At 45.5% G+C, this 144,179-nt stretch overlaps 1 protein-coding gene and 7 non-coding genes across 8 annotated transcripts; 1 reads left to right on the top strand and 7 right to left on the bottom strand.

Moving 5' to 3' along the window:
• Window positions 1-64,685: 64,685 nt before the first annotated feature.
• On the bottom strand, window positions 64,686-64,757 carry trnag-ucc (transfer RNA glycine (anticodon UCC)). The gene has a single exon. It is a non-coding gene; the product is annotated as a tRNA-Gly (tRNA).
• Window positions 64,758-68,426: 3,669 nt separating this feature from the next.
• trnag-ucc (transfer RNA glycine (anticodon UCC)) lies at window positions 68,427-68,498 on the bottom strand. Its single transcript has one exon. It is a non-coding gene; the product is annotated as a tRNA-Gly (tRNA).
• Window positions 68,499-72,117: 3,619 nt separating this feature from the next.
• On the bottom strand, window positions 72,118-72,189 carry trnag-ucc (transfer RNA glycine (anticodon UCC)). The gene has a single exon. It is a non-coding gene; the product is annotated as a tRNA-Gly (tRNA).
• A 3,613-nt stretch (window positions 72,190-75,802) lies between these two features.
• trnag-ucc (transfer RNA glycine (anticodon UCC)) lies at window positions 75,803-75,874 on the bottom strand. Its single transcript has one exon. It is a non-coding gene; the product is annotated as a tRNA-Gly (tRNA).
• Window positions 75,875-79,487: 3,613 nt separating this feature from the next.
• On the bottom strand, window positions 79,488-79,559 carry trnas-gcu (transfer RNA serine (anticodon GCU)). The gene has a single exon. It is a non-coding gene; the product is annotated as a tRNA-Ser (tRNA).
• A 3,619-nt stretch (window positions 79,560-83,178) lies between these two features.
• trnag-ucc (transfer RNA glycine (anticodon UCC)) lies at window positions 83,179-83,250 on the bottom strand. The gene has a single exon. It is a non-coding gene; the product is annotated as a tRNA-Gly (tRNA).
• A 3,611-nt stretch (window positions 83,251-86,861) lies between these two features.
• trnas-gcu (transfer RNA serine (anticodon GCU)) lies at window positions 86,862-86,933 on the bottom strand. The gene has a single exon. It is a non-coding gene; the product is annotated as a tRNA-Ser (tRNA).
• A 5,898-nt stretch (window positions 86,934-92,831) lies between these two features.
• Window positions 92,832-109,158, top strand: LOC140486121 (large ribosomal subunit protein uL18m-like). Its single transcript, XM_072584771.1, has 4 exons — window positions 92,832-92,907; window positions 93,009-93,183; window positions 97,505-97,742; window positions 102,633-109,158. The coding sequence occupies exons 1-4, from the start codon at window positions 92,838-92,840 to the stop codon at window positions 102,795-102,797; spliced, it is 648 nt and encodes a 215-aa protein (XP_072440872.1). The 5' UTR covers window positions 92,832-92,837; the 3' UTR covers window positions 102,798-109,158.
• The last annotated feature ends 35,021 nt before the right edge of the window (window positions 109,159-144,179 follow it).

Raw genomic sequence — 144,179 nt, 5'->3', positions numbered from 1 at the left:
TCATTGGGCGGTGGACGCTCAGAGCCCTGGTCCTCTTCCGACACCGGGACACCCAGATGCTCGGGAGAAAAGGTCCTTCTCCCGCGCCAAAGCATCTGGTAAAACAGTCTAGGAGGGAGGAGTGAGGATAACACCTTCCTCCCCTTCACTGCTCGATGACCCAGCAGAGTTATAAAAATTACAGCCTGCACCCCCATGGCCAGTGGAATGGTGGCAGCAAGGGAATCTGCTGCGATCCCCCAGGGTTCTGAGTAAGTCAGGCTGCAGTACTGGAGAGGCAGGAGGCACCACCGGTTCACCCCTGGGGAGGGACAGCATTTTACGCACGACACAGGGAAATCCTCCCTCTGCAGGGCAGCACCTCTTCCCCGAGGAAACAGTGGCTGCAGTAAAGGCTCTCTCCCTTCACTGCCCGCCCTGTGGTAATGGGGCCTGAGGCTCCTCTGCAACTTCTCCTGGAAAATGATTGGCTGGGGAAAACAGGTGCATGGTAAGGATGGGGAAATCGAGATGTGACACAGCTACTGTAGGGTGGAGGTCAGCAGCAGCAGATTCTGAGGTCAGAGCTGGGGCCTGGTTCGGGCTCAGGGACCCCAGGGCCTGCTGTCATAGGGTGAGGGTCAGACATGGAGGTCCAGGGATTGACACATTAGGGCAGGCTTTGCACACGGAAACAGAGAGCTGGGGGCTAGGGTTCCCACGCCGGGACGATGCTGGTGCAGCTGCAGGGGCGGGGTAGGATGAGGGTCCCGGGGGGGAACGGTGTTCCGTCAGTGGGAGTGGGATCATTGTGGTGTCTACCCTCTGGTCGGACGTTCACCTTCCATTTCTCCCCCCCCCCTCCCCCGCCACTGCTGCCAGAGGCTGAGGCACCAGCAGCTCCTGGCTTAGACCCCGCTGATGGGGTCTTAGTTGCTGTCTTAGGGGGAGAGGAAGTAGGATGGTAGTGCCACCTATGACTGTCGGTGTAGGCTGGGCAGCCTTCTGGGTGGAGCAATTCTTCCTCATGTGCTGTGAGGTGGGGCGCAAGTAGCACCGCGTGCTGTCTGCAGTCCAGAAAAAGCGGTAGGCCGCATTGAGGAAGGTAAAGGAACCCTCGATGATCTTCTCCCGGGCCAAGCAAATGGATGCCTGGCGCTGGAAGAAGTACACCAGTTTGAGGACGGTGTCCTTCAGACCGAGCAGGAGCGACAGTGCATCTGATCACATTTCCCCTAGAGTTTGGAGATGGGGAAGGAGAGTTATTTGTGAATAAAGTGGGATGTTGGAGATCATGACCTGCTCGAAAGTAATCTCCAATGGGTTGATGGGAAGAAATGTCCCGCCCACAGTAAGCCCCTTCTGCACCGTCAGGTGGATTGCCTGCTCAGTCTGAATGAAAAATATGGCCTTCCTGTATATCGTGGAGATTTTGGAATCTCTCATGGCCGACCATACTAGCCATGTCCTCACTGCAAGCCTTGATGGTCATACTTGGATGGTGATCTGCCTTCACACCCGGGTGCTTGGTTAGGGGCATGAAGGGGGTGGGGTTGTAGCCAGGGCTGGAACAGTCACGTCCAAGGCAGAGGCTACACTGGCATAAGTACAGCTGGGGCCTGCCATTTTGGTGCTCACCATGGTGTGCTGCTGGTTGGCCCCAGAAGATCTCCTCCCTCACGGGCCTCATGCAACAGTAGCGATCCTGGCACTGGACGGCCCTGGCAGCAGCAGCAATCACCCCATTTGCTGATGGGGCCCAGGCAGCAGCAGCAGAGGTAGATCCAGGCAGCAGCAACAGTCCCCAGGTGCAAAGCCCTGTGCCTCTGTGTGCAAAAGTAGCATTCTGCTCGTAGAATGCATACTTATTGAGCTAAGAAGTGAAGAGTTGCTTGAGAAAAGTCACCAGGGCTCTTGAAAGGACACCCTCCATGAAACTTGCTGGATTTGTGAACTCAATCATCTCACCTTTTGTCTATGACAAGTTTGGGTAACATACATATAAAACCTGTTTCCGTAAGCTGATTAGTACAAGCACTAGCGGCACAGTTTTAAGATTTGAGCTTGAGATGCTGGGGGGCAATATGGGGAGGAATTTTTTTTAAAAGAGTAAATGCAAATGACCTGGAATTGTTGCTTACTAGGGTGGAAGCAAAGATCATCAATGATTTCAAAAGGAAGTTGAATTGGTACTTGAAGAAAGTAAACTGCACGGCTTGGGGTTCGGGTGATGTATGGGAGTGATTTGCTTGCACTGCAGACAGCTAGTATGAACTATATGGATTTGGTTGCTGCCTTCTATGCTATAAATTACCCTATGATCCAGTAAATGTCTCTGAATGAATCTTGTGTTTATATAAGAGTAAAGGAACTTGATTCAAAAGGTCATCCACTCAGGGAAGACCTTTGTACTATCCTTGGATTTGCAGAAAGCATTTGACAAAATACCAATGAAAGACTATTGTGCAAGATAAAAGCGCACGGTGAAAGGGCTAATATATTAATAGAAGATTGACTTGCTAGCAGAAAACCAAGTATGAATGAATGCATCGATCTGATTGGCAGGATTGATGAGTAGAACTCTGCATGTGTCTGTGCTTTGGCCTCAGTATTTTACGATGACTTTGAGGGGGAGCAAAGACAAGTTCGCTATATATACACATGACATCAAGTTAGAAAAGCATGTTGTGTAGTGGATATAAGGTGGTTGGTTGCAGGTCAATGCAGGCAGGTTTATTCAGAAATAATGAATCTGCATAGCAAAATGTGAATGACTGCTATCCTTTGTTATGAGAGAACACAAACATCAAAGTAAGGTTTTTATGCTTCAGTTATATAGAGCATGAGTGAGATTGTACCTCAAATAGTGTGCAAGTTGGTGACCTCACTCAAAGAATGATGTAAATGCATTGCAGGCAGATTAGAGGAAGTTTTCTGAAATGATACCTGGAACGATTGGCTTGTGCTATGAGGAAAGGTTGAACAGACTAGGTTTGTTTGCATTGGAGTTTAGAAGGGCAAGAGGTGGCTTGCTTGAAGTGCGGACAATCCTGGAATTAGTAAGGATAATTCCCACGTGGGTGAATCCAGAAGAAACCCTTTTAAAAGTGGGAGGTACGGTAGGTCATTAGTTAACACTGCAGCCTCATAACCCCTGGGTTCGATTCCACCCTCCGAGAAATGACTGTGTGTGTGGAGTTTGCAGTTCTCACTGTGTCTGCATGGGTTTCCTCCGATTTCCTCCCAAAGTCCAAAGATGTGCAGATTAGGTGGATTGGCCATGCTAAATGCGGGGTTGCAGGGATAGGGTTGGGGGTGGTTCTAGGTGGGATGTTCTTTGCAGGGTTGGTCTTCACTCGGTAGGCCAATTGGTCTGACTCCACACTGTATGGATGCTAAGATTCTATGGATCACCCTTTAAAGCCAGGAGAGACTTTGTGTAACTTTGGAACACACTCTGCCTCAAAAGATGAATATATTTAAGGCAGAGATAGGTGGATTCTCATTAAGCAAGGAAACCAGACATTACTCAGGGTAGTTAGAAATGTGGAAGTCAAAATAGATGAGCAGTGATCTTGAATGGGGAGCTAGCAGAAGTGGCTGAATAAAGTACTTCTGCTCCTATTTCTATATCTGTAAGTGGTTTCTTGGATCTTGTTTAGAATTGGGTTGTGGAGAGCAGCAGGACTCACTGGATTATACTGGACAGTTGTTTATACCACATTCAAAGTGGAGATGAACACTTAGGAAATGCCCAATTCCAGAACTAACAGCTTTTGGACTGATGGAAGAGCACAAACTGATATGATGTTTAACAAGGAAATGTTGTCCTTCCCATATGAATAATTACACGAAATCTTATTGGATACTGCAGAATATCAGAATTTGGGATCTCCTGTCAACACCATGGCGCAAGGTTCAAACAAAGAAAAAGATTCAGCATCCTCAAAAAGAACAAAAATGGACACAGGTAGGTTCACATGACACTCAGAAATATTGTTTCTGACTTAAAAAGGATCCCAGAATGGATTATTTTAAAAAAAAAGGGAAAAGAACAGCTCAGTAGAAAGAGGAAAGTGAGTAAGTTTCAGTTAGAAGGATGCCCTCACGACTAGAACTGTGCAATAAGTTACTTGGTACTAGGGAGTGGCTCGAGTCTTGCCGATTAACAATGTGACACCAGGAAGCAGGAGAGCACTCCCAATGGAGGTGGCAAGGTTGAGAGGCAGTTGAGAAATAGGAATAGAAAAGTGACAGCGGTGGAAGATTACATTGTCAGGAAAATAGACAGACCCTTCCACAACCGTGGGCATGACCATAATATCAAGAACTGATGTTTATAGAAAAATATTGTAACTTTATTGTCAGTCTTAAAGGTGAAGTTCAGGATTGTGATTTCTGGATTATTTTCCACGAAACCACTTGAAGGAAATACGAGGTAAATCAATGATTCATTTCAGGGCTGGAGCAGGTGGGAAATGTTCACATTCTTCGGGTTTTAGCATAGAAAAAAAGAAGATAGGAACAAGAGGAGGCCATTTGGCCCTTCAAGCCTTCTCGTCCATTCATCACAATCATGGCTAATGTTCAACTCAAGGACCTAATCCTGCTTTCTCCCGATTTTGCCTTTGATCCCATTTGTCCTAAGTGCTATATCTCGTCACCTCTTGAGTACAATTAATATTTTGGCATCCAATTCCTGTGGTAATGAATTCCACAGGCCCTCCACACTCTTTGGGTGAAGAACTATCTCCTCATCGCCATCCAAAATGGTCCATCCTGATCCTCCGACTGTGACCCTTGGTTCTGGACACATCCATCATCAGGAGCATCCTCCCTGTCTTGCCCTGTTAGAATTTAATAAATCTCTGAGATCCTCTTCCCTCATTCATCTGAACTCCAGCAAAAACAGTTATAATCGAATCAATTTCTCCTCCATATGTCAGTCCCACCATCCACTGATTCAACCTGGTAAAGCTTTGCAGCACTCCTTGGAGAGCAAGAGCAAGAGACCAAAACTGCATATTGGGCGGCACGGTGGCAGAGACCCAGGTTTAATTCCCGCCTCAGGCTACTGACCGTGTGGAGTTTGCACATTTTCCCTCTGCCTGCGTGGGTTTCCTCCAGGTGCTCCGGTTTCCTCCCACAGTCCAAAAATGTGCAGGTTAGGTGAATTGGCCATGCTAAATTGCCCGTAGTGTTAGGTGAAGGGGTAAATGTAAAGGGAATGGATCGGTGTGGACTTGTTGGGCCGAAGGGCCCGTTTCCACACTGTAAGTAATCTAATCTCATATTCTAGTCGTGGCCTCAACAAAGTATTCCATAACTGCAATAACACATTGTCTGCTCTTGTGCTCAAAATCTCTTCTCACTGAAGGCGAACATACCATTTCTTCTTTACCACCTGTTGCATCTGCATGCTCACCTTTCAGCAACTGGTGCACAAGGACATCCAGATCCAGATCCTGCTACAAACTCCCCTCTCCCAATTTACAGCCTTCCAGGTAGTAATCTCCCTGCTTGTTTTACTTCCAAAGTGAATAACTTCACATTTATCCAAATTATACTATATCTGCCATTGATTTACCCACTCACTCAACCTGTCCACATCCCTCCTGAAGGATTTCTGCATCCTCATCACAGTTCACCCCCCACCCCAACTTGGTGTCATGTGGAAACATTGAGATGTCACATTTTGTTCCCTCCTGTGTCTCAAACTTGATGGAGTTTTTTGATGAAGTAACAAACAGGATTGATGAGGGCAGAGCGGTAGATCTGATCCAAATGGACTTCAGTAAGGAGTTTGACAAGGTTCCCATGGGAGACTGGTTAGCAAGGAGAGATCTCATGGAATACAGGGAGAACTAGCCAATTGGATATAGAACTGGCTCAAAGGTAGAAAACAGAGGGTGGTGGCGGAGGGTTGTTTTTCAAACTGGAGACCTGTGACCAGTGGAGTGCCACAAGGATCGGTGCTGGGTTCTCTACTTTTTGTTATTTTATATAAATGATTTTGATATGAACATAGGAGGTAGAGTTATTAAGTTTGCAGATGACACCAAAATTGGAGGTGTAGTGGACAGTGAAGAAGGTTACGTCTCATTACAACAGGATCTTGATCAGATGGGCCAATGGGCTGAGAAGTGGCAGATGGAGTTTAATTTAGATAAACGTGAGGTACTGCATTTTGGGAAAGCAAATCTTAGCAGGACTTGTACACTTAATGGTAAGGTCCTAGGGAGTGTTGCTGAACAAAGACCTTGGATTGCAGGTTTATAGTTCCTTGAAAGTGGAGTTGCAGGTAGATAGGATAGTGAAGAAGGTGTTTGGTATGCTTTCCTTTATTAGTCTGAGTACTGAATACAGGAGTTGGGAGGTCATGTTGTGGCTGTACAGGACATTGGTTAGGCCACTATTGGAATATTGCGTGCAATTCTGGTCTCCTTCCTATCGGAAAGATGTAGTGAGACTTGAAAGGGTTCAGAAAAGATTTACAAGGATGTTGCCATGGTTAGAGGATCTGAGCTATAGGGGGAGGCTGAACAGGCTGGAGCTGTTTTCCCTGGAGCGTCGGAGGCTAAGGGTGACTTTATAGAGGTTTACAAAATTGAGGGGCATGGATATGATAAATAGACAAAGTCTTTTCCCTGGATTGGGGACGTCCAGAACTAGAGGGCATAGGTTTAGGGTGAGAGAGGAAAGATATAAAAGGGACCTAAGGTGCAACTTTTTCTCGTAGAAGTGGTGTGTGTATGGAATGAGCTGCCAGAGGAAGTGATGGAGGCTGGTACAATTGCAACATTTAAGAGGCATTTGGATGGGTATATGAATAGGAAGGGTTTGGAGGAATATGGGCTGGGTGCTGGCAGATGGGACTCTATTGGGTTGGGGTAACTGGTCGGCATGGATAGGATGGACAGTGCTGTATATCTTTATGACTCTATGAATAGCTGTGGCACCCCACTAGCTACTGTCTGCCAACTGGAAAAGGACCCATTAATTCCTACTCTTTGCTTCCTCCCTGTCAAACAGTTTTCTGTTCCCCTCAATGCACTTCTCCCTATCCCATGCATTTTAATCTTGCATAATAGTTTCTTCTGCAGGACTTTGTCAAACGCTTCCTGAAAGTCCACATATAGCATGTCGATTGGTTCCCCCTTGTCAACTCTACTAGTTACATCTTCATAGAATTTCAACAGATTTGTGAAGCATGATTTCCCCTTCATAAATCCTTGTTCCTTCTGCCTGATGCTGCCACTGCTTTCTAGCTGCTCTACTACAAAGTCCTTGATAATGGATTCGAGAATTTTCCGCATTACTGATGTTAGGCTTACTGGTCTCTAATTCCCTGGTTTCTGTTTACCTGCCTTTTTGAATATTGGCGTGACATTAGCTCCCCTCCAATCTGCAGGGGCTGTACCAGAGATTATAGAATCCTTGAAGATGACTACCAATGCAACCACTATTTCTCGCGCCACTTCCTTGAGTACTCTGGGATATAGATTTTCAGGCCATGGGGATTTATTCACCTTCAATTTCCGAGCACCACTTTTCTATTAATATTAGAGATCACGGAATAAAATCTGGCTTGATGGATGGCATATTTAACTTTGGAAGATGATTTAATATGGTGATTAATGACAGAACATATACATGAGATTGCAAAAGTTCTTCTTTAGTAGAACACTGTATATGAGACAATGAAACAAAATGTCTATACAAGACTGTTTTGCCGCTTGTGTTAACACATCTTTCTAAATTAAGTTTCAACCTTTTTACAGACAGTTAATCCTGGGGAAATATCATTTCTGAATTATCTCAACACTTTAGTTTCTTAGTTAAGAGACACTACCCAATTCTGTTCCTTGGACTGCTGAGACAATTTTTATTTCAGAACCTGTTGATATGAACATTTCTGTTCAGTTCTGAGCTCGTCTGGTAAGTTATTACTTTTCTTGTTAGTTTCTTGTTCGTCTGGTTAGTTGTTACTTTTTGCAGAATGTCAACATGATGTTTCACTGACTAAGACCAATTCTGTGAGAATGACAGATTCCACTGTATAGAAACTGAGTCTTTTGCTCTGAAGTGTAAACGAAAATAGCAGTCATGATCTTTTTTCTGTGCTTGTCATCAGTACAGCATTGTAAACATTCTATCCAGGACACTGTGTGTGTCTGACCAGCACTTAAGTGAAAGCACATGTATTCTTGGGAACTTTTGTATTTGGGTCATGTCCCAAATGATTTTAAGGTATAAGAGTAGAAATTAAACCATTCAGCCTGTTGAATCTGCTCTGCCATTCAGCCATGGCTGATAAGTTTCTCAACCCTATTCTCCTGCTTTCTCCCCATAACCCTTGATCCCCTTGATAATCAAGAACCTATCTATCTCAGTTTTAAATATACTCACTGACCTGGTCTCCATAGTTTCTGTGGCAATGGATTCCATAGATTCACCACTCTGGCTGAAGATGTTTCTCCTTACCTCTGTTCTAAAACATCTTTTCTTTACTTTTTAAGGTTGTGTTCTTGAGTGCTAGTCTTTCCTAACAATGGAAGTACCTTTTTAGCATCTACTCGGTCCAGGCCATTCAGTGTTCTATAGATTTTAATTATTTTCAATTAGATCACCCCCTCATTCTTCTTAATTCCAGGTATAAACCCAGAGTCCTCAAACATTCCTCATATGTTAAGCTTATCATTCCTGGGACCATTCTCGTGAACCTCCTCTAAGCCTGCTCCAGGGCCAGTACTTCCTTCCTAAGATGTGGGGCCCAAAACGGCACAGAATGCTCCATATGTGGCCTTCCCAGAGCCTTACAGAGCCTTTTCTATTCAAGTCCTCTCAAAAGAAATGCCATCACTGCATTTGCCTTCCTAACTACTGACTTAACCTGCAAGTTTACCTTGAGAGAATCCTGGACTAGAACTCCCAAGTCTCTCTGCGTTTCAGACTTGTGAATTTTCTCCTCACTTAGAAAATAGTCCATGTCTCTATTCTTCCTACCAGAGTGCATGACCTCGCACTTTCCCACATTGCATTTCATTCCATCTACTACTACTTTGCCCACTCTCGTAACCTGTCCACATCCTTCTGCAGCCTCCCCGGCTCCTCAGTGCTACCTGTCCCTCAATGTACCTTTGCATCGTCTGTAGAATGCCCCCAGTTCCTTCATCTCGATCGATAATGTATAAAGTGAAAAGTTGTAGTCCCAACACAGCCTTGTAGAACACCACTTGTCACCGGCTGCCATTCTAAAAAAGACCCTTTTAACTCCACTCTGTTTTCTGCCAGACAGTCGAGCTTCTATCCATCTAGCAGCTTGCCCTTGATACCATGGGCACTCATCTTACTCAGTAGCCTCCTTAAGGTCTAGGTAGATAACATCTATTGGCTCTTGGTGTAACCTGCTCCTTACTTCCTCAAAGTATTCTAGAAGATTTGTCAGGCATGACCTCCCCTTGATGAAACAATGCTGACTTTGCCCTATTTTACCCTAAACTTCCAAGTATTCAGAAATCTCATCCTTCACAATGGATTCAACGATCTTGTCCACGACCGAGGTTAGATTAATTGGTCTGTAATTTTCTGTCTTTTGCATTTTCCCATCTTTAAACAGAGGTGTCATGATAGCAATTTTCCAATCCTCTGAGTCCCTCCCTGACTCGAGCAATTCCTGAAAGATCACTACTATGCCTCCATTATCTGCTCAACTGAGAACCCCTTAGTACACTGCAGTGCAGTTCATCTGCTCCAGGTAATTTATCCATCTTCAGGCCATTCAGTTTTTCTAGTACCTTCTGATTGGTACTAGAATTCAGCTCTGCCTCCTCACTGTCTTGAATTTTTGGGATATTACTCGTGTCTTCCACCCTGAAGACTGAAATGAATTATTTGTCCATCACCTATTTCCTTGTTCCCCACTACTATCTCTCCAGTGTCGTTTTCCAGCTGCACAACATCCACTTTTGCCTCTCTTGCCTTTTATATGTCTAAATAAGTTCTTAGTCTTTCTTTATGTTACTGGCTAACTTACCCTCCTATTTAATCTTCTCCCTCCCTGTTTTTTTTTGTTGTTGCCCTCTGTTGGTCTTTTTAAACTTCCCAATTCTCTGGTTTCCTAATGCTCTTCATCACATTATATCCTTTCTCTTTTGCTTTTATGTCAGCCATTGTTACCTAATCCTCCTTGTACCATCCTCCTTTTTCCCTCAGGATGAACCTCAACTGAGTCTCCTGAATTCCTCCCAGAAACTCCTGCCATTGCTGTTCCACTATCTTTCCTGCTAGGCTTCTCTCCCAGTCAGGTAAAAGCAATGACTGCAGATGCTGAAAATCAAATAGTGGATTAGTGGTGCTGGAAGAGCACAGCAGTACGGGCAGCATTCAACGAGCAGCGAAATCAATGTTTCGGGCAAAAGCCCTTCATCAGGAATAAAGGCAGTGAGCCTGAAGCATGGAGAGATAAGCTAGAGGAGGGTGGGGGTGGGGAGAGAGTAGCATAGAGTACAATGGGTGAGTGGGGGAGGAGATGAAGGTGATAGGTCAAGGAGGAGAGGGTGGAGTGGATGGGTGGAAAAGAAGATAGGCAGGTCAGACAAGTCAAGGAGACAGTAACTGAGCTGGAAGTTTGAAACTAGGATGAGGTGGGGGAAGGGGAAATGAGGAAGCTGTTGAAGTCCACATTGATGCCCTGGGGTTGAAGTGTTCCGAGGCGGAAGATGAGGCGTTCTTCCTCCAGGCGTCTGGTGGTGAGGGAGCGGCTGTGAAGGAGGCCCAGGACCTCCATGTCCTCGGCAGAGTGGGAGGGGGAGTTGAAATGTTGGGCCACGGGGCGGTTTGGTTGATTGGTGCGGGTGTCTCGGAGATGTTCCCTAAAGTGCTCTGCTAGGAGGCGCCCAGTCTCCCCAATGTAGAGGAGACCACATCGGGAGCAACGGATACAATAAATGATATTAGTGGATGTGCAGGTGAAACTTTGATGGATGTGGAAGGCTCCTTTAGGGCCTTGGATGGAGGTGAGGGAGGAGGTGTGGGCACAGGTTTTACAGTTCCTGCGGTGGCAGGGGAAAGTGCTAGAATGGGAGGGTGGGTCGTAGGGGGGTGTGGACCTGACCAGGTAGTCACTGAGGGAACAGTCTTTGCGGAAGGCGGAAAGGGGTGGGGAGGGAAATATATCCCTGGTGGTGGGGTCTTTTTGGAGGTGGCGGAAATGTCGGTGGATGATTTGGTTGATGTGAAGGGTTGTAGGGTGGAAGGTGAGCACCAGGGGTGTTCTGTCCTTGTGACGGTTGGAGGGGTGGGGTCTGAGGGCGGAGGTGCGGGATGTGGACGAGATGCGTTGGAGGGCATCTTTAACCACGTGGGAAGGGAAATTGCGGTCTCTAAAGAAGGAGGCCATCTGGTGTGTTCTATGGTGGAACTGGTCCTCCTGGGAGCAGATACGGCGGAGGTGGAGAAATTGGGAATACGGGATGGCATTTTTGCAAGAGATAGGGTGGGAAGAGGTGTAATCCAGGTAGCTATGGGAGTCGGTGGGTTTGTAAAAAATTCTCTCCCAGTCAGTTCTACTCAGCTCCTCCCTCATGCCTCTGTAGTTGCCGATATTCAGCTGAAATACTGTTACTTCTGATTCTATCTTCTCCCGCTCAAAATACAGAGTTAATTCAATCATATTATGATCACTGCCTCCTAAGAGTTGCAACAGGTTTATTTGAAGCATTAGCTGTCAGAGCACTGCTCCTTAATCGGGTGGTTGTAGAATCTGTGTGGATAGAATGGAGGAACTGCAAAGGGGACACACTAGGTTTTGGAGTGCTGCTCCTTCATCAGATTTTTCCCAGTCTACCTGCATAGTGGAATCCCCCATGATGGTTGAAACTTTGTGTTACCTACACATCTTTCCTATTTCCTGGTGTATCTTGTGCCCCAACTCCTGACTACTGTTGGAGGCCTGTACATGACTCCTTTCCCCTTTGTGGTTCCTCAATTCTACCCACACAGATTCTACACCATCTGACACTACTTCGTTTCTTATTGTGAATTAATTTCATTTCTTACTGATAAGGCAAACCCACCCCCTCTATCTTTTCGATAGGATGTATATCCTTGAATATTCAGCTCCCAATCCTGATCCCCTTGCAGCTTTGTCTCCATGTTTTACCTGTCAATTTCTATCTGTGCCATAAGGCTATTTACCCTATTCTTTTATATTGCGAGCGTTCAGATATAACACCTTCAGTCCTGTATTAACTGTCCCTCGTATGACTGTCATTCATTGCGCAGCGTGCTTGAAGTTTGTGCTAACCCTTGCCATACCGTTTGCTGTATTTGTCTGTTCCGAGATTTCACTAACCTCCCCTGAGTTCTGCATTCTAACCTCATCTTTTCATTTGGGTTTTCTAATTTCCCCCATAACTGACTTTTTTTTTCCCTCTGGTCTTTTTAAACTTCCCAATTCTCTGGTTTCCTAATGCCCTTCATCACATTATATCCTTTCTCTTTTGCTTTTATGTCAGCCATTGTTACCTCATCCTCCCTGTACCATACATGCGCACACACAATTCGGTAGGACTCTGGTCCTAGATGAAGACCGTCCCATCAGAAGGTCCCTTCTTCCCAGTACTGCTGCCAATCTCTCTTATGAATTCAAACCCCATTTTTCCCCACACCAATCTTTGAGCCGCTTAATCTTATTGATTCTGTGGTAATTATCTCATGGTTCAGGTGGTAATCCAGAGATTATTACCTTTTTGGTTCTGCTTTTGGATTTAGCCTCTAGCTGTTCATACTTCCTTAGCAGAACCTCCACCCTAGTTTTATTGATGGACCACGACCACTGGATCTTTACAGTCCCACGCCAAATTCCTCTGCAGCCCAGATAAGATATTCCAAACCCGAGCACCAAGTCAGCAACACAACCTTTGGGATTCTAAATCCTGGTGACAGAACAGTATGTATACCTCTAACTATACTATCCCCAATTACATCAGCATTTACAAGTGCAGCAACTCTAACTTCTGGATCCCTCTACCTGCCTCACAGCAACACCCTCCTGTCCCTGACCTCAGGCTTAATTCAAGTTAACTAGTCTAAGGAATGTGACTGTCTCCTGAAACATAGCATCCAGGTAACTCTCCCCCTTCTTGATGTATCACAATGTTGGAAGCTCAGACTCCAGTTCATCGGAGTTTTTCCAGCAACCAACATTTACTACAAGCATGGTCACTGGGAACTGCAGTAGGATCCACCAACTTCCACATCATGGAGAAACAAGACACCACCTGACCCCCACTCCTTTTATTTAATTTGTTTTTTTAATCCTTAACTGTGTTTGTATTTCTCTTTATGCAAGTTGTAACCAATAAATTAACGAAATTCAGTTTAATACCGATTCAAATTGCGCAGACTCCTTATTGGCCAATCAAATCACAGCCCTCTTGTGATTTCACTTTTCTGACCTTTTCAAATCATAATCACCAGATGGCAGTTTTCAGGAAAGTAGAAAAGCCATGGATACAGTTGGGTGGATGGGTTACTTTTAGGAAGGTAGGAGGGATAGGCAGAGTGCAGGAGTGTCATGTGGCTCTCCCTACCTCAAACAGGAATCCTGTTTGGAAATTGTAGGGGGTGATTGACTTTTGGGGGAATGTAGCACTGACAGCCAAGTTTCTGGTACAGAGATTAGCTCTACTGTAACAAAACGTATGTTAGGATCCAAGTGATCGATTCTGAAAGTGGACCCTCTAATCAGAGGTACAGACAGATGTTTCTGCAGCCAGCAATGCATTATCAGAATGGTATGTTGCCTGCCGAGTGCTGGGTCAAGAATATCTCTGAGAGGTTGCAGAATATTCTCAAAGGAGGAAAGGGACTAACAGGAGGTTGTTGTATACATTGGAACTAATGACACAGGAAAAGAAAAAGATAAGGTTCTGAAGAGAGAATATAGAAAATTAGACAGCAGGTTTAAAAAGTAAGTCCTTGAATAATGTCTGGATTACTCATCGTGTCATGTGAGAGTAGGAACAGGAGGGTAGAGCAGAAGAATACAATAGACAATAGATGCAGGAGTAGGCCATTCTGCCCTTCAAGCCTGCACCACCATTCAATATGATCATGGTTGATCATCCTTAATCAGTGTCCTGTTCCTGCCTTATCTCCATAGCCCTTGATTCCACTATCCTTGAGAGCTCTATCCAACTCTTTCTTAAATGAATCCAAAGATTGGGCCTCCACTGCCCTCTGCGGCAGAGCATTCCACACAGCCACCACTCTCTGGGTGAAGAAGTTTCTCCTCATCTCTGTCCTAAATGGTCTACCCCGTATTTTTAAGCTGTGTCCTCTGGTTCGGCACTCACCCATCAGCGGAAACAAGTTTCCTGCCTCCAGATTGTCCAATCCTTTAATAATCTTGTGTCTCAATCAGATCCCCTCTCAGTCTTCTAAACTCAAGGGTATATAAGCCCAGTCGCTCCAGTCTTTCAGTGTAAGGTAATCCCGCCATTTCAGGAATTGACCTTGTGAACCTACGCTGCACTCCCTCAATAGCCAAAATGTCTTTCCTTAAATTTGGCGACCAGAACTGCACACAGTACTCCAGGTGTGGTCTCACCAGGGCCCTGTACAGCTGCAGAAGAACCTCTTTGCTTCTGTACTCAATCCCGATTATTATGAAGGCCAGCATGCTGTACCTGCATGCTTACCTTCATTGACTGGTGTACAAGAACACCCAGATCTCTTTGTACTGCCCCTTTACCTAAATTGATTCCATTTAGGTAGTAATCTGCCTTCCTTTCCTTGCCACCAAAGTGGATAACCATACATTTATCCACATTAAACTGCATCTGCCATGCATCTGACCACTCACCTAACCTGTCCAGGTCACCCTGTAATCTCCTAACATCCTCATCACATTTCACCATGCCACCCAGCTTAGTATAATCAACAAATTTGCTAATGTTATTGCTAATACCATCTTCTATATGATTAACATATATTGTAAAAAGCTGCAGTCCCAGTACTGATCCCTGCGGTACCCCACTGGTCACTGCCTGCCAATCTGAAATGGAGCAGTTTATCGCTACTCTTTGTTTCCTATCAGCCAACCAGCTTTCAATCCAAGTTAGTACTTTGCCCCGAATACCATGCACCTTAATTTTGCTCACTAACCTCCTATGTGGGACATTATCAAAAGCTTTCTGAAAGTCCAGGTACACTACATCCACTGGATCTCCCTCGTCCATCTTCAGAGTTACATCCTCAAAAAATTCCAGGAGGTTAGTCAAGCATGATTTCCCCTTCATAAATCCATGCTGACTCTGACCTATCCTGTTACTACTATCCAGATGTGTGAGGAGCTGATGCAGGAGAGAAGGCTATCCATTTTGGGGTAAAAGTGACCTGTATAAGAAGGATGGATTGCACCTGAATTGGAAAGGTGCTAATACGATATACTGGCAGGGAGATTTGCTCGAGCCACCCAGGAAGATTTAAACTAGTAAGGCTGGGATTGGTACCAAATGAGAGAATGAGTAAAGAGATCAGTCGGAGGCTGGTGCTGTTGGGTAAAGGAGCAAGTAAAATAGTCGAGTATAGCGGACAATGAGATAGAACTGATAAATTCAACTGCATTTATTTCAATGCAAGAGGCATGACTGGTAAGGCAGATTAACAAAGGGCATGGTTGGGAACATGGGACTGGAATATCATAGCTATTACAGAGACATAGCTCAGGGATGGACAAGACTGGCGACTCAGTGTTTCAAAGTATAGATGCTACAGGAAGGGTGGGGAGGGGGGGTTGGGTGGGGTGCAAAAGAGAAAGCGGAATGGTGTTTTTACTTAGGGCTTAACATTAAGGCTGTACTTAGGAGGATATTCCATGGAGTAAATCTAAAGATTTACCCGCTGGGGCCCATGCGGGTGCCCATGACTCCTCCTATGGTTTGGAGGAAGTGGGAGGATTGGAAAGAGAAGTTGTTCAGAGTGAGGACCAGTTCAGTCAGTCGAAGGAGGGTGTCAGTGGAAGGGTACTGGTTGGTTCGGTGGGAAAGGAAGAAGCAGAGGGCTTTGAGGCCTTCGTGATGGGGGATGGAGGTGTTTAAGAACTGGATGTCCATGGTGAAGATAAGGCATTGGGGGCCAGGGAAGCGAAAATCCTGGAGGAGGTGGATGGCATGGGTGGTGTCCCGAACAGAAGTGGGGAGTTCTTGGACTAAGGGGGACAGGACCATGTCAAGGTATGCAGAGATGAGTTCGGTGGGGCAGGAGCTGGCTGAGACAATGGGTCGGCCGGGGCATTCAGGTTTGTGGATTTTGGGCAGGAGGTAGAAACTGGTGGTGAAGGGTTGTGGGATTATGAGGTTGTAGGCGGTGGATGGGAGATCCCCTGAGGTGATGAGGTTATGGATGGTCTGGGAGATGATGGTTTGGTGGTGGGAGGTGGCGTCATGGTCAAGGGGGCAATAGGAGGAGGTGTCCGCGAGCTGGCATTTAACATCAGCAATGTAAAGATCAGTGCGCCAAACTACCACCGCGCCTCCCTTGTCTGCCGGTTTGATAGTGAGGTTGGGGTTGGAGCGGAGGGAGTGGAGGGCTGCACGTTGCGTGGCTGAGAGGTTGGAGTGGGTAAGAGGGCCGGAGAAGTTGAGGCAGTTGATGTCGCGGCGGCAGTTGGCGATGGAGAGATCGAGAACGGGTAAGAGGCGCTATGAAGAGATCGAGGGCGGGTAAGAGGCAGCCATGAAGAGATCGAGCGTGGGTAAGAGGCAGCTGTGAAGAGATAGAGGGCGGGTAAGAGACCTCTCCGCCCCAACCCCCTCTCCGGCTTATCGCCCTCACCTTGTGGGCGGCACGGTGGCACAGTGGTTAGCACTGCTGTCTCACAGCGCCAGAGACCCCGGTTCAATTCCTACCTCGGGCGATTGACTGTGTGGAGTTTGCACGTTCTCCCCGTATCTGCGCGGGTTTGCTCCGCTTTCCTCCCACAGTCCAAAGAGGTGCAGGTCAGGTGAATTAGCCATGCTAAATTGCCCGTAGCGTTAGGTAACGGGGTATGGGTGGGTTGTGCTTCGGCGGGGCGGTGTGGACTTGTTGGGACAAAGGGCCTGTTTCCACACTAACCTCCTTCCACCTCTCATATTCCCAAGTCCCTCCTCCCTACCTTTTATCTTAGCCTGCTTGGCACACCCTCCTCATTCCTGAAGTCGGGCTTATGCCCGAAACGTCGATTCTCCTGCTCCTTGGATGCTGCCTGACCTTCTGAGCTTTTCCAGCAACACATTTTTCAGCTGCAATCTTCATTGAAACAGGCTTAAAGTCCTGGTGTGATGGGAAGGGGTTGAGTGAGGGATATGTCAAGCCATGAGGTTGTGGATTGTTTTGGAGTAGAAATCGACTGCTGTCGATGGCCCACAGTGCCTCATGGGTGCCCAGTCTTGAGTGGCCATGTCTATTCAAAGGTAGACAAGCAGGAGGCTGGAAGAGCACAGCAATGCCAGGCACCATTAAGAGGTGGAGAAATCAACGTTTCAAGTTGTTGAAGAAATTCTCCAGACTCAGACATTAGGGAGCTCACCTTTCTTCGTACAGTCCGGTATTACTTCAAAGCGTTCCAGATCACTGTGGATTTATATAGTACAATAGAGAACTAGCTGCCAGTTGCTCAATCAGACAGTCACTAGAGGGCTACATGACAATACACCAGGCAGAGTCTGAGGTCGGCCTTATCTTAGACTGTACATAACAAGCTATTGTTCTCAGATCTTGAGTCAATGCACATTCCAGAGGCTAGATTTGCCCATTGATAAAATCTGGCAGGGCTGCGCTTTTGCTTAGCAGGTAGCTGCAGATAAAAAGCAGAAGTTCTGTGGGAAGAGTGGAATTTATGTGGTTAATGCAGAATGTACTAGTATGCTAGGGGTCACCCAGGGCAAGGGGCCAAGCCCGGTGAGAACAATATAATGTCTGAGTAAAATGGCTGCAAACAGGCAGGCTTGCAAAAACAGCTTCCACAATCCCTCCTTTTTGATCCAAAGATCAAAGCAACAAGTCAGGATCCCTGCCAAAAGGTGGAATGTACCTGGAGTGTGGGGGATTATCCGTTGGTGGATGCTCAGAATCAAAAGATTAAAGAAGGGCTAGACATGAAACGTTGATTTCTCCACCGTCCTGGTGCTGCCTGCCTCGCTGTGTTGTTCGAGCCTCCTGGTGCTGCCTGCCTTACTGTGTTGTTGCACCCTCCTGGTGCTGCCTGCCTTACTGTGTTGTTCCACGCTCCTGATGCTGCCTGCCTTACTGTGTTGTTCCTCCCCCCTGGTGCTGTCTGTCTTTTGTGTTGTTCCACCCTCCTGGTCCTGCCAGCCTTGTTGTGCTGTTCCACCCTCCTGTTGCTGCCTGCCTTGCTGTTTTGTTCCACCCTCCTGGTCCTGCCTGCCTTGTTGTGTTGTTCCACCCTCCTGGTGCTGGCCTTACTGTGTTGTTCCACCCTCCTGGTCCTGCCTGCCTTTCTGTGTTGTTCCACCCTCCTGTTGCTGCCTGCCTTGCTGTGTTGTTCCACCATCCTGGTGCTGCCTGCCTTGCTGTGTTGTTCCACCCTCCTGGTTCCGCCTGCCTTGTTGTGTTGTTCCACCCTCCTGGTGCTGCCTGCCTCACTGTGTTGTTCCACCATCCTGGTGCTGCCTTGCTGTGTTGTTCCACCCTCTTGGTGCTGTCTGTCTTGTTGTGTTGTTCCATCCTCCTGGTGCTGCCTGCCTTGCTGTGTTGTTCCAACTTGCTGCTTGAATGTGTTGAATTCCAGCATCTGCTGTTTTTTGTCTATATTTTCGAATTCTGTCCCGTCTAGCACTGTGGTGGGGCCACGCAATGCAATAGAGGATATTCTCTCTGTGAAGAGGAGTCTGAGTTTTCAGAAGGATATTAAGGTGAATAAGTCCCCAGGGCCCAATGGTATCTACCCCAGGTTATTGAAAGAGGTAAGCGAAAAGATTGCTGGGGCCTTTACCAAGATCAGTTGCAGTGGAAGGAGCGACAGCAAGGACCAGAGGCCTGATGGGAAGGTGGGAGTAAAGTTTAGAAACTTGCTTCATGTATAGGCAGAGCACACACGAGCCAGAGCAGACACTTGACTGCTGAGTAAGTGAGGCTTTTTAATTGGGCGGTTGCTTTACCTAAAATACTCCTTGGGTCGTGTCTCCCACCCAACCTCCTCCTCTAACCAAAAAAAAAGGTTCTGTGCACCAATTGATAAGGTGACTGGTTTCGTTTTTTTCAGTTTTCAGTCATCTTGTTGGGAATTTAGAACAGTGGGGATGGAGATTGGGGCAGTTCAATGTTCCTCCTGCAGAATGTGGGAGGTAAGGGTCACCACTTGTGTCCCTACTGACTACATCTGCGGGAAGTGCATCCAACTCCAGCTCCTCGAAAACCGCGTTAGGGAACTGGAGCTGGAGCTGGATGAACTTTGGATCATTCAGGAGGCGGAGAGGGTTATTGAGAGGAGTTACAGGGAGGTAGTCACACTTCAGGTACAAGAAGGCAGATGGGTTACAGTCAGGGGACGGAAAGGGAACTGACAGGCAGTGCAGAGATCCCCTGTGGCCGTTCCCCTCAACAACAAGTATACCATATTGGAAACTGTTTGGAGGGAGCGACTTACCAGGGGTGAGCAATGTGGCACAGGGCTCTGGCACAGAGTCTGTCCCTGTTGCTCAGAAGGGAAAGGGGAAGAGGAGCAGAGCAGTAGTCATTGGGAACTCCATAGCTGGGGATACAGATAGGAGGTTCTGTGGGCACAGGAGGGACTCACGGTTGGTGTGTTGCCTCCCAGATTCGTGATGTCTCTGATCATGTTTTTGGGATCTTTGAGGGGGAGGAGGAGCAGCCCCATGTCCACATAGGCACCAATGACATAGGTAGGAAGAGAAATGGGGATTTAAGGCATAAATTCCAGGAGGTAAGATGGAAACTTAGAGCTAGAACAGACAAAGTTGTTAGTTTTGGTTTGTTGCCTGTGCCATGTGCTAGTGAGGCGAGGAATAGAGAGAGAGAAAGAGAGAGAGAGAGGAGTTGAACACATGGCTACAGGGATGGTACAGGAGTAAGGGTTTGGTTTCCTGGATAATTGGGACTCATTCTGGGGAAGGTGGGATCTGTACAAACAGGATGGTCTTCACCTGAACCAGAGGGATACCAATATCCTGGGGGTGGGGGCATTTGCCAATGCTCTTCGGGGGGATCTAAACTAATTCAGCAAGAGGATGGTAACTGAAATTATAGTTCAAGTATATGGAAATTGAGATTAGTGAGGTCCGACATAAGGTTTCAGGGTCACAAGAGGGTACTGGCAAGCAAAGAATTTGTTTGAAGTGTGTCTATTTCAATGCCTGGAGCATCCAGAATAAGGTGGGTGAATTTGCATCATGGGTTGGTACCTGGGATTTCAATGCTGTGACCATTTCAGAGACATGGATAGAGCAGAGACAGGAATGATTATTGCAGGTTCTGGGATTGAGATGTTTCAGGAAGAACAGAGAAGATGGTAAAAGAGGGAAAGGTGTGGCATTGTTAGTCAAGGGCAGTATTACGGTGGCAGAAAGGGCGTTTGATGAGGACTCATCTCCTGAGGTAGCATGGGCTGAGGTTAGAAACAGGAAAAAGAGAGGTCACCCTGTTGAGAGTTTGCTGTAGGCTTCCAAATAGATCCAGAGATGTTGAGGAAAGGATAGCAAAGATGATTCTCGATTGGAGTGAGAGTAACAGGGTAGTTGTTATGGGGACTTTAAGTTCCCAAATATTGACTGGGAATACTATAGTTCAAGTAGCTTGGATGTGTCTGTTTTTGTCCAGTGTGTGCAGGAGGGTTTCCTGACACAGTATGTAGACAGGCCAACAAGGGGCGAGGCCACATTGGATTTGATATTGGGTAACGAACCCAGCCAGGTGTTAGATTTGAAGGTAGGTTAGCATTTTAGTGATAGTGACCACATTTCGGTTATGTTCACCTTAGCGATGGAAAGAGATAGGAATATACCGCAGGGCAAGAGTTATAGCTGGGGGAAAGGCAATTATGATGTGATTAGACAAGATTTAGGATGCATTGGATGGGGAAGGAAACTACAGGAAATGGACACGTTAGAAATGTGAACTTATTTAGGGAACAGCTCCTGCGTGTCTTAGATAAGTAATCAGCTGTCAGGCAGGGAGGAGGTTTTTGAGCGCGGGAGCCCTGGTTTATGAAGGAAGTTGAATCTCTGGTCAAGAAGCAAAAGGCTTACATCAGGATGAAATGTGATGGCTGTTAGGGTGAGTGAGAATTACACATTAGCCAGGAAAGACCTAAAGAGAGAGCTAAGAAGAACCAGGAGGGGACATGAGAAGTCATTGGTGGGTAGGATCAGGGAAAATCCTAAAGCTTTCTATAGGTATATCAGGAATAAAAGAATAACTAGAGTAAGATTCGGGACAATCAAGGGCAGTAGTGGGAAGTTGTGTGTGGAGTCAGAGGATATGTGGAAGTGCTGAATGACCATTTTTCATCAGTATTCACACTGGCAAAAGAAAAGGTTATCGTGGAGGATACAAAAGTGCAGGCTGCAAGACTAGATAGGATTGCAGTACAGAAGGAGGAGGTGTTAGCAATTCTGGAAAGAGTGAATATCGATAAGTCCCCTGGACTGTATGGGATTTATCCTAGGATTCTCTGAGAAGCCAAGGAGGAGATTGCAGAGCCTTTGACTTTAATCTTTATGTCATCATTGTTGATAGGAGTAGTGCCAGAAGACTGGAGGACAGCAAATGTTCCCTTGTTCAAAAAGGGGAGTAGAGACAACCCTGGAACTTATACACCAGGGAGCCTTACTTCAATTGTGGATAAAGTGTTGAAAAGGGTTATAAGAGATAGAATTTATAATCATCTCAATAGAAATAAGTTGGTTAGGGATAGTCAACACGGTTTTGTGAAGGGAGGTCACGCCTCACAAACCTAAATGAGTTCTTTGAGAAGGTGACCAAACAGGTAGATGAAGGTAAAGAGGTTGATGTGGTGTATATGGATTTCAGTAAGATGTTTGATAACTTTGCCCATGGTCGGCTATTGCACAAAATACAGAGGCATGGGATTGAGGGTGAGTTAGCTGTTTGGATCAGAAATTGGCTAACTGAAAGAAGACAGAGGGTGGCGGTTGATGGGAAATGTTTATCCTGGAGTTCAGTTACTAGTGGTGTACTGCAAGGATCTGTTTTGGGTCCACAGCTGTTTGTCATTTTTATAAATGACCTGGATAGTTGTAGAAGGATGGTTTAGTAAATTTGCAGATGACACTAAGGTCGGTCGAGTTGTGGATAGTGCCGAAGGATATTGTGGGTTACAGAGAGACATAGATAAGCTGCAGAACTTGGCTGAGAAGTAGCAAATGGAGTTTAATGCAGAATCGTGTGAGGTGATTCACTTTGGAAGTAGTAACAGGAATGCCAAGTATTGGGCGAATGGTAAGATTCTTGGCAGTGTAGATGAGCAGAGAGATCTCGGTGTCCAGGTACATAGATCCTTGAAAGTTGCCAACCAGGTTGACAGGGCTGTTAAGAAGGCATACGGTGTGTTAGCTTTTATTAGTAGAGGGATTGAGTTTTGGAGTCATAAGGTCATGCTGCAGCTGTACAAAACTCTGGAGTGGCCACACTCGTAATATTGCGTACAGTTCTGGTCACTGTACAAAGCTCTGGTGCAGCCCCACTTGGAGTATTGTGTGCTGTTCTGGTCACCGCATTATAGGAAGGATGTGGAAGCTTTGGAAAGGGTTCAGCGGAGATTTACTAGGATGTTTCCTGGTATGGACGGAAAGTCTTACGAGGAAAAGTTGTGACTATTTTCGTTAGAGAGAAGAAGGTGGAGAGGTGACTAAATTGAGACAAATAAGATAATTGGAGGTTTTGATCAGGTGGACAGCAAGAGCCTTTTTCCTCGGATGGTGCTGGCTAGTACAAGGGGACATTGCTTTAAATTGAGGGCTCATAGATAAAGGACAGATGTCAGAGGTTGTTTCTTTACTCAGAGAGTAGGCAGGATGTGGAATGCACTGCCTGCAACATTTGTAGAGTCGCCAACTCTAAAGGGCATTTAAATGGTCTTTGGATATGAAATGGTCATTGGAATAGTGTAGGAATCCTAAAGAAGGGCTCATGCCCGAAACGTCCATTCTCCTGCTCCTTGGATGCTGCCTGACCTGCTGCACTTTTCCAGCAACACATTTTCAGCTCTGATCTCCAGCATCTGCAGTCCTCACTTTCTCTTTAATCAAAGGGAGGACAAGTCTGTCAAATCTGCTAGAATTCTTTGTGGAGGTAGCAAACAGACAATAGACAATAGACAATAGATGCAGGAGTAGGCCATTCTGCCCTTCGAGCCTGCACCGCCATTCAATGTGATCATGGCTGATCATTCCTAATCAGTATCCTGATCCAGCCTTATCTCCATACCCCTTGACTCCACAATCTTTAAGAGCTCTATCCAATTCTTTCTTAAAAGAATCCAGAGACTGGGCCTCCACTGCCCTCTGGGGCAGAGCATTCCACACAGCCACCACTCTCTGGGTGAAGTAGTTTTTCCTCATCTCTGTCCTAAATGGTCTACCCCGTATTTTTAAGTTGTGTCCTCTGGTTCGGCACTCCCCCATCAACGGAAATATGTTCCCTCCTGCCAGAGTGTCCAGTCCTTTCATAATCCTATACGTTTCAATCAGATCCCCTCTCAGTCTTCTAAACTCAAGGGTATACAAGCCCAGTCGCTTCAGTCTTTCCGTGTAAGGCAATCCTGCCATTCCAGGAATTGACCTCGTGAACCTACGCTGCACTCCCTCAATAGCCAGAATGTCTTTCCTCAAATTTGGAGACCAGAACTGTACACAGTACTCCAGGTGTGGTCTCACCAGGGCCCTGTACAGCTGCAGAAGCATGTCTTTGCTTCTATACTCAATCCCTCTTGTTATGAAGGCCAGCATGCTATTAGCCTTCTTCACGACCTGCTGTACCTGCATGCTTGCCTTCATTGACTGGTGGACAAGAACACCCAGAACTCTCTGAACAGCCCCTTTACCTAATTTGATACCATTGAGGTAGTAATCTGCCTTCCTGTTCTTGCCACAAAGTGGATAACCAGACATTTATCCACATTAAACTGCATCTGCCATGCATCTGCCCACTCACCTAACTTGTCCAGGTCACCCTGTAATCCCCTAACATCCTCATCACATTTCACCCTACCACCTAGCTTTGTGTCATCAGCAAATTTGCTAATGTTATTGCTGATACCATCTTCTATATCATTTACATATATTGTAAAAAGCTGCGGTCCCAGCACGGATCCCTGCGGTACCCCACTGGTCACTGCCTGCCATTTCAAAATGGAGCCGTTAATCACTACCCTTTGTTTCCTATTAGCCAACCAATTCTCTATCCAATCTAGTACTTTGCCCCCAATCCCGTGCGCCCTAATTTTACTCACTAACCTCTTGTGTGGGACTTTATCAAAAGCTTTCTGAAAGTCCAGGTACACTACATCCACTGGATCTCCCTCGTCCATCTTCCGAGTTACATCCTCAAAAAATTCAAGAAGATTAGTCAAGCATGATTTCGCCTTCATAAATCCATGCTGACTCTGTCCTATCCTGTTACTATTATCCAGATGTGCCGTAATTTCATCAGGTTAGAACAAGGAGAGCCAATGGATGTTGTCTGCCTGGACTTCAAGAACACCTTTAACAAGGTGACACATTGGACGCTACTGAGTAAGATAAGGGCCCGTGGTGTCAGAGGCAAAGTGCTAGAATAGATAGAAGCCTGGCTTTCTGGCATAAAGCAGAGAGTGGGGATAAAAGGGTCCTTCTCAGGATGGCAGCTGGCGACAAGTGGTGTTCCGCAAGGCTCAGTGTTTGGACTACAACCTTTCACTTTATACATTAATAATCTAGATGAACGATCTGAGGGGATTCTGGCTAAGCTTACAGACAACATAAAGATAGGTAGAGGGACAGGTAGCATTGAGGAGACATGGAGGCTGCAGAAGCATTTGCACAATTTAGGAGAGTGGGCATAGAAGTGGCAGATGGAGTACAACACAGAAAAGTGTGTGGTCATGCACTTTGGTAGGAAGAATAGGGACATGGACTGTTTTCTAAAGGTGGAGAAAATTCAGAAACTGGCACTGTGGTTAGCACTGCTGCCTCACACCGCCAGAGACTTGGGTTCAATTCCCGCCTCAGGCGACTGAATGTGTGGAGTTTGCACGTTCTCCCCGTGTCTGCGTGGGTTTCCTCTGGGTGCTCCGGTTTCCTCCCACAGTCCAAAGATGTGCAGGTCAGGTGAATGGGCCATGCTAAATTGCCTGCAGTGTTAGGTAAGCGGTAAATGTAGGAGTAGGGTTAGGGGTATGGGTGAGTTGCGCTTTGGTGGGTCGGTGTGGACTTGTTGGTCCGAAGGACCTGTTTCCACACTGTAAGTAATCTAATCTAAAAAAGCCTGAAGTGCAGAGACTTGGGAGTTCTAGTCCAGGATTCTCTCAAGGTAAACTTGCAGGTTGAGTCAGTAGTTAGGAAGGCAAACGCAATTATGGCATTTATTATGAGATGACTTGAATATAAAAGCAGGGTCATACTTCTGAGGCCCTATAACTCTGGTCAGACCATATTTGGAGTACTGTGTGCAGTTTTGGGCCCCATCTTTCAGGAAGGATGTACTGGCCGTGGAGTGTGTTCAGAGGAGGTCCACGAGAATGGTCCCAGGAATGAAAAACCTAACATATGAGGAGTGTTTGAGGTCTCTGGGTTTATAATAGATGGTGTTTAGAAAGATCCGGGGTGGGGGTGGTGGTGGAGGGGCGGTGGGGATCTAATTGAAACATACGGAATACTGAATGTTCTGGACAGAGTGGGCGTTGGGAAAATGTTTCCATTGGCAAGAGAGATTAAGACCTGAGGACATAGCCTTAGAATCAAGGAAAGATTTTAGAATGGAAATAAGGTGAAACGTCTTCAGCCAGAGAGTGGTGCATCTGCGGAATTCATTACCACAGAAGGCTGTGGAGGCCAGGTCAGTGAGTAAAACACTGAGATAGGTTTTTGAGTATTAAGGGGATCAAGGGTTACGGGGAGAGAACAGGAGAATGGGGTTGAGAAACTTATTGGAGCAGACCCGATGGGGTGAATGGCCTAATTTCTGTTCCTATGTCTTATGGTTTTGTGGTCTTATTCTGTCCATAGAAATGGCCCTGACATTCCTCTTGGTTTCCACGTCAACATATCCCCTTGCTTCCTGGTCAACATCTCTGCCTCAGGCTTACAGCTGTGTTCCAGTGAAGCTCAGCTGGATGAACAGTACCTTATTTTCTGCTTGCGAGCTCGACAGCCCTCTAGACTCAATACCAAGTTCAACAATTTCAGGGCTTGAGGTGCCTTCCCCCAACTCCCAGACATCAGGCTTTATGATCATGTGTTCTGCGATTACACACAACCCATTGGTAGCCATTAATAGATTGGCATGGTGGCTCAGTGGTTAGCACTGCTGCCTCACAGCACCAAGCTCCCAGGTTTGATTCCAGCCTCAGGCGACTGTCTATGTGGAGTTTGCACATTCTCCCTGTGTCTGTGTTGGTTTCCATCCAAAGATATGCAGGTCAGGTGAATTGGCCATGCTAAATAGTCCATAGTGTTAGGTACATTAGTCAGAGGGAAATGGGTCTTGGTGGGTTACTCTTCGGGGGGTTGCTGTGGACTTGTTGGGCCGAAGGTCTGTTTCCACACTGCAGGTAATCTAATCTAATCAGCAGCCATTCTTTCTCCCAAGGTGATTGTTAACAACTATCTAACTGCTCCTCTTTTTGGGCTTTGCCTCCACCTATCATTTACTGCTTACGTCCTACCCCAGCCTATCTTCTGCATAAAAACTAACTTTATCTGAACTACCATCAGTTATGAAGAAGGGTCTACTGGACCTGAAAAGTTAACTCTGATTTCTTATCACAGTTGCTGCCACACGTACTGAGCTTTTCCAGCAATTTCTGTTTCTGTTCCTATCTCATGCTTCCGAATTCCGATCTATTGCGCCCAGTCCTGACCTCTTCCCCTGTCACAATTTCTTCCTCCCCATTCAGGATCACTCCACTGACCTCTTTGCTCACCCCTACCTAGTCCAAGTCTCTATCCCTCGTCCTGATCTCTTCCTTACTTCTCCACATCTCCCAGTTTCTTTGGCCCTGGACCTGATCAATCCCCACCCTGCTGTGTTCCCCTGAAGTCCGTGCGTACATGTTTTAAAGCGTCACATGGTGAGCATGCTCCATGGTAACAGCAAATGCCACTGTTGAGTCAAAGAAATGTTCAGAGGTCGAATGGTACACGTGTGTTGACATCATTCCAAGATGGCCACCATGTGCATGGTTGGATTTACAAGGAGGTGACACTTGGAGGACCAGAACCATGAGGAAAGAAAAAGGGGCCAGGAAGAGGCATCAGCAGCCACTATCTGAATGAATGACACTGGTTCAGTGTCTTTGAGAAATGTTCCACTGTCTCCCACCCATTGTCCTGTAACAAGATAGTACCTATCACCAAATCTCCAACATTAATGCGAGAAAGATTCAGGGTTTGTCTGCACAGGTTCATTTCTTAAAATTGTCACTCTATCTCTGCCTGCATCTCTCTCTGTCTCTATTAAATGGCTTCTGTCTATGTCCTGATCTTTGTTTCTGTTTCTGTCTAATTTTGTCTCTCTCCCTCTCTCTGTTTCCGTGCCAGTGAGGAGCACATGTACATGCCAAATGCTTCTAACTCTTGTCTGCTGGAGGAAAGATATCTTTGTTTCCCCCCATCTCCAACTCGCCACACCTTGTTAAAGAAGGTTAAAGCAACAATAACATGTAAAATATGGTGTTAATTAGGATGTGAAAGGGAGACTTTTGTGATCTCTGTTATGTGCTAAGTAGACAAGACACAAACTCTCCACACATGTGGGAGCACGATAGAGGATGTCCAAAAAATGAAGAGCAGATCGAATCTTTTATGTCCACAAATGTTGATAGAACAACAGAATTTCTTAAGCATTATAGAACGTAGAACGGTACAGCACAGTACAGACCCTTCGGCTCTCGATGTTGTGCTGACCTTTTATCCTACTTAAGATCGAACTAACCTACATGCCCCTCGTTGTATCATCTTCCATGTGCCTATCCAAGAGTTGGTTAAATGTCCCTAATGTCTCTGACTCTACCACCACGCCTGGCGGTGCATTCCACACACCCACCACTCTCTGAGAAAAGAACCTCCCTCTGACACCTCCCCTTTACCTTCCTCCAATCACCTTAAAATTATGCCCTCTTGTGATAGCCATTTCTGCCCTGGGAAAAAGTATCTGGCTATCCACTCTATCGAACCCCCTCAACATCTTGTACATCTCTATCAAATCATCTCTCATCCTTCTTTGCTCCAATGAGAAAAGCTTGAGCTCCCACAACCTCTCTTCATATGACAAGCCCTCCAATCCAGGCAGTATGTTGGTAACCCTCCTCTCCACCCTCTCTAAAGCATCTACATCCTTCCGATAATCAGGCAACCAAGAGTGGTCTAAGTAGGGTTTTATAGAGCTGCAGCATAACCTCATGGCTCTTAAACTCAATCCCCCTGCTGATGAAAACCAATATGCCATCTTAACAACCCTATCAACTTGGGTGGCAACTTTGAGGGACTCCTTAGTTCTACGCGCTAAAGCTTTTCCATGCCCCCTTCTAGCTCTCCTCAGTCCATCCTTCAGTTCCTTCCTGGCTGCCTTGTAACCCTCTAGAGTCCTGTCTGATCCTTGCCTCCTCAACCTTAAGTAAGCTTATTTCTTCCTCTTGACTGGATGTTCCATATCCCTTGTCACCCAAGATTCCTTCACCCTACCATCCTTTTCTTGCCTCAGTGGGACAAACCTATCCAGCATTTGCAGTAAGTGCTCCTTCCACATTATCGACATTCATTTCCCTGAGAACATCTGTTCCCAATTTATGCTCCACAGTTCATGCCTAATAGCTTTGTAATTCCCCCTTTCCCAAATTAAATACCTCCCCACACTATCTGCTCCAATTCTTCTCCATGACCGTAGTAAAGATCAGGGAGTTAGGATCACTATCACTGAAATGCTCTCCCATTGAAAGATCTGACACCAGACCTGGTTCGTTTCAAGCACCAAATCCAATATGGCCTCCCCTCTTGTCAGCCTATCTACATCCTGGACACACCTGACAAAATCTGCTCCATCCAAACTCTTTGCATTAAGTCAGATCCAATCAATATTGAGGAAGTTGAAGTCACCCATGGTAACAACCCTGCTACTTCTGCACTGTTCCAAAATCTGCCTCCCAATGTGCTCCTCCGTGTCTCTGTTGCTGTGTGGAGGTCTATAGGAAACTCCCAATAAAGTGACTGCTCCTTTCCTGTTTCTGACTTCCACCATAATTATTCAGTTGGCAAACTCTCTTCAACAACCTACCTTTCTGCAGCTGTGATACTATCCCTGATTAGGAATCCCACTCCCCCACCTCTTTTACCTCCCTCCTTATTCCTTTTGAAACACTTGAACCCTGGAACATCCAACAACCATTCCTGTCCCTGTGATATCCAAGCCTCTGTAATGGCCACAGGACTTCAGCTCCAAGTACAGATCCATGCTCTAAGTTCATTATCCTTATTCCTGACACGTCTTGCATTAAAATGGACATACTTCACCCCATCACACCGACTGCAACTTTGTCCTGTCAACTGTCTGTCTTTCCTCACAGACTCTCTGCACACTCTATCTACCTGTACACCTGTTACCCCATCCTCAAATCTGTAACTCTGGTTACCACAACCACTCCCCTCCGAATTCTTTGTTGATGATGGAAGGATATTATCCTGCTTTCAAGCAGAAGAATGAGGGCTTTTTAAAAACTTCTGAGATGAAATCTTAATGACTTCATAGAATCCCTACAGTGTGGAAGGAGGCCATTCGGCCAATTTAGTCCAAACCAACCCTCAGAAGAGAGCCCTGCCCAGAGGTGGCACGGTGGCTCAGTGAGGGGTGGCACGGTGGCTCAGTGGTTAGCGCTGCTGCCTCACAGTGCCAGGGACGCGGCTTCCATTCCATCTTCAGGCGACTGCCTGTGTGGAGTACACACATTCTCCCTGTGTCTGCGTGGGTTTCCTATGGGTTCTCCGGGTTCCACTCACAATCCAAAAGATGTGCCGGCTTGGTGAATTGGTTGTGCTAAATTGCCCATAATGCAAGGTGCATTAGTCAGGTGTAAATATAGGATAGGGGAATGCGTCTGGGTGGGTTACTCTTTGAAGGGTTGGTATGGACTTGTTGGGCCAAAGGACCTGTTCCCACTCTGTAGGAAATCTAATCTAATCTAATCAGACCCAACTCCCACCTTATCCCCGTAACCCTGCATTTCTCAAAGTCAGTCTACCTAGCTTACAGTTCCTTGGCGATTTAGCATGGTCAATCCACCTAAGCTGTGCATCTTTGGACTGTGGGTGGAAAAAACCCTGCAGATTCGGGGAAAATGTGGAAACTCCACACAATCGCTGGAGGATGGGATCAAGTCCATCTCCCTGGCAGTCCGAACCACTGAACCATCATGCTACCCACAAACCTTTCACTAAATCTTTTAGTTTCACATCGCACACAATCTGGTTCTGTATGGACGTTGGAAGTGTTTACTCAAGAGTAAGGAGATTTCTCAGAATAGTTGAGAAACCCTCATTTGAAAGTAAGTAACATCAAATAAAATCAGAATCTCTACAGTGTGGAAGCAAACTATTCAGCCCATTATGTCCACACCAATCTTATCCCTGTAATTTCCACAACTCATGGCAATTTAACGTGGCCATCCCACTGAACCTGCACAACTTGGCACTGTGGGAGGAAATCAGAGTATGTGCAAACAAACTGAGGCTAGAATTGAACTTTGCCCCTGGCACTGTGAGGTAGTAGTGCTAACCACTAAGCCACTGTGCTGTCTTGTCACTTTGGTAAGGTCAGAAACTTGTGTTTACATGGGATACCTGAGCTTTGAGTTCATTCTAGTTGTTGGACCCCTCACATTGATCGCCCGAGACACACAACTCCGCCGACTACAACTGCAAAGAGGGACAGGTTCCTGAAACATCGAGAGATACTTGCTTGCCGACATCCAGGTCAGACCAGACCAGACTTGATGTCAGTGTCATCCATCATTTACTTTGGGGAATCAATGGAAAGTTATTGAAAATATAACTTTCAAATGTACCATTTCAGCTCTTATTAAAGAACATTCATGCCATTCCCAACATTCCCTATTGTCAGGTTGTCAGGACGATTGATATTCTCATACAGAAAACCAGATGAAATGTTGTTTTAGTTACAAGATTTTTTTTTTGGTTTGAATTCACATGTTCGTTATTTTAAAAAAAGGATCAAGAAATTTATCCCAAGGAGACTTCAGAACATCTCCCAGCTCTTCTCTGAATTTCCTCTGGGTTGCTGCATAAATGCACGTGTTTGTACAGGAACTTAAATACACAAGCAGATATCCAGTTTCCGTGGCGATATATCCTGGATTGGAGTTATCACCTTGATAGTAGACATTGCTTGATAGTCTGGTGGCTGCAAAACTTCCAACAGATGTTAACCACAACAGAATAAAGGTGCCTGACACAGTGAAGAGTAATATGATGGATTTCCTCCGACCTCTCACCTCTGGATCATTCTGACTCTCGGTGCTTTTAGCTCGGAGTCCCTTGCGTGTTCTGTTAGCCAATAAAATACGTCTGACAGTCAAAGAATTAAACAAGGTCATGAGAGCAAAAGGAAGCAAAACAACTGACAATGACTGCATCCAACTATACACTGACCATGCAGGTATTGTATAAACTGCTGCTTTTGTCCTGCACCCTCAGTGCACATTGTTACTTATTTGTTCAGCTTCATATGAAAACAACATAGGAATACCCTTTAAACAAGTCAAGACTGAAGATGTTGCTATTACTGTAGTTGCAATTCTCTTGGTCCAGTACTTTTCCTTAAAGTCATGACAACAGATCGCCACAAATCGATCAAATGTGAATGTGACTGTGAACCACACTGACATATCCAGCGTAGCAAAAGCTATGTACAAGATAAACTTACAAACAGCAGTGTAAGACAGAAAGGAATATGGAAAGTGATAATTAAATATCAAGTAAACAATCACATTGAAGATCATGCCAAATAGATCTGCTACTGCCATGCCCACCATGTAGACAGAGATGCATTTCGAAAGGCCACAATTTCCTCTGGAGAGAATCATAATTGTCATAACATTTGCTGCAAGAAACGGACAGAGAAGTGGAAAATTATTGTGTGCTTCACATCGTAAGTTAATGTCTGTTATATCTTACTTAGGCTTTCAGGTGTACTGCTTAGTCACGTACATTAATAGGAAGGTGGAAACTGAAAGTGTTATCAGGATGAAAAGTGGCCTCATAATCTATGCTTGTTCCAGTAGAGTCTGGCTGGAATTTGCCAAGGAAGTGATAATGGATGGACAAATGGTGGCAGATCTCTGAATGCTAAGGTAGTCAGCATATTTCTTCCTCTTCTCTTCATGCCTCAGCTTGTGGCCTTCTGCATAAAGGGTGGTGATCTTCAAAGGTGAGTCACTCAGCAGATACTTACAAATCAGGTGACTTGACCAATACTCCATATAGAATGGTGCTCAATGAGCTACTTTAGCAGACTAGCATGATCTGAGTGGATTTGTGCCACTCAGGTGACATACGATTACTGTCACCAGTAGCACAGAATGTCACCATCTCTGCTTATCATTCAATGACATGAGCATATTTAAATTCCCCATGATAAACATTTAGGCTGGACAAGAAACTGAACTGGACTTATGTTATGGACCCCGTTAAAACATTTAAGAAGGTAGCCTAGACCTTAACATTTTTTGTTAACTTAGGCAGATGGAAGGTGGATATTCCAGGACTCAAGCATCTGGTCAAACCACTCAGTTTTAAACAAAACAGAATTTGTTTACAGCCGACTGAATGAAACATGAACAGAAAAGAGAACAGAATGTAGAGTGTAGAGTATCAACCAATCTGTAAATCCATCCGACTCTATCTGGAAAACTAGCCATCCGGATACATGAACATGAAAGACATGACCCTCTTTCACTTGGATTCTTTCATGCAGATGAGGAAGGACACCACTTCAACTGGGACAACACATCCATCCTAGGACATGCCCAACAGAGACATGCACGAGAATTCCTAGAAGCATGGCATTCCAACTGGAACTCTATCAATAAACACATTGACTTGGATCATATTTACCAACCCCCTGAGAAAAAGAACAGGAAATAATATCACCATAGGAAATTACATCACCACAGGAAATGGCACGACTAACCCAAGGAAACCTAAACATGTAAATAGAAAGTGGGCTGCACCCCCAGTACTTCATCCGGAGGTTAAAGTATGGTGATGAAATGTCTGACAATGAACATTCCAGCTGAGCGAGCAAACCTACATCCAGAACCTCAACCTGAGCTACAAATCGACTCAAAGACCAGCTGATCTTACTAATTGGTGGAGCAGGCTCGAAGGGCCTACTCTTGCTCCTAGTTCTTATGTTCTTAAAGGCTTTAGTTACTACCTTCCCAGCTTAGTACTTTCCAGCTTATTTCCGCATAATTTCCCAGCTGATAGTAATAACTCGTGCAGGTCATTTTGATTCACTTCCTGAAGGTAACTCAATAATTTACCTCAATTTTTGACAACTTCCTCATTGTCCAATTTAATTTGAGGAATGTCCAATTCAGAATCCTCTGAACTAGTTCTTCACTCTGTGTTGTAACTCGTTTCACATTCCCCTTTTGCTTTCCTTCCTGATCAAAATATCTTTTGATTATATTCACATGACATACTCGACGAGATTTCTTTCTGTCTGGAGTCTTTATCAAATGGGTCACCTCACTCGCTCTCATTTTAACGTAATAAGGTCCATTAAACCTTCATTTAAAAGATTCACCTACCATTGGAAGTAACTTTATCTCCAATAGCAAAATTGCAAGTTTTTAACTCATTGGCTACTTCCTGTTTCATTGTATGTTGTGATGTTTTTTAAAAGCTATGTAGCCAGCACCCCCACTCCGTTTAGTCATTCCATAAAATTTGACACATAGTTCAAACATGTGGTCTCTGAATTCTGGCTTACCAATTTCTCCTTAATCAATTTTAGTGGCCCTCTCACTTCATGCCCAAAAACTAATTCAAATGGATTGAATTTGTTCGATTTACGGATAGTACAAATGGAAATCCTTTACCCTAATCATCTGGGTATTGTTGACTATAAGCCCTGAACATGGTCTTTGATATCAAATGAAACCTTTCCAGCACTCCCTGTGATTCTGGATGGTATGCATTGGATTTGAATTGTTTTATTCCCAAGCTGTCCATTTCTTCCTTGAATAATTTTGATGTGAAGTTTAACCCTTTATCTGATTGTATCTTTTTGGGTAGCCCATACAGAGTCATAGAGTCATAGAGATGTACAGCATGGAATCAGACCCTTCAGTCCAACTTGTCCATGCCAACCAGATATCCCAATCTAATCTAGTTCCACCTGGGAGCACCTGGCCCATATCCTCCCAACCCTTCCTATTCATATACCCTTCCAGATGCCCTTTAAATGTTATAATTGTATCAGCCTCAATCACTTCCTCTGGCAGCTCATTCCACACATGCACCACCCACTGCATGAAAAAGTTGCCCCTTGAGTCTTATATCTTTCTCCTCTCACCCTAAACCTATGCCCTCTAGTTCTGAACTCCCCCACCTCAGGGAAAAGACCTGGTCTATTTACCGTATCCATGCCCCTCATGATTTTACAAACCTCTATAAGGTCACCCCTCAGCCTCCGATATTCCAGGGAAAGCTGCCCCAACCTATTCAACTTTGCCCTATACCTTAAGTCCTCCAACCTTGACAACATCCTTGTAAATCTTTTCTGAGTCCTTTCAAGTTTCACAACATCTTTGAATCACAGAATTGCACGCAATATTCCAAAAGTGGCTTAACCAATGTCCTGTACAGCCTCAACATGACCTCCCAACTCCTGTACTCAATACTCTGACCAATAAAGGAAAGCATACCAAACGCCTTCTTCACTATCCTATCTACCTGCAACTCCAGTTTCAAGAAGCTATGAACCTGCACTCCAAGGTCCCTTTGTTCAGCAACACTCCCTTGGACCTTACCATTAAGGGCAGTAGTCCTGCTGAGATTTGCTTTCCTAAAATGCAGCACCTCTTATTTCTCTAAATTAAACTCCATCTGCCACTCCTCAGCCCATTCTTGTGAAAACTTTGAATAACTCTTCTACAATCCTTTTAGCTGTGATATTGCCTCATGGAATGTCTCCAGAAATCTAGTGGACACATCCATCAATGTTACCAAATATTGATTCCCACCTTTTGTTTCAGGTAGGGGTCTTACATAATCAATCAAGACTCTTGTGGAAAGTTCCTCAAATGCAGGAATGTGTATTAAAGGTATAGATTTTATTATTGCCTGTGTTTTTTTTCCAAATACTTGACATGTATGGCATGTCTGGAAAAATTCACCTACATACTTGTGCAGTCCAGGTCAGTAATAATATTTTGTATTTTAGCACAGGTTGGACTGAAGGGTCTGTTTCCATGCTGTACATCTCTATGACTCTATGACTCTAAATGACCTCCTACTGGTAGTTCATGCACCTCCAGTAACACCTCCTTTCTATAACCCACTGTCAATACAACTTGACGAACTTCTGCCCATTTCTCATCCTCCTGAATACGTGATGGTCTCCATTTCCTCATTAAGACATTATTTTTAAGATAGTAGTACACAGGGATACATTCAGTTTCTCTTCTGTGTATGCTTTTCGATACATGTGCTTCAGTTTTTTATCTTCCTGCTGTAACTCAGTTAATTTCTCTGAGCTAAAGATGTCTGCTTTGTCATCCATCTGCTCCTGTTTTGTTCTCAACCATCTGATCAAACCAGCGTGTCTGATAATTTCATTTCATATTTCTTACTTCTCTTTGATCTCTCCTGTTTGAACTACTGACATTGTGACCTCTTTACCACACAGTCAGTAACAATCCCAGGGCATGCTTCTTGTAACAGCTCAGTTGCCTGATTGTCCACTGGGCTTATCAACCACAGTAGGCAGCACTCCTACCTGTGAACCAGCTATATCGTTAGCAAGGACAAATTGTATTCCTGGAGCTGAGAGTTTTTCCAGTACTTCGACTGTCACTTCTCCACTTTGCACTCTAACCTCACTTTACATACTTGAGCCCTCTTGTCTCACCGTGAGTTCCACTTACTAGCACATTTTCTGGCACTGGTCCTTCAGAGGTATATATCTCATCATTCAAAATCTTGCTGTTCCTGAATATGTGAGTAAACTTTACCTTCACAAGTAGATGGTTTTAGAAGATCTGGCACTTCCTCCTGAACCAACCTCCGATCAGCTTGTACTTTCCGGTCTCCATTGTGCTTTCCTTTACAACTCCAACAAAATTCACTGGCTTATCCTACTTTCCCAGTGCTTTTCTTTACTGACCAAATCTGTGAGTTCATGTGGCCTCCTTTATTGCAGTGAAAGCACCAGAGATTTTTAACTTTTCTTTCCCCATCACGGTTTTCTTTTTACCCTGTGGTAGGTTATCCTTACAATCTTCACTGAGGTCTACAGTTCCCTTATCATGTGAGGATTTCTCTCTTCCCCCAGTTTCTATCCCTCATGGGTTGAAATTGTTGGAAACCAAACTTTGATTTATGAACCATCTCGCAATCATCAGCCATTTCAGCTGCTCGTTGTTTTAACTCTCTGTTCTTCCATGAGTTCTCATTATTGCTGGAAGTGCATTTCTGAACTCCTACAAAATAATCATCCCCGGAAGAATGTCATGGGTATGCTCTATTTTTAGTGCCTTTATCCACCTATCAAATGTACGTTGTTTGATCCTTTAAAACTGAAGAGTATTTTTGACCAAGGTCCCTCCTTAGGATTCCTGAAATGCTATCTGCAGTGTTCTGGCACAAGCTCATATGTACTTAAGATGTCTTTCTTCACATCCTCATATTCCCCAGATGCCTCTTGGGATAGTGATTCAAATACCTCACTAGCTCTACCTACCAGCTTTGTTTGGATCAACAAAAGCCACATGGTCACTGGCCACTTCATTTGTTTAGCCACTTGCTCAAATGAGGTGAAAAAGGCTTCTACATCTTTCTCATCAAATTTAGACAATGTTTGTATATATTTGAACAGATCCCCACCAGGCCTTTTGTTATGATGGGTTTGGTCATCCTCATTAAGCTTACCTTCTGCATTCACCTCTACCCTTTTAAGCCAACTTTTCTTTGTAAGTACCAATTTCTGAAGTTCAAACTCTCTCTCTTTCTCCCTTTCCTCTCTCTGTCCTTTTCTTTTTGTTCTGCTCAGGCGATCCATTCTTTTTTTCTTTCCTCTGCTTTTAATTGAAATTCAAACAGTTTCATGTCTTCTTCCTCTTCTTTGTCTTCTAACTGTTGTTGCCTAACTTGCAATTTGAATTTTTCTAACTCCACTGCACTTGCCTCTTTCTTTGATATATCCAAGCACTTGACCAACTCCATGACTATTTCAGCTTTGGTTTTGGGACAAACCCAATCCTAACGTATTTGTTAATTCTAAAAGTATGTCCTTCCTCTGTCTTTCTAAACTTTCTTGGCAAATTTGGGAAACACCTTCAAACCCCAAGATGTCCTTAGTAATGTCAAGAGTCATTTCCAAAGATTCTAATGGCATTTGCAGCACATTTAAATGTTGAGCGATTTTGGTAATAACCACATCCTTTTTCATAGATGCAGCAATTTCAGCTGCAGCTTGACTGTCATTTCCAGCGGCTTTGCCTTTTTCACCTTCTGGAAAGCCCCAATGTCATTTCTTCCACCCCCAGAACATTCCTAGTGACTGAAAGATCCATTACCACACCAAGCACTGTTTAAACTAACCAAATATAACATGCGGAACAAAAGACACTAACATGACCACTTGCTGCCTTTGAGTCTAGCAACACTAATCCTAAATTGGAACGATAGAATAAATCCTACAAAGGGACTCCAATCTGTAATGGATCAGACCAGACCCCTTCCAAACATTTTAATAAGGTAGCCCAGATGGTCACTTGTTTTATGCAGATGTAAGGTAGATATTCCAGGAATTATGTTGCTGATTCAAACCAATCAGTTTTAAGCAAAACAAAATTAACTTACAGTCTACCAAATGAAACACAAACAAAAGAGTACAGAACACAGAGTAACAACCCATCTGAAAACCGAGTTGACTCTATTGCAACCTAATGATGTTGTTCCAATTTATTGCAACATCCCCTTTAACTCAGCCTTTTTTAAAAAGGGTAAGTTCAAACACAGATTCTGACATGTGAGATGTCAGAGAGAGAGGATCAGCTCGGAATCATTTGCTGAAGCATGGAAACTCTTTTAACTGCACCCCCTGTTTATCTGATGTTTCTTTCTGAAATATGTTCCAAGTTAACATTCGAAGAATGTGAGGTGAAGGTGTCTGAAAATCCAATAAATAATCATCATATAAAAATAGATTAAGATGAGCAATTCAATTGTTATCAGAAGGGGCAGAATAGTGTCAAACTTCAGTGACTGATCCTCTCTGAAAGGGAAGGCGAGTCCCTGACTGGGGTAAGGAATCCCAAGCTCTCAATGTTGCAGTGGTGAGTGAGTTTGCACACTGGGTATACCTGACCCCCATGGACTGCAGCAATTCAAGACTGATTTCTGCACCAATCTCTGAACAGCAATGGAAGTAGCCAGTGACAGTGACCTCTTTGGGATGAATAAAGACACCTCTGCAATAACAAATAAACAGAAAGAAATAATGCCCAGGTTGCTTGTAAATGATTGAGAAGGGTTGTCTGGTAATTTGGAACTTACAGAATATCAGCACTGCAGACAACAGCCAGAGCATTTTCTTGTTTTTTGAAAGCACTTCCTCTCTGATCGACTCAAACATATTTTTGAGTCAGCATTGTGCTCTGAACACATATAGCCATGAATTTTTAACGCATATTTTTACGTGAATTTTTCGGGTGGCATGGTGGCACAGTGGCACAGTGGTTAGCACTGCCGACTCACAGCGCCAGAGACCCGGGTTCAATTCTTGCCTCAGGTGACTGACTGTGTGGTGTGTCTGTGTCTGTGTGGGTTTCCAAATATGTGCAGATCAGGTGAATTGGCCATGCAAAATTGCCTGTAGTGTTAGGTAAGGGGTAGATGTAGGGGTGGGTTGCACTTCGGTGGGGTGGTGTGGACTTGTTGGGCTGAAGGGCCTGTTTCCACGCTGTAAGTAATCTAATATGTTGCGCCATCCAATATCATACCTTCTTTCAATTTAAACTACAGACCTATTTAAGTAACAGATGGAAACAATGTTAAATTCGAATTGTTTTCCAGGTTTCCCAAGTGTAGGAGAAATGGTGAAGCATGACTCTCAGTCTCAGGCCAGCGAATGAAGGGAAAGAGAGAGCGAGCATCACAAGACACAAAGCATTCATCTCAAACTGTATTGAGGAGCGGGAAGGGGGAGAGGAAAAACGGGAATGCCGGAAGTGTGCAACAAGAGGGAATCAGACAAGGAGCCAGACAGCAAGAGACCTATTGGCCACAGACCGTGGGAAATACGGCAGGAGCCTTATTGGTCATGGACGGTAGGAAATAGGGCAGGAGTCTTATTGGTCATGGACAGTGGGAAATAGGCAGAAGTCTTATTGCAGATTCTTGGCCTCCTCCATCGCCAGACCATGGCAACACGATGGCTGGAGGAAGAGCGCCTCATCTTCTGCTTAGGAACCCTCCAACTGCAAGGGATGAATGCAGATTTCTCCAGCTTTCTCATTTCCCCTCCCCCCACCTTATCTCAGTCCCAACCCTCAGACTCAGCACCGCCTTCTTGACCTGCAATCTTCTTCCCGACCTCTCTGCCCCACCCCCTCTCCGGCCTATCACCCTCACCTTAACCCCCTTCCACCTATCGCATTCCCAACACCCCTCCCCAAGTCCCTCCTCCCTACCTTTTATCTTAGCCTGCTTGGCATACCCTCCTCATTCTTGAAGAAGGGCTTATGCCCGAAACGTTGATTCTCCTGCTCCTTGGATGCTGCCTGACCTGCTGCGCTTTTCCAGCATCACATTTTTAAGCTCTGATCTCCAGCATCTGCAGTCCTCACTTTCTCCTCAATGAAGATTGCAGCAGAGCATGTCAGGATCAGGCCAAACTTGATACCTCCCCTTCCACTCCACGTGTAGGCCCTGGGCCTCCTCCACTACCAAACCCTAACCACCCGACGCCTGGAAGGAGAATGCCTCATCTTGGAGGGTAGGGACCCTCCAACCACATGGGAGCAATGTGGATTGCGCCAGTTTCCTAATTTCCCCTCTCCCCACCTTATCCCAGATCCAAACTTCCAACTCGGCATTGCCCTCTTGACCTGACTTGTGTTCCGCAAGTGGGCGGACTGTCTCTCCAATGTGGCCTCCTCTATATGATCCTTCCATATCCGCGACAAATTCACCTGCACCTCCGCACACATCATTTACTGCATCTACTGCACCCGATGTGGCCTCCTCTATACGAGAACACCTGTGGGACACCCGGACCAAACAACCTAACCACCCTTTGGCTCAACACTTCAACTTCCCCTCCCAGTCCACCAAGGACATGCATGTCCTTGGACTCCTCCATCGCCAGACCATAGCAACACGACGGCTGGAGGAAGAGTGCCTCATTTTCAGCCTAGGAACCCTCCACCCACAAGGGATGAACTCAGATTTCTCCAGTTTCCTCATTTCCCTTCCCCCCACCTTGTCTCAGTCAAATCCCTCGAACTCAGCACCACCTTCCTAACCTGCAATCTTCTTCCTGACCTCTCCGCCACCACCCCCAATTCTGGCCTATCACCCTCACCTTAACCTCCTTCCACCTATCGCATTTCCAATGCCTCTCCCCCAAGTCCCTCCTCCCTACCTTTTATCTTAGCTTGCTTGGCACACTCTCCTCATTCCTGAAGAAGGGCTCATGCCCAAAATGTTGATTCTCCTGCTCCTTGGATGCTGCCTGACCTGCTGCGCCTTTCCAGCAACACATTTTCAGCTCATCTAGTGATCTCCAGAATAACATGTACAAATGTTCTGGCAGTTCAGTTCACTCTATGTGATATCAAGAAATGATTGAAGGCACTGGATAGTGATCAGGCTATGAGCCCTGACAACATTACAGCAATGGGTGGGTGGTGGCATAGTGGCTTCGTGGTTAGCACTGCTGCCTCACAGCACCATGGACCTGGGTTCAATTCTTGCCGACCTGTGTGAAGTTTGTGCATTCTACCTGTGCCTGCGTGAGTTTCCTCCCACAGTCCAAAGATGTGCCGATCTGGTGAATTGGCCATGTTACATTGCCCACAGTGTTAGGTATATTAGTCGGGGGTAAATATAGGGTAGGGGAATGGATTTGGGTGGGTTTGATCTTGGGAGGGGCAGTGTGGTCTTGTTGGGCTGAAGGACCTGTTTCCACACTGTAGCGAATCTAATCTAATATTAGTGAAGAGCTGTGCTCCAGAACTTGCAGCTCCAAAGGCTAAACTCATCCAGTGCCATTGCAACACTGTATTAACACAACAAAGTGGAAAACTGTGCATATATGTCCCGAACGCAAAATGCAAGACAAATCTAACCCAGGCAATTACTGCACCATTAGTCTACTCTTGAATTTCAGTAAAATGATGGAAAGCACCAGTCAATATTTCCATCAAGCAGCACCTGCTTTTATTGTTCAGTGATACCCAGTTAGAGTTCAGTCAGGGTCACTCAGCTTCCAATCTCATTGTTTCAAAAATGAACAATTGGATCAGTTCCTGGGTCCGAATGCTTACACTTGGGAAGAGATGTGTTCCATCATGAGAACATTGTTCTCTAGCCAGGAGCGACAGATGATACGACAAGCTGCGCTGTTGGTCTGGGAGAGAGAGGGGAGAGAAGGAGGGGAGCAGAAGTTTCCCCTCACCGACCCCGAGTGGGATAAGAAAACGGAAGAAGGACGGTGCAACATGAGAGACATGCGGGAATATTGGATAAAAGGAATAAGACAGGCAGCCCCGAAGAGGCACAATTTTACCAAGGCCTTTGGTAATCATCAAAACCCGGAGGAAACCCCTACGGACTTCCTAGACAGAATTAGGAAGAACTTGCAGCAGTTCGCTGGGGTGGACCCTGAGACGGATGTGGGACAGCAACTCATATGGGTAGAGTTTGTATCAAAAGCCTGGCCGGACATACGAAAGAAGTTAGAGAAAATGGATGATTGGGATAGTAAACCTCTAAGTGAACTACTACGGGAGGCGCAAAAGGTGTTTGTGAGAAGGGACGATGAGAAGCAAAAGAAGGCGACAAAGATAATGATGCAGACGGTGCAACAAGTGACAGCTGGAAGAAGGGAAAAGGGAGAGCCGTGGCAGGAACAGGAAAGGGGAGAGTCGTGGCAAGAGCAGCGGAAAAGAGGACCATGGCTGGAACAAAGGAAGAGTGGAGGAACACGAGACCGCGACAGGGAAACGAGGAGGATACTCAGATGTTACTACTGTAATGAAAAGGGACATTTTAAACGAGAGTGCCCCCGCTACAAGCGGGAGGTGCAGTCGTACACCCTGATGGAGGAAGATTAGGGAGGTCGGGGGTTCCTACCCTTGGGGCAAAAGGACTATCGACAGGAACCCCTGGTAAACTTGAAAGTAGGACCCCAAGGGTCGGAGATCACATTTATGGTGGACTCGGGAGCCGAAAGATCAAGTATAATCCAAATACCCCCCCGGCGCCCGGGCAGGAGGAACAGTTATGGGGGTATCTGGAATTGGAGGACAGAAATTGCAAGTCCCAGTAGTGGAGGACGTGGAAATTGGGTATGAAAACAGAACTACTAAACGAGACCTCCTTCTACTGCCATCAGCGGGGTTTAATTTGTTAGGAAGAGACTTGCAGGTCAAACTAGGGATTGGAATGGTACCAAGTAACGGGGAAATGGTGGTAAGGTTGTTCACCCTCACCGAAGAAGATGATCAACAAATAGACCCAGACGTATGGTACCGAGAGGGGAACAGAGGGGGTCTAAACATCAAACCTCTCCAAATCACCATGTTACCAGGAAAAGGCCCGGTAAGAAGGAAACAGTACCCGATTGCTATGGAAGGACGGGAAGGGTTACAACCTGTGATAGAAAGATTAATCACAGATGGACTGCTGGAGGAATGTATGTCCTCTTTCAATACTCCAATACTCCCTGTGAGGAAGCCGGATGGGACGTATAGGTTGGTGCAAGACTTGCGGGGGTTGAATGAAGTAGTCCAGGCTAGATACCCGGTGGTACCCAATCCCTACACGTTAATGAGTAAAATTCCCCCCGAACATGAATGGTTCATTGTAATAGATCTGAAGGATGCCTTCTGGAGTTGCCCCCTTGACAAAGAAAGTCGGAACCTTTTCGCATTTGAATGGGAGAATCCCTTCACAGGACGAAAACGACAGTTAAGATGGACGGTCTTGCCGCAGGGATTCACGGAGTCACCCAACTTGTTTGGACAAATACTGGAGCAGATCTTAGGAGGATTTTAGTGTAACGCGGGGAATCAATTGCTCCAATATGTCGATGATCTCCTACTCTCAGGACTAAGAGAGGAGGAAGTACGAGCAGACACCGTTGCCCTGCTGAACTTCCTGGGGAAACAGGGCCTACGTGTCTCCAGGACGAAACTCCAGTTTGTGGAGCAAGAGGTAAGATATCTGGGCCATCGAGTCAGTAAGGGGCATCGCCGTATCACGCCGGAACGAATATCGGGGATTACGGGTATGCAAATACCCAGGACGAAGAAGGAGATCAGACAATTCCTGGGGCTGGTGGGGTATTGCCGGATATGGATTGAAAGTTACACCACTCTAGTAAAATTTTTGTACGACAAACTCGGACAAGAAGGACAACAGGTGGACTGGTCAGATGAAGAGGAGCAGCGATTTAATATTATTAAAAATAAACTGATCCGAGCTCCGGTATTGGCCTTACCCACCCTGAAGGAACCGTTCCAGTTATATGTCAATAGCGCCGGCGGAATTGCCCAGGGTGTGCTTGCCCAGCTGCGTGCAGGGAAGCGTCAGCCGGTTGCATTTTTGTCAAAAATGTTAGACCCTGTGTCATGTGGATGGCCGACCTGTATACAGGCAGTGGCAGCTACGGCAATGTTAGTAGAAGAGGCCCGGAAACTTACCTTTGGAGGAAGAATCATAGCATACTCCCCACATTCAGTTAGCACCATACTGGCTCAGAAGGCTCACCGCTGGTTAACAGACTCTCGTATCCTGAAGTATGAGACAATTTTGATGACCGGAGACGATCTTACTTTTGCAAAAGATCTCAGTTGCAACCCTGCCCAGTTTCTGTACGGACGTCCTGCAGATGGGGGACAGGAGCATGATTGTGTGGAATTTGTAGACCTGCAGACCAAAAGCCGAGAGGACCTGCAAGAGGCCCCGCTGGGTGAGGGACAGGAACTGTACATCGACGGATCCTCCCGGTGCGTCAGTGGGGTCCGGTACAGTGGCTATGCTGTCGTAGATGGCGCAACAAAACGGACGATTGAGTCCGGACGACTGCCTGGGAAGTGGTCAGCCCAATCCTGTGAGTTGTACGCCCTCCAGAGGACCCTGAAGTTGTTGGAAGGGAAAGTGGGGACCATATATACTGACTCAAAGTAAGCATACGGAATCGTTCATACTTTCGGAAAAATCTGGAAAGAGAGAGGATTGATAACTTCCCGGGGAAAAGAATTGGCTCACGAACAAATGATCAGCCTAACGTTGGAGGCCCTGGCGTTACCTATGGAACTCACAGTAGTCCATGTACCCGGTCACCAGAAGGGGTCGACACCGGAAGCGGTGGGAAACCGGCTGGCAGATGAGGAAGCCAAGCGGGCAGCGGTCGAAAAATCTGTCCAATTGTTAACGTTAATACCGTTGAGGGAAGGGCTCGCTAAACAACCCGTCTTCACCCAGGGGGAGATTGATAAAATGGATCAATTGGGTGCCCGGCTAGATACTAACGGGAAGTGGACGGTTCCTGATGGGAGACAAGGACTGAACAAACAGATCACCCGGGGTATTCTGCAACGATTACACCATCAGATCCACTGGGGGGTGCAAGCCATGTGTGACACGATCCTGAGAGACTATGTATGCAGGGGTATATACACATTAGCCCAACAAGAGGTAGTCGGATGCCCCACTTGCCGGCGTATTAACAAGAAAGCCATGCGTTCTATGCCAGCCGGTGGTCAGCCCCTCGCAATTAGGCCATTCCAGAAGATCCAAGTCGACTTTACAGAATTACCCCCAGTACAGAGATGGAAATATCTGCTAGTAATAGTAGACCATTTCACTCACTGGGTAGAGGCTTTCCCAACTGCCAAAGACGATGCACCAACCGTGGCCCGACTGTTGTTAGAGAACATAATCCCGAGACATGGCATAATGGAATCTATCGACTCCGACTGCGGGACACATTTTATTTCTAAGCTACACCATTTGATCTGTACTGCCCTGGGTATCCAATGGAAATTCCATGCACCCTGGCATCCTCAGAGTTCGGGTCGGGTTGAGAGAATGAATGGCACGCTCAAGACCCAATTGACTAAGCTGGTGTTAGAAACTAAGTTACCTTGGCCGAAATGCCTTCCCATTGCCCTATTGAGGATATGTACGGCACCTCGCCGGGATGTCGGGGTTTCCCCCTATGAAATGCTGTTCGGATTACCATATTGGAGTAAGGTTGATGGATGTCCCACTCTACAAGGGGGAGATGTATTTGTCAGAAACTATTTACTGGCCTTCTCCCGTTCTTTTGCAGAACTCCGGAGGAAGGGTCTCCTGGCTCAGACTCCGCCGCTCGACTTCCACTAGCGGTGTTCCGCAAGGATCTGTTTTGGGACCATTGCTGTTTGTCATTTTTATAAATGACCTGGAGGAAGGGTTAGAAGGGTGGGTGAGCAAGTTTGCGGATGATACGAAAGTCGGAGGAGTTGTAGACAGTGAGGAAGGATATGGCAGGTTACAGCGGGATATAGAGAAGCTGCAGAGCTGGGCAGAAAGGTGGCAAATGGAGTTCAATGGAGCTAAGTGTGAAGTGATTCACTTTGGTAAGAGTAATAAAAAGATGGATTACTGGGCTAATGGTAGACTACTTGGTAGTGTGGAAGAGCAGAGGGATCTTGGTGTCTATGTACACAGATCTCTGAAAGTTGCCACCCAGGTAAATAGTGCAGTGAAGAAGGCATATGGCGTACTGGCTTTTATTGGTAGAGGAATTGAGTTCCGGAGTCCTGAGGTCATGCTGCAGTTGTATAAGACTCTGGTGCGGCCGCATCTGGAATATTGTGTGCAGTTTTGGTCGCCATACTATAGGAAGGATGTGGAGGCACTGGAACGGGTGCAGAGGAAGTTTACCAGGATGTTGCCTGGTATGGTAGGAAAATCCTATGAGGAAAGGCTGAGGCACTTGGGGTTGTTTTCATTGGAGAAAAGAAGGTTTAGGGGTGATTTGATAGAGGTGTACAAGATGATTAGGGGGTTAGATCGGGTTGACAGTGAGAACCTTTTTCCACGTATGGAGTCAGCTATTACAAGGGGGCATAGCTTTAAATTAAGGGGGGGTAGATATAGGACTGATGTTAGGGGTAGGTTCTTCACTCAGCGAGTCGTAAGTTCATGGAATGCCCTGCCAGTAGCAGTAGTGGACTCTCCCTCTTTATGGGTATTTAAGCGGGCATTGGATAGGTATATGCAGGATAGTGGCTTAGTGTAGGTTAGGGGTGCTTTGATCGGCGCAACATCGAGGGCCGAAGGGCCTGTACTGCGCTGTAATGTTCTATGTTCCATGTTCTATATAAGGTGGAGCCCGGAGATTGGGTACTTGTTAAGACCTGGAAGGACGAAAAGCTCCAGCCGCGGTGGGAAGGACCGTTCCTGGTTCTGTTAACAACTGAAGCAGCTGTTCGGACGAAAGAGAAGGGGTGGGTCCACGCATCAAGGATAAAGGGGCCTGTTCCGCCTGAAGGAGAAAGCACTTGGACATGCGAGCAAGGGGACAAGCCGTTGGTGGTAAAACTGAAAAGACAGCGATAATGAACTCTACTTGAACTGTATTGGTGGGGATATTGATCAGTTTACTCCTGTATGTGGGGGAGGGCGAGGGGAGATGTAACAAATGTCGGACTACAGTAAGGCTCGGGATTCGAATCTACTCGGGATCATTTGTGTCTCACTCCCATGTGGACGATTGGTGTTACGATGTGAGTGCACGACACGAATGTTGGGAGGGTGGAAGACCCTATTATCAGGTGTATAATAAGGAAACGGTGGCAAAATCCGTGGATGCCCTATAGATGACCGCTGGGTGTGTGTTAGCAAAACTGGGAGGTGGGGCCTATCCTCCGTGTTGCTCAGGGAGCAGGTTGACAGAGTCAAGGAGGCCAAGATACAGAACACTGATCGGGGGTTGGGGAAAGAGCAAGACCGTCAAGGAACGGTCGTGGTCTCTAAAGTGCCATCTGTATACGAAGAGGTAGAAGAAAAGATTGAACTCCCTGATGTAACACAAAAGCTGTTTATTGATCTCACCTCTAGAATAGCCACTGTTTTAAATGTTAGCAATTGCTGGGTTTGTGGGGGGCCACATATGTCAGAACAATGGCCGTGGACTGGTCAAAGCTTAGACCTATGGGAATTGCTGCAAACCACTTGGACTCATGTCAACGAAAGGAAAAGCCAGGGGTGGAGACTGAAAAACAGCCCTGAGGGCCAGTTCTGTGTTGAAGGCAAGGGGACCGTGGAGGTAGGGATTAGTCCCTGTCAGAATGTATTGGACGCGACCACGCGAGTATGGTGGCCTGAAGATATTACTTGGTACATTGCAAACCGAGGTCATGGAAATTGCGTTCCATTACGTACTGATTCCTCCTCTGACGAGCTGGGGGCTGATTACTGGAATTGCAGTGGTCCTGGTCCTTATGAGGGCATCCCCGGGGTGAAGGAACTGTGGGATGACGTTGTGAGGCAGGGAGGGCCTGCTCCAGATGGCCTATTTTGGATATGCGGTAATCAGGCATACTCCAAACTGCCCATGGGATGGGCTGGGGTATGCTTCCTGGGTCTAATACGACCTGCGTTCTTCCTATTACCCCGGAAGGAAGGCGACGATTTGGGAATTAAACTCTTTGACTCCCTCCGTAGGTCGCCAAGGGATATCCAAGTCGGTGAATGGGGGGATGAGTGGCCACCGGCCCGGATTATTGAATACTACGGGCCAGCTACATGGGCACAGGACGGATCATGGGGATACCGTACTCCTATCTATATGTTAAATCGAATTATCAGGCTCCAAGCAGTCGTAGAGGTTATTACTAACTGGACTGCCCTGGCCCTGGAGTTGCTGGCTAAGCAGCAGGATCAGATGAGGGCTGCTATATATCAAAACCGACTTGCCTTGGATTATCTGTTGGCCTCGGAGGGGGGCGTGTGCGGGAAATTTAACCTGACTAACTGCTGTCTAGAAATTGACGATAATGGTAAAGCGGTTTTGAAAATTTCCGATGAAATTCGGAAATTGGCCCATGTGCCAGTACAATCCTGGCGTCCTCTTAGTGGCATCGGATAGTGGGATGGTCTCCTGGGTGGCAGTTGGTGGCGCACGGCGTTGCTGGTGGTTGGGGGGGGCATGATGCTTCTCCTCATATTACCCTGCCTAACCCCCTGTATTCAGTTTTTAATTCAGAAAAATATTTCCCAACTCCAGGCAGTGGCGGTTCCACAACATGGGACACAGGAACTTAAGGTGCTGTTGCTGCGAAAGACCAAGGATTTCCTGGGCCCTTGAGGAGGGGAGGCTTATCTTGGTCAGGCACATCTTAAAAAGAGAAAGGGTGGAATTGTGAGAGGCAATTTCGGTTCAAACAATTAAGATGTGCCTGACCCAACAGGCTGCTCTATAATAAAAGACAAGACTTTTGCTTCTTTTCTAAAACATTTTGTATACTCAAAAGTGGGATAATTCAAATTGTGCAAATGCTGACATTTTGTGAGCAGAGTAAAAACAAGTCCTTGATTGATGAAACCATTAACACAGACAGGGAAGAATGAGTCCTTCACTGATAAGACTGCAGGATAGAAAAACAACTCGAGAGACATCTGCTACAGATTGATACAGAGACATCTGCTACAGATTGATAAGACCGCTAGCACAGACAGAGAAGAATAAGTCTTTGACTGATAAGACTACAGGGTAAAAAAAACAACAACTCTGGAGACATTTGTTGCAGACTTTGTGATAAGGGTGCAAAATGGAGAATAATGACGGTTTAAGAATGTGAACCTCGTGGCTCGTTAGAGCCAAGGAGGGGAGGGACTTTTGCTGTATATAATGAGAAACTTTGTAAGCCTCTGGGCGCCTTTTTCTCAGAAGGGTGCCCAACTCTGCAGACTTGTAAATAAACCTTTGTTTTCCTGAATTTGTCTAGAGTGATTATTAAGAAGCGATTTTCGTTTCTAACAACCAGGTTATAGTCCAAAAGGTTTAATTGGAAGCACGCTCCTTCCAATTAAAGCTGTTGGACTTTCACCTGGTGTTGTGTGATTTTTAACTGTGTGAGACAGGCTGTGTGCCAATTCTTGATTGCGCGTTTGTGCTTCTGTACATGTGAGTGAGTTTGTAAGCATGTGTGCTTTTTTGATTGTGCAACTCCATGCACGTGTTTAGATTAGATTCCCTACAGTGTGGAAACAGGCGATTTGGCCCAACAAGTCCACACTGACCCTCTGAAGAGTAACCCACCCTCCTCTGACAAACTCACCTAACACTATGGTCAATTCACCGGACCGACACATCTTTGGATTGTGGGAGAAAACCAGAGCAAACCCACACAGACACAGGGAGAATGCGCAAACACCACACAGACAGTTGCCCAGGCCTGGGATCGAACCTGGTACACTGGTGCTGTGAGGCAGAAGTGTCAACCACTGAGCCACATGTGAGCACATGAGTGCGTCTGTATGTGTGAATGCAAGCTTGAATTTGTGTGTATACATGTGCGTTTGCTTGAGCATGAATGAGTACGTGTGAGCGTCTGAGTGTATGGGTGTGTGTGACAGAGTTTGGGTGTGAGTGACTCTGTGAGTGTGAGGGAGTTTGCATGTCTGTGTCGATTTACTTGTTTGTGTGTGGAGAAACGGAGTTAATAGTCGGATTTGTGAAGTATTTGTTGAAGGTTGGTTGGGTGGCATGGTGGCACAGTGGTTAGCACTGCTGCTTCACAGTGCTAGAGACTCAGGTTCAATCCCTGTATCAGGAGACTTTGTGTGTGGCTTTTGCACATTCTCCCTGTGTCTGTGTGGGTTTATAGCAGTTTCCTCCCACTCCCTAAAAAAATGTGTAGGTCAGGTGAATTAGCTGTGCTAAATTGCCCATGGTGAACGGGTGAACGGGTGAAGGGAGCGGGGTGGGTCGTGGGTCGTGGGTCGGTGTGGACTTCTTGGGCCGAAGGGCCTGTTTCCACGCTGCAAGTAATCTAGTTTTTCTACAAATCCGGACGACACAAGTTTCCATACAAAGGGAGATGCTTTATTATCAGACAGACAGTGAGAGATTCTCAGTGACACAAAAGAAGTCGTGTAGCTACTTGTGGTGGTACTTTGCAACGAATCTCTGCTCCACACACGGAGGCAGGATATTTTATAGGAATAATACAGAGGTCGACAAGTCACATGGTTGATTGCTGTTACATTGTTTAAGACAGGTAATTACAATTTTACAATGTCCAGTGATTGCCAATTTCCTGTGATAACTAGCGAATGGTTTACAGGGACTGGTTATTGTATTCTTCATCAGCATATGTTCATGGGTAGAGATTTAGACAGAAGGATTTTGCTTTGTTCTCATTGTTGGATTCACACACCTATGTTTATAGGTAGGGGACACATAATAATGGGAACAGGAGGCAGTTAATAAGGTTATGGCCAAGGCTATCAGTCTTATCCAGGGAAGACAAACACCTTTGCCTGAGGCTGGAAGTGAAATCCACATGTATGGCTCCAGAGGATTCGGTTCTCCGGGAGTCAGCCAGCAGTGGAATGCTTAACCCTTGAGTTCCCAGAATGTCAGAAAAAAGAAGTAAAAATGGAACTCCTTCTTTTCTGGCTTTCTAACTTCCTCACATTTGTGACATTTATCACATTCCTCTCACACAAAAGATGTTGCCAGAAATGATGAGTTTCTGCAGAATATTGTGTATCCTGATTGGTTCTGGTCTCCAACAGGTTTTTTTTTGTTTTTCATTCTGTAACAGACCAATTTGTTTACATTTAATTCCAGTATAGGTTTCAAAAGAAAATCAACAATCGACTTATCAATAAAATGGGCTGAAAGTTAATATGAATTAGGTCATGATTGTCATTCTGATGCAAAGTATGTGTTTGGTATCTCCCCATCTCCTGCAGCTCCACACAAAGGCTGCCTTGCTGATCTTTAAGGGACCCTATTCTCTCCCTAGTTACCCTTTTGTCCTTAATGTATTTGTAGAATCCCTTTTTGATTCTCCTTAACCCTATTTGCCAAAACTATCCCATGTCCCATTTTTGCCCTCCTGATTTCCCTCTTAAGTATACTCCTACTGCCTTTATACCCTTCTAGGGATTCATTGGATTTCACCTGTCATATGCTTCCTTCTTTTTCTGAACTAAAACCTCAGTCCAGTGTTCCTGACACCTGCCAACCTTGTCTTTCACTCTAATAGGTACATACTGTCTCTGGACTATCATTATCTCATTTTTGAAGGCTTCCCATTTTCCAGCCGTCCCTCTACCAACGAACATCCGCCCCCTAATCAACTTTTGAAAGTTCTTGCCTCATACCATCAAAATTGGCCTTCCCCCAATTTAGAATTTTAACTTTCAGATCTGTTCTATCCTTTTCTATCATGACTTTAAGACTGATGAGGAGGTGCCTGTGTTGGACTAGGGTAGACAATGTTTAAAAATCACATAACATCAGGTTATAGTCCAACAAGTTTATTTGGAGGCACTAGCTTTCGGAGCACCGCTCCATCATCAGGTAGATAGTGGGGCAGGATCATAAGACTTAGAATTTATAGCAAAAGATCATCGTATCATGCAACTGATACGACATATTGAGCAAACCTAGATTGCTGTTAAATTTTTCATCTTGCAGATTTCGGTTCATTAATTTGCAAATCCCAGAACTTCATTTAAGTCACATTCTCGAGATGACAAAGGTTTTATTTTTAAAAAGGTGATATCTCAGCTCAGATAATGCATTAAAGGTGTGAGGTTAGAGTCTGTCTGTATCCCAATCTTGAGTCAGACTGGTTCTATTTTCAAAGTTGGAACTTATAAAATGTCAGAGGGATTGACTGCTGCAGACTGTGTGCTTTTTGAGCAAAAATAGAATGTATTTCCAAATAGAATTTTACAAATGCAAATTCACACCAGAGACTTATATGTGTGTGTGTGAGCAGATGAGGGAACGAGAGAGAAAGAGAGAGAGACAGAGAGAGAGTGAATGAGACAGTGTGTACGTATGTGAGAGGATCTGTGTGAGTCTGTGTATGTAAGTGTGTGTGTGTGCTTGTGTAAGAATTTATAGCGCACTGGGGTCACCTGCAGTGTGACATGAACCCCAGGTCCTAGTTGAGGTCATCCCCATGGGTACCCAACTGGGCTATCAGCCTCAGCTCGTCTGCTCTATGTTGTCGCAACAAACAGGGAGTCAGAATATTTGGTAAGTAATCAAGCTGGAAGGTTGTGGCTAGTGATGTCCCAAAGAGATCTGTGGTGGGGCCCTAAATTATTCGCCATTTCATTAACACTTTGGTAATGTTACCAAAAATCAAATATCCAAGACACAAAATTGGGCAAAATTGGAGCAAGTCTAATCAAATTGCAGCATAGATGAGGTGAATGGGCAAAGCTGAGACTGATGGATTTCAATGCAAACAAATGAGAAATTACCCAATTGGTTCGAACAAGGATAGATTAGGATTATTTTTAGAAGGCAATTTGTTTAATACAGTGAACGTCCAACAAGATTTTGAGGTTCAGTTTCAGAAAATACTCAAGACAGCTAATGGAATGCTGGGCTTCAAATCTAAAAAGCTGGAGTAAGGGGATGCATATGGTATGGAAAATCCTAGTTAGATCCCACTTAGAGTACTGTGAGCAGAGCTGGGCATCATACATTAGGAAGACTGTTTTAGCTCTGATGGGAGTTCAACATAGGTTTACAAGGATGATACCTGGGATTCAGGGGTCAAGATATGCAATCAATTTAATCAAATTTGGCTTTTATTCTCCAGAATTTAGATGGTTCAGGAGTGAGTTAATTGAGCTCTTCAGCAAATTAACAGGGAAAGACAGAGTTGATAGAGATAACTTTTTCCACTGGTTAACGATTCTAGAAACAGGGGCATCGTGTAAGAATTAGGGCCAGGCCATTCACGAGGGACGGTGGTAAGCACTTATTCACACAAGACTTCAAGAGAATTGAATTCTCTTCCTCAAATTGGTGGTTGTTCCTCATTCAATTGTGAAATTGAAATCTGAGATAAACATTTTTAAAAGCAAGGATTTCAAGGAATATAGGCCTAATGCTTATGCAGTAAGGCCATGGATCTGGCTTTTGAATGGTGGAATATGCTCCAGGGGCAAAACAGCCCGTCCTTGTTCCTCTGTTTCGAAACCAACTTTCCAATCATGCAAATATGAGTCCATCATTACCGTTCACGTTGGTGTCATTATCAATCTAACCTGTTACTTTACCTTGCTACCACACTGTTACATGGGGTCATGGAACTAGAGACAGTTTATAGCAAAGAAAGAAGCATTGTCATTGTGTCAGTAAAAACCAAATCAACTCTTGTCCAACACCAGGTCAGATCTTCAGGCTGACGTTCTCACAACTGAGCTATTTCAGCCAAAAATCCACTATTCCTGTGATCCGTTTGACTAACATCACAAATGCTATCTCAATTAATAATCTTGTTCCTTCAAAGATAATCAGTTCAGTTCATCAGTCACGATCTTCTCTTAATGAGTCCATGCTGACTCTCCTGGATTAAAATTTCACACTCTATTTGATCATTTCTATTGTAGCTCAGAGATTTTCCAATCATTTTCTCACCACAGGAAATATAATAGCAGCTGGTCTCCACTCATTATTTCTAACTTGAACCGTCCGATACAAGGGGAACAAACCAGGGTGGGCTGTCCTAGAGGAGGCCGGAAGGTGTGTCAGGGTGGACTGAGAGCTGGAAGGGGCATGAGGTAGACCGAGAGCTGGAAGAGGTGTAGGGGCAGGCTGCTTAGAGTGGCCGGAAGGTGGGAGGGACTGGTGGGTTGCTTGTGGTCTATATTGTATACATTTTTTAAAACGTAATTGGACTGTCTTGTATGTACAAATATTATTGGTAGTGTTTTGTAATGATTGAAAGTGGGATTTGAGGTTTGTCCTCATTTCCCTGAAAACTGGTTGAGCTGGGAGGGTTGGGGCCTGGCTTTGCCACTCCTTTCCCTCGTAAAATTGCTGTTTCTCTGTGTACAGCTGTTAATGTTAATTCTTTTGCAAACTGCGTATTGTTTAATAAGACAAAAACAAACATAGACTTTAGGGAAATAAATGGTGACATCTTGCAAAATGTTGAGATTACAGAGGAGGAAGTGCTGGATGTCTTGAAACGGTTAAAGGTGGATAAATCCCTAGGACCTGATCAGGTGTACACGAGAACTCTGTGGGAAGCTGGAGAAGTGATTGCTGGGCCTCTTGCTGAGATAGTTGTATCATCGATAGTCACAGGTAAGATGCCAGAAGACTGGAGATTGGCAAACGTGGTGTCACTGTTTAAGAAGGGTGGTAAAGACAAGCCAGGGAACTATAGACTGGTGAGCCTGACCTCAGTGGTGGGCAAGTTGTTGGAGGGAATCCTGAGGGACAGGATGTACATGTATTTGGAAGGGCAAGGACTGATTAGGGATAGTCAACATGGCTTTGTGTGAGAGAAATCATGTCAGGCAAACTTGATTGAGTTTTTTTGAAGCAGTAACAAAGAGGATTGACGAGGACAGAGTGGTAGATGTAATCTATATGGACTTCAGTAAGGCATTCGACAAGGTTCCCCATGGGAGACTGGTTAGCAAATTTAGATCACAAGGAATACAGGGAGAACGAGCCATTTGGATACAGAACTGGCTCAAGGGTAGAAGACAGAGGGTGGCGTTGGGTGGTTGTTTTTTAGACAGGAGGCCTGTGACCAGTGGAGTGCCTCAAGGATCGGTGCTGGGTCCACGACTTTTTGTCATTTACATAAATGATTTGGATGTGAGCATAAGAAGTACAATTAGTAAGTTTGCGGATGACACCAAAATTGGAGATGTAGTGGACAGCAAAGAGCGTTACCTCAGATTACAACAGGATCTGGACCAGATGGGCCAATGGACTGAGAAGTGGCAGATAGAGTTTAATTCAGAAAAATGTGAGGTGCGGCATTTTCGGAAAGCAAATCTTAGCAGGACTTATACACTTAATGGTAAGGTCCTAGAGAGTGTTGTTGAACAAAGAGACCTTGGAGTGCAGGTTCATAGCTCCTTAAAAGTGGAGTCGCAGGTAGACAGGATAGCAAAGGAGGCGTTTCGTACGCTTTCCTTTATTGGTCAGAGTATTGAGTACAGGAGTTGGGAGGTCATGTTGTGGCTGTTGGAATATTGCGTGCAATTCTGGTCTCCTTCCTATCAGAAAGATTTTGTGAAACTTGAAAGGGTTCAGAAAATATTTACAAGGATGTTGCCAGGGTTGGAAGATCGGAGCTACAGGGAGAGGCTGAACAAGCTGGGGCTGTTTTCCCTGGAGCGTCGGAGGCTGAGGGGTGACCTTATAGAGGTGTATAAAATTATGAGGGGCATGGATAGGATAAATAGACAAAGTCTGCTCCCTGGGGTCGAGGAGACCAGAAGTAGAAGGCATAGGTTTAGGGTGACAGGGGAAAGATATAAAAGTGACTGAAAGGGCAACATTTTATGCAGAGGGTGGTACGTGTATGGAATGAGCTGCCAGAGGATGTGGTGGACACTGGTACAATTGCAACATTTAAGAGGCATTTGGGTGGGTATATGAATAGGAAGGGTTCGGAGGGATATGGGCCGGGTGCTGGCAAGTGGGACTAGATTGGGTTTGGATATCTGGCCGGCATGGACGGGTTGGACCAAAGGGTCTGTTTCCATTCAGTGCATCTCTGTGACTCTATGACTCTAACTTAAACATCACACACCAGGTTATAGTCCAACAGATTTAATTGGAAGCTCTAGATTTTGGACAACCACCTGATGAAGGAGCAGCGCTCCGAAAGCTAGTGCTTCCAATTAAACCTGTTGGACTATAACCTGGTGTTGTGTGATTTTTAACTTTCTATGCCCCAGTCCAACACTGGCATCTCCAAATCATGCCCTCCTGTGAAAACCCCTTACTGCTGACTGACACCTCCCCCTCTTTTACAAAGTAAAAGAGAAAACTGCAAATCTATCATCAGGATCGAACTTCAAATTATATATTCCTCAAGAGGGTTTTGCTTTTGGAACTGTTACCCGGAATCCCCTCCTCTCCACAATTACTGCAGCGAGGTCTCATTCTGACAGATCCTTTTGTCTTCCAAAAACCCTTCCTAAGTTTTAACACCCGAAAGAACTACGGACGCTGTAAGTCAGAAACCAAACCCGAAGTTGGTGGTAAAGCTGTATGAAGAGAAATCAGAGTTCACGTTCCAGTCCGGTGAACCTTTCTGAGATCTTCGCAAGTTTTAATTGTGTGATCGTTCCAGGTTTGCCCTGGGATTTTTGTGCTATTTTTCTTATTGATTGATTTCAGATGATGAGAAATCCAAAATGCTGCTTTGTGTGTATTAAAAAGTGAGGCGGGGCATCAGGAGACCGATCCACTCAGTAAAACTCGGTCTTTGATGACTTCTCAATTCTAACATTTCACTGCAAAATTTCCAACAAAACTACAACGAAATTTAGAGTCAAGAACTATTATTGCACATCAGCTGATTTCTAGAGGGCCGCTGGCTGTAGCGATGGTGGTATAGTGGTGAGCATAGCTGCCTTTCAAGCAATTGACCCGGGTTCGATTCCTCGACATCGTATGCTGTGAAATTTAAACCACTCCACAACCAAAAGAGCCGATCGCTTCAGTGGTAATGAAACACCTCCGTCTGCACATCACATTGAGTCTGCCAGATCTCTGGAGTGCAGACACAACTTTGAAGTTGAGGATGTCCCCCGGAGGATTAAGGAGTCAAGTCGCTCCCGGTTCAAATAAACTAGAGTCATGGCAGAATTCCTTGGTTATCCATCTTATTTCGAAAGAAATGTTTCCGGATTTCAACATTACTCTCATTTTGATTTTTGTGAACTACAGCCTAATATCAAGTGAAATGTGGGTGGACAGTTCACAAATATCCAAACAACGTTATTTCTCATATCGAATCGGTAATGTTATTGTTTTAGGTGCAGGTCAGAAATAGGAGGAGTGGACACCAGCTGCTTTTATATTTCCAGTATGAGAAAATGATTCGTAAAAACTCTGAGAGATGATAGAAATGACCACACAGTGAGTGAAAGTTTAATCCAGGATAAAGTTAAAAATCACACAACACCAGATTACAGTCCAACAGCTTTATTTGGAAGCACTAGTTTTATAAGAGCTCCGAAAGCGACTTGGACGATAACCTGGTATTGTGTGATTTTGAACTTTGTCCTTCCCAGTCCACCACAGGCTCCTCCACGTCATCATCCGAGATAGTCATCATGGATTTCTTAAGGGAAGGTCGTGTCTGATGAAGGTGACTGATTTTCTTTGAAGGATAAAGAATGGATGGAGTGTATCCGATGTAGATCAACCTGATGATAAGAAGGACCATAAGACGCAGTATTTATAGCAAAAGGATTACAGTTTAATGCAGCTGAAATGATATATTAAACACATTTAGTTTAAGCCTTTCATCTTGGATAATGGGTTTGCCAGTTTCCGTTCTTTAATATAAGAACCTCAGAACCTCTTTAAAGCTACGTTGTCGAGATCACTTCAGGTTGTCTAACAAGAGATGCCATCTCAGTTCCAACAATGCATTAATGGTGTGAGGTTAAAGTCTGTCTGTGTCCCAATATTCAGTCAGACTGGTTCTAGCCTCCCAGTCGGAGAGCACTTCAGCGCTCTGGGCCTTTTGGTCTCAGACCCCTGGGTGACAATCCTCCAAGGCAGACTATGGGACAGCCAACAATGCAAAGTGGCCAAGCAGAGGCTGATAGTCAAGTTCGGTACCCATGGGGATGATTTTAACTGGGCACTTTGGTTCATGTCACACGACACGTGACAACACTGCACTGTATACTATTTCACCGACACTCACAAGTACACGCACACACACACACACAAAAGCACACTCCTACCGACCCACACACACATGCATACCCTCTCTCAAACACAAGCTCTCTCTCATCAACTCACTCAAACACTTCCACATTCACAGCCACTCACGCACCTTCTCACAAACTGATACCCCAGTACACTCACACACATGCACCTACACACACTCTCACAGACCCGCATATCCCTACATGCACACACATACACAGACACACACACACAGCCACATACACCCACACATGCACCCAGACACACAGACACCCACTCACACAGACACCAACACATGCAGCCACACACATAGACAGACACACACACACAGCCACACATACCCACACATGCACCCACACACAGACACACAGACAGGACACACACCCACACATGCACCCACACACACACATGCAGCGACACCCACACACAGACCCACACACACACACAGTGATTCCGGGTTCTCATGACTCTAAGCTGGAGACTATCATTGCCTGCAGACCCGACCTTTATCCCCCCACCACACCATGAAGGTTAACACTTGGTCATGCCCTTACACAGCCGTCCGTGCCCTCCCTTGACCCCGTTCTTTCCATCTTTCCCACCGCCCCTCCATGCCCCTCAACCTCCTTCCTGCGCTGGGTTGCTCTGACATTGTCAATTTCACGTCCTACGTCAATTTCACTTCCTATGTCAATTTCACCGCACTACGTTTTCTTTTTCCCCTCACGAACCGGGATCACCCTACTCTGTGCTTGCTGAACCCACCCCCTACGTGTGCCCTCCCAGATAGCGCTTTGTGTTTCGTTCGACCCGCAGGAGTAGCTGCGGACGTTCTGCTTAAACCTGAGCGGATAACACTGTTCTGCTCGGAGACAGGGAGGTCTGCAGATGCTGGAGCCCGAAACATCGATTTCCCTGCTGTGCGTTTCCAGCAGCACACTCTCAACACTGTTCTGCCAAGTTTCTGAGAATTTCAAAAGTTTTAATTGTGTGATGGTTTCACGGTTGCCCTTAGATTTTCTTGCTAATTTCGTTATTGATTGATTTCAGATGATGAGAAATCCGAAATGCTGTTTTGTGTGTAAGTGAGGCGGGGCATCATGAGACCAACCCTCACAGTAAATCTCAATTCTACCATTTCGCTGCAAAATTTCGAACCAAACTACAACAAAATTTAGAGTCAAGAACTATTATTGTACATCAGCTGATTTGTCGGGCGTTGTGGGCTGTTGTGATGGTGGTATAGTGGTGAACAGAGTTGCCTTCCAAGAAGTTGCCTTGGGTTCAATTGCCAGCCATCGCAAGCTGCCAACTTTAAACCACTCAACAATAAAACACAAAAAGAGCCGGTGCATTCAGTGGTAATTAAACACTTCCATCTGCCAGACCTTTGTAGTGAAACCACAATTTTGAAGTTGATGTTGCGCCCGAGCGGATTCAGGAGTCAGGTCAATAAATGGTTCAAATAGACTGGAGTCAGGGCAGCATTCCTTGGTTTTTCATTTTATTTCAAAAGAAATGTTTCCGGATTTCACTCCTTTCAACATAACTCTCAGGTTTTTTTGTGAAATACAGCTTAATATCAAGTGAAATGTGGGTGGGAAGTTCACAAATATCCAAAGAACATTATTTATTACATCGAATCGGTAATTTTCTTTTTTAATTGAAATGTACACCAATCTGATTGTGTCGTGCACAGACAGAATCTGTTTTGCTCACTTCATTCACCCGGACAGACTCTTGAGTATTTCTGCGGGTTGGTTGCAATTCCCACTTGTGGCCAGTAGTGGTCACTAACTTGTGGAACAATGAAGTTCCCTGATCAGAGAGAATGAGAGAACAGACAATAATTGTTGCCCTTGTGTTGGATGGTGCAGGTCAGAAACAAAAGACTGCACCATGTTCTTCGCAGACTGCAACACATTGTCGCTGAGGATGCGCACCTCGCCAAGACCTTCCCTCTGCCTCCACTGCTCAGCTTTAGATCACCACCAAACCTGAAACAGATCATTGTTCACAGCAAACTGCCTAGCCTTCAGGACCACATTGACCATGACACCATATAACCCTGTCAGGGCAGCTGCTGCAAGATGTGTCAGAGTGTCAACACAGATACCACCATTGCACGTGGGGACACACCCACCATGTACGCGGCAGGTACTTGACCAAAATTGTCTATCTCAGAAGATGCAGGCAGCCTCAATGTCACGTAGAGATGGAAGTGTTTAATTACCACTGAATGCACTGGCTCTTTTTGTTTATTATTGTTGAGTGGTTCAAAGCTCAGAGCATGCGATAGCGGGGAATTGAACCCAAATCAACTGCTTGGAAAACAGCTATGCTCACCACTATACCACCATCGCGACAGCCAGCAGCGCCCAAGAAATCAGCTGATGTGCCATAATAGTTCTTGACTCGAAATTTCGTTGTTGTTTTGTTGGAAATTTTGCAGTGAAATATTAGAATTGAGAAGTCATCAAAGACCGAGTTTTACTGAGTGGATCGGTCTCCTGATGCCCCGCCTCACTTTTTAAGACACACAAAGCAGCATTTCGGATTTCTCATCATCTGAAATCAATCAATAACAGAAATAGCACGAAAATCCCAGGGCAACCCTGGAACGATCACACAATTAAAACTTGTCAAGTTCTCAGAAAGGTTCACCGGACCGAAACGTCAACTCTGATTTCTCTTCATACAGCTTTACCACCGACTTCGGGTTTGGTTTCTGATTTACAGCGTAGACATAGTCATCGAGATAGAGATGTACAGCTCGGAAACAGACCCTTCGGTCCAACCTGCCCATGCCGACCAGATATCCCAACCCAATCTAGTCCCACCTGCCAGCACCCGGCCCATATCCTTCCAAACCCTTCCTATTCATATACCCATCCAAATGCCTGGAAAATGTTGCAATTGTACCAGCCTCCGCCACTTCCTCTGGCAGCTCATTCCACACACGTACCACCCTCTGGATGAAAGCGTTGACCCTTTGGTCGCTTTTATATCTTTCACCTCTCACACTAAACCTATGCCCTCTAGTTCTGGACTCCCCGACCCCAGGGAAAAGACTTTGTCTATTTATCCTATCCATGCCCCACATAATTCTGCAGTTCTTTCAGTTTCTAAAACTTCTCAAGAGTTTTCTTCGAAAACAAAAACGGCAAAAACAGAGGAACAATTAGACTGAGGCCACGCTGCAGTAATTGTGGAGAGGAGGGAATTCCGGGTAACAGTTCGGGAAGCAGAACCCTCTCGAGGAATATGTATTAATTTGAAGTTCGATCCCGTTGATAGATTTGCAGGTTTCTCTTTTACTTTGTAGAAGAGGGGGAGGTGTCAGTCAGCAGTAAGGGGTTTTCACAGGAGGGCATGATTTGGAGATGCCAGTGTTGGACTGGGGTATAGAAAGTTAAAAATCACACAACACCAGGTTATAGACCAACAGGTTTAATTGGAAGCACTAGCTTTCGGAGCGCTGCTCCTTCATCAGGTGGTTGTCCGAAATCTAGAGCTTCCAATTAAATCTGTTGGACTATAACCTGGTGTTGTGTGATGTTTAACTTCACAGCAAGGGGTAGTCATGGGCAGCTGTTTAGTGAAGGTCGCTTCCACTGATGTGGGAAGGCAGTGCACGCAAAACCCTCCCTGCCCTAGATAGGTAACCTGAACCAAGATGGGCTTTCCAAGGTCAGGGGGTGCAGAGTGCTGAGGCCGCTGTCATCATTTAGTTCCCATGGGTCCCAAGTCCTTGGGATGCCGTGGCGCCTTAATGATGAATGGGATTGTGTGCAACCGAGACAGGGTCGTGGCAGAACAGTGTCGAGAGTGTGTTGCTGGAAACGCACAGCAGGGAAATCGATGTTTCGGGCTCCAGCATCTGCAGACCTCCCTGTCTCCGAGCAGAACAGTGTTATCCGCTCAGGTTTAAGCAGAACGTCCGCAGCTACTCCTGCGGGTCCAACGAAACACAAAGCGCTATCCGGGAGGGCAAACGTAGGGGGTGGGGTCAGCAAGCACAGCGTAGGGTGATTCCGGTTCGTGAGGGGAAAAAGAAAACGTATTGCGGTGAAATTGACATAGGAAGTGAAATTGACAAAGGAGGTGAAATTGACATTGTCAGAGCAACCCTGCGCAGGAAGGAGGGAGAGCGCCATGGAGTGGCGGTGGGCAAGATGGAAAGGACGGGGTCAAGGGAGGGCACAGACGGCTGTGTAAGGGCATGAACAAATGTTACCCTTCATGGTGTCGTGGGGGGATGAAGGTCGGGTCTGCAGGCAATGATAGTCTCCATCTGAGACTCGTGAGAACCCGGAATCAGTGTGTGTGTGTGGGGGGGGACCGTGTGTGTGTGTGTATGTCTGTGTGTGTGTGTGTGTCTGCGTGTGTGGGTGCATGCGTGTGTGTGTGGCTGCATGTGTGTGTGTGGGTGCATGTGTGGGTGTGTGTCCTGTGTGTGTGTGTGTGTCTGCGTGTGTGGGTGCATGCATGTGTGTGTGTGTGGGTGCATGTGTGGGTGTGTGTGGCTGTGTGTGTGTGTGCCTGTGTGTGTGTGTATGCATGTAGGGATATGCGGGTGTGTGAGAGTGTGTGTAGGTGCATGTGTGTGAGTGTACTGGGGTATCAATTTGTGAGAATGTGCGTGAGTGGCTGTGAATGTGGAAGTGTTTGAGTGAGTTTATGAGAGAGAGCTTGTGTTTGAGAGAGGGTATGCATGTGTGTGTGGGTCGGTAGGAGTGTGCTTTTGTGTGTGTGCGTGTACTTGTGTAGTGTCCGTGAAATAGTATACAGTGCAGTGTTGTCACGTGTCGTGTGACATGAACCAAAGTGCCCAGTTAAAGTCATCCCCATGGGTACCGAACTTGACTATCAGCCTCTGCTTGGCCACTTTGCATTGTTGGCTGTCCCATAGTGTGCCTTGGAGGATTGTCACCCAGGGGTCCGAGACCGAAAGGCACAGAGCGCTGAAGTGCTCTCCGACTGGGAGGCTAGAACCAGTCTGACTCAAGATTGGGACACAGACAGACTTTAACCTCACACCTTTAATGCATTGTCTGAGCTGAGATGGCATCTCTTGTTAGACAACCTGAAGTTATCTCGACAACGTAACTTTGAAAAGGTTCTGAGGTTCTTATATTAAAGAACGGAAACTAGTAAACCCATTATAAAAGATGAAAGGCTTAACCTAAATGTGTTTAATATATCATTTCAGCTGCATTAAACTGTAATCCTTTTGCTATAAATACTGCGTCTTATGGTCCTTCTTATCATCAGGTTGATCTACATCGGATACACTCCATCCATTCTTTATCCTTCAAAGAAAATCAGTCACCTTCATCAGACACTACCTTCCCTTAACAAATCCATGATGACTATATCGGATGATGACGTGGAGGAGCCTGTGGTGGACTGGGGAGGACAAAGTTCAAAATCACACAATACCAGGTTATCGTCCAAGTAGCTTTCGGAGCACTCCTAAAACTAGTGCTTCCAAGTAAAGCTATTGGACTGTAATCTGGTGTTGTGTGATTTTTAACTTTATCCTGGATTAAACTTTCACTCACTGTGTGGTCACTTCTATCATCTCTCAGAGTTTTATCGAATCATTTTCTCATACTGGAAATATAAAAGCAGCTGGTGTCCACTCCTCCTATTTCTGACCTGCACCTAAAACAATAACATTACCGATTCGATATGAGAAATAACGTTGTTTGGATATTTGTGAACTGTCCACCCACATTTCACTTGATATTAGGCTGTAGTTCACAAAAAACAAAATGAGAGTAATGTTGAAATGAGTGAAATCCGGAAACATTTCTTTCGAAATAAGATGGAAAACCAAGGAATTCTGCCATGACTCGTGTTTCTTTGAACCGTGCTCGACTTGACTCCTTCATCCTCCTGGGGACATCCTCAACTTCAAAGTTGTGTCTGCACTCCAGAGGTCTGGCAGACTCAATGTGATGTGCAGACGGAGGTGTTTCATTCCCACTGAATCGATCGGCTCTTTTGGTTGTGGAGTGGTGTTAAAATGCACTGCTTGCGATGGCCGGGAATCGAACTCGGGTCAACTGCTTGGAAGGCAGCTATGCTCACCACTATACCACCATCGCTACAGGCTGAAGCGCTCTAGAAATCAGCTGATGTGCCATAATAGTTCTTGACTCGAAATTTCGTTGTTGTTTTGTTGGAAACTTTGCAGTGAAATATTAGAATTGAGAAGTCATCAAAGACCGAGTTTTACGGAGTGGATCGGTCTCCTGATGCCCCGCCTCACTTTTTAATACACACAAAGCAGCATTTCGGATTTCTCATCATCTGAAATCAATCAATAACAGAAATAGCACGAAAATCCCAGGGCAACCCTGGAACGATCACACAATTAAAACTTGTCAAGTTCTCAGAAAGGTTCACCGGACCGAAACGTGAACTCTGATTTCTCTTCATACAGCTTTACCACCGACTTCGGGTTTGGTTTCTGATTTACAGCGTAGACATAGTCATCGAGATAGAGATGTACAGCTCGGAAACAGACCCTTCGGTCCAACCTGCCCATGCCGACCAGATATCCCAACCCAATCTAGTCCCACCTGCCAGCACCCGGCCCATATCCTTCCAAACCCTTCCTATTCATATACCCATCCAAATGCCTGGAAAATGTTGCAATTGTACCAGCCTCCGCCACTTCCTCTGGCAGCTCATTCCACACACGTACCACCCTCTGGATGAAAGCGTTGACCCTTTGGTCGCTTTTATATCTTTCGCCTCTCACACTAAACCTATGCCCTCTAGTTCTGGACTCCCCGACCCCAGGGAAAAGACTTTGACTATTTATCCTATCCATGCCCCACATAATTCTGCAGTTCTTTCAGTTTCTAAAACTTCTCAAGAGTTTTCTTAGAAAACAAAAACGGCAAAAACAGAGGAACCATTAGACTGAGGCCACGCTGCAGTAATTGTGGAGAGGAGGGAATTCCGGGTAACAGTTCGGGAAGCAGAACCCTCTCGAGGAATATGTATTAATTTGAAGTTCGATCCCGTTGATAGATTTGCAGGTTTCTCTTTTACTTTGTAGAAGAGGGGGAGGTGTCAGTCAGCAGTAAGGGGTTTTCACAGGAGGGCATGATTTGGAGATGCCAGTGTTGGACTGGGGTATAGAAAGTTAAAAATCACACAACACCAGGTTATAGACCAACAGGTTTAATTGGAAGCACTAGCTTTCGGAGCGCTGCTCCTTCATCAGGTGGTTGTCCGAAATCTAGAGCTTCCAATTAAATCTGTTGGACTATAACCTGGTGTTGTGTGATGTTTAACTTCACAGCAAGGGGTAGTCATGGGCAGCTGTTTAGTGAAGGTCGCTTCCACTGATGTGGGAAGGCAGTGCACGCAAAACCCTCCCTGCCCTAGATAGGTAACCTGAACCAAGATGGGCTTTCCAAGGTCAGGGGGTGCAGAGTGCTGAGGCCGCTGTCATCATTTAGTTCCCATGGGTCCCAAGTCCTTGGGATGCCGTGGCGCCTTAATGATGAATGGGATTGTGTGCAACCGAGACAGGGTCGTGGCAGAACAGTGTCGAGAGTGTGTTGCTGGAAACGCACAGCAGGGAAATCGATGTTTCGGGCTCCAGCATCTGCAGACCTCCCTGTCTCCGAGCAGAACAGTGTTATCCGCTCAGGTTTAAGCAGAACGTCCGCAGCTACTCCTGCGGGTCCAACGAAACACAAAGCGCTATCCGGGAGGGCAAACGTAGGGGGTGGGGTCAGCAAGCACAGCGTAGGGTGATCCCGGTTCGTGAGGGGAAAAAGAAAACGTATTGCGGTGAAATTGACATAGGAAGTGAAATTGACAAAGGAGGTGAAATTGACATTGTCAGAGCAACCCTGCGCAGGAAGGAGGGAGAGCGCCATGGAGTGGCGGTGGGCAAGATGGAAAGGACGGGGTCAAGGGAGGGCACAGACGGCTGTGTAAGGGCATGAACAAATGTTACCCTTCATGGTGTCGTGGGGGGATGAAGGTCGGGTCTGCAGGCAATGATAGTCTCCAGCTGAGAGTCGTGAGAACCCGGAATCAGTGTGTGTGTGGGGGGGGGACCGTGTGTGTGTGTGTATGTCTGTGTGTGTGTGTGTGTCTGCGTGTGTGGGTGCATGCGTGTGTGTGTGGCTGCATGTGTGTGTGTGGGTGCATGTGTGGGTGTGTGTCCTGTGTGTGTCTGCGTGTGTGGGTGCATGCATGTGTGTGTGTGTGGGTGCATGTGTGGGTGTGTGTGGCTGTGTGTGTGTGTGCCTGTGTGTGTGTGTATGCATGTAGGGATATGCGGGTGTGTGAGAGTGTGTGTAGGTGCATGTGTGTGAGTGTACTGGGGTATCAATTTGTGAGAATGTGCGTGAGTGGCTGTGAATGTGGAAGTGTTTGAGTGAGTTTATGAGAGAGAGCTTGTGTTTGAGAGAGGGTATGCATGTGTGTGTGGGTCGGTAGGAGTGTGCTTTTGTGTGTGTGCGTGTACTTGTGTAGTGTCCGTGAAATAGTATACAGTGTAGTGTTGTCACGTGTCGTGTGACATGAACCAAAGTGCCCTGTTAAAGTCATCCCCATGGGTACCGAACTTGACTATCAGCCTCTGCTTGGCCACTTTGCATTGTTGGCTGTCCCATAGTCTGCCTTGGAGGATTGTCACCCAGGGGTCCGAGACCGAAAGGCACAGAGCGCTGAAGTGCTCTCCGACTGGGAGGCTAGAACCAGTCTGACTCAAGATTGGGACACAGACAGACTTTAACCTCACACCTTTAATGCATTGTCTGAGCTGAGATGGCATCTCTTGTTAGACAACCTGAAGTTATCTCGACAACGTAACTTTGAAAAGGTTCTGAGGTTCTTATATTAAAGAACGGAAACTAGTAAACCCATTATAAAAGATGAAAGGCTTAACCTAAATGTGTTTAATATATCATTTCAGCTGCATTAAACTGTAATCCTTTTGCTATAAATACTGCGTCTTATGGTCCTTCTTATCATCAGGTTGATCTACATCGGATACACTCCATCCATTCTTTATCCTTCAAAGAAAATCAGTCACCTTCATCAGACACTACCTTCCCTTAACAAATCCATGATGACTATATCGGATGATGACGTGGAGGAGCCTGTGGTGGACTGGGGAGGACAAAGTTCAAAATCACACAATACCAGGTTATCGTCCAAGTAGCTTTCGGAGCACTCCTAAAACTAGTGCTTCCAAGTAAAGCTGTTGGACTGTAATCTGGTGTTGTGTGATTTTTAACTTTATCCTGGATTAAACTTTCACTCACTGTGTGGTCACTTCTATCATCTCTCAGAGTTTTATCGAATCATTTTCTCATACTGGAAATATAAAAGCAGCTGGTGTCCACTCCTCCTATTTCTGACCTGCACCTAAAACAATAACATTACCGATTCGATATGAGAAATAACGTTGTTTGGATATTTGTGAACTGTCCACCCACATTTCACTTGATATTAGGCTGTAGTTCACAAAAAACAAAATGAGAGTAATGTTGAAATGAGTGAAATCCGGAAACATTTCTTTCGAAATAAGATGGAAAACCAAGGAATTCTGCCATGACTCGTGTTTCTTTGAACCGTGCTCGACTTGACTCCTTCATCCTCCTGGGGACATCCTCAACTTCAAAGTTGTGTCTGCACTCCAGAGGTCTGGCAGACTCAATGTGATGTGCAGACGGAGGTGTTTCATTCCCACTGAATCGATCGGCTCTTTTGGTTGTGGAGTGGTGTTAAAATGCACTGCTTGCGATGGCCGGGAATCGAACCCGGGTCAACTGCTTGGAAGGCAGCTATGCTCACCACTATACCACCATCGCTACAGGCTGAAGCGCTCTAGAAATCAGCTGATGTGCCATAATAGTTCTTGACTCGAAATTTCGTTGTTGTTTTGTTGGAAATTTTGCAGTGAAATATTAGAATTGAGAAGTCATCAAAGACTGAGTTTTACTGAGTGGATCGGTCTCCTGATGCCCCGCCTCACTTTTTAATACACACAAAGCAGCATTTCGGATTTCTCATCATCTGAAATCAATCAATAACAGAAATAGCACGAAAATCCCAGGGCAACCCTGGAACGATCACACAATTAAAACTTGTCAAGTTCTCAGAAAGGTTCACCGGACCGAAACGTCAACTCTGATTTCTCTTCATACAGCTTTACCACCGACTTCGGGTTTGGTTTCTGATTTACAGCGTAGACATAGTCATCGAGATAGAGATGTACAGCTCGGAAACAGACCCTTCGGTCCAACCTGCCCATGCCGACCAGATATCCCAACCCAATCTAGTCCCACCTGCCAGCACCCGGCCCATATCCTTCCAAACCCTTCCTATTCATATACCCATCCAAATGCCTGGAAAATGTTGCAATTGTACCAGCCTCCGCCACTTCCTCTGGCAGCTCATTCCACACACGTACCACCCTCTGGATGAAAGCGTTGACCCTTTGGTCGCTTTTATATCTTTCGCCTCTCACACTAAACCTATGCCCTCTAGTTCTGGACTCCCCGACCCCAGGGAAAAGACTTTGTCTATTTATCCTATCCATGCCCCACATAATTCTGCAGTTCTTTCAGTTTCTAAAACTTCTCAAGAGTTTTCTTAGAAAACAAAAACGGCAAAAACAGAGGAACCATTAGACTGAGGCCACGCTGCAGTAATTGTGGAGAGGAGGGAATTCCGGGTAACAGTTCGGGAAGCAGAACCCTCTCGAGGAAGATGTATTAATTTGAAGTTCGATCCCGTTGATAGATTTGCAGGTTTCTCTTTTACTTTGTAGAAGAGGGGGAGGTGTCAGTCAGCAGTAAGGGGTTTTCACAGGAGGGCATGATTTGGAGATGCCAGTGTTGGACTGGGGTATAGAAAGTTAAAAATCACACAACACCAGGTTATAGACCAACAGGTTTAATTGGAAGCACTAGCTTTCGGAGCGCTGCTCCTTCATCAGGTGGTTGTCCGAAATCTAGAGCTTCCAATTAAATCTGTTGGACTATAACCTGGTGTTGTGTGATGTTTAACTTCACAGCAAGGGGTAGTCATGGGCAGCTGTTTAGTGAAGGTCGCTTCCACTGATGTGGGAAGGCAGTGCACGCAAAACCCTCCCTGCCCTAGATAGGTAACCTGAACCAAGATGGGCTTTCCAAGGTCAGGGGGTGCAGAGTGCTGAGGCCGCTGTCATCATTTAGTTCCCATGGGTCCCAAGTCCTTGGGATGCCGTGGCGCCTTAATGATGAATGGGATTGTGTGCAACCGAGACAGGGTCGTGGCAGAACAGTGTCGAGAGTGTGTTGCTGGAAACGCACAGCAGGGAAATCGATGTTTCGGGCTCCAGCATCTACAGACCTCCCTGTCTCCGAGCAGAACAGTGTTATCCGCTCAGGTTTAAGCAGAACGTCCGCAGCTACTCCTGCGGGTCCAACGAAACACAAAGCGCTATCCGGGAAGGCAAACGTAGGGGGTGGGGTCAGCAAGCACAGCGTAGGGTGATCCCGGTTCGTGAGGGGAAAAAGAAAACGTAGTGCGGTGAAATTGACACAGGAAGTGAAATTGACAAAGGACGTGAAATTGACATTGTCAGAGCAAACCTGCGCAGGAAGGAGGGAGAGCGTCATGGAGGGGCGGTGGGCAAGATGGAAAGGACGGGGTCAAGGGAGGGCACAGACGGCAGTGTAAGGGCATGAGCAAGTGTTACCCTTCATGGTGTCGTGGGGGGATGAAAGTCGGGTCTACAGGCAATGATAGTCTCCAGCTGAGAGTCGTGAGAACCCGGAATCAGTGTGTGTGGGGGGTGCGGGGGGGACTGTGTGTGTGTGTGTGTGTATATGTGTGTGTGTGTGTGTGTGTGTGTCTGCGTGTGTGGGTGCATGCGTGTGTGTGTGGCTGCATGTGTGTGTGTGTGGGTGCATGTGTGGGTGTGTGTGGCTGTGTGTGTGTGTGTCTGTGTGTGTGTGTATGCATGTAGGGATATGCGGGTGTGTAAGAGTGTGTGTAGGTGCATGTGTGTGAGTGTACTGGGGTATCAATTTGTGAGAATGTGCGTGAGTGGCTGTGAATGTGGAAGTGTTTGAGTGAGTTTATGAGAGAGAGCTTGTGTTTGAGAGAGGGTATGCATGTGTGTGTGGGTCGGTAGGAGTGTGCTTTTGTGTGTGTGCGTGTACTTGTGTAGTGTCCGTGAAATAGTATACAGTGCAGTGTTGTCACGTGTCGTGTGACATGAACCAAAGTGCCCTGTTAAAGTCATCCCCATGGGTACCGAACTTGACTATCAGCCTCTGCTTGGCCACTTTGCATTGTTGGCTGTCCCATAGTGTGCCTTGGAGGATTGTCACCCAGGGGTCCGAGACCGAAAGGCACAGAGCGCTGAAGTGCTCTCCGACTGGGAGGCTAGAACCAGTCTGACTCAAGATTGGGACACAGACAGACTTTAACCTCACACCTTTAATGCATTGTCTGAGCTGAGATGGCATCTCTTGTTAGACAACCTGAAGTTATCTCGACAACGTAACTTTGAAAAGGTTCTGAGGTTCTTATATTAAAGAACGGAAACTAGTAAACCCATTATAAAAGATGAAAGGCTTAACCTAAATGTGTTTAATATATCATTTCAGCTGCATTAAACTGTAATCCTTTTGCTATAAATACTGCGTCTTATGGTCCTTCTTATCATCAGGTTGATCTACATCGGATACACTCCATCCATTCTTTATCCTTCAAAGAAAATCAGTCACCTTCATCAGACACTACCTTCCCTTAACAAATCCATGATGACTATATCGGATGATGACGTGGAGGAGCCTGTGGTGGACTGGGGAGGACAAAGTTCAAAATCACACAATACCAGGTTATCGTCCAAGTAGCTTTCGGAGCACTCCTAAAACTAGTGCTTCCAAGTAAAGCTGTTGGACTGTAATCTGGTGTTGTGTGATTTTTAACTTTATCCTGGATTAAACTTTCACTCACTGTGTGGTCACTTCTATCATCTCTCAGAGTTTTATCGAATCATTTTCTCATACTGGAAATATAAAAGCAGCTGGTGTCCACTCCTCCTATATCTGACCTGCACCTAAAACAATAACATTACCGATTCGATATGAGAAATAACGTTGTTTGGATATTTGTGAACTGTCCACCCACATTTCACTTGATATTAGGCTGTAGTTCACAAAAAACAAAATGAGAGTAATGTTGAAATGAGTGAAATCCGGAAACATTTCTTTCGAAATAAGATGGAAAACCAAGGAATTCTGCCATGACTCGTGTTTCTTTGAACCGTGCTCGACTTGACTCCTTCATCCTCCTGGGGACATCCTCAACTTCAAAGTTGTGTCTGCACTCCAGAGGTCTGGCAGACTCAATGTGATGTGCAGACGGAGGTGTTTCATTCCCACTGAATCGATCGGCTCTTTTGGTTGTGGAGTGGTGTTAAAATGCACGGCTTGCGATGGCCGGGAATCGAACCCGGGTCAACTGCTTGGAAGGCAGCTATGCTCACCACTATACCACCATCGCTACAGGCTAAAACGCTCTAGAAATCAGCTGATGTGCCATAATAGTTCTTGACTCGAAATTTCGTTGTTGTTTTGTTGGAAATTTTGCAGTGAAATATTAGAATTGAGAAGTCATCAAAGACCGAGTTTTACTGAGTGGATCGGTCTCCTGATGCCCCGCCTCACTTTTTAATACACACAAAGCAGCATTTCGGATTTCTCATCATCTGAAATCAATCAATAACAGAAATAGCACGAAAATCCCAGGGCAACCCTGGAACGATCACACAATTAAAACTTGTCAAGTTCTCAGAAAGGTTCACCGGACCGAAACGTCAACTCTGATTTCTCTTCATACAGCTTTACCACCGACTTCGGGTTTGGTTTCTGATTTACAGCGTAGACATAGTCATCGAGATAGAGATGTACAGCTCGGAAACAGACCCTTCGGTCCAACCTGCCCATGCCGACCAGATATCCCAACCCAATCTAGTCCCACCTGCCAGCACCCGGCCCATATCCTTCCAAACCCTTCCTATTCATATACCCATCCAAATGCCTGGAAAATGTTGCAATTGTACCAGCCTCCGCCACTTCCTCTGGCAGCTCATTCCACACACGTACCACCCTCTGGATGAAAGCGTTGACCCTTTGGTCGCTTTTATATCTTTCGCCTCTCACACTAAACCTATGCCCTCTAGTTCTGGACTCCCCGACCCCAGGGAAAAGACTTTGTCTATTTATCCTATCCATGCCCCACATAATTCTGCAGTTCTTTCAGTTTCTAAAACTTCTCAAGAGTTTTCTTAGAAAACAAAAACGGCAAAAACAGAGGAACCATTAGACTGAGGCCACGCTGCAGTAATTGTGGAGAGGAGGGAATTCCGGGTAACAGTTCGGGAAGCAGAACCCTCTCGAGGAATATGTATTAATTTGAAGTTCGATCCCGTTGATAGATTTGCAGGTTTCTCTTTTACTTTGTAGAAGAGGGGGAGGTGTCAGTCAGCAGTAAGGGGTTTTCACAGGAGGGCATGATTTGGAGATGCCAGTGTTGGACTGGGGTATAGAAAGTTAAAAATCACACAACACCAGGTTATAGACCAACAGGTTTAATTGGAAGCACTAGCTTTCGGAGCGCTGCTCCTTCATCAGGTGGTTGTCCGAAATCTAGAGCTTCCAATTAAATCTGTTGGACTATAACCTGGTGTTGTGTGATGTTTAACTTCACAGCCAGGGGTAGTCATGGGCAGCTGTTTAGTGAAGGTCGCTTCCACTGATGTGGGAAGGCAGTGCACGCAAAACCCTCCCTGCCCTAGATAGGTAACCTGAACCAAGATGGGCTTTCCAAGGTCAGGGGGTGCAGAGTGCTGAGGCCGCTGTCATCATTTAGTTCCCATGGGTCCCAAGTCCTTGGGATGCCGTGGCGCCTTAATGATGAATGGGATTGTGTGCAACCGAGACAGGGTCGTGGCAGAACAGTGTCGAGAGTGTGTTGCTGGAAACGCACAGCAGGGAAATCGATGTTTCGGGCTCCAGCATCTACAGACCTCCCTGTCTCCGAGCAGAACAGTGTTATCCGCTCAGGTTTAAGCAGAACGTCCGCAGCTACTCCTGCGGGTCCAACGAAACACAAAGCGCTATCCGGGAAGGCAAACGTAGGGGGTGGGGTCAGCAAGCACAGCGTAGGGTGATCCCGGTTCGTGAGGGGAAAAAGAAAACGTAGTGCGGTGAAATTAACATAGGAAGTGAAATTGACAAAGGACGTGAAATTGACATTGTCAGAGCAAACCTGCGCAGGAAGGAGGGAGAGCGTCATGGAGGGGCGGTGGGCAAGATGGAAAGGACGGGGTCAAGGGAGGGCACAGACGGCAGTGTAAGGGCATGAGCAAGTGTTACCCTTCATGGTGTCGTGGGGGGATGAAGGTCGGGTCTGCAGGCAATGATAGTCTCCAGCTGAGAGTCGTGAGAACCCGGAATCAGTGTGTGTGGGGGGGGCGGGGGGGACTGTGTGTGTGTGTGTGTGTATATGTGTGTGTGTGTGTGTGTGTGTGTCTGCGTGTGTGGGTGCATGCGTGTGTGTGTGGCTGCATGTGTGTGTGTGTGGGTGCATGTGTGGGTGTGTGTGGCTGTGTGTGTGTGTGTGTGTGTGTATGCATGTAGGGATATGCGGGTGTGTGAGAGTGTGTGTAGGTGCATGTGTGTGAGTGTACTGGGGTATCAATTTGTGAGAATGTGCGTGAGTGGCTGTGAATGTGGAAGTGTTTGAGTGAGTTTATGAGAGAGAGCTTGTGTTTGAGAGAGGGTATGCATGTGTGTGTGGGTCGGTAGGAGTGTGCTTTTGTGTGTGTGCGTGTACTTGTGTAGTGTCCGTGAAATAGTATACAGTGCAGTGTTGTCACGTGTCGTGTGACATGAACCAAAGTGCCCAGTTAAAGTCATCCCCATGGGTACCGAACTTGACTATCAGCCTCTGCTTGGCCACTTTGCATTGTTGGCTGTCCCATAGTCTGCCTTGCAGGATTGTCACCCAGGGGTCCGAGACCGAAAGGCACAGAGCGCTGAAGTGCTCTCCGACTGGGAGGCTAGAACCAGTCTGACTCAAGATTGGGACACAGACAGACTTTAACCTCACACCTTTAATGCATTGTCTGAGCTGAGATGGCATCTCTTGTTAGACAACCTGAAGTTATCTCGACAACGTAACTTTGAAAAGGTTCTGAGGTTCTTATATTAAAGAACGGAAACTAGTAAACCCATTATAAAAGATGAAAGGCTTAACCTAAATGTGTTTAATATATCATTTCAGCTGCATTAAACTGTAATCCTTTTGCTATAAATACTGCGTCTTATGGTCCTTCTTATCATCAGGTTGATCTACATCGGATACACTCCATCCATTCTTTATCCTTCAAAGAAAATCAGTCACCTTCATCAGACACTACCTTCCCTTAACAAATCCATGATGACTATATCGGATGATGACGTGGAGGAGCCTGTGGTGGACTGGGGAGGACAAAGTTCAAAATCACACAATACCAGGTTATCGTCCAAGTAGCTTTCGGAGCACTCCTAAAACTAGTGCTTCCAAGTAAAGCTGTTGGACTGTAATCTGGTGTTGTGTGATTTTTAACTTTATCCTGGATTAAACTTTCACTCACTGTGTGGTCACTTCTATCATCTCTCAGAGTTTTATCGAATCATTTTCTCATACTGGAAATATAAAAGCAGCTGGTGTCCACTCCTCCTATTTCTGACCTGCACCTAAAACAATAACATTACCGATTCGATATGAGAAATAACGTTGTTTGGATATTTGTGAACTGTCCACCCACATTTCACTTGATATTAGGCTGTAGTTCACAAAAAACAAAATGAGAGTAATGTTGAAATGAGTGAAATCCGGAAACATTTCTTTCGAAATAAGATGGAAAACCAAGGAATTCTGCCATGACTCGTGTTTCTTTGAACCGTGCTCGACTTGACTCCTTCATCCTCCTGGGGACATCCTCAACTTCAAAGTTGTGTCTGCACTCCAGAGGTCTGGCAGACTCAATGTGATGTGCAGACGGAGGTGTTTCATTCCCACTGAATCGATCGGCTCTTTTGGTTGTGGAGTGGTGTTAAAATGCACTGCTTGCGATGGCCGGGAATCGAACCCGGGCCAACTGCGTGGAAGGCAGCAATGCTCACCACTATACCACCATCGCTACAGGCTGAAGCGGTCTAGAAATCAGCTGATGTGCCATAATAGTTCTTGACTCGAAATTTCGTTGTTGTTTTGTTGGAAATTTTGCAGTGAAATATTAGAATTGAGAAGTCATCAAAGACCGAGTTTTACTGAGTGGATCGGTCTCCTGATGCCCCGCCTCACTTCTTAATACACACAAAGCAGCATTTCGGATTTCTCATCATCTGAAATCAATCAATAACAGAAATAGCACGAAAATCCCAGGGCAACCCTGGAACGATCACACAATTAAAACTTGTCAAGTTCTCAGAAAGGTTCACCGGTTCGAAACGTGAACTCTGATTTCTCTTCATACAGCTTTACCACCGACTTCGGGTTTGGTTTCTGATTTACAGCGTAGACATAGTCATCGAGATAGAGATGTACAGCTCGGAAACAGACCCTTCGGTCCAACCTGCCCATGCCGACCAGATATCCCAACCCAATCTAGTCCCACCTGCCAGCACCCGGCCCATATCCTTCCAAACCCTTCCTATTCATATACCCATCCAAATGCCTGGAAAATGTTGCAATTGTACCAGCCTCCGCCACTTCCTCTGGCAGCTCATTCCACACACGTACCACCCTCTGGATGAAAGCGTTGACCCTTTGGTCGCTTTTATATCTTTCGCCTCTCACACTAAACCTATGCCCTCTAGTTCTGGACTCCCCGACCCCAGGGAAAAGACTTTGTCTATTTATCCTATCCATGCCCCACATAATTCTGCAGTTCTTTCAGTTTCTAAAACTTCTCAAGAGTTTTCTTAGAAAACAAAAACGGCAAAAACAGAGGAACCATTAGACTGAGGCCACGCTGCAGTAATTGTGGAGAGGAGGGAATTCCGGGTAACAGTTCGGGAAGCAGAACCCTCTCGAGGAAGATGTATTAATTTGAAGTTCGATCCCGTTGATAGATTTGCAGGTTTCTCTTTTACTTTGTAGAAGAGGGGGAGGTGTCAGTCAGCAGTAAGGGGTTTTCACAGGAGGGCATGATTTGGAGATGCCAGTGTTGGACTGGGGTATAGAAAGTTAAAAATCACACAACACCAGGTTATAGACCAACAGGTTTAATTGGAAGCACTAGCTTTCGGAGCGCTGCTCCTTCATCAGGTGGTTGTCCGAAATCTAGAGCTTCCAATTAAATCTGTTGGACTATAACCTGGTGTTGTGTGATGTTTAACTTCACAGCAAGGGGTAGTCATGGGCAGCTGTTTAGTGAAGGTCGCTTCCACTGATGTGGGAAGGCAGTGCACGCAAAACCCTCCCTGCCCTAGATAGGTAACCTGAACCAAGATGGGCTTTCCAAGGTCAGGGGGTGCAGAGTGCTGAGGCCGCTGTCATCATTTAGTTCCCATGGGTCCCAAGTCCTTGGGATGCCGTGGCGCCTTAATGATGAATGGGATTGTGTGCAACCGAGACAGGGTCGTGGCAGAACAGTGTCGAGAGTGTGTTGCTGGAAACGCACAGCAGGGAAATCGATGTTTCGGGCTCCAGCATCTACAGACCTCCCTGTCTCCGAGCAGAACAGTGTTATCCGCTCAGGTTTAAGCAGAACGTCCGCAGCTACTCCTGCGGGTCCAACGAAACACAAAGCGCTATCCGGGAAGGCAAACGTAGGGGGTGGGGTCAGCAAGCACAGCGTAGGGTGATCCCGGTTCGTGAGGGGAAAAAGAAAACGAAGTGCGGTGAAATTGACACAGGAAGTGAAATTGACAAAGGACGTGAAATTGACATTGTCAGAGCAACCCTGCGCAGGAAGGAGGTAGAGCGTCATGGAGGGGCGGTGGGCAAGATGGAAAGGACGGGGTCAAGGGAGGGCACAGACGGCTGTGTAAGGGCATGAACAAGTGTTAACCTTCATGGTGTCGTGGGGGGATGAAGGTCGGGTCTGCAGGCAATGATAGTCTCCAGCTGAGAGTCGTGAGAACCCGGAATCAGTGTGTGTGGGGGGGGCGGGGGGGACTGTGTGTGTGTGTGTGTGTGTGTGTGTATGTGTGTGTGTGTGTGTGTGTGTGTGTGTGTCTGCGTGTGTGGGTGCATGCGTGTGTGTGTGGGTGCATGTGTGGGTGTGTGTCCTGTGTGTGTGTGTGTGTGTCTGCGCGTGTGGGTATGCATGTAGGGATATGCGGGTCTGTGAGAGTGTGTGTAGGTGCATGTGTGTGAGTGTACTGGGGTATCAATTTGTGAGAATGTGCGTGAGTTGCTGTGAATGTGGAAGTGTTTGAGTGAGTTTATGAGAGAGAGCTTGTGTTTGAGAGAGGGTATGCATGTGTGTGTGGGTCGGTAGGAGTGTGCTTCTGTGTGTGTGCGTGTACTTGTGAGTGTCCGTGAAATAGTATACAGTGCAGTGTTGTCACGTGTCGTGTGACATTGACCAAAGTGTCCAGTTAAAGTCATCCGCATGGGTACCGAACTTGACTATCAGCCTCTGCTTGGCCACTTTGCATTGTTGGCTGTCCCATAGTCTGCCTTGGAGGATTGTCACCCAGGGGTCTGAGACCGAAAGGCACAGAGCGCTGAAGTGCTCTCCGACTGGGAGGCTAGAACCAGTCTGACTCAAGATTGGGACACAGACAGACTTTAACCTCACACCTTTAATGCATTGTCTGAGCTGAGATGGCATCTCTTGTTAGACAACCTGAAGTTATCTCGACAACGTAACTTTGAAAAGGTTCTGAGGTTCTTATATTAAAGAACGGAAACTAGTAAACCCATTATAAAAGATGAAAGGCTTAACCTAAATGTGTTTAATATATCATTTCAGCTGCATTAAACTGTAATCCTTTTGCTATAAATACTGCGTCTTATGGTCCTTCTTATCATCAGGTTGATCTACATCGGATACACTCCATCCATTCTTTATCCTTCAAAGAAAATCAGTCACCTTCATCAGACACTACCTTCCCTTAATAAATCCATGATGACTATATCGGATGATGACGTGGAGGAGCCTGTGGTGGACTGGGGAGGACAAAGTTCAAAATCACACAATACCAGGTTATCGTCCAAGTAGCTTTCGGAGCACTCCTAAAACTAGTGCTTCCAAATTAAGCTGTTGGACTGTAATCTGGTGTTGTGTGATTTTTAACTTTATCCTGGATTAAACTTTCACTCACTGTGTGGTCACTTCTATCATCTCTCAGAGTTTTATCGAATCATTTTCTCATACTGGAAATATAAAAGCAGCTGGTGTCCACTCCTCCTATTTCTGACCTGCACCTAAAACAATAACATTACCGATTCGATATGAGAAATAACGTTGTTTGGATATTTGTGAACTGTCCACCCACATTTCACTTGATATTAGGCTGTAGTTCACAAAAAACAAAATGAGAGTAATGTTGAAATGAGTGAAATCCGGAGACATTTCTTTCGAAATAAGATGGAAAACCAAGGAATTCTGCCATGACTCGTGTTTCTTTGAACCGTGCTCGACTTGACTCCTTAATCCTCCTGGGGACATCCTCAACTTCAAAGTTGTGTCTGCACTCCAGAGGTCTGGCAGACTCAATGTGATGTGCAGACGGAGGTGTTTCATTCCCACTGAATCGATCGGCTCTTTTGGTTGTGGAGTGGTGTTAAAATGCACTGCTTGCGATGGCTGGGAATCGAACCCTGATCAACTGCTTAGCAGGCAGCTATGCTCACCACTGTACCACCCTCGCTACAGCCCGAAGGGCTCTTGAAATCAGCTGATGTGCCATAATAGTTCTTGACTCGAAATTTCGTTTATGTTTTGTTGGAGATTTTGCAGTGAAATATTAGAATTGAGAAGTCATCAAAGACCGAGTTTTACTGAGTGGATCGGTCTCCTGATGCCCCGCCTCACTTTTTAATACACACAAAGCAGCATTTCGGATTTCTCATCATCTGAAATCAATCAATAACAGAAATAGCACGAAAATCCCAGGGCAACCCTGGAACGATCGCACAATTAAAACTTGTCAAGTTCTCAGAAAGGTTCACCGGACCGAAACGTGAACTCTGATTTCTCTTCATACAGCTTTATCACCGACTTCGGGTTTGGTTTCTGATTTACAGCGTAGACATAGTCTTCGAGATAGAGATGTACAGCTCGGAAACAGACCCTTCGATCCAACCTGCCCATGCCGACCAGATATCCCAACCCAATCTAGTCCCACCTGCCAGCACCCGGCCCATATCCTTCCAAACCCTTCCTATTCATATACCCATCCAAATGCCTGGAAAATGTTGCAATTGTACCAGCCTCCGCCACTTCCTCTGGCAGCTCATTCCACACACGTACCACCCTCTGGATGAAAGCGTTGACCCTTTGGTCGCTTTTATATCTTTCGCCTCTCACACTAAACCTATGCCCTCTAGTTCTGGACTCCCCGACCCCAGGGAAAAGACTTTGTCTATTTATCCTATCCATGCCCCACATAATTCTGCAGTTCTTTCAGTTTCTAAAACTTCTCAAGAGTTTTCTTAGAAAACAAAAACGGCAAAAACAGAGGAACCATTAGACTGAGGCCACGCTGCAGTAATTGTGGAGAGGAGGGAATTCCGGGTAACAGTTCGGGAAGCAGAACCCTCTCGAGGAATATGTATTAATTTGAAGTTCGATCCCGTTGATAGATTTGCAGGTTTCTCTTTTACTTTGTAGAAGAGGGGGAGGTGTCAGTCAGCAGTAAGGGGTTTTCACAGGAGGGCATGATTTGGAGATGCCAGTGTTGGACTGGGGTATAGAAAGTTAAAAATCACACAACACCAGGTTATAGACCAACAGGTTTAATTGGAAGCACTAGCTTTCGGAGCGCTGCTCCTTCATCAGGTGGTTGTCCGAAATCTAGAGCTTCCAATTAAATCTGTTGGACTATAACCTGGTGTTGTGTGATGTTTAACTTCACAGCAAGGGGTAGTCATGGGCAGCTGTTTAGTGAAGGTCGCTTCCACTGATGTGGGAAGGCAGTGCACGCAAAACCCTCCCTGCCCTAGATAGGTAACCTGAACCAAGATGGGCTTTCCAAGGTCAGGGGGTGCAGAGTGCTGAGGCCGCTGTCATCATTTAGTTCCCATGGGTCCCAAGTCCTTGGGATGCCGTGGCGCCTTAATGATGAATGGGATTGTGTGCAACCGAGACAGGGTCGTGGCAGAACAGTGTCGAGAGTGTGTTGCTGGAAACGCACAGCAGGGAAATCGATGTTTCGGGCTCCAGCATCTACAGACCTCCCTGTCTCCGAGCAGAACAGTGTTATCCGCTCAGGTTTAAGCAGAACGTCCGCAGCTACTCCTGCGGGTCCAACGAAACACAAAGCGCTATCCGGGAAGGCAAACGTAGGGGGTGGGGTCAGCAAGCACAGCGTAGGGTGATCCCGGTTCGTGAGGGGAAAAAGAAAACGTAGTGCGGTGAAATTGACACAGGAAGTGAAATTGACAAAGGACGTGAAATTGACATTGTCAGAGCAAACCTGCGCAGGAAGGAGGGAGAGCGTCATGGAGGGGCGGTGGGCAAGATGGAAAGGACGGGGTCAAGGGAGGGCACAGACGGCAGTGTAAGGGCATGAGCAAGTGTTACCCTTCATGGTGTCGTGGGGGGATGAAAGTCGGGTCTACAGGCAATGATAGTCTCCAGCTGAGAGTCGTGAGAACCCGGAATCAGTGTGTGTGGGGGGTGCGGGGGGGACTGTGTGTGTGTGTGTGTGTATATGTGTGTGTGTGTGTGTGTGTGTGTCTGCGTGTGTGGGTGCATGCGTGTGTGTGTGGCTGCATGTGTGTGTGTGTGGGTGCATGTGTGGGTGTGTGTGGCTGTGTGTGTGTGTGTCTGTGTGTGTGTGTATGCATGTAGGGATATGCGGGTGTGTAAGAGTGTGTGTAGGTGCATGTGTGTGAGTGTACTGGGGTATCAATTTGTGAGAATGTGCGTGAGTGGCTGTGAATGTGGAAGTGTTTGAGTGAGTTTATGAGAGAGAGCTTGTGTTTGAGAGAGGGTATGCATGTGTGTGTGGGTCGGTAGGAGTGTGCTTTTGTGTGTGTGCGTGTACTTGTGTAGTGTCCGTGAAATAGTATACAGTGCAGTGTTGTCACGTGTCGTGTGACATGAACCAAAGTGCCCAGTTAAAGTCATCCCCATGGGTACCGAACTTGACTATCAGCCTCTGCTTGGCCACTTTGCATTGTTGGCTGTCCCATAGTGTGCCTTGGAGGATTGTCACCCAGGGGTCCGAGACCGAAAGGCACAGAGCGCTGAAGTGCTCTCCGACTGGGAGGCTAGAACCAGTCTGACTCAAGATTGGGACACAGACAGACTTTAACCTCACACCTTTAATGCATTGTCTGAGCTGAGATGGCATCTCTTGTTAGACAACCTGAAGTTATCTCGACAACGTAACTTTGAAAAGGTTCTGAGGTTCTTATATTAAAGAACGGAAACTAGTAAACCCATTATAAAAGATGAAAGGCTTAACCTAAATGTGTTTAATATATCATTTCAGCTGCATTAAACTGTAATCCTTTTGCTATAAATACTGCGTCTTATGGTCCTTCTTATCATCAGGTTGATCTACATCGGATACACTCCATCCATTCTTTATCCTTCAAAGAAAATCAGTCACCTTCATCAGACACTACCTTCCCTTAACAAATCCATGATGACTATATCGGATGATGACGTGGAGGAGCCTGTGGTGGACTGGGGAGGACAAAGTTCAAAATCACACAATACCAGGTTATCGTCCAAGTAGCTTTCGGAGCACTCCTAAAACTAGTGCTTCCAAGTAAAGCTGTTGGACTGTAATCTGGTGTTGTGTGATTTTTAACTTTATCCTGGATTAAACTTTCACTCACTGTGTGGTCACTTCTATCATCTCTCAGAGTTTTATCGAATCATTTTCTCATACTGGAAATATAAAAGCAGCTGGTGTCCACTCCTCCTATATCTGACCTGCACCTAAAACAATAACATTACCGATTCGATATGAGAAATAACGTTGTTTGGATATTTGTGAACTGTCCACCCACATTTCACTTGATATTAGGCTGTAGTTCACAAAAAACAAAATGAGAGTAATGTTGAAATGAGTGAAATCCGGAAACATTTCTTTCGAAATAAGATGGAAAACCAAGGAATTCTGCCATGACTCGTGTTTCTTTGAACCGTGCTCGACTTGACTCCTTCATCCTCCTGGGGACATCCTCAACTTCAAAGTTGTGTCTGCACTCCAGAGGTCTGGCAGACTCAATGTGATGTGCAGACGGAGGTGTTTCATTCCCACTGAATCGATCGGCTCTTTTGGTTGTGGAGTGGTGTTAAAATGCACTGCTTGCGATGGCCGGGAATCGAACCCGGGTCAACTGCTTGGAAGGCAGCTATGCTCACCACTATACCACCATCGCTACAGGCTGAAGCGCTCTAGAAATCAGCTGATGTGCCATAATAGTTCTTGACTCGAAATTTCGTTGTTGTTTTGTTGGAAATTTTGCAGTGAAATATTAGAATTGAGAAGTCATCAAAGACTGAGTTTTACTGAGTGGATCGGTCTCCTGATGCCCCGCCTCACTTTTTAATACACACAAAGCAGCATTTCGGATTTCTCATCATCTGAAATCAATCAATAACAGAAATAGCACGAAAATCCCAGGGCAACCCTGGAACGATCACACAATTAAAACTTGTCAAGTTCTCAGAAAGGTTCACCGGACCGAAACGTCAACTCTGATTTCTCTTCATACAGCTTTACCACCGACTTCGGGTTTGGTTTCTGATTTACAGCGTAGACATAGTCATCGAGATAGAGATGTACAGCTCGGAAACAGACCCTTCGGTCCAACCTGCCCATGCCGACCAGATATCCCAACCCAATCTAGTCCCACCGGCCAGCACCCGGCCCATATCCTTCCAAACCCTTCCTCTTCATATACCCATCCAAATGCCTGGAAAATGTTGCAATTGTACCAGCCTCCGCCACTTCCTCTGGCAGCTCATTCCACACACGTACCACCCTCTGGATGAAAGCGTTGACCCTTTGGTCGCTTTTATATCTTTCGCCTCTCACACTAAACCTATGCCCTCTAGTTCTGGACTCCCCGACCCCAGGGAAAAGACTTTGTCTATTTATCCTATCCATGCCCCACATAATTCTGCAGTTCTTTCAGTTTCTAAAACTTCTCAAGAGTTTTCTTAGAAAACAAAAACGGCAAAAACAGAGGAACCATTAGACTGAGGCCACGCTGCAGTAATTGTGGAGAGGAGGGAATTCCGGGTAACAGTTCGGGAAGCAGAACCCTCTCGAGGAATATGTATTAATTTGAAGTTCGATCCCGTTGATAGATTTGCAGGTTTCTCTTTTACTTTGTAGAAGAGGGGGAGGTGTCAGTCAGCAGTAAGGGGTTTTCACAGGAGGGCATGATTTGGAGATGCCAGTGTTGGACTGGGGTATAGAAAGTTAAAAATCACACAACACCAGGTTATAGACCAACAGGTTTAATTGGAAGCACTAGCTTTCGGAGCGCTGCTCCTTCATCAGGTGGTTGTCCGAAATCTAGAGCTTCCAATTAAATCTGTTGGACTATAACCTGGTGTTGTGTGATGTTTAACTTCACAGCCAGGGGTAGTCATGGGCAGCTGTTTAGTGAAGGTCGCTTCCACTGATGTGGGAAGGCAGTGCACGCAAAACCCTCCCTGCCCTAGATAGGTAACCTGAACCAAGATGGGCTTTCCAAGGTCAGGGGGTGCAGAGTGCTGAGGCCGCTGTCATCATTTAGTTCCCATGGGTCCCAAGTCCTTGGGATGCCGTGGCGCCTTAATGATGAATGGGATTGTGTGCAACCGAGACAGGGTCGTGGCAGAACAGTGTCGAGAGTGTGTTGCTGGAAACGCAGAGCAGGGAAATCGATGTTTCGGGCTCCAGCATCTACAGACCTCCCTGTCTCCGAGCAGAACAGTGTTATCCGCTCAGGTTTAAGCAGAACGTCCGCAGCTACTCCTGCGGGTCCAACGAAACACAAAGCGCTATCCGGGAAGGCAAACGTAGGGGGTGGGGTCAGCAAGCACAGCGTAGGGTGATCCCGGTTCGTGAGGGGAAAAAGAAAACGTAGTGCGGTGAAATTAACATAGGAAGTGAAATTGACAAAGGACGTGAAATTGACATTGTCAGAGCAAACCTGCGCAGGAAGGAGGGAGAGCGTCATGGAGGGGCGGTGGGCAAGATGGAAAGGACGGGGTCAAGGGAGGGCACAGACGGCTGTGTAAGGGCATGAACAAGTGTTAACCTTCATGGTGTCGTGGGGGGATGAAGGTCGGGTCTGCAGGCAATGATAGTCTCCAGCTGAGAGTCGTGAGAACCCGGAATCAGTGTGTGTGGGGGGGGCGGGGGGGACTGTGTGTGTGTGTGTGTGTGTATATGTGTGTGTGTGTGTGTGTGTGTGTGTGTGTGTCTGCGTGTGTGGGTGCATGCGTGTGTGTGTGGGTGCATGTGTGGGTGTGTGTCCTGTGTGTGTGTGTGTGTGTCTGCGCGTGTGGGTATGCATGTAGGGATATGCGGGTCTGTGAGAGTGTGTGTAGGTGCATGTGTGTGAGTGTACTGGGGTATCAATTTGTGAGAATGTGCGTGAGTTGCTGTGAATGTGGAAGTGTTTGAGTGAGTTTATGAGAGAGAGCTTGTGTTTGAGAGAGGGTATGCATGTGTGTGTGGGTCGGTAGGAGTGTGCTTCTGTGTGTGTGCGTGTACTTGTGAGTGTCCGTGAAATAGTATACAGTGCAGTGTTGTCACGTGTCGTGTGACATTGACCAAAGTGTCCAGTTAAAGTCATCCGCATGGGTACCGAACTTGACTATCAGCCTCTGCTTGGCCACTTTGCATTGTTGGCTGTCCCATAGTCTGCCTTGGAGGATTGTCACCCAGGGGTCTGAGACCGAAAGGCACAGAGCGCTGAAGTGCTCTCCGACTGGGAGGCTAGAACCAGTCTGACTCAAGATTGGGACACAGACAGACTTTAACCTCACACCTTTAATGCATTGTCTGAGCTGAGATGGCATCTCTTGTTAGACAACCTGAAGTTATCTCGACAACGTAACTTTGAAAAGGTTCTGAGGTTCTTATATTAAAGAACGGAAACTAGTAAACCCATTATAAAAGATGAAAGGCTTAACCTAAATGTGTTTAATATATCATTTCAGCTGCATTAAACTGTAATCCTTTTGCTATAAATACTGCGTCTTATGGTCCTTCTTATCATCAGGTTGATCTACATCGGATACACTCCATCCATTCTTTATCCTTCAAAGAAAATCAGTCACCTTCATCAGACACTACCTTCCCTTAATAAATCCATGATGACTATATCGGATGATGACGTGGAGGAGCCTGTGGTGGACTGGGGAGGACAAAGTTCAAAATCACACAATACCAGGTTATCGTCCAAGTAGCTTTCGGAGCACTCCTAAAACTAGTGCTTCCAAATTAAGCTGTTGGACTGTAATCTGGTGTTGTGTGATTTTTAACTTTATCCTGGATTAAACTTTCACTCACTGTGTGGTCACTTCTATCATCTCTCAGAGTTTTATCGAATCATTTTCTCATACTGGAAATATAAAAGCAGCTGGTGTCCACTCCTCCTATTTCTGACCTGCACCTAAAACAATAACATTACCGATTCGATATGAGAAATAACGTTGTTTGGATATTTGTGAACTGTCCACCCACATTTCACTTGATATTAGGCTGTAGTTCACAAAAAACAAAATGAGAGTAATGTTGAAATGAGTGAAATCCGGAGACATTTCTTTCGAAATAAGATGGAAAACGAAGGAATTCTGCCATGACTCTACTTTCTTTGATCCGTGCTCGACTTGACTCCTTAATCCTCCTGGGGACATCCTCAACTTCAAAGTTGTGTCTGCACTCCAGAGGTCTGGCAGACTCAATGTGATGTGCAGACGGAGGTGTTTCATTCCCACTGAATCGATCGGCTCTTTTGGTTGTGGAGTGGTGTTAAAATGCACTGCTTGCGATGGCTGGGAATCGAACCCTGATCAACTGCTTAGCAGGCAGCTATGCTCACCACTGTACCACCCTCGCTACAGCCCGAAGTGCTCTTGAAATCAGCTGATGTGCCATAATAGTTCTTGACTCGAAATTTCGTTGTTGTTTTGTTGGAAATTTTGCAGTGAAATATTAGAATTGAGAAGTCATCAAAGACCGAGTTTTACTGAGTGGATCGGTCTCCTGATGCCCCGCCTCACTTTTTAATACACACAAAGCAGCATTTCGGATTTCTCATCATCTGAAATCAATCAATAACAGAAATAGCACGAAAATCCCAGGGCAACCCTGGAACGATCGCACAATTAAAACTTGTCAAGTTCTCAGAAAGGTTCACCGGACCGAAACGTGAACTCTGATTTCTCTTCATACAGCTTTATCACCGACTTCGGGTTTGGTTTCTGATTTACAGCGTAGACATAGTCTTCGAGATAGAGATGTACAGCTCGGAAACAGACCCTTCGATCCAACCTGCCCATGCCGACCAGATATCCTAACCCAATCTAGTCCCACCTGCCAGCACCCGGCCCATATCCTTCCAAACCCTTCCTATTCATATACCCATCCAAATGCCTGGAAAATGTTGCAATTGTACCAGCCTCCGCCACTTCCTCTGGCAGCTCATTCCACACACGTACCACCCTCTGGATGAAAGCGTTGACCCTTTGGTCGCTTTTATATCTTTCGCCTCTCACACTAAACCTATGCCGTCTAGTTCTGGACTCCCCGACCCCAGGGAAAATTCTGCAGTTCTTTCAGTTTCTAAAACTTCTCAAGAGTTTTCTTAGAAAACAAAAACGGCAAAAACAGAGGAACCATTAGACTGGGAGGAAGTGGTAGCCAGGCACAGTGATGTCGGGACAGGAATACCGATCAATGCAGGGGACACAGAGAGTAGGGTCACTGGACAAGGGATTATTGGATCACAGCCCCTATTGTAGCAGTCCACCCATGCACTACCCTCAGGTACTCAGCGAAACGGTGCCCATCCACAGAGAGAGCATCCGCAGGCCTCCTATATTATGATTGAGCCATTTCCCCAACACGCGAGACCCTTGGGCTACTGCAGGAGCGAGGTTTTGCAGGCTGTCTCTAAACGCTCCTCACACTCCCCGTCTGCGAATCCAATCCACGTGGAGGTAGGGGGGACATTTCATTGTCTCAGTGAGGAAGTCCTTGAGGAGTGGGATAGGTTAATGAACTCTCTGTCTCAGGAGCAAAGAATCCAGTTGAAATGATTGGTGCAGCAGCATGACAACATATGCAGGAATAAGATGAGGAGGTCTAATACTGTTGTGCATGAGCTGGAAGTTGGGAATGCTGATGCATAAAATAACACCCCTGCAGACTTCTTCATTTCAAAGCCACACAGGTCCAGAAGGAAGTGGATGTGATGCTTAACGGAGATATCTTCGAACTGAGTCAGAGCAAGTGGAGTTCGCCGATCGTGATAGTTCCCAAACCTGACAAGACTCAATGGTTTTGTGTGGACTGTTGGAAGATCAATGCCGTAACAAAACCAGACTCATACAAGATTGGAGGACTGTAGGGTGAAGGTTGGATAAACTAGTTACATCAGAAAGTTGGACTTACTGTGTGGTTATTGACAGGTACCTTTATCAGAGAAAGTGAAAGAGGTTTCTGCGTTTGTCATTCCAAATGGGCTATATCAATTCAAAGTCGAATGAAGAACACACCAGCCACATCCCAAAGATTTATGAACAGAGTCGTGGCTGAGTTAACAAACTGTGCAGTTTATCTGGATGATATATTGATGTTTAGCAAGTCATGGAAAGATCACATGGTACAGTTGGCAGAGCTCTTTGTACAATTAAGAGAAATAAAACCGTAATAAATGTAAAGAAAACAGAATTTGCGAAAACCGAGGTGATGCTTTTGGGGCATAAAATCTGTCATGGAAGGTTGACCTCAAGGATCGCAAAGACAAAGGCCATCAAGGAATTTCATCTGACAGCACGTGTTATTGTGAATTCAACAGATAAATTACAACTAAGATTGGACAGATACCTTATGTTATGTATATGTGTGCAGAAATTTAATATGATCTTAAATTAATGTCTTATGTATTTTATTGTAATGGGATTTAAGAATTAGAAAAAAGATGAAGCAGTTGTTTCATTATGATGGTCCATCTTTTTCTTAACCGGGGGGGAGGTGTTATGAAGTTGAAGTTTAAGAGAGAGTAAATGCTGTTCTGAACTGAGAGCTGACACGCACCTGTGGTGACTAGATGGCAGTTTCAGAGAGTATTGGAAATTTGAAAATATGTATAATTTGGCTGTGAAATGGATACATGAGTTGGTTGCTGCTTTGACAAGAATTCAAACTTAACCAATCATTTTGAATTATGCCCCAGGATACCTAAACCCAATCGCGTTTGTATTTATTGTTTTTGCACACATACAACCAGTGAGACGATCTGATGTTGGGGTATTAAAAAAAAAGCCGGCATTTAGAAAGTCTGACAGAGCAACTGTTATTGAGAGAGTAACTGCTATCAAGAAAGACTGCCATTCAAAAACACTCTCTGTCAGAGGTATCTTCTTCATATGAAATATCTTCACATTAAAAGGCAGAAAGCAACCCAGAGAGATCTTCAGCCAAAAGAAGACAGACACCGGAGACGACAGCCACTGTATGGTTTTGAAACTAAATTGATGTAATATTAATATATTTTTTATTGGAAGAGTTCATTGTTATAGAATTGTAGGCAGACAATAAGCAGTTAAGAGAGGGAGGAAGGAGCTTAGAGTTGTGATTTGTTGTTTCATGTTCACTTTTAGAGTTAAGGAATAAATTAATGTTATTTTCTCTAAATTGTGGAATTTGGATGTTCTCTATTACTCATATTTTAACAGATTATGAGGTGAGGTGAACCTTTTTGGGTGTTTCGTTTAATTAACAGAGGAGTTCACCACCTGTGTCATAATACAATACATAAAGCCATAGTATCATCACAGAAGACAGAATGATGCTGCCTCCGGAGATGAGTGACTGGGCTTGCAACAATGGTGAGCTGTCAGAGTAATAATGGACATGGTGATTGGCCATTGGTGTTGGTGTGATGATGTGGGCGGTCAGGCAGAGGAATGATGGCATGAATGCCAATAGGATGGGAATGTTGGTGAGGTATGTGTGAGAAAGAGAGTGATAATGTACATGGAGACTGGACATGGAGATGTGCATGCTGGGTTTAGAGTGATGGTGGGTTAGGTATGGAGTGCTATGATGGCCATGGTAACTGACCATTGGGATGCCAGTAATGTTGGATTCTGGGAATGGCAAATAGGATGTGGGAGATAGTGCAGAGGAGGTTTGGTGATGAACATGGAAACTCGCCAATAACATAGCAGTGATGGTGAGCTGGGCAGTAGGACACAGGATGAAGGATGTGGATACTGTATTTCAGAGTTTTGATTCAGAAATCTTTTGAGGTATCAAGTGGATTCAGTGAACAGTTAGGAAGGCAAATGCAATGTTTGCATTTGTTTTGAATGGACTAGAATACAAGAGCAGAAGTGAACTGTTGAGGCTGTACAAAGTTCTGGTCAGACGGCATTTTCTACATTGTGAGCAGCTATGAGCCCTGTGTCAAAAGAGGGATGTGTTACCCAAGGAAGTGACAGAGAAGGTCTACAAGAATGGTTCTGGGTTGTCATATGAGGAGAAGTTGAGGAATCTGAGCCAGAACACAAGGCTGAGTAGATAGATGATGTGGGGCCTCACTGAAAATTATAGACAGTTACCTTGGATGAGGGGAATGGCCAATTCGATGGGGGCTAATAGTTGGGATGAATGTGTTGCTTGACGTGGAGATTGTCCAATGGGATGAGAGAAATGGTGTGGGAAAGTGAGAGTAATGATGGACATGGTGTGTGGAATGAGGATGGTGTGGAGGTTTGGAACAGTGTAGGGATGGGGATGATATGAGATATGTGATAGTGTGGAGGATGAAGACAGGGGATGGAGATTGTTAAAAATCACACGGCACCAGGTTGTAGTCCAACAGGTTTATTTGGAAGTACCAGCATTCACAGCACTGCTCCCTCATGAGGGAGCTGTGGAGCAGGACTATAAGACACAGACTTTATAGAAAAAGATCACAGTGTCATGCAACTGAAATGATATGTTGAACAAACCTAGATTGCTGTTAAGTCTTTCATCTTTTAGAATGGGCTGCAGGTTTCAGTTCATTAATATGTAAATCCCAGAACTTCTTTCAAGTCACATGCTTGAGATAACTTCAGGCTTTATTAGAAAAGAGATGACATTTCAGCTCAGACAATGCATTAACTGTGTGAAGTTAGAGCCTGTCTGTATCTTAATCTTGAGCCAGACTGGTTCTATTTCCAAAGTAGGAATTTGTAAAATGTTACATGGATTGACTTGCTTGCATTGACTGCTTGCAAATTGTGTGCTTTTTGAACAAAATAGAATCTATCTGCAATTACAATACTGTAAACGCAAAATCACCCCATAGACTTACATGAGTGTGTGCGTGCATGTAAGTCTCAGAGACTCTGAGTGATTTTATGTGGGTGTGTGGTAAAGACTGTGAGTGTGTGCATGTAAGTGTTAATGCTTGTGAGAGGGTGTGTTTGCGTGTGTGCATTCTTGGTAGAGTGTGTGCATGAGTATGACGGAGAATAAGCCTGTGAGAGAGTGTGTACATGGGTGTGAGTGTGGGTGGTGTATGTGTGTGTATGATAGGGTCCATGTGAGTATGTAACAGTGTGTGGGTATTGTGTAGTGCGGTCCCCTGTAGTGTGGCATGAACCCAAAATCCTGGTTGAAGCTATCCTCATGGGTACCAAACTTATATGAGCCTCTGCCCGGCCACAGTGCAATGTTGCGTATCCCGAAGTCGGCCTTGGAGGACAGTCCCCTGAAGATCTGAGGCCGGATGTCCCTGACTGCTGAAGTGTTCCCTGACTGGGAGAGAATGTGCCTCCACATCTTGATTTATTGTAGTCACGTGTACCCAAGTAGAGTGAAATAAACAGGCAGGAGGCTGGAAGAACACAGCAAGCCAGGCAGCATCAGGAGGTGGAGATGTCGATGTTTCGGGTATAACTCTTCTTCAAGACCTCCTGATGCTACCTGGCTTGCTGTGTCCTCCAGCCTCCTGCAGTATTTTTTGTCGTAATCTAAGTGCAGCTTTGTTTTGTGAGCAGAACAAGCAGATCATAACAAGCAAGGACATATAGATCAGAGGGTGTCTGGGCAGAGCCAGGCATACACGTTACACTGCACAGAAGGTGCACAAAGCAGTTTCAACAACAGCAATATCAACATTATTTTAACTGAGAGGGGTCCTTGCAGCAGTCTAATAACAGCAGGGGATGAGGCCAGTTCTGAGAGATTGAGGATGATATGTGGAATGGGGACAGATTGGAGGATAGTTGTGAGGGAAGGGGATGGTGTGTGGATTGGAGATGGGACTTCATCCAAACGCCAATCAAATGAAGGATACGAACGGAAGCCCCGCCCACTGCGACGGTTCCGTCACTGCCGTGAAGGCCAGCTTCCGGCTGAGCGGTCAGGGGGCGGGGCTAGTGACTAATCAAAGGTGTCGGGGACGACGGGGCTGGGTCTCCGGGTGGGGCGGGGCTTGATATTGGGGAAGAGACGTCAGTGGGCGGGGCGCGGTATCCAGGAGAGGCGTCGGATGCCAGGCGAGGTGTCCGGGGAGGATGTCCAGGGGGGCGGGGCTTGGTTGCCAGGGGGCGTGGGTTGGCAAACCGGGTGAGGCGTTAGGGGGCGGGGCTTAGTTGCCGGGGCGGGGCATAAGTGGGCGGGGCTTGGTGTCCATGGGCGGAGGGCGAGGCTTCAGGGGACAGTGCTGAGTGTCTGGGAGTGAGGTCGAGGGGCGGGGCTACGTATCCCGTAGTGACGTCAGGGGGCGGGGTTCTCAGCGCAATGGCGGCGGTGGCGGTCGCTCTCGGGTTGCAGCTGGAGCGAGCGGCTGTGGCGGCTACCGCTCGAACAGGTACTGGGTGGGCAGAGTCATGCCCCTGTCACCCGGCCATTGTCAGCAGTGATGACCCATGTGCCCCTGCATTAACCCCGTCTCTCTCTCTGGGCCTGAAGGTTGGCGGTTGATGTCGGCCTCGGCTGAAGCCTCGATCGCCCCGGACACGCGAGAGAACGAGACGGTCTCGCCGCGATTTGTGAACCGCAACCCCCGGAACCTGGAGCGTCTGGCGCTGGCGAGGAAGGACAACGGCTGGCAGAGCACCTGGCCGAGGGGCAGCTACTGGCACCGGTGAGCACCGGACACCACATGGGACAGCACAATACAGGCCCTTCGGCCCACCATGTTGTGCTGAGCATTTATCTAACATCAACCACATCTACACACCCTGCAAATTACTGCCGTCCATGTGCTTGTCCAGCAGTTGCTTAAATGGCCCTAATGTCACTGACTTTTCTACCACCGCTGGCAGTGCATTCCACACACCCACCGCTCTCTGAAGAAAGAACCTACCTCTGACATCGCCCCGATACCTTCCTGCAGTCACCTTAAAATTATGACCTCTTGTGTCACCCATTTCTGCCCGGGGGTGGGGGGTGGGGAAGTCTCTGGCTACCTACTCTATCTAAGCCTCTCATTAACTTGTACACCTCTATCGGGAAAAATCCACTCCATCTTCCTTCGCTTTGCCCTTGAATGTATCTGTCTGCTTTCCCCTCTTCCAGCTTCTGCCCTCAGTTTGTCAACAGCATTCCGATACAAAGTTAAAAATCACACAACACCCGGTTATAGTCCCAACAGGTTTAATTGGGAGCACTGTCGGAGTGCCGCTCGTCCTTCTTCAGGTGGTTGTGATGATGGAGCGGCACTCCGAAAGCTAGTGTGCTTCCAATTAAACCCGTTGGACTATAACCTGGTGTTGTGTGATTTTTAACTTTGTACACCTCAGTCCAGCAGTGGCATCTCCAAATGATGAGCATTCAGATAGCAAGTCAAAGAGTCATAGAGATGTACAGCATGGGAACAGTCCAACTTGTCCATACCGACCAGATATCTCAACCCAGTCTGGCACCTCCCAGCACCTGGCCCATATCCCTCCAAACCATTCCTATTCGTATACCCATTCATTGCCTTTTAAATGTTGTAATTGTACCAGCCTCCACCACTTCCTCTGGCAGCTCATTTCATACACGCACCACCCTCTGTGTGAAAAAGTTGCCCCTTAGGTCTCTTTTATGTCTTCCCCTCTCACCCTAAGCTTATTGCTCTAGTTCTGAGATCTCCTTACAAATTTGTTTCTCAATTTCTCTCTGGCTATGAGGGAGTCTATAATACAAGCCCAACAAGCCCTTTCTTATTTCAGTTCCACCCAAATAACTTCCCTGGATGTATTTTCGAGAATATCCTCCCTCAGTACAGCAGTAATGCTATCCCTTATCAAAAACGCCACTCTCCCTCCTCTGTTGCCTCCCTTTCTATCCTTCCTAGCATTTGTATCCTGGAACATTAAGCTGCCAGTTCTGTCCATCCCTGAGCTATGTTTCTCTAATTGTTATGATATCCCAGTCCCATGTTCCTAACCATGCCCTCAGTTCATCTGCCTTCCCTGTTAGGCCTCTTGCATTGAAATAAATGCAGTTTAATTTATCAGTCCTACTCTGTTCTCTGCTTTGTTCCTGCCTGCCCTTACTGTTTGACTCGCCTTTGTTCTCAACTGTACCAGTCTCAGATTGATCTCTTTCCTCACTATCTCCCTGGGTCCCACACCCCCATCATACTAGTTTAAATCCTCCCAAGCAGCTCTAACAAATCTCCCTGCCAGTATATTAGTCCTCTTCCAATTTAGGTACAATCCATCCTTCTTGTGCAGGTCACCTCTACCCCAAAAGAGCTTCCAATGATCCAAAATTTTGAATCCTTCTCCCGTGCACCTGCTCCTCAGCCATGCATTCATCTGCTCTATCCTCCTATTCCTGCCCTCACTAGCTCATCGCACCAGGAGTAATCCAGATATTAGTACTCTCATGGGCCTCCTTTTTAAATTCCTGCCTAACTCCCTGTAATCTCCTTTCAGAATCTCAATCTTTTCCCTTCCTATGTCATTGGTTCCAATGACCTCCTGCTGGCCCCTCTTCCACTTGAGAACATTCTGCATCCCCTCTGAGACATCCTTGACTCTGGCACCAGGAATACAACACACCATTCTGATTTTATGCCGCTGGCCACAGGACCATCTGTCCTCAAATTCGAGACAGTCCTCAAATTCAATCGATCTCTTGGAACCTGATGTACCTGTCATTGCATTAGAACTGGTCTCAGTACCAGAATCTTGGCTGTTTGCTACGTTTCCCTGAGAATCATCAACCCCACATGTTCCAAAACAGCATACTTATTTGAAATGGGGATAGCCACAGAAGACTCCTGCACGAACTGTCTACCTCTCTTACCTTTCCTGGAGTTAACCAATCTATGTGACTGGATCTGCATCTTTTCCCTCTTCCTATAACTGCCATCCTTCATTTCTCCCTGCTCTTGTAAATTCCTCATTACCTCGAACTGTCTCTCCAACTGTTCCATTCAATTTGAAAGGATTCTTAATCAACGGCATATATTGCAGATATAGTCCTCAGTAACCCTTAAACTCTCCCTGAACTCCTACATCCGACAAGAAGAGCATATCACTCTACTAAAGGCCATTTTTGCTTTTAGTCTACAGACACAGAAAATAGCACTGTCTTATTCCTCTACAAAACACTGCTCCAGGTTAAATTAATACTTGTGGCTTATATTTTAAGTTTAATCAAGAGGCATATCTCAAAAAAACATAATAAAACACCAACTCTACTCACAACTGCAGATTTACTGTAAGGCCATGCTTAAAATATCCACTTACCTGTTTCTGTGCTGTCCCCTCTCCCAAACAGGTTCCTCCAAGATTAGTTGTGAATTTCACTTGTTTGTTTTCCCAGATGTATTCCAATGTCCAGTGATTCACGAATTCAAACAGCAAAGGCAGTAACTGTGCAGGTTCACTGCTGTGTCAGTTTCTGCCAATTTCCCGTTTCCATTGCCAGTGGCTGTCAGCTCTTTGTCCCTGAGTTCTGCCTCTGGCCGAGTGAATGTGAAAATTCTTCAGTGAATAGTCCTCTTGTCTCAGACTTCCGAGATTCTGGGTTAGATGGGAGAGCAGAAATCTAACCACTGGTATCTGGGCTGATGTCAGAACTGTTGTACTGGAGTAGCACACTGTTGGAGGGTCAGTGCTGAGGGAGTGCCAGACTGTGTCCCTCTGTGACATCTAACTGGCTGACTGCTGTCTGAAGTCCATATTAAAGATTTCGTGACCTCCTTGGAAGAAGCACTGTGAATGCCAATCTGAATCTTTAAAACTTGTGTCCAGTTGGTGAAAACAGGCAATCAGCCCGATATCACAGTGCTGTTAGTCAGTTCTTGCTGTCTGCACGTTAGTTGCTGTGTTCCCTGAGTAACCGCAGTATCTACCTGACAGTCCATATGATGTTGGAACAGAGGTCAGCCAATTGAATGTACTCTTTTGTCCGATGGGGTCATGGCTGATTTGGCAATTATCAACTCCACTCTCCTGTCTTTCTTTATAATCTTTGATCCCTTCCAGATTAAAAATCTCATCGCAGCCTTCAATATAATTAATGACTCAGCCTCGACCGCCCTCTGTGGTCAAGAGTTCCGCAGATTCACTCCCCTCTGAGAGAAGAAATTCCTCCTCTTGCTTCCCTTTTATTCTGAGACTGTGCCTCAAAACTAGAGTCGAAAAGTGTGGCGCTGGAAAAACATGGCAGGTCATGCAGCATCCGAGGAGCAGGAGAGTCGACGTTCCGGGGGTAAGCCCTTTATCAGGAATGTCAAAACAAGATGGAATATTCCATCTCACCAAAATTACGTGGAAGAAAATGGAAGACAGTTTAACGGCTGGACTCACTACTACTCATAAAAAGGCCAAAGGACTACTTGTTTTCCAAACTGCTAGCTGTAGCGCCATGTTCGCATTCATTGACTTAGAAATAAGGTCACACAGGGCTCATAGAAACATACAGTATAAGCAAAGGAGGAGGCTGTTTACCCCTTTTAACAATCCATGTGATCATGGCTGATCAGCCAACTCGGTTCCCTGATCCCATTTCATTCCTGTAATCCCAAGGACTTTATCTAACGCCTCAGAAGTATGGGAAGTGATTTTTGGGTCCCTTGCTGATATATTTGTATCATCGATAGCCACGAATGAAGTGCCAGTAGATTGGAGGGTGGCTAATGTGGTGTGATTATTTAAGAAAGGTAGTAAGCAAAAGCCAGGGAACTGATGTCAGTGGTGGGTAAGTTGTTGGAGGGGATTGTGAGGGATAGGATCTATATGCATTTGGAAAGCCAAGGACTTATTAGGGATAGTCAACATGGTTTTGTGCATGAGAAATGGTATCTCACCAACTTAATTGAGTTTTTGATGAAGTGACAAAGACGATTGAAGAAGGCAGGGGAGTGCAGTTGTGGTAAGTGGTGCCTCACAGGATGATTTGCTGCTGATATCTCTCATTTCCTTTGTCATTGATTTTTCTGTCTCTCTACTGCTTGATGCCAGGTTGCGTTTCAGGAAGAGCCAGAGGCACGTCACAGCCTGTGTGGAGGCAGCAAGCAGTCAGGGCGAGGTGGTCATCTCAGCTTCGACCCAAGAGTGGTCCATCAAGAAGCACCTATACAGCACCCGGGACGTCACTGCAGCCGAGACTGTGGGCCGTGTGCTAGCTCAACGCTGCCTTGAGGCCGGGATTTGCTACCTCCAATTCCGGGCTATCCCTTGGGAATACCGGGCAGAGTCGGTAAGTCCCGAGAACTTTAAGAGAATGAGGGTCCTGATTAGTTTAGGAGGAAAGATGGGTGACTCACTTAAACAGGATTGTGGCTGATTGCATCCGGCCTCAACTCCACAGTCCTGCCCACTGTCTTGAAACCATTACTGACTAAAAAATTGTCTACCACCTCAAATTTATTCAGTGACTATCACACTCTGGAGAAGCAAATCCCCTTATGAGAACATAGAACATAGAAAAATACAGCGCAGTACAGGCCCTTCGGCCCTCGATGTTGCGCCGACCGAAGCCTACCTAACCTACACTAGCCCAATAACCTCCATATGCTTGTCCAATGCCCGCTTAAATGACCATAAAGAGGGAGAGTCCACCACTGCTACTGGCAGGGCATTCCATGAATTCACAACCCGCTGAGTAAAAAATCTACCCCTAACATCTGTCCTATACCTACCACCCCTTAATTTAAAGCTGTGTCCCCTAGTAACAGCTGACTCCATACGCGGAAAAAGGTTCTCACTGTCAACCCTATCTAAACCCCTAATCATCTTGTACACCTCTATCAAATCTCCCCTAAACCTTCTTTTCTGCAATGAGAAAAGTCCCAAGTGCCTCAGCCTTTCCTCATATGATCTTCCTACCATGCCAGGCAACATCCTGGTAAACCTTCTCTGCACTTGTTCCAATGCCTCCACATCCTTCCTATAGTATGGCGACCAAAACTGCACACAATACTCCAGATGAGGCCACACCAGAGTCTTATACAACTGCAACATGACCTCAGGACTCCGGAACTCAATTCCTCTACCAATAAAGCCCAGTACACCATATGCCTTCATCACAGCACTATTTACCTGGGTGGCAACTTTCAGAGATCTGTGTACATGGACACCAAGATCCCTCTGCTCATCCACACTACCAAGTAGTCTACCATTAGCCCAGTAATCCATCTTCTTGTTACTCCTACCAAAGTGAATGACTTCACACTTAGCTACATTGAATTCCATTTGCCACCTTACTGCCCAGCTCTGCAACTTATCTATATCGCGCTGTAACCTGCCACATCCTTCTTCGCTGTCCCCAACTCCACAGACTTTTGTGTCATCCGCAAACTTGCTCACCCAGCCTTCAAGCCCCTCCTCCAGGTCATTTATAAAAATGACAAACAGCAATGGTCCCAAAACAGATCCTTCTGGAACACCGCTAGTAACTGCGCTCCAAGATGAACTATACCATCAACTACTACCCTCTGTCTCCTTCCAGCCAGCCAATTCCTAATCCAAGCCTCTAATGTACCCTTAATGCCATATCTCCGTAGTTTTTGCATTAGCCTGCCATGGGATACTTTATCGAACGCCTTGCTAAAATCCATATACACCACATCTACTGCTTTACCCTCGTCCACTTCCTTGGTCACCTTCTCAAAGAATTCAATAAGGTTTGTGAGGCACGACCTGCCCTTCACAAAACCATGCTGACTATCCTTGATCCCATTATTCCTATCCAGATGTTCATTAAATCCTATCCCTTACAATTCTCTCTAAGACTTTGCCCACAACAGAAGTGAGACTCACTGGCCTATAGTTACTCGGGCTATCCCTGCTCCCCTTCTTGAACAAGGGGACCACATTTGCTATCCTCCAGTCTTCTGGCACTATTCCCGTAGACAATGACGACATAAAAATCAAGGCCAATGGATCCGCTATCTCCTCCCTAGCTTCCCAGAGGATCCTAGGATAAATGTCATCAGGCCCAGGGGACTTATCTATTTTCATCCTTTCCAGTATTCCCCAGACCTCTTCCCTACGTACCTCAAGGCCATCCATTCTAATCACTTGTGACTCAATATTCACATCGGCAACAATGTCCTGTTCCTGAGTGAATACTGACGAAAAGTTTTGATTCAGTGTCTCACCAATCTCCTCCACCTCCACACACACAACTTCCCACTACTATCCTTGACTGGACCGATACCTACCCTAGTCATCCTTTTATTCCTGACATACCTGTAGAAAGCCTTTGGGTTTTCCCTAATCCTACCAACTAAGGACTTTTCATTACCCCTTCTCGCTGCTCTTAGCTCTGTCTTTAGATCCTTCCTGGCTACCTTATAACTCTCAATCGCCCCAACTGAACCTTCACGCCTCATCTTTACATAGGCCGCCCTCTTCCCTTTCACAAGGGATTCCAATTCCTTATTAAACCACAGCTCCCTCACAAGACCCTTTACTCCCTGCCTGACTGGTACATACTTATCAAGGACACCCATCAGCTGTTCCTTGAACAATCTCCACATATCATTTGTGTTCTTCCCTTGAAGCCTATTTTTCCAATCCACGCATCCTAAGTCATGCCTCACCGCATCATAATTTCCCTGCCCCCAGCTATAACTGTTGGCCTGCAGTGCACACTTATCCCTCTCCATCACGAGAGTAAAAGTCACCGAGTTGTGGTCACTGCCCCCGAAGTGCTCACCTACCTCCAAGTCTAACACCTGGCCTGGTTCATTACCTAGAACCAAATCCAGTATAGCCTCACCTCTTGTTGGCCTGTCTACATATTGTGTCAGGAAACCCTCCTGCACACATTGGACAAACACCGACCCATCTAACGAACTCGAGCTATAGCTTTCCCAGTCAATATCTGGGAAGTTAAAGTCCCCCATAACAACCACCCTGCTACTTTCACTCTTCTCCTGAATCATCCTGGCAATACTTTCCTCTACTTCTCTCGGACTATTAGGAGGCCTGTAGAAAACTCCGAACAGGGTGACCTCACCTTTCCTATTTCTAACCTCCGCCCACACTACCTCAGATGGCAAGTCTTCCTCCATCACCCTTTCTACTGCTGTAATATTATCCTTGACAAGCAATGCCACACCTCCCCCTCTTTTACCCCCATCTCTGACCCTACTAAAACATTTAAACCCTGGAACCTGCAACAGCCATTCCTGTCCCTGTTCTACCCACGTCTCTGTAATGGCCACAACATCGAAGTCCCAGGTACCAACCCTCGTCATGTCTGTTATTAAACGTGCCACATGTTAAGCCTAAAACGATGACCTCTCATATGAACGAGGACCGTAAGGAAGCCACTCAGCTCCTCCAGCTTTCTCTGCCGTTCAATAAGGTCATGGCCGATCTGATTTTAACTTTGATTCAATGTTGCAGTACATCCTCCCAAATCTTTCAGCCTCTTAACCTACATTGCCCCACAAGGGGAAACATCTTCTCTGCGTCTACTTTGTTAATCTCCTTTAGCATCTTACAAACTTCAATTAGATCTTGTGGGTGAATTACCACAAGCTACCTTTAATTTGGCTACTTACTAAGGAATCTCCAAGACAATCCAGTCTTAAAACAGAGGAACCTCTATTATCTGAATGAGTTGGGCGAGCACCTTCTCGTTCGGATCGCAGTGCTCTACCAGACAGTTTGTTTAAATCAATAATTTTGATGAGTCTGCTATTTGAACAAACTAATCTTTGCATTCTGCAAATTGCAGGTTAAACTGAGAAGGACTTAAACCCTTAACATCACATAAATATATGAAATCCCTGCATTAAGCAAGGTCCTGAACTGCTTCTACAATCACAAGAGCATTTATCAAGTTTCTGTGAACTCAGTGTCACAGTAGGAAATCAGAAGCACTGCCTTGCGCGTGTTTACTTTCTCGGCAATTTTTTTCAAGAACTGCCCAGTAAAGTGCCGGAAATAAAGCACATACCTTTGAAAAGGACTGTGTAACTAACCCTTACGTGAAACCAAAAACTCCAGTCATTGTTGTTTGAGGTGCTTGTGTTTCTTTGATTTTGCCAGTGTTTTCACATGTTCTTCAGTACAGGCAATCCAAATTCACCTACCTCTTTGATGTAATATTTTTATTAGACCTTGAGACCTTGTTCGGATAATCCAAAATACGGATAATTGAGGTTAGTCTGTACTTAATCTTTATTGCACGTGGCAGCCAAAATAAGGACCTCCGGTCAGCGAGTTAGGCCTCACAACCCAGCTTGGGTATTACCTGATTCATGGTGGAATTTAGCTACGATTACGACCTACAATGTCTGTCTTTGGATGTCCAGGGTATCATCCTTGTACAGTGCCGTTCTTCAGAGTTCTGCTGCTGAGGAACCCTGAATCTGAAATCTTCTAGAATTTTCTGCCTTGTGATGTGACATGATTGATGCTCCTTTAGATTTGTTCATCCACAATATTGATTCTGGAGTATTCAAGTCTTTGGATTGCCTTCTTATTGGGAGTAGCTTTTCTGATCCTTGTTACACTTGATGCCAACTTTCTATTCAAAACATTGCATGTTGTGCCAGTAACCCCTTCACTTCAGTACATCCCTCATGCAGGGAATATTAATTACCTATTAGTCACAAGACAGCTGGTTGTCAAACAATTAACTTTGCTAACCCTGGAAACGGGTTATTTATGTTGCTTTGACTCCTTTTTCTCCCAGGTATGGTTAATTGGAATGTTGCCTTTAATTCCTTCATACCAACTTCTCCTTGTCCCTTACATCTCAGGAAACAGTTCAAGTCTGCAGTATCGCAATCTTCTAAACTGAGTTTTAACCTGGGATAAAAATGGGAGTTTGTCAGTCCAAATAGCAATCACAAAACCCTGGAATAATGAAAGAAAGTTTGTGGGGGAGGAGGAAACAATCAGAATTTTTTTAGGCTCATCGATTGAGGTAGGAATCACAATCCCATAGGGATAGTTGTCTGGGAGAGGTATTACAGAAGAAGAGGGTAGATTTGACTGGAGGAGAAGAATCACTGCCTCAGGATTGGGCAGAGAAGGGACAGCTACCCTGTGGGATAGAGAGAGGGAGGGCAGCAAGGGGCTATCAGCGAACAAACTCATCTCATCTCCATCTCTCTGTGCTCTGTAGGTCCAGCGATTCCGCTCTGCGCTAAAAGACAGTGGGCTGATCCTCAGCGAACCACGGAGAGTGTACCAGTCGATGCATGGGAATTTGGGACCGAAGGTGAGATGGGGCAAAGGCATCGCAACAAGTTCCTTTCGATTCCTAAATAAAGCAAAAGATTCTGTCTGACTTCAGAACTCATTCTTTTCACGGGTTGTCATAAGGGATGCGGGGTGAGGGTGCAGGCTTCACACACAGCAAGATGATCCCAGATTGCTCCATCTCCCTCCCATCAGCCAAGGTTTATTCTGAGCTCACTGATCTTATCTGCTGGGGGACTGACTGGTCTCCTTCCTATTCCTGTGTAACAGGATTGAGGAACTGAATGATCTCCTGTTCCTGTGTTACAAGATAAGGGGAGTACTCAGTGAATGATAGGACACTAGGAAACTCAGAGGAACAGGGGTCTTGCCCACAGATCCCTGAAGGTGAAGAGACAGATTAGTAGATAGCTAAGCATCCATGACCATTTCCATTTAGAAGGACAAGGGCAGCAGATACATGGAACCCCAACCCCTCAAGTTCCACTCCAAGACACTCGCCATCCTGACTTGGAAATATATTGCCATTCCTACACCGTCGCTGGTTCAAAATCATGGAATTCCCTCCCTGAGGGGTCTACCTATATCTCATGGACTACAGCAATTCAGGAAGGCAGCTCATCACCAACTTCTCAAGAGCCACTGGGCACTGGTGATAAATGCTGGCCAGCTAGTGATGCTCATGTCCCACAAGTGACTAAAAAAAATTCCATTCCACTGAGACTGTTCCAGAAAATGAGAGATTTCACCAATCGCCTCTTAATCCTGGGGATGCAAAAATCATCACAAATATGGGATTTTAATCCCTGCAGCACCTTGGCAGTGATTTTCTTTCTGGACACCATTATGTTCCTGTTAGAGTAAAGCTGGTAAATGCGAGTACAGTGGATGAAGACATAAAGTCGCAGAGACATACAGCACAGACTTCGGTCCAACTCGGCTATGCCAACCAGATACCCTAAATTAATCTAGTCCCATTCACCAGCACTTGGCCCATATCCCTCTAAACCCTTCTTATTCATATACCCATCCAGAGGCCTTTTAAGTGTTGTAATTGTACTAGCCTCCAACAATTTCTCAGGCAGCTCATTCCATACATGCACCACCCTCTGCGTGAAAAAACTGCCCCTTTTAAATCTTTCCCCTCTCATACTAAACCTGTGCCCTCAAGCTTTTGACTCGCCCAACCCGAGGAAAGTACCTTGTGTATTTACCCTATTCATGCCCCTCATGATTTTATAAACCTCTGTAAGGTCACCCCTCAGCCTCCAGGGAAAATAGCCCCAGTGTATTCCACCTCTCCTTATAGCTCAAATCTTCCAATCCTGGCAACATCCTTGGAAAACTTTCCTAAACCCTTACAAATTTCACAACATCCTTCTCATAGCAGGGAGGCCAGAATTGCGCACAGTATTTTAATAATGGCCTAACAAATGTCCTGTACAGCTGCAACATGACCTCCCAAAGTCTATACTCAATGCACTATGCAATAACGGCATGTATACCAAATGCTGCCTTCATTGAGGCTCTGTTTGAACAAGTATAAGGAGGCATATGTTAGGTATAGACAACTGGGATCAAGTGAATCCTTTGAAGAGTATTTCAAGAGAGATAGATAGGTCCATTATTAAGAGGGAAATCAGGGGACAAAAGGAGATGAGATAGCCATGGCAGATAAGGTTAACAATAATCCAGAGATTCAACACATCTGTTAAGAGCAGCTAAGGAAAAAATAAGGCACCTTAAAGATGGATGAGGTTATCTTTGTGTGGAACCACAGATGATGGCAGGCATACTAAATTTTGTGCCAGTTTTTACTGTGGAGAAACATGAAGGCGAGAGAACTGAGAATAAATATTGATGTTTTGAAAAGAATCCACATTACAGAAGAGGAGGTGCTGGAGATCTTAAAAACACATAAAGGTGGATAAATCTCTGGGACCTGATCAAGTGTATCCCAGGACGTTGTGGATAGACAGAGAAGAAATTGTGGGCCCCCTACCATAGATATCTATGGGGCACTAGAGGACTGCAGGTCGATTAATGTGCCTTTATTTAAAGAAAGGCTCTAAGGAGAAGCCAGGGAACTATAGACCAGTGAATCTGTCATCGGTGCCACATGGAGTTATAGAGTCATAGAGATGTACAGCACAGAAACAGACCCTTCGGTCCAACTCATCCACGCTGACCAGATATCCTAAACTAATCTAGTTCTATTTGCCAGCACTTGGCCCAGATCCATCTAAATGCCTCCTATTCCTGTGCTCATCCTGTGCCTTTTAATGTTGTAATTGTACCAGCTTCCACCACTTCCTCTGGCAGCATATTCCATACATGCACCACCCTCTATGTGGAAAAGTTGCCTCTTAGGTCCCTTTTAAATATCTCCCCTCTCACCCTCAACCTATGCCCTCTAATTCTGGAGCTCCCCCATCTCAGGGAAAATACCTTGTCTATTTGTCCTATCCATGCCCCTGCATGATTTTATAAACCTCTATAAGGTCACCCCTCAGCCTCAGATACTCCAATGAAAATTGCCCCACCCATTCAGCCTTTCCCTTTTGCTCAAACTCTCTAACCCTAGCAAAATCGTTGTAAGTCTTTTCAGAACCCTTTCAAGTTTCACAACATCCATCTTATAGCAGGAAGAGCAAAATTGCGCACCGTATCCCAAAAGTGGCCTAACCAAGGTCCTGTACAGCCGCAACATGATCTCCCAACTCCTTTACTCAATGCTCTGACCAAACACCACCTTCACTATCCTATCTACCTGCGACTCCACTTTCAAAGAACTATGAACCTTCACTCCAAGGTCTGTTTGTTTAGCAGCACTCCCCAGGACCTTAGTGTTAAGTATACAAGTCCTGCCCTGATTTGCCTTTCCTAAATGCTGCACCTCACATTTATCTAAATTAAACTCCATCTGCCACTCCTAAGCCCATTGGCCCATCTGGTCAAGATCCTGTTGTAATCTGAGGTAACCTTCTTCGCTGTCCACTACACCTCCAATTCTGTGGTCATCTGCAAACTGACTAACGACACTTCACATCCATATTATTTATATAAATGACACAAAGCAATGAACCCAGCACCGATCCTTGTGGCACACTACTGGTCACAGGCCCCCAATCTGAAGGCAATCATGCGTCAGCACACTATCTTCTACCTTCGAGCCAGTTGTTGAAGAGATTATAAAATATCATATTTATAAAAATAAAATTATAAAATACATTGCATTTGGAGAGGTAAAGACAGATTAAGGATAGTCAGTATGGTTTTGTGATTGGGAAATTGTGTCCCATCAATTTGATTGAGGTTTTTGAGGACGTAATTAAAAGGATTAATAAAGGTAGAGCATTAGATGTTGTTGACATAGACTTTAGTAAAACCTTTGATAATGTTCTACATGGTAGACTAATTAGTATAGTTAGATCACATGGGATACAATTGGATACAAAATTAGCTTGACAATAGAAAACAGAGGAAGATTGTAGAGTTGTTTTTAGACTGGAGGCCGGTAACCAGTGGTGTTCAGCAAGTTTCGGTGCTGGGTCCACTGCTGTTCATCAAAACGATTTGGATCAGAGGTTGTTGACTTGCTTGTTGGAAAGTTTGTTTGCAGACTTTTCAACACCGTATTAGGTAACATAACCAGTCCATCTCCCGTGAAGCGTTGGTGTTCTGTCCTGGTTGTTATTTATGTCTCCCGGTTTGCTGAGGTGGGTTGTTTCATATCTGGTTTTGTTTCTTAGTTGTTGGTGTATGGGGTATAATTCTACATGTTTGTTCATGGAGTTCTAGGTTGGGTGCCAGGCCTCCAGGGATTCCCATGCATGTCTTTAGCTTGTCCGTGGATAGGTACGTGTGTCCCAGTCAAATTGGTCTCCTTCTTTGTCCATGTGTATGGACACAAGTGATAGTTGATCATATATCTTGGTGGCTAGTTGGTGTTCATGTATCCTGATGGCTAGTTTTTTTCCAGTGTGCCTTTTGTGGCAATCTTTCCATGGTATTTTGTATATAATGTTGATTCTGTTAGTTGCAGGTATGGGATCCTTTATGCTCATCAGTAGCTGTTGTAGCGTAATTGCTGATTTGTGGGCTACCATAATACCTAGGGGTCAGAGTAGTCTGGTGTTTGTTTCAGAAATGTCCTTGACGTATGGCAAAGAAATGCACAGAAATTCCTGAAGGTCTGGCACTCAACCTGGCATTCCATTAACAAACATTTCGAGTCAGATCCCATATTCCAACCACTAAGAAACATTACCAGAAATGTTACCACCTACCTCAGCAAACACACAAATATCAAGTGGGAAGAACACAGGAAATGGGTGGCACAGTGGTTAGCACTGCTGCCTCACAGCGCCAGCAGACCTGGGTTCGATTCCCATCTCAGGTGACTCTCTGTGTGGAGTTTGCACATTCTCCCCGTGTCTGCGTGGGTTTCCTCCGGATGCTCCAGTTTCCTCCCGCAATCCAAAAATGTGCAGGTTAGGTGAATTGGCCATGCTAAATTGCCCGTAGTGTTAGGTGAAGGGGTAAATGTAGGGGAATGGGTCTGGGTGGGTTGCGCTTCGGTGGGTCGGTGTGGACTTGTTGGGCCAAATAGCTTGTTTCCACCCTGTAGGTAATGTAATGTTATGACATAGCTCTGGAGTAGTGAGGACTTAAACTTGGGTTTTCTGCCTTTGAGGTAGGACACTCACACTGCACCACAAGTGGCCCCTCATTGACTCTACTCCAGAAGCTAGGAGGTATAAGATTTATATTCCTTTACAGGGAGTGTAAATGTTACTGACTAGGCCCATAGGGTAGTTATGAGTCAGCTACATTGCAGTGGGTCTTTAGTGACTTGTAGGCCAGGCTAGATAAGGATGACTATGAAATAAACCTGATGAAGGAGCAGTGCTCCGAAAACTAGTGCTTCCAGTTAAACCTGTTGGACTATAACCTGGTGTTGTGTGATTTTTAATTTTATACACCCCAGTCCAACACTGGCATTTCCAAATCATTACTAAATAAACATTAGTGAACCAGACGTGTTTGATTTATATGACAATCAGCATTATTTACATGGTTGATTTTGGACTTGCTTTTTATTCCAGATTTTTACTGAATTTATATTATGCCATCTACCATGGTGGGATTTGAACCCATGTCCCCAAAGCATTAATGTAGGGTTCGAGAGTATTGATGTGGTGAGAATATCAATATACCATCATTTCCTCACATCTCCATATTGAACAATACTGCCCACACTGCTGTTGTGAAACAACATGCTCAAGAATAGAAATGCTGGATTCTGGGACATTACTTTTAATCTGTGATTCAATATCTTATTATAAGGCTTTTTATTTTAATTTTTAGTATGTAGATTTCTTATTTTTGATAGAATCCTTCAGATATTTGTGTGTGAGTAAATATTTGCCTCTTAAATCCACAAACTCTTTCCCACATCTACAAGGTGTAAGTCAACACAGTGATGGAATACTTCACTTACGTCAGATGAATCCTCCTCCAACAAGAATCAGAAAGCTGGATGTCATACCAGGCAAAAAGCTGCAGCTTCAAACTTAAAGCAGCAGAAAGCAAGTTTATAAGACAAATCAGCACAAATTTGTTCAAGAAATGAAATATCAGGCTCTCATTAGTGTTAGGAGCTCTGTTGTATTTGAAGAGACGTGGGACAGAAATACACTATGGTCAGTGTGATATTCACACAAAGGGAAATACACATGAGACTGTGTGTGTGTGTGTTTTGTGCAAGTGCCCAGCAAAGGGAAATGCGGGCAACAATGGTGTGTGATGGTTCAAAGTGTTAACAATTCGGAGACATTCCCAAGCATAAATCACAGGAACAAACGCACATGACTACAGCTAACAACAAATGCATTCATCAGTCTCTATATTCTTCAGCATGTTTAGTGCTTTCATAATCTCATGTTTAGAGTGATTTGGATACACACACCCTCCCACAGACACTCATAACCCGCCCCCCCCCCCCCCACCCACCACATGCACACATACACATATAAGTTTGTGGGGTGAAATTGTACTTGCAGAATTACATTTTACTTTTCTCAAACACTGCGTGAATCCATGTAAGATTCTGTAAATATGTTTTTTAGATTAGAATCAGTTTGACCATTGTGGCACAGACAGCCTCACAGGGAGTTAACACCTTCAAGACCTTATCTGGGCTGACATGACACCAGTTGTTAAAGTGCACTTGAGAATGTAACTTTTTAAAAAAGGTTTTGCAATTTACATATGAAATAAGTGAAACTAACATGGTCATTCTAACAGATGACAGACTTAACAAACGTCTGGGTCTTTTTCAATATATAATTTCAGTTACATCACACTGTAAACTTTTGCTATAAACTGTGTCTTACAACCTTATTCTCCACAACCTAGTGCTTCTAAATAAACCTGTTGGACTATAACCTCGTGTTGTGTGATTTTTAACTCCTATTTAGAGGTCACAGAAGTGATTTTATTTAATGCTCAAATCTGTAACAAGTACATAGACTTTAATTTCCATTATATATTCTCCTGTTGATACCAGAAACGCAGAATGTTTGTGACTTGTTGATGAACCAATCACCAATGTAGAACAGTAGCATTCTCACTATCAGTTTGTGCATTTTCACTTGTGTAATGACCCCACTAGTCTGAGCGGAGAATTCTCTGAGACACAGATAGTGGGTACTTGGCTCGATCAGATGGTGGGACCTGCTCCAGTTGAATAAGTCCTGTATTATTTATCTTTGCCATAAATGGATTCAAGGTATAGTCATTGCACTGATACTGAGTGGGAATCTGGGATACTTTACACCCAAACCCAGGAACACTGAGCATAAATGTCTGTGTCCGTCGGCAGGCCAGACTGAGCCGGGATAATAGTCTAGTGATAACTCAACTGAGGCATCATCTCCGGCTGCACCCCCTGTTGCACCATCATTCTCCCTAGTATTCAGGACTGAATATCGATTTGTTATGAACCAGACCAAACCCCCTCAAAATATATCAAAGAGATAGCCTCGACCCGAATTTCTACCTTATTTGAAGGCAAGTATAAGGTACTGCATTCCAGATGTGATTCAATTGGTCCACATAGGGCTTTAAGCAAAACATGTTTATTGTTATAATACAGTTAAATAAAATGATACAAAAGAAGAATTGGCATAACTCTATTGTAAAACCTGATAAAATAATATGTTTAATTACTAATCATCGACTATTCCAATATAGCAGCATCTCATAAACACACTCTAGGCGAGGGCAAATTCAATGCAACAGATTTTTCTCATGGAATATCTCCCTTCCAGACCAGGAGAAAGGAACACCAGAACAATTGAGCAGCAGAGACAGACCTTGGGCTTTTTGCTGTAGCGTAGAGGGAGCTGTATCTACACCAGCTTCACTAGGCAACTCTAAATGCCAACTGAACAAGTCTGCACAGGAACAGGCCCTTCGGCCTACCAACACATTTTGCCCTTCCATACTAAAACTGTCTTCATTTAAGGATCAGTATCCTACAATTCCCTTCTTATTCATGTCTTCATCCAGGTGCTTCTTGAATGCTGCTAATGTGTCTGTTTCCACCACCTCCTCTGGCAGTGTGTTCCGGGCACTCACTACCCTTTGTGTGAACAATTTGCCTCGCATATCTGTTTTAAATTCCTCCCTCATCCCATACCTTGAACCTATGTCCGCTAGAAATTGACTCCTTCACCCTGTGAAAAAGCCTCATACTTTGCACTCTATTCATGCCATTCACAATCTTATAAACTTCAGTCAGGTTGCCTCTCAACCTCCTGCATTCTAGTCTATCCAACCTTTCTTCATAGTTAAAATGCCCCATACCAAGCAATATCCTGTAAAACTTTTCTGTACTCTTTCCAAAGCATCCACATCCTTCTGGTAGTATGGTGCCCAGAACTGTACGCAAAATTTCCAATGCAACCTAACTAAAGTTCTATAAAGCTGCAGCATAACTTTCCTGTCCTTATATTCAGTGCCCCTTCCAATGAAGGCAAGCATGCCATAGGCCTTTATTACTATCTTATCCAGCTGCATTGTCATCTTTAGTGATCTATGGACCTGCACACGGAAATCCGTCTGCATATCAATACTCCTAAGGGTTCTGCCATTCACTATATAAATTCATCTTAAAGTCACAGTACCAACACAAGTTGTAAATGAGATGTGCTTGGAGATCTCCTCCTCTACTTGCCTTGTCTTGGTTGACAGGCTGAAGTTGTGTTCTTGTGAATAGAGGACACTGAAATGTAAATAATTATTCAGGTCTGGCTGCAGTCTATAGGAAAGACCTATTCTGTTATCAGAGAGGTTGATAATCAGGGACAATAATATATAAAATTCGAGGACAGGCACAGATGATTCTTTACGAATTAGAATTAGAATCCTGACAGTATGGAAACAGGCCCTTTGTCCCAATAAGTCTACCACTGACCCTCTGAATAGTATCCCACTCAAACCCATTCCCCATCACTCTAATGCACCTAACCTACACTTCACTGAACACTACGGGCAATTTAGCATGGCCAATTCACCTGGTCTGCATATCTTTGGGTTGTGGGCAGAAACCCACACAGACACAGGGAGGACATGCAAACTCCACACAGACAGTCGCCTGAGCCTAGGATTGAACCTGGGTCCCTGGTGCTGTGAGGAAGCAGTGCGAGCCATTGAGCCACCATGCTACCAGGGTGTGTTATACTCAGAGGGCAGTGGGTGTTAGGAACACTATTTGAAAGTGTGGTAATTCTTATCACAGTTATATAACACCTCAGATACACACCTGAGAGATCACAACCTACAGACCAAGAGCTGGAAAGTGAGACAGGGGCTCCACCCCTTTTCCAATCTGCACTGATGCTTTGGGCCAAATGGCTTCCTTCTGTGCTGTAAATGTTCTCTATTTCTGTATTCTTCTCCTCGCTGGAGAGCCTGAGCCCTAGATTTGTAGCTGGGCACCTGCCGTTCAACCATGTCCTACTTAATGTGTCACCAGATACTGGGTCAGTTCCCAGGACTGAAACTAGAGTCTTGGTCCAGACCATATCCTGTAGATCTTTTTGTACATTATCCTTACATACCTGATCATTCCTTGATATCTGTAACATGGCTCAGTCATGCAGATGGATTTACATTTCATATCAATGTTAGTTTTGGTTCACCAGTGACACTTCTTTCTGAAACAGAGGACTGTGTATTATAAATCCTGTTAGGTTCCAACAAATACATGGCAAGGGAGAAGATTTAGAACAAAGAACAAAAGAGAAGGAAAGCACAGGACCAGGCTTTTCAGCCCTCCAAGCCTGCGCCAATCATCATGCCCTAACTAAGCTAACAAACAAACCTTCTACCCTTATTCTGTCTATATCCCTCTATTCCCTCCCTATTCATGTGACTATCCAGATGCTTTTTAAATGTTGCCAATGTCCCTGCTTCCACCACCTCTTCTGGCTCCTACCACTCTCGGCGTGAAAGGCTTCCCTCGCACATCTTCCTTAAACATTTCCCCCTCTCACCTTGAAACTTCAACCCGAGGAAAAGCCTCTACTTATGCCTCTCATAATTTTGTAGACCTTGATCAGATCTCTTCTTCGCCACCGTCCTTCCAGTGCAAACAATCCTAGTCTTTTTAACCTTTTGTCATAGCCAATGCCCTTGAGACCAGGCAACATCCTGTGAACCTTCTCTGCACTCCTTCCAAAGCTTCCACATCCTTCTGGTAGAGTGACTGTAAAAAATGCACACAATACTCCAAATCTGGAATATATAAAACAAGGGTTTTATATAGCTGCAACATGATTTGCCAGTTCTTGTACTTGACGCCTTCTTAATTTAACCTTTACCTCTTCATGATACACCATCACTATGGAACTTTGTGTGCTTTTCCTCCCAACCTAAAAGTGAATAATGTCTAAGATTGTTCTGTTGAATCATCTTGTGAAAAATCAAAACTGCATTATATACGTAAGCTTTACCCATCCTCAATTCAAATCCCCACAAGCTTCTACACAAATCTGTTTAATCTTTCTTGTCAAATGTTTTAAACAAGTCAGACAACATCTTGTCAACTGGCAATATTTAATTAACACACGAACATAATGAGCATGGATAGCACAGTGGCTCAGTAGTGAGCACTGCTGACTCACAGCACCAGGAACCTGGGTTCGATCTTTGCTTCCGGTGACGATCTGCATGGACTTTGCACATGCTCCCCATGTCTAAGTAGGTTTCTTCCCACAGTCCAAAGATGTGCAGGCTGGGTGGATTGGCCATGTTAAATTGTCCACGGTGACCAGGGATGCATCGGCTTGGTGGATTAGCCATGGAAAATGTGGCATTACAGGGATGGGTGAGATTCTGTTCAGAAGGTTGGTGTGGAATCCATAGGCCGAATGGCCTGCTTCCATGCTGTAGGGTTTCTATGAAATTGTAATAAATTACATATTGAGTATATCAACAATTAATTTTAAAAGTTAAAGTTGCTGGATAACTGTGATTTAAACAACACAATTAATTGTGAAGAAAATAACACAATGAGTGAGAAAAAACCGATGGCTCAGTTATTCTGATGGCATCAGAAATCATTCATTATATTACAAATTACATCCTGTTCAGAAACATTTCTAGGTGCATGTCACTGCACAATACCACAGGAGTACAGCAAACATGAGATCTATTCACTAGTCCCTGCTTCCTCAGGTTTGCATCCTCAGGTCGATCTGTTTCAAAATTAAGTCTGCTAAGTACAAGATGTTAATTTTCACAATGATGCCAGTCTGGTTCCCTTGCTAATGCAAGAACCATAGGCAGAGGAATCATAAAGTCATTCAACAAGGGAACAGACCCTTCAGCCCAACTAGTTCATGCTAACCATGTTTCTAAACTAAACTGGTCCCACATTCCATATGCTTGGCCCATATCCCTCTAAACATTCATTATTCATGTACTTACCCAAATGTCTTTTACATGTTGTAACTGTCCCGCATGTACCACTTCCTCTGGAAGTTCATTCCACAAATGAAACACTCTAAAAAAAGACATGAGAGGCAACTTTTTTAAAAAAAACTTTTTCTCCTCTCAGCTTAAAAGCGTGCCTCTCATGTCTTTGAAATTCCCACCCTAGGGAAAAGGCACCCAATCTATATCGCTCATGATTTTATAGACCTCTTTGTAAGGTCACCCCTCAATCCAGTCGAAAAAGTCGCAGCCTATCCATATAACTCAAACCCTCCATTCCAGCGACAACCTGGTGCATCTTTTCTGTATTGTCCCAAGTTTAATAATATTCTTCCTATTACAAGGGAACCAGAAATGGACACAGTACTCCAGAAGATGCCTCACCAACATCCTGTATAACCTTAACATGACATCCCAACTCCTATACTCAAAGGAGCAATGAAGGCAAGCGTGCTAAACAGGGTGCTTAACCACCTTGTCTCTATGGGACGCAAACTTCAAAACGTTATGTGCTTGAATCCCTAGGTCTCTCTGTTCTACAAGATTACCTAAGACCCTACTTTTAATTGTGTAATTCCTGACCATGTTTGTTTTACCAAAATGCATTTATCCAAATTAAACTGTCTGCCAGTCCACAGTGCATTGACCCATTTGATCAAGATTTCTTTGTAGCCTTGGATAACCTTTCTCAGTGTCCACTGTCACGTGCAAACGTACTAATCATGCCTTCTATATTCTCATCACAATCATTTATTTAAATGACAAACAAAAGTGAACCCAGTACCGATTCCTGTGAAACACTGCTGGTAACTGGCCTCCAGTCCGAAAAAACAACTCTCCACTATCACCCTCGGTCTCCTGTTGTTAAGCCAATTTTGTATCCGTTTGGCAAATTCACCCTGAATCCCATATGATCCAACTTTACTAATTAGTCTACCATGCGGATCCTTGTCAAAAGCTTTATTAAAGTCAAAGTAAACAATGTCTACCACACTGTCCCTCATTAATCTTCTTGATTATTTTCTGAAAAATCTCAATCAAATTTATGAGACATGATTTCCCTTGCATAAAACCAAGTCATTAAACAGTGCCAATGCTCCTTCATACCAAGGAGCAGCACGCCCATTCGGCACATGCCCCATTTCTTCTTTCGGTCTGCTGATCCATCCTGGCTACATAAATCTCAGAAACCTGCCAACAAGGCTGCTCTCTCTCGATCTCTGAGTAACTCCGGGTATTTGCTGGTGGGCCCTTTCTGATGGTGGGTCCACCTACAGATCCTGTCTCCAATCCGGTTCCCTTCCTGGAAGGAACATCAAGCATGAGCATGAACCCCGGAATATCGACTGCAACTATCAGCATGCCACTGCAGCCAGACTCAGCATCACCCTGGCTCCTTCCCAGAAATAACCAGCAGGATTTCAATCTGGAGTGCAGCTGCTTAAAGGGAAGGGGCAGAAAATAAGGCAACAACATTCACATGGTGAGAGCAGCTTATAAAGTGAAATGCTCATACTGTCACACACAACCTAGGTCTGGTTCCTGTTGCAACACTGAGCCTCTCTTTCTAGATGGACTGAACAGATTCTCCTGCAGTCTGAAACAGATTAAAATAATAAACTGAGTGAACAAGAGTAAAATACAGGAAAACTGGAGTTATTATGCTAATACTTCATAGCATTGACCATAACCTTGACTTAATCCAATTTTATTTATTACGTAAACTAACCCAAAACTTTTCAGATCTGTTGCATACTCCTCAGACCATTATCAGCTGACAGCTTGTGGGGACAGATTTGTCTGTGACAGTATATGATGCCAGGTTCAGAACTATTAGTGACCAGTATGTGCTGAAATTGGAGGCAAGATTATCAATACTAGAATCTGAGAGACTGACACCCCATCGTCTGGGGTTCAGAGAGAAAAATATCAGGAGTCAGAGTTTTTTAAAAAAGTGTTTATTGATGACAGTATTATGCATAATAATAATGATATACAGCATTTTTAAAACACCACTTCACAGATGACCCCAGTTTCTGTATTTTACAAGCCATGTTCCTCAGAACTGCAGACCCCAGTTTCATTCCTGAATCCGCCAGTACATTATTCATCGGGTTCAGATTCATCAGCGATTGGTTAGTTCCGAGAGCAGAGGTGAAGTCCTTGACACAGAAAACTGAGAGCCTGACAGCTTTCAGCCTGGGAATCAGAGCGAGAAGTAACAGGAATCAGAGGAAACCCCTGGTGTTTGTCAAAAAAGTGATTGCAGGAACTATTAAAAATGCACAGTGCTTAATATTAACGCTACTGATGACACAAATAATGTGCAGTTGTAATAATAACCTTATTACTGACACTAAAACTGTAATGTTTATTAAAAACACCTACCGATTCCACTTATGATTAATGTAGTCATTTCGAACAACAATTATTATAAACATTTTCAGAAAGTCTGATATTCAAGTGTCTGTATTTTACAATCCTGATTCTTCATAACTACAAACAATTGCTTCAATCCTGAATCTGCCAGTTTATTCTTACCTAGGTTCAAATCCATTGGTGACTCACTTTAACAGTGAGCAGAGGTGTGATCCTCAACATAAGGATCTTTGATAGCACTATGATCAAGGGTAAGCAATGGCCTAGTGGCCATTTGACTATTGACTATTAATCCCAGAAACCCAGAATAATGTTCTGGGCACCTGGGTTTGAATACTGCATCAACACATGGGGAATTTGAATTCAATTTTTTTTAAAAATGATGACCATGAAACCATTGTCAATTGTTGGAAAAACCCATCTGGTTCAGTAATGTCCTTCAGGGAAGGAAATTCACCATCCTTGCCTTATCTGGCCTACATGTGACTCCAGACCCACAGCCATGTGGTTGACTCTCAACTGCCCCCTGAAATGTCACAGACTGATGCTTTCAGAGTGCAGTTGAGAGTCTAGCAATCCACTTAGTTGTATCAATCACTAGAAAGTCACAACAAAGAAATGAAACTGGATGGACCACCTAGCATCAACCTTGGAACAGGAAAAGAAATGGCAAAAACACAAGCAGTCCTGTTGACGACGCAAAGTCCTCCTTACCAACATCTGGGGGCTAGTGCCAAAATTGGAAGAGCTGTCTCAAAGCTTAACATAGTCATTCTTACAGAATCATACATTACAGATAATACCCCAGACACCACCAGCAGGACAGACCCAGCAGCAGTGGCGACACAGGAGGATACAATCGGGAGGAGTTGCCCTGGGAGTCCTAGACATCGACTCCAAACCCCATGATGTCTCTTGGCTTCAGGCTAAACATGGGCAAGCAAACCTCTTACTGGTTACCACGTCCCGCCCTCCTTCGGCAGATAAACCAGTACTGCTCCATGATGAACAACAAATGGAGGAAGCACTGAGGGTGGCAAAGATGCAAAATGTACTCTGGGTGGGGGATTTCAATGTCCACCACCAAGAGGGGCTTGGCAGCAGCATTACCGATCAAACTGATTGGGTCCTAAAGGATATGACTGCTAGATTGGATCTGCAGCAGGTGGTGAAAGAACCAACAAGAGGGAAAAAAAATCCTTACTAATCTGCCAGCTGCAGAAGCATCTGTCCATGACAGTATAGGTACAAGTGCCCACTGTCCTTGTGGAGACTAAATCCCGCCTTCACATTGAGAATAACCTCGATCGTGTTGCTTGGCACGATCACCATGCTAAATGGGACAAACGTCGAACCAATTTAGCAGCTCAAGACTGGGCATCCACGAGGTGCTATGGGCCATCAACAGCAGCAGAATTGTACACCAGCTCAATCTATAACCTCATGGCCTGGTATATCCTCCACTCAACTATTACCATCAAGCCAGGGGATCAACCATGATTCAACAGAGAGTGCAGGAGGGCATGCCAGCAGCAGCATCAGCCATACCTAAAAATGACGTGTCGACCTAGTGAAAATACCAACAGGACGACTTGTGTGCCAAACGGCATAAACAGCAAGTGATAGAGCTAAGTGATCCCATGACCAACGAATTAGATCTAAGCTCTGCAGTTCTTCCACATCCAGTTGTGAATGGTGGTGAACAATTAAACAACTCACTGGAGGAGGAGGCTCAACAAATATGCCCATCCTCAATGATGGAGGAGCCTAGCACATCAGGGCAAAAGATAAGGCTGATGATTCGCAACAACCTTCCAGTGGTCCCCAGCATCACAGATACCAGTCTCCAGCGAATTTGATTCACTCCATGTGATATCAAGAAACAGGTGGAGGCACTGGATACTGCAAAGGCAATGGGCCCTGATAACATTTCAGCAACAGTGCTGAGGACCTGTGCTCCAGAACTTGCCACTCCCTTAGCCAAGCTCTTCCAGTACAGTTACAACACTGGCATCTACCCTACAATGTGGAAAATTGCTTAGGTCTGTCTGTACACAAAACGCAGGACAAATCCAACACGGCCAATTACTGCCCAGTCAGTCTACTCTCCATCATCAGTAAAGTGATGGAAGGGGTCATCAACAGTGCTATCAAGCAGCATCTGCTCAGTGATTCCCAGTTTGGGTTCCACCAGGGTCACTCAGCTCCTAATCTCATTACATCCTTGGTTCGAACATGGACAAAAGAGCTGAATTCCAGAGAGAATGTGAGAGTGACTGCCCTTGACATCAAGGCCACATTTGACCGAGTATGACATCAAGGAGCCCTGGCAAAACTGTAATCAATGGGTATCGGGGGCAATACTCCAGTGGTTAGAGTCATACTTGGCACAAAGGAAGAAGGTTGTGGTTGTGGAGGGTCAGTCATCTCAGCTCCAGGGCATCTCTGCAGGAGTGCCTCGGGGTAATGTCCTAGGTCCAACAATCTTCAGCTGCTTCATGAATGACATTCCCTCTGTCAGAAGGTCAGAAGTGGGGATGTTCACCAATGATTGAACAGTGTTCAGCACCATTTGTGACTTCTCAGATACCGAAGCAGTCCATGCTCAAATGCAACAAGATCTGGACAATTTCCAGGCTTGAGCCAACAAGTGGCAAGTAGCATTCGCGCCAAACAAATGCCAGACAATGACCATCACCCCTCGACATTCAACGGTATTAGCATCACTGAATCGCCACCTTGGGTTACCATTGACCAGAAACTCAATTGGACTCACCACATAAACACAGTGGCTACAAAAGCATGTCAGAGACTAGAGGTAATGTGGCGGGTGACTCACCTCCTGACACCCCAAAGTCTGACCATCATCTTCAAGACACAAGTCAGGAGTGTGATGAAATATTCCCCACTTGCCTGGATGGATGCAGCTCCAACAACACTCAAGAAGTTTAACACCACCCATGACAAAGCAACCCACTTCATTGTCACCGCATTACAAACATTTGATCCCTCCACGACTGATGCTCAGTAGCAGCAGTGTGTACTATCTACAAGGTGCACTGCAGAAATTCATCAAAGGTCCTTAGCATTTTCCAAACCTATGACAACTTCCACCTAAAAGGACAAGGGCAGCAGATACTTGGGAACACCACCACAAGTTCCCCTCCAAGCCACTCACCACCTGGATTTGGAAATATACTGCAGTTGCTTTACAGTTGTTACATCAAAATCCTGGAATTCCCTCCCTACTGGCATTGTGGGTTAACCCACTGCAAATGGACTGCAGCGGTTCAAGAAGGCAGCTCACCACCACCTTCTCAAGGGCAAATAGGGATGGGCTATCAATGCTGGCCAGCATCGATGCCCAAGTCCAACAAATGAATAAAAAAAAGCTCTCTCCTTGAAAATCCTGGGGTGGAGTCCATCTGGTCCATGTGATTTTTCCACCATCAGACATTTAAGTTTTTCTAGCACTTTCTCCTTGGTGATAGCCATGATATTCAGCTCTGCTCCCCAACTCCCTTGAATCTTTGGGATGTTACTCGTGTCTTTAACCGACTCCCTTGTCAGATCCACACCTCCCCCAGCAGCACACACCCTTCCCACCAGCACCTTCCCCCGCCACCACAAGAAGTGCAAAACCTGCGCCCACACCTCCCACCTCACCTCCATCTTCGGCCCCAAAGGATCCTTCCACATCTAAAAGAAATTTACCTGTACTTCCATAAATGTCACATACTGTATCTGTTGCACCTGATGTGGTGTCCTCTACATCAGGGAGACAGGACACCAACTTGCAGATCGCTTCAGAGGACACCTCTGGGATACCTGCACCAACCAACCCCACCGCCCCATGGCTGAACATTTTAACTCCCCCTCCCACTCCATCAAGGACATGCAGGTCCTGGGCTGCCTCCATCACCAAATCCTAATCTCCCATTGCCTGGAGGAAGAATGCCTTATCTTCTGCCTTGGGATCCTGCAACCACATGGAATTAATGTGGATTTCACCAGTTTCCACATTCCCCCTCCCCCCACTTTATCCCAGTCCCAAGCCTCCAACTTGGCACCGCCCTCTTGACCTGTCCATTGCCTTTCCCATCTGTCTGCTCCATTCCCCTCTCCGACCTATCACCTACTATCCACCTTCATCTACCTAGCACATTCTCAGCTACCTTTCCCCCAGCCCCAATGCCTCCCTGCCCATTTATCTCTCATCACCCCCAGCCCACAATCCTCATTCCTGATGAAGGACTTAAACCCGAAATGTCAATTCTCCTGTTCCTTGGATGCTGCCTGACCTGTGCTTTTACAGCTCCACACTCTCGACTTTGATCTCCAGCGTCTGCCGTCCTCACTTTCTCAGAGTCTTCCACCGTGAAGACTTATGCAAAGTACTAGTTCAATTCCTCCACCATTTCTTTGTTCCCCATTACTATTATTTCAGCATTACTTTCCAGTGGCCCAATATCCACTTGTGCCTCTTTTGCTCTTTAAATTTCTCTAAAGTAATTCTTGCAATCTTCTTTTTATATTAGCTCACTCTCATATATAATCTTCTCCCTCCTTCATTTTTAGTTGTCCTCTGTTGATCTATGTAAGCTTTCCAATTCCGTGGCTTCCCACTGCCCTTCGCCACATTATATGCTTTTGTTTTGCTTTTATGCTGTCCCTAACTTCTCTTGTCAGCCATAGTTACCCCATCCTCCCTTTAGAATGCTTCTTTTTCCGAGGGATTAATTTTTGCTGTGTCTCCTGAATTACTCCAGAAACTCCTGCCATTTCTGTTCCAATGCTTCCTGCTAGGCTCCTCTCCAATTCTGGCCAGCTCCTCCCTCATGCCTCCGTGGTTACCTTTATTCAACCATAACACCATTACATCTGATTCCAGCTTCTCCCTCTCAAATAGCGGAGTAAATTTTATCATATTGTGATCACAACCTTCTAAGGATTTCTTCACCTGAAGCTTCCTTATCAAATCTGCCTCATTGCACAACACTAAATCTAGAATTGCCTGTTCCCTATTGGGATCCATCACAAACTGCTCCAAAAAGCCATCTCGTAGACATTCCACAAATTCCTTTTCTTGCAATCCATTACCATCCTGATTTTCCCAGTCCAACTGCATGTTGAAACTCCCCCATGATCATTGTAACCTTGCCTTTCTTACACGCCTTTTCTGTCTCCTGGTGTATCTTGTGCCCCATATCCTGACTACTGTTTGGAGGCTTGTACATAATTCCCATTTTTTTTTTACCTTTTGTGGTTCCTCAACTCTACCCACACAGATTCTCCATCATCTGACCTTCCACTGTTTCTTGCTATTGTTATGGTGTTGCCCCTTTAACAAGGTTATTGTACTCCTTTTTTTTGAGAGGGGTCATAAAGGCAGAGATGCCAATATGTCTGAATTGGCTATTTTAATAATGGCTAACAGATACTGCTGAAGTCAACAATCAGAGAAGGCCTTCAGGTTTTTTTTAAAAACAGTTGTATAATGAAAGGGGAGTGGCCAATTCTCCCAGCTCAGTTTTTTTTGTTTGGTTTACTTTGAAGCTGCTAGTTAAAGAAAGCTGCTGGGGATAAAGATTTCCGGATTCAACAGAGCTTTCTTGGCGGACTGTCTCTCTCTCTCTCTCTGACATCTCTTCTGTAAGAACCTGTGTTTGATTTTACCTTTTTTGCCAAAGGGATGTTTATGGGGATGTTGCAAAGAATTGGAACAGCATTAAGTTGCAATAGAGTCGCTTTGGTTTTCAGATAGATTAAGTTATTCTCTATTCTGTTCTCTTGCTCATGTTTCATTTGGTAGTCTGAAAATAAATTCTTTTTTTTAAACTATGTGGTTTGACCAGCTGTATCACTTCTGGAATATCCATCTTACACGTGCTTAAAACAAGCAAAGTTAGGGTCTAGGCTACTTTCCTGATATGTTTTGAGGGGCTTTGGTCTGGTCCATAACGCTATTGATTTCAATTCATTTCTCACTCATAAGGCAACCCCATCCCTTCTGCCGACCTGCCTCTCTTTTCATAGGATGTATATCCTTGGAATTTAAGCTCCCAGTCCTGATCCCCTTATAGTCATGTGTCTGTAGTGCCCACCATATCATACCTGCCAATTCTGATCTGCTCCACAATTTCATTTACCTTATTTCATATACTGCGTGCATTCAAATACAACAACTTCAGCCCTGTATTTTCCATGACTAGTCTCAATGTCATTCCTTTATCCGATGAGCTTGAGATTAGATTCTCAATTCTTTCCAAACACTCTGTCCTATTTTATCTTCTGGAGGCTTGAATAAACTCTCCAGAGTTCTCCTTTCATAGAATCATAAATCCATACAATGGGGAAAAAGGCCCTTCAGCCCAACAAGTCTATACCAATCCTCCAAAGAATAACCCACCCAGAAACATTCCCCTACCCTATTATCCTATGTTTACCCCTGACTAACGCACCTCACCTACAAATCCCTGAACAGTATGGGCAACTTAGCATGGCCAATTCACCTGACCTGCACATTTTTGGTAGGAAACCAGAGCACCTGGAGGAAACCCACGCAGACATGCGGAGAATGTGCAAACTCCACACAGATAGTCACCCGAGGCTGGAATCGATCCCGGATGCCTGGCACTGTGAGCCAGCACCAAGCCACCACACTCTCATTTTTTTCATACTTTTCCATGCAGTTGAATCCAACACCACAGATATTAACCTGCTGTTTTGTTTCCAATTAGCCATTCTCCTTCTTGGAGTTTAACCTCCCCCTCCTCCCGCCCCCCACTCACTTTCTAGTTTAATATCCTGTTGACCGTCCTATTTACCCTTTTCGTTAGGTGCCTCCTGAAACGTCGACTCACCTGCTTCTCTAATGCTACTTAACCTGCTGTGCTTTTCCCAGCTCCCACTTTTTTGACTGTGACTTTCCAGCATTGGCAGTCCTCATGATCTCCAAGCTACTACATACTAAACATATGAAGAGTTCAACAGAGTGACATTCATTGTCAGTGATAGAAAAATTTATTCTACTGATTGCCTGACTTTTATTTTCAGTTCTTCTAATATCTGGGATAGCAAAACTGGTATCATCAGGGCGGAAGTTTGATTCATTTTGTTTCTCACTCCACATATTTAGATTGGAAGAATAGAGGCATAAACTATTTTTTAAATGGGAGAAAGTTTAAAAGTCTGAAGTGCAAAGGGACTTGAGAGTACTAGTTCAGGATTCACATTAGGTAAACTTGCAATTGAGTCAGTAGTTAGGAAGGCAAACACAATGTTTATAGAATCATCAAATCCCTACAGTGTGGAAGCAGGCCATTCGGCCCAACAATTCCACACCAACTAAAGACTATCCCACCCAAACCCATTCCCCTATCCTAATTACTTTATGTTTCCCCTGACTAATGCACCTAACCTACACACCCCTAAACACTGTGGGCAATTTAGCATGGCCAACTTACCTAACCTGTGGGAGGAAACCCACGCAGACACGGGGAGAATGTGCAAACTCCACACAGACACTTGTCTAAAGCTGGAATCTATGCCACGTCCCTGGCGCTGTGAGGCAGCAGTGCTAACCACTGAGCCACCTTGCCATCTATGTTGCCATTTATTTCGGGGGGACCCTAATATAAAAGCAGGAATGCACTTCTGAGGTATTATAAGATTCTGGTCAGGCCACATTTAGAATATTGTGAGCAATTTTGGGCCCCACAGCTGGATGATCCCAGGAATACAAATTTTAACATATACGGAATGTTTGATGTCTCTGGATCTATACTCTATGATTTAAGAAGGATGAGGAGGAATGTAATTGGATTTTACAGAATACTAAACAGCCTGGACAGAATGAATGTTGAGAAAATGTTTCCATTGGCAGGAGTGACTATAACTCGTGGGCACAGTTTTAGAGTGAAAGAAGACCCTTTAGAATGGAGATGATGAAACACTTCTTCAGTCGGAGAATGGTGAATCTATAGAATACATTGCCACAGAAGGCTGTGGAGGCCAGGTCACTGAATATATTTAAGACAGAGATAGATTGCAATGAGGATCAAAGATTACAGAGAGACAGTGGGAAAATGGAATTGAGAAACTTATGAGCCACGATTGAATGGCGGAAGCAGACTCAATGGGCCAAATGGCCTAACGTTTGCTCCTGTGTCATATGGTCTTATGGCTTGAGGACACGGACATGCTGAGAGGTTTACTCTCCTGAGCTGGAACTTCCACAGAATTGGCAATTGCAGGCAGGATGGAGGTGGAGGTGCTGTATGTTCTCTCAGGGGGATTTTGTTCAATGTGGATGTCAACTGGCATCATCCTGTCTTGTTGTGAGGAAGGGGCACTTGGAGTGAGGGCAATGCTCATCATCTCCTCCTCTTCATTGCCACAGATGAAGATCAACATCTGAATTTTAATTTAGTTCATTCTCCAATTGTTCTTATTTTAATTGTGCTCCACATTTCCTTCACTGCCACAAATATATTTTCTTTGACTATTCTCTCATCATGTTATTTCCTTAACATGGCAAATTCGTCGATTTTTCTTTTCCCCCTCCCATTCAGAGAACTCACTATATATTTCACATCGTTACATTTCGCTTTGATTTGATGAAATATAGCTGAAGCGATGACATACAGGCCTGCGTGCAATCCCAGGAGGTTTTGCTGGAGCTGTGTCTCCATGGCACCTGTGAAGCTGCCAGACATATGCATGCTGAGACTGATTCCTCCCACCTTCCAGATAGATAATCGAATATTTCTAACAACTATTTGGGTAGCATGGTGGCTCAGTGGTTAGCACTGGTTCAAGTAATAGGGTAGGGGAATGGGTTTGGGTGGGTTACTCTTCGGAGGGTCGGGGTGGACTTGTTGGGCCAAATGGCCTGTTTCCACACTGAAGGGATTCTATGTCTATGTACAAATCTGCCTCCAGCTCCTGGATCTACCCATAGATTTGCTCAAAGTAATTAATCATCAATCCCACCCTGGAGTCATCTAGTGCTTAAGGTAAAGCAGAAGCCTAGTCACCAGCAGTCCTGAGTGCCAGAGAACTGGGATGCTTTTCCCCCGAAACTGCTGCAAAGACATGCCAGAAATGTGCTCACCAGATGTTGTTCCCAAATCAAATCTCTGAAGTGAATTAAACAAGGTGACAGGCTCTGGGCTGGTGGAGGGTGAGAAAGTGTTGCAAACACAATAGTGCTCCCTTTTGAGTGTTCAGTAACTTCATCCTCAGTCGGGGGGGGGGGGTGAAAACTGATGGGCTGAGGATGCGGACTCGGTGGTGAATTTGTATGCAGGGTGAAAGAGACAAGAAACAGTTGGGTCATTTTCAGAGAGGAAAGCAGTGATTAGTTGCATATGGCAGATATCAGTTTTTGAGGCTCAGCTATTCACAAGAGTTATGATTGATATGGATGAGGGAATCAAATGTAGTAATGCCATTGTTGCTGACAACACAAAACTAGGTGAGATGGTGAGGAGGATGTAAGAAAAATAACTGAGTTTAAAATGTTGAGTGAGTGGGCAAATTCATGGTCAATGCAGTACAAGGTGGTTCACTACAAAGCTGTCCACTTCGGAAGGTAACAAAGAATGCTAGAGTATTATTCAAATTGTGATAGATTGGGAAATGTTGATGTACGAAGAGATTTGGCTACCCTTGGGCAGTGGTCAATGAAAGAAGAATACAGCAGCACTTAGGAGATCAAATTGTCCAACATTGCAAGATGATTTGAATAGAAGGACAAGGCAGTCTTACTGCAGCTGCACAGTGCCTTGGTGAGATCACACCTGGACTATTGCAGACGGTTTTGATCTGCTTAGAGGGAGTATGGTGAAGATTCAGCAGACTGATTCTTAGCATGACACCCTATGTGGAGAGATTGGGCCAACTGGGTATATATTCACTTGGCTTTAGAAAACTGAGACAGCATCTCTTTGAAACATATAAAATTCTGATACAGCTGGTCAGATGTGACTCAGGCTGGATGATGTTTGCCCAGACATGGGGATATGGGGTAAACTATTTTGAACTGTGATTAGGAAGCTGATGAGTCACCAAATATTCTAAAGAAGAAATAGGTCGTGTCCAAGAGGCTTAAGGGTGTCAATGGGTATGGGAAGAGCATGGGAGCATGACATTGAGGCAAATAATCACTCATGATCATGTTGAAAGGTGGAGCAGGCTTGATGGTCTGAATGGCCCACTCCTGCTCCTATTTCCTATGTTTCAATGTTCCCCAACTTTTAGTAAAATTCAGCCCCAAGAGTGGGAATCACAATGTTTAATAAATATGGAATTGGCAGCATGATTTCATGAAGCAGTGCCTTTGGGGAAAATTAGGGCAAGAATGGTGGTGAAAAAGTTCATTTTTAAAAACAAAGCAGGACACAGTTACGCAAAATAATTTCAATCAAATCAAGGTTCAAATTTTGTGTCACAAATATTCAAAACAATAATTAGTTTGGGAATGAAACTAATTTTGTCTTCAGCCCATCATCCAGAATCAACGTTCCCTCTAAGCTGAGCACGTGTAGATGCTCTGAAGTTTCATTCAAGGGCAATTAGTATCGGTGCTATGATCGCAGCATTGACTTTCGATTCTGGAAGCTGTTGCATCTCAAAGGCCCATACAGCCAGAAAGAAATTTAGAGGGAATGATGTCCATAATCTCAAGGTGCATTGAAAAGATAAAAGCGAATTTGAAAAAGAGAAGTAGAACTTACTGTTAGAAGCACCAATTATTAAGGATAAAGGAACTCCCTTGTTACTAATTGCCATAAGGATGTTCCTAATTAGTTGGACTGAAGGGTCTGTTTCCATGTTGTACATCTCTATGACTACAACTGTCACCTCCAAAGTAGTGAACACGCTAGTCATTTAGATAGCTGAAATGATTGTTGAAGGTTTTCGCTGTATCTTATCAAAAATGGTTAAAAATCAATCATATCAGGTTACAGAGGGCTTTACTCAGCAAGACTAGTGGGTTTTTGTGTGAAATTGTCCCAAACACACCTGAAATAAAACAAAGGAGGCTGGAAATCTGAAACAAATTCAGAAACTTCTGGATAAACTCAGGCGGCAACTGTTGTCAGAAAGCAGAGTTAACACCTTGGGCAAGTGACCCTTCTTCAGCATTTCAAACTGGAAAGAAATACAAAAGGAACCAACCTGAGTGTCATTGTCAAATTTAATAATCCGTCCTTCCATGCCCTCATCCAGGTCATTTATAAAAATGACAATCAGCAATGAACCCAAAACAAATCCTTGCAGAATACCACTAGTAACTGAACTCCGGGTGAAAATTTCGCATCAACTAGCTAGCTAGTTTCAGCTAGCCAAATTCTGATCCAAACCGCTAAATCACCAAAATCCCATGTCTATCTTCTGCAATAGCCTACCGTGGGAAACCTTATCAAATGCCTAGCTGAAATCCATATACACCACATCAACTGCTTTACCCTCAGAAACTTGTTTGGTCGTCTTCTCAAACAACTCAATAAGGTTTGTGAGGCATGACTTGCTCTTCACAAAACCATATCCCTAATCAAGAAATGGAGGAACTGGTGTTGAACTGGGGTGGACAAAGTTAGAAATGACACAACACCAGGTTATAGTCCAACAGGTTTATTTGGAACATTAGTTTTCACAGAGCCGCCCCTTCATCAGGCAGCTGTGAAGCAGGACCATTGAACACAGAATTTATCGCAAAAGATTACAGCGTCATGCAACTGAAATGATATACTAAACAAACTTTGATTGTTGTGAAGTCTTTCATCTTTTAGAATGGGTTGCAGGTTTCAGTTCATTAATATGTAAATTAAGTCACATTCTCGAGATATCTGAAGGTTTAATTAGAAAAAGATGACATCTCAACTCAGAGAATGCATTAAAGCTGTGAGGTTAGAGTTTATCTGTATCTCAATCTTGAGTCAGATTGGTTTTATTTCCTAAGTGGAATTTACAAAACTATTAAGTGATTGAGTGCCTGCATTAACTGCCGACAGGATGTGCATTTTTTGAGCAAAATAGAATGTATCTGTAAGTATAAATCTGCGAATTAAATTCATGAGAGAAAGAGAGAGAGACAGACAGACAGAAGTATTCCCCAATTTGGAGGGAACACTTCTGTCTGGTGACAGCTTGGTCTTGTTAATGTACCACGCCTGCAGCATATGATGGACAACATCGGCCAAATCACACGAGTACCTGCCGCATACATGGTCAGTGGTGTCCCCAAGTGTAATGGTGGCACTCATGTCGACACTCTGACACCTCTTGCAGTGGTTACCATGACAGGGTTGTACAGTGTTGTGGTCAATGTAGTCCTGAAGGTTGGACAGTTTGCTGCGAACAATGATCTATTTAAGATTTGGTGGTTGTTTAAAGGTGAGAAGTGGAGGCATAGGGAAGGTCTTGATGAGGTGCTCATCCTCATTGATAATGTGTTGCAGGCTGCAAAGAATGTGGCATAGTTTCTCGGCTCCCGGGAAGTATTAGACAATGAAGGGTACCCAGTTTGGGAATAGTCAGGGACATTTGGCCTTGGACCATTCTCCAAGGCAGACTTCGGGATAGGAACAACGCAAAGTGGCCAAGCAGAGGCTAAGAGCTAACCTTGGGTTCATGTCAAATTGCAGTACATTATACACTACTACCCCACTACATTAAACACACTCTCTCTCACACACAACTCCCATGGATGTACCTTCTCACAGACTAATACCCCATCACACTCACACTTTACCGAGATTAAACACATACTCTCTCACATGCACACACACACACACACACATTTAAGTCTCTGGGGTGAATTTGTATTTGCAGAATTATATTTGCAGATACACTCTGCTTCACAACTACATGATGAAGGAGCAGCGCTCCAAAAGCTAGTGCTTCCAAATAAACCTGTTGGACTCTAACCTGGTGATTTTTAACTTTATCCCAAATCAAATTGTTCCCTGTTACGTGATTATAAATACTGACTGTTATAATCCTTTCCAACACTTTACCCACAACTGAAGTAAGACTCACAGATCTATAATTGTCAGGGTTGTCTCTATTCCCTTTTATGAAGAAGGGTACAACATTTGCTAACCTCCAGTCTTCTGGCACTTTTCCTATAGACAATAACATAAAGATCAAAGCCAATCTCCTCCTTGGCTTCCCAGAGAATAGTAGGATAAATCCTATCAGACCCGGGGGTCTTATCTATTTTCACACTTTCCAGAATTGCTAACACCTTCTCTTTATGAACCTCAATCTCGTCTAGTCTAATAGCCTACATCTCAGTATTCTCCAATTGCCAGTACCCGAGTTTCTAGTAAACTTTTCCCCCGTAGAGTAGATTTTACTTGTCACTTCTACCAAATGCAACTGATACAGCAAACATGACACACCGTTCCTCCATCATCCCAGCTCCCCTGCACTCTTTCCCCGTCTCTATCATCCCAGCTCCCCCGTGCACCCTTCCCCTGTCTCCATCATCCCATCTCCCTCGTGCAGGCTCACCCCCGTCTCCAACATCCCCCAGCTCCCCCATGCACCCTCTCCCCGTATTCATCATCCCAGCTCCCCCGTGAACTCTCCCCACCCCATCTCCATCATCCCAGTCCCCAAGAACTCTCCCCAACCCTGTCTCCATCATCCCAGTTCCCTGTGAACTCTCCCCACCCCATCTCCATCATCCCAGTCCCTGTGAACTCCCCACAACCACGTCTCCATCATCCCAGTCCCCAGTGAACTCTCCCCAACCCTGTCTCCATCATCTCAGTCCCCATGAACTCTCCCCAACCCTGTCTCCATCATCCCAGTCCCTGTGAACTCCCCACAACCACGTCTCCATCATCCCAGTCCCCTGTGAACTCTCCCCACCCCATCTCCATCATCTCAGTCCCCATGAACTCTCCCCAACCCTGTCTCCATCATCCCAGTCCCCCATCTCCATCATCCCAATCCCCATGAACTCTCCCTGACGTCTTCTCCATCATCCCTATTCCTGTGCTCTCTTGATGAATAGGTGGCACGGTGGTCAGCACTGCTGCCTCACGGCGCCAGGGACAACGGTTCGATTCCAGCCTCGGGTGACCGTCTGTGTGGAGTTTGCACATTCTCCCTGTGTCTTGTGTGGGTTTCCTTTGGGTGCTCCGGTTTCCTCCCACATTCCAAAGATGTGCAGGTCAGGTGAATTGGCCATGATAAATTGTCCATAGTGTTAGGTGCATCAGTCAGAGGGGAAATAGGTCGAGGAGGGTTACTCTGCGGAGGGTCGGTATGGGCTTGTTGGGCTAAAGGGCCTGTTTCCACACTGTTGGGGATCTAATCTAATCTAATCAAACTCCGGTGGTGACAGATCGCCACTGGTGCGCATGCTGCCGGTAGTATTACGTGCATTTCCTGAAGGGCTCCAGCCCGAAACGTCGCCTCTCCCGCTCCGCGTGATGGGTTTCGCCACGTTGATGACGGTCGCGTGAGCGGGACGGCATTTCCTATTGGCCGAAGCGGTGCGATGATGGACGGGAGGGCCAATCAAAACGGTGGGAGGGAGCTAGGTCCCGCCCTGTAGGAGTCCCGCGCGCCCTATGGGACCGTTAAACGGTCGGGCGCGCGGGATAGAACATGTGGCGGGACCGATGGCCAGAGGGGGCTTTTAATCGTGAAGCTGCAGTCAGGGTGCGAGTAACAGTTTCACTATTTATTATCCAACTGTTAGTGTGCGGTGGTGCTGGGGAGGGAGTGACATCAGACCGGCGACGATGGAAAAGAATGGTTCGTTTTCTACTGAGTGCCTTGGTATTTATTGGGAGCCCAGGCCATCTTCCTGGGGGATTTGGCTAGTCAAATACTGTTTCAAACAAGGGATGGGCTAGTACTGAAAATAACATATGCTGGGGACTATAGTGAGTCAGGTAGCGTTCATGGTGGGAGAACCAGCTAGTGTTTGGAGTCCAGATGAAGCGGGGGGGGGGGTCAGCATTTATGCTGTGGTTGGGTTGGGGGTTGCGTTGGGGCGGGGTTGTAGCGTGGTGGGGCAGAAAGGATGGTGATCATTCAAGATTAAGTGTTTGGAAATGCGAGAATGGCAGAACAATGTTGTGTCTAGCTGCCGGACTGGAAAGAGCAGACGGTCCCACTGCGGTGGTGGAGGGTGGAGAGAGAGGACATGGTGACAGAGAATGGAGAAGTTAACAAGTAAAGCTACAAGAAAGGGGAAGGAGTGGGAGTTGGTTCACAGTTTGAAGGGGTTGAACTCTAAAGTCCAGAAAGCTATGAAGTGCCTTGTCTGAGGATACCACAGTACAAAAATGTGCAGGTTAGGCGAATTGGCCATGCTAAATTGCCTGTAGTGTTCGGTGAAGGGGTAAACGTAGGGGAATGGGTCTGGGTGGGCTGCTCTTCGGAGGGTCAGTGTGGACTTATTGGGCTGAAGGTTCTGTTTCCACACTGTAAGTAATCTAATCTAATCTACTCTAATCAAACATGTGGTTCCTAGAGTTTGTGCTGTGATTCACTGGAGCTCTGCCAGCATGACCAGGACAGACATGTGGGCATATGAGAACAATGACGATGGGAAGCTGAAAATGTGTTGCTGGAAAAGCGCAGCAGGTCAGGCAGCATCCAAGGAGCAGGAGAATCGACGTTTCGGGCATGAGCCCTTCATCAGGAATGGAATCTGCAGCATCTCCAGCATCTGCTGTCCTCACTTTCTCCTAAATGACTATAGGAAGGTCAGGGTTGTGCTTGTGCCAATCCTTTCGGTTTGTATGCAGAGTTTATACTTCCGAAAATCTGACTTAAGCCACCTATACCTGCAAATATTAATGGTAACTGTTAAAATTGCAAGTAAAATTCTGAATTTGATGAAAAAGATAATATTCATACTCCTTGTACTGAAATTTTTTGGAAAGGCAAATAATTCATTAAACTCCAGTTAGCTGTAACATGAGCTTCTGATTTGTACTGGAAACAGGTCCTCACAATCATGATCACTCAAATATCACCCAAAAGTCTACCCCAAAGTATTGCACAGCTTGAATGAAGATTAAAATTATATATTTATTAACAAAACAAAATTCTCTCTACTGTACCTCTCGTAGAAAGCGACTCTGTGTTGGCAGTACATGCGCAGAATGATGCATGCAAACTGATCCCCACTGGGATCCCGCTATTGCGAACAGAAGTCAGCATTCTCAAAAATACCATTTCCTAATTCTTCAATGACATTACAGCCAAATCGTGCAGTCAAAACACTTGTTATCCCAGAAATCTGTAATTCCAAGATGGGTGGCTTGGAGAGAAAGTTGCATGTGGTGATATTCCCATGTATTTGTTGCCCTTGTCATTCCAGATGGTCAAGATCATAAGTTTAAAAGGGGTTACCTATTGTTGCAGTGCATCTTGTAGATGGAACACACATTTGCCACAATGCATCAATGGTGGGAGAAATGAATGTTGAAGGTGTTTGATGTGTGCCCATCTAGCAGATGCTTATCTTGGATAATGTCGAGCTTCTTAAATGTTGTTGGAGCTTCATTCATTCCATCAAACTTCTCACTTCTGCCTTACAGATGGTGGATGAGCTTTGAGCCGTCACGAGGCAAGTTCCTTCCCATAGATTTTCATGGCTCTGACTTGCTCTTGTAGTCACAGTATTTATATGGCTGGTCCTGTTAATATTCACTCCCATCTTTGGTATGGGCCTGGAAGCCATGATCTTCAGAACAAGAGTGCAACTGAGCTTGTCTGTGATAAACTGGGTATGTAAAATTATGCAATAACTCTACGTATCAGTGTTGCATACTATTTCCTTACACAGGATCGCTGTTCGATCCTCTTGTTTCACTTGGCTCTTGGCGAAAGGGTAATCAATCTCTACTCGTACAAATACTGTTATTAATGCATTACCATTCCCATGTCTGTAGTGATCACATTACAGTTGGACATACTTTCAGCTTCCTATATCAGCATTCCTCAGCCTAGTTCAACTCAACACCACAAATCATTTTTCAGAGTTCCAATTTATTCCAAATCCTCACAACTGTCATTACATCCAAATTTCACGCATCTTCAGTTATTAACACCAAACTGCATTTACCAAACAGCAATGTAGAAAATATTCCTAAAATTCTTCAAAGTAAATTGTGTTTGTAATGCTTCTGTGTGAAGAAATATTATCAGTAGTGAATGAAAACTTGTTCAATAACAGATTTTAAGAAGTGTCATAGAGGCAGAGTTTGAGAGAGTAAATTTCAGATTAGATTACTTACAGTATGGAAACAGGCCCTTCGGCCCAACAAGTCCACACTGACCCACCGAAGCGCAACCCACCCAGACCCATTCCCCTACATTTACCCCTTCACCTAACACTACGGGCAATTTAACATGGCCAATTCAACTAACCTGCACATTTTTTTGGATTGTGGGAGCAAACCGGAGCAAAACCACGCAGAATGTGCAAACTCCACACAGAGTTGCCAGAGGTGGGAATTGAACCCAGGTCTCTGGCACTGTGAGGCAGCAATGCTAACCACTGTGCCACCCATTTAGGTCCTAGGCTCTTAAAGGCAGTGCTATATGCAGTAAACTGATTAATATTGAATTCAGAGATATCAAACACATACAAAAATGTTTCAGCAGCAGATGAGCTGAAGCAGAAAAGAGATGAACAATGTCGTGGAAGAAGAATAGCATACGGGGTTACAGAGCAAATGGGAGGTCAGAATTTTAATTCAAGATCAAACATGACAAGCCAATCAATTTCATTAAATAAAAGTAATTCAAATTCTAGAAAAATATATAAAGTGGAAATTACTGTAGCTTCAAATATATTTCATTACAATTTCTAGCATTCTAATCATTCTTTCCTGCCTCAAATCTTTTGCATTTAAATTTAGATGGCTTAAGTCAGATTTTCAGAAGTATAAACCCTGCATATAAACCGACATTTTCCTAGCTCCCATCAGTTCTGAGGAAGAGTCACCAGACCTGAAACATTAACTCTGATTTCTCTTCACAGATGCTGCCAGACCTGCTGAGCTTTTTCAGCAACTTCTATTTTTGTTTTCAGTAGTAGCAAAGCTCATTTCTAACAATGTGACTATATATTTTATTGATCTACTTCTGTAGATGTTCTGTTGCTTAATATCCTCTACACAGATCCTGACAATATGTTCAATCAATCCATGCTGTCGTGTCTTAGTGCAGAAAATCTTTCATCAGAATATCAGCATCATTGCTGAATTTAAAAAAAAGCCTGTCTGAATGTTCAAGGTTAATCATCACCTTAATTGAATTAAGCGCACATAATCTTTGTTTTATTGTTAGGTTGTTTTCAGTTGTTTTTTCTAAGCGACTTCCTGCATTATCAGAAACAGAATCTGTCAAGTCTCAGTACGAGAGACTGATTCACGGAAGGAAGGAAATGTGGTTGTGGCGGGAGATACTGTTACTCAGGACAGGCAAGGGAGATTTCGAGTAATAGTCATAGAGATGTACAGCACAGAAACACACCCTTTGGTCCAACCTGTCTATGCCAACCAGATATCCAAACCTAATCTAGTCCCATTTGCCAACACTTGAACCATATCCCTCTAAACCCATCCAAATGCCTTTTAAATATTGCAATTGAACCAGCCTCCACCACTTCTTCTGACAGCTCATTCCATACATGTAGTGCCCTCTGCGCTGAAAAAGTTGCCCCTTTTAAATTTTTCCCCCCCTCACTGTAATCCTATGCCCTCTAGTTCTGGACTTCCCTTACCCCAGGGAAAAGACTTTATCTATTTATCCTATCCATGCCCCTCTATCAGGTCACCCCTCAGCCTCTGACACCCCAGGGAAAACAGCCCCAGCCTATTCAGCCTCTCCCTATAGCTTGAATCCTCCATCCCTGATAACATCCTTGTAAATCTTTTCTGAACCCTTTCGAGTGTCACAACATCCTTCCAAAAGGAAGGAGACCAGAATTGCACGCAATATTCCAATAGTGGCCTAACCAACATCCTATACAGCCATAACATGACCTCCCAACTCCTGTACTTCATACTCTGACCAATAAAGGAAAGTGTACTAAATGCCACATTCACTATTCTATCTACCTGTGACTCTACTTTCAAGGAGCTATGAATCTGCACTCCAAAGTTTCTTTGTTCAACAACACTCCCTAGGACTTTACCATTATGTGTATAAGTCCTGCTAAGATTTGCTTTTCCCAAACTGCAGCACTTGTGGAGCCAGACAAGTTTACACTGTTGTGGAAAGCAGGATCAGGGTCAGGCCAAGAACAAGCGTAAAAAGGAAACACACAAGGCTAAGGCAAATAAGGATAGATGAAAGGATTGAGCGAGACATGTAATACAAGTGAGCAAGGAAGGTAGAACTGAGAGCATTAAAAAAAATGAACATTTAAGGGAGACTGTGGATGGAGAGAGGTGGTAGTGAAGGGGCACATGTGGGGAGATGATATGTATGGTGTAAGGAAAGAGGGAGAAAATGGGCAATCATGTTTGGTGAGACCAAGTGAGGGACATTGTGGCTGGGGAGGGTAGGCCTACACAAAGAGAACCAGACAGATTGCAGGTTAAAAACAAGGACTGCAGATGCTGGAAACCAGAGTCTAGATTAGAGTGGTGCTGGAAAAGCACAGCGGGTCAGGCAGCATCTGAGGAGCAGGAAAATCGACGTTTTGGGCAAAAGCCCTTCACCAGGAATAGAGTCAGGGTGCCTGCAGATTGGAGAGATAAATGAGAGCGGGTTGGGGGGTGGGGAAAAAGTAGCATAGAGTACAACAGGTGAATGGGGGTGGGGTGGAGGTGATAAGTCAGAGAGGAGGGTGGGGGAACGTAGCAAAGGGTGGGGATGAAGGCGGTAGGTCAGAAAGGAGGGTGGAGTGGATCAGTGGAAAGGACGACAGGAAGGTAGGACAGGTCATGGGGACAGTGCTGAGCTGGAAGGTTGGAGCTGGGGTGAGGTGGGGTAAGGGAAAATAAGGAAACCGGTGAAATCCACATTGATGCCATGGGGTTGAAGTGTTCCGAGGTGGAAGATGAGGCGTTCTTCCTCCAGGCGTTGGATGGTGAGGGAGTGGTGGTGGAGGAGGCCCAGGACCTGCATGTCCGCGGCAGAGTGGGAGGGGGAGTTGAAATGTTGTGCCACAGAGCGGTGGGGTTGATTGGTGCGGGTGTCCCAGAGATGTTCCTGAAAGCGCTCTGCGAGGAGGCTTCCAGCCTCTCCAATGTAGAGGAGACCGCATCGGGAGCAATGGATACAATAAATGATATTGGTGGATGTGCAGGTAAAACTTTGGATGTGGAAGGCTCCTTTGGGGCTTGGATGGAGGTGAGGGAGGAGGTGTGGGCGAAGGTTTTGCATTTCCTGCGGTGGCAGGGGAGGGTGCCAGGAAGGGAGGGTGGGTTGTTTGGGGGGCGTGGACCTGACCAGGTAGTCACGGAGGGAACGGTCTTTGTGGAAAGCGGAAATGGGTGGGGAGGGAAATATATCTCTGGTGGTGGGGTCCATTTGGAGGTGGTGGAAATGTAGTCAGACAGATTGAAGGCAGGTGAATGCGATGAAGCAGACAGTAGAGAAGCAGAAAACCAGAAGAGTGGAGACAGACAGGTAGGCAGACATGGAAAACAGCCAGAAGGATAGAGGAAGAAAACATGAGATGGTGAAGAGATTGCTGAGAAGAGGAAAACACTGGGAATAAACTAGAGGTGTAGACTGGAGAAGAAAGCAGATGGTGGCAATGAATGGGAAGACCGTTTGTGTGAGGTACATTTGAGTCATAGGGTACTGAACAAAGATGGTTTGAGGACACATTTGATAGAAGCATCAGAAATGTTAATTCCCCTAAGAATATTGTGTGTTTCAAGAAGTGTTCAAATAGTGCCTTCCCTGTCACTTGCTGAACTTGGTTTAATAATTCTAAATCTTGCATTTCCATCCAGGAGATAAACTGGCAGATGTTGGAGGGCATTGCAGCAAAGCAGAGGCCAGTATAAAACTCCCGGAGCTCAAGGATTGCAGCTAGTTGACAGAAAGTTGTCGGAGAGCGTTGCAGCAGAGCAGAGGCAAGCAAAAAAAACTGGAGTGAAGTCACAGGGAGGCTGTGACCTGATTGGCTGGTAGGAAATCTGCACTAAATTTGAAAAAGAACTCTGCATAGAAGAATGAATAAATGTAACTAATTCACTATAAAATAAATATTTAAATTAATAAAGTAATTAACTAAGTAGAAATGGCTGGACAGATGATGTATTCCAGCTGTATGATACGGGAGCTGGCTGATCCCATTGCAAACAGTGGTGAACACATCCATTGTGGTTCTGTTTGCAGAGTTAGGAATTTGTGTCGCAGACGTTTTGTAACCTGTCTAGGTGACATCCTCAGTGCTTGGGGGGCCTCCTGTGAAGCGCTTCACAGGAGGCACCCAAGCACTGAGGATGTCACCTAGACAGAGGACAAAATGTTTGCAACACAGATTCCCAGCTCGGTGAACAGAACCACAACAACGAGCACCCAAGCTACAAATCTTCTCACAAACTTTGAACACATCTGCAGCAAGTGTTGATTGCTTGAGGAACTGCAGCTCAGATATGAGCTGGAATCTGAGCTTCAAACACTGCAGCACATCTGGGAGGGAGAGAAGTACCTGGACACTGTATTTCAGGAGGCAGTCACACCTGGTAAATTAAGTACTTCACATTTGGCCAGTGGCCAGGGACATCAGGGTGTGATTGCAAGCAAGGCAGGTGCCATGTAGTAGGATTCTGTAGTCAGGAACAGAGGATCCTCCGCTCTTGAACTTGTCCAACAGGTACAAGGTGCTTGCGCCCTATGAGAATGTTGGGAGGATGAGTCAACTGAGCATTGTACCGTGGAACAGGAGGCCATTCATGAGGGAGGAGCAAAAAGACAAGTGGTACTTGTAGGGGATTTTATAATTAGGGGAATAGATAGTATCCTTTGCAAGTAGGATCGATAGTCTTGCATGGTGTGTTGCTTGCAAGTGGGCGGCATGGTGGCACAGTGGTTAGCACTGCTGCCTCACAGCGCCAGAGACCCGGGTTCAATTCTCGACTCGGGCGACTGACTGTGTGGAGTTTGCACATTCTCCCCATTCTACGTGGGTTTCCTCCGGGAGAGGATGGAGAGCAGGTCATTGGTGAAGCAGCTGAAGGTGTTTGGGCTGGGGACACTACCCTGAAGAACTCTTCCAGTAATTTTCTGCAGCTGAGATGATTTAACCTCCAGCGATCACAGCCTATGTGCCAGTTATGACTCAACCACTGGAGAGTTTGCCCCCTGATACCCATTGATTCCAGTTTTGCTGGGGCTCCTTGATGTCACATTCGGTCGACTGTGACCTTGATGACAAGGGCTGTCACTCTACCTCACCACTGGAATTCAGCTCTTTTGTCCATGTCTGGACCAAAACTTTAATGAGGTCAGGAGCTGAGTGGCCCTGGCAGAATGCAAACTGGGCGTCACTGAGCAGGTTGTTGCTGAGGAGGGAGATCGGATGCCAGTTCCTCAGGGAACAAAGGTTCCCTTTCTTCAGCAGCAGGACGTTGACCGGCCTGTGCCAAGAAAGGGACAGGTCTCGGGCATTAAAACCCTCCCCCAGGGCCTGCACAGAACGCCCTGAAGAACTCCACATCGACCCATCCAGCCTTGGGGACTTGCCCATCGAGAACCAATTGAGAGTGCCAGTCAGCTCCTCAAAAGTGACGGCAGAGTTGAGTCCTCTGGGCTTAGTTGAGGCAAGTCCTCCCACAGAACTCTGTGAACATCCTTGCTGGACGGATCTGGAGAGAACAGAGCTGTGCAATAGGAGTAAATTTGGGCCCTGATACCCTCCAGATCCGAGGTGAGGGACCCGTCGTCAGCCATCAGCACGAGGAGTTGCTGACAGGTTCCATGCCTTTTTCCAGCGAGTAGAAGGGGAGCTGCTGTACAGGTTCTGGAGGGGCAGGATCTGTGACCTTGCGACCTGACGCGCTGCAGCCTTCTCTTTGTCCAGCCCCTGCAGGGCTGGATCCATGTCGCGCTGACCGAGACGTGATTGAACATCTCCTTCTCAAAGTCTTTGATCCTGGATTTCCACCTCTTTGTCAATTCTTCTCACGTACTCCTGACAGAAAACATGGATGTGAGCCTTACCCATGTCCCACCATAGACTCTGGGGCAGGAAGCCTCACTGCTTCCTTTTAGAGCTGGTCCAGACCAACTAAACAAGAACCGGAACTGCTTGTCCTCCAGCAGCAGTTGTTAAAGAGCCAGTATGCAGACCTGAGCCCTGCGCCAAATGGAAGGAGTTCAGCCCATGCCAGATGATGGTCCGTGCACAGCACCTGCTGCATGGAGGCCGCCGGAAAGCAGGAGGAGTACACCCACGAAACGTACAGGTGGTTGATTCTGGACGCTCCAACTCCAGACCTCAAAGGTGAAGGCACTGGAGTCACGATGCAGTTTCTGCCAGATGTCCACCAGGTTGAAGGACTTGACCAAGTCCCCCAACCTCCACCTTGACGCCAAACCAGACTGGGCACTACCGTGATCCCTGTCCTCGAGGGTGTAGTTAAAATCCAGCCCAAGGACAATGCACTGCCTTTGTTGATGGAGGTGAGATGAGCGGACACTTCTCCGTAGTAGCATGTTTGCCTCGGTCTGAACATGGGAGAAGAGAAGCTCACAAAGTGAAGCACAGCCCTCCCCAGCCACACTGTCAGGTGAAGCAAACAGCCTGGCACAGTCTCCCTGACCTCCAGGATCACTGACTGGAAAAAGTGGGGCCAACAAGATAGCCACCCGGCCAGATCTGCAGGCGAGGTGACTCATGTAGACGCCCCCCCCCCCTGCCCCCTCCAGGAGCCAGTTGGCTTTGTCTCTCTGCATAGTGTGGGTTTCTTGCAGGAAATATACTGCTTATTTCCCATCCAGAAAGGCAGGGAGGGTCTGGAGTCTGTGCTGTGATTCCCTGCTGTCGTTGATTTTTGAGGCTGGCTGTGATAGTCTTTGTCAGCAGTAGTGTGTAGACAGCAAAACACCTAAAACGAAACATACATACTCTTACTGGGAGGACAAGGGATAGGTGCCAAAATCCCTTTCCCTCACGAGGAGTGCACTGGGGAAGTTTCTGACCCACTTTTGCTCGTTTGCATCCAGACAGGGCTGACCAGAATACTTGTTCAAAGGAGTTCGAGCGTTCAAGCACCAGCTAGACTCTCTATTTTGGTGATTGCGAGCGTCCTCAATGAGGTCCCAAAGTTCCCCACGGGATGACTGGGAGCTCGGTGGCAGGCATTGGGGAATCAAAAACCTCGCTGGAGATGGATTCCCCACCAAGCCAGAACCCACCTCTGCATGAAAAGGTTTTCCCTTAGGTTCCTTTTAAATTGTCCCCCTCTTACCCAAAACCTGGTTCCTTTATTTCTGGACTCCCCCATTCCAGAGAAAAGACCTTGTCTATTCTATCCATGTCCCTCATGATTTTATAACCTCTAAGGTCACCCCTCAATCTCTGATGTTCCAGGGAAAGCAGCCCCAGCCTATTCAGCCTGTCCCTATAGCTCAAACTGTCCAGTCCTGGCAACATCCTTGTAAATCTTTTCTGAACCCTTGCAAGATTCACAATATCCTTCCATTCGGAACGAGACCAGAATTGCACACAGTCCTTTACAGCTGCAAGATCACCTCCCAACTCCTATACCCAGTGCTCTGACCAAAAAAGGAAAGCATACCAAATGCTGCCTTCGCTATCCGATCTACCTGCGGTTCCACTTTCAAGGAACTATGAACTGTGATTGTTCAGTAACACTCCCAAGGACCTTACCATTAAGTGTATTAGTCCTGTTCTGATTTTCTTTTCCAAAATGCAGCACCTCACATTTATCTAACTTAAACTCCATCTGACACTCCTCTGCCCATTACCCCATCTCATCAAAATCTCATTATATTCTGAGGTAATATTCTTCGCTGTCCACTACACCTTCAATTTTGGTGTCATATACCTCATATGTTCACATCCAAATCATTTTTATATAAATTACAAAAAATAGTGGACCCAGCACTGATCCTTGAGGCACACCACTGGTCACAGGCCTCCAGTCTGAAAAACAACCCTCCACTACCACCTTGTATCTTCTAACTTCAAACCAGTTCTCTATCCAAATGGCTAGGTCTTCCTGTACTCCAGGAGATCTAACCTTGCTAACCAGTCTGCCGTGAGGAATCTTGTTGAACGTCTTACTGAAGTCCATATAGATGATGTCTAATGCTCTTCCCTCATCAATCCTCTTCGTTACGTCTTCAAAAAACTCAATCAAGTTTGTGAGACGTGATTTCCCGTGCATAAAGCCATGCTGACTACCCTAGTCAGTCCTTACCTTTTCAAATACATGTAAATCGTGTCCCTCAGGATTCCTTCCAACAACTTGTGCACCACTGATGTCAGGCTCACTGGTCTATAGTTCCCTGGCTTTTTCTTACCACCGTTCTTAAATAGTGGCACCATGTTAGCCAGCCTCCAGTCTTCTGGCACCTCAGCTGTGATCATCAATGATACAAATATCTCAGCAAGATGCCCAGCGATCACTTCCCAAGCTCCCTGCAGAGTTCTAGGATATACCTGATTAGGTCCTGGGGATTTAGAAAAGAATGGCCCTTCAGCTTATTATGTCTGTAATTCAATTTTCCAGCATTTGACCCATGTGCTTTTGCATTGCAAGTGCACATCTAATTTTTTAAAAATGTGATGTGGAGATTTTGGAGTTGGATTGGATGGACAAGGTCAAATCTCAAACGGCACAGCAGGAACTCCCTCAGTGCACCCCTTCCAGGAATGCCTCCAGGTTGGGTCATTGGGCGGTGGACGCTCAGAGCCCTGGTCCTCTTCCGACACCGGGACACCCAGATGCTCGGGAGAAAAGGTCCTTCTCCCGCGCCAAAGCATCTGGTAAAACAGTCTAGGAGGGAGGAGTGAGGATAAAACCTTCCTCCCCTTCACTGCTCGATGGCCCAGCAGAGTTATAAAGATTACAGCCTGCACCCCCATGGCCAGTGGAATGGTGGCAGCAGGGGAATCTGCTGCGATCCCCCAGGGTTCTGAGTAAGTCAGGCTGCAGTACTGGAGAGGCAGGAGGCACCACCGGTTCACCCCTGGGGAGGGACAGCATTTTACACACGACACAGGGAAATCCTCCCTCTGCAGGGCAGCACCTCTTCCCCGAGGAAACAGTGGCTGCAGTAAAGGCTCTCTCCCTTCACTGCCCGCCCTGTGGTAATGGGGCCTGAGGCTCCTCTGCAACTTCTCCTGGAAAATGATTGGCTGGGGAAAACAGGTGCATGGTAAGGATGGGGAAATCGAGATGTGACACAGCTACTGTAGGGTGGAGGTCAGCAGCAGCAGATTCTGAGGTCAGAGCTCGGGCCTGGTTCGGGCTCAGGGACCCCAGGGCCTGCTGTCATAGGGTGAGGGTCAGACATGGAGGTCCAGGGATTGACACATTAGGGCAGGCTTTGCACACGGAAACAGAGAGCTGGGGGCTAGGGTTCCCACGCCGGGACGATGCTGGTGCAGCTGCAGGGGCGGGGTAGGATGAGGGTCCGAGGGGGAATGGTGTTCCGTCAGTGGGAGTGGGATCATTGTGGTGTCTACCCTCTGGTCGGACAGTCACCTTCCATTTCTCCCCACCCCCTCTCCCCCGCCACTGCTGCCAGAGGCTGAGGCACCAGCAGCTCCTGGCTTAGACCCCGCTGATGGGGTCTTAGTTGCTGTCTTAGGGGGAGAGGAAGTAGGATGGTAGTGCCACCTATGACTGTCGGTATAGGCTGGGCAGCCTTCTGGGTGGAGCAATTCTTCCTCATGTGCTGTGAGGTGGGGCGCAAGTAGCACCGCGTGCTGTCTGCAGTCCAGAAAAAGCGGTAGGCCGCATTGAGGAAGGTAAAGGAACCCTCGATGATCTTCTCCCGGGCCAAGCAAATGGATGCCTGGCGCTGGAAGAAGTACACCAGTTTGAGGACGGTGTCCTTCAGACCGAGCAGGAGCGACAGTGCATCTGATCACATTTCCCCTAGAGTTTGGAGATGGGGAAGGAGAGTTATTTGTGAATAAAGTGGGATGTTGGAGATCATGACCTGCTCGAAAGTAATCTCCAATGGGTTGATGGGAAGAAATGTCCCGCCCACAGTAAGCCCCTTCTGCACCGTCAGGTGGATTGCCTGCTCAGTCTGAATGAAAAATATGGCCTTCCTGTATATCGTGGAGATTTTGGAATCTCTCATGGCCGACCATACTAGCCATGTCCTCACTGCAAGCCTTGATGGTCATACTTGGATGGTGATCTGCCTTCACACCCGGGTGCTTGGTTAGGGGCATGAAGGGGGTGGGGTTGTAGCCAGGGCTGGAACAGTCACGTCCAAGGCAGGGGCTACACTGGCATAAGTACAGCTGGGGCCTGCCATTTTGGTGCTCACCATGGTGTGCTGCTGGTTGGCCCCAGAAGATCTCCTCCCTCACGGGCCTCATGCAACAGTAGCGATCCTGGCACTGGAAGGCCCTGGCAGCAGCAGCAATCACCCCATTTGCTGATGGGGCCCAGGCAGCAGCAGCAGAGGTAGATCCAGGCAGCAGCAACAGTCCCCAGGTGCAAAGCCCTGTGCCTCTGTGTGCAAAAGTAGCATTCTGCTCGTAGAATGCATACTTATTGAGCTAAGAAGTGAAGAGTTGCTTGAGAAAAGTCACCAGGGCTCTTGAAAGGACACCCTCCATGAAACTTGCTGGATTTGTGAACTCAATCATCTCACCTTTTGTCTATGACAAGTTTGGGTAACATACATATAAAACCTGTTTCCGTAAGCTGATTAGTACAAGCACTAGCGTCACAGTTTTAAGATTTGAGCTTGAGATGCTGGGGGGCAATATGGGGAGGAATTTTTTTTAAAAGAGTAAATGCAAATGACCTGGAATTGTTGCTCACTAGGGTGGAAGCAAAGATCATCAATGATTTCAAAAGGAAGTTGAATTGGTACTTGAAGAAAGTAAACTGCACGGCTTGGGGTTCGGGTGATGTAT

Source organism: Chiloscyllium punctatum, chromosome 15, assembly GCF_047496795.1.
Source record: "Chiloscyllium punctatum isolate Juve2018m chromosome 15, sChiPun1.3, whole genome shotgun sequence".
Lineage (NCBI taxonomy): Eukaryota > Metazoa > Chordata > Chondrichthyes > Orectolobiformes > Hemiscylliidae > Chiloscyllium > Chiloscyllium punctatum.
Note: the sequence above shows the minus strand (reverse complement) of the source record. Positions and strands in the feature narration are given on the sequence as shown.

Bases quoted from the DNA above. Each gene is read 5' to 3' on its own strand.
- LOC140486121 (XM_072584771.1), top strand. From the start codon at position 92,838: ATGGCGGCGGTGGCGGTCGCTCTCGGGTTGCAGCTGGAGCGAGCGGCT. The intron at 92,908-93,008 runs GTACTGGGTGGG...CTGGGCCTGAAG, and splicing joins GGCGGCTACCGCTCGAACAG to GTTGGCGGTTGATGTCGGCC. The intron at 93,184-97,504 runs GTGAGCACCGGA...GCTTGATGCCAG, and splicing joins AGGGGCAGCTACTGGCACCG to GTTGCGTTTCAGGAAGAGCC.